Below are 132,410 nucleotides of genomic sequence, written 5' to 3'. Positions count from 1 at the left end.
ACTTGTCTGTGACAGAAAATGTCTGGTTTAGTTCTGTTCCCCATGTCGCTCAACAAAATGGCACAATAGAGACTCAGTACCTCCTCAATGAATGAATAAGAAGCAATACTGGGGCGCCTGAGTGTCTAATTAGTTAAGCGTCTTGACTTCGGCTTAGGTCATGATCCCAAGGTCCTGGGATGGAGCCTTGAGTCGGGACTCCCCACTCAGCAGGGAGTCTGCTTGTCCTTCTCCCTTTGCCCCTCCCCAGCTCGTGCTCTGTCTCTCAAATAAATAAGATCTTTAAAAAAAAGCATTACTAACATATTTTTGGGTACATATTAAAATACTTCAATAGAATGAGCACTTATTTTACCTAATAGGTTGCTATATATCATGCATCCAGAAGGAGCAAAGTCTCAAAGAAAGTAATTCTAGTCTGAGTCAGGGTGATTTATCATTAAAGTTTGACCTTATGCCTTAGGGACCTAATAAGCAAATTTTTAGACATAAGAATGAAAGACAAAATATTAAAACAGAAAAAGGGGGAAAAGCCCAAAGCCTTTTAAATGAAAAGTAAATATGACAATACTTACTAGATGTATAACACCTGAGGAAATCTACAATCACTGGGCTTAAGTTTGCATATTTCTAAATGATTAGTAAATATCCCCTGGGATGACAGCATTTTGTTGTGATACAACATATGAAAATGCCTCCTAAGCTATATACAGTATTTCTGATTCATGGACACTATGAAAACTCCCCGTGTATAGAACATCTCCTAACTGTGGCCCATCAGTTAATGTCCAGTCTCTGCAGCTGTTACATCATCCCACAGTCCACTGCCATGGTAGTGCCACTAGCTGTGACCACTCTCAGCTCCTGACCTTAACTGAAGTAACAGGCCATCTCCTACAACTGCTCCAATCAGCTCCCCTTCCTTCTGACATCACATTTTCCCTGCCCTTCTTCAGTTTTAGAAAGTAATTTCCCCCTCCTTACTAGGGCTGATCCCTCATCCTATCCCCTCTATAAGGACTTTCCTCCAACGATAATACCATCTTTTGCATATGTCCCTTTCAATTACCACCTTCCTCTTAGCCTACAAACCTACTCAACTCTTCCCCACTTAAAAGTTCCTTTCAATCAAGTTTCCATCCTTTCCTACATCGTGTTTTCCAAAAATAACTTTTTCTATTTTTCCCACCTCCTGAATCCTCTTTTTTTTTTTTTTTTTTTTTTTTAATAAAGACATTTGGCCTCTATTTCTCATCAGTATTCAAACTACTCTCAACAATCTTGGTCACATCCAGAAGCCTTTTCTTAGTCATAGAATTGGGTTATACTGTAGCCCAAAGAGATTTTGTTTCAGAGATCATCTCATCTAAATCTACTCCCTTTATTTATACTGAAGCAAGCCCAAATTAAGAACATAATAGAATACTACGCAGTTAGAAAGGCTGATAAAGGGCGCCTGGGTGGCTCAGTGGGTTAAGCCACTGCCTTCGGCTCAGGTCATGATCCCAGGTCCTGGGTTCAAGCCCCACATCGGGCTTTCTGCTCAGCAGGGAGCCTGCTTCCTCCTCTCTCTCTGCCTGCCTCTCTGCCTACTTGTGATTTCTCTCTGTCAAATAAATAAATAAAATCTTAAAAAAAAAATCTTAAAAAAAAAATAAAAAAAAAGAAAGGCTGATAAACTCTGAGACTGTGGGCAAAGAAAATGAAAGGTGAAAGGTGAAACAGCAAAACCTTAACAGCAGCTGCAAGACTGAATCTAAATTGGCGATCTTAGCTCTGACCGCTCGGAATGATTGATGATGCTTCTAGGCCATTTCAGAGAGTAACTCTTTCATGAGCAAGATCTCAGAAAGCACAGGGCTCTTTAAGTTGACACTACATCAGGGTGGATATACTGGTAATTTGATGTTTGTCAGCAAAGCTTTCGTTTTCACTTCTGAAATGCATTTTGGTGAAAACTCCCTTCATGATCCCGGGAAGTGGTGACCTTTTTTTTTGAGGATTTCAAGCCAATTTATTTTAGATTGAAGTAAAAGTTTGATTCCTTAAAAGTACTTAACACAGTCTGTAATAATTTGTTTTTTTGTTTACTTGGTTTCTTAGCAGTGAGGGCTACACCTGTATTCTTTGTTACTATATTTTTAAAACCTGGAACAGAGAGATGCCTGAGTGGCTCCGCTGGTTAAGCGTCTGCCTTTGGGTCGGGTCAGGATTCCAGCGTCCTGGGATGAGCCCTGCGCTGGGCTCCCTGCTCCATGGAGAGCTTGCTTCAACCTCTGCCTCTCCCAACTGCTTGGTCTAGGGGATGAATAAAGTATTTTTAAAAAACCCAAATATTTCTCCAACAGTTCTTAGTATATCTGGATCAGAATCACTTGGGAATCTTGAGTCCAAGGGGTTGGGAATCTAACTTTTAAAATATCTCTTTAGGGGCACCTGGGTGGCTCAGTGGGTTAAGCCGCTGCCTTCGGCTCAGGTTGTGATCTCAGGGTCCTGGGATTGAGTCCCGCATCGGGCTCTCTGCTCAGCAGGGAGCCTGCTTCCCTCTCTCTCTCTCTGCCTGCCTCTCTGTCTACTTGTGATCTCTCTCTCTCTGTCAAATAAATAAATAAAAAATATTAAAAAAAATTTTTTTAAATATCTCTTTAATTCTTAGGTTGGAATATGTGACCCACTGTCCTAGAAGGCGAGCGTGTAATAACTAATATCTGAGTTGATAAGCACTGTAAGTGAACTCAACTATTAATGACCTTCTGAATAAAGTATTACGGGGAAGAGATAAAAAGGATAGTTCCTGCTTTTCATGAGCTGACGACTAACTTAAACAGAAAATAAAACCAAGTTCGAGAAACTCTAGTAGGGGACGCCTGGGTGGCACAGCTGGTTGGTTTCCCACCTTCGGTTTCATGATCTCAGGGTAACAAGATCATGCCTCGTGTTGGGCTTTGCACTTAGCGTGTCTGCTTGAGGTACTCTTTCCCTCCTCCCCCTCCCCTCATGCTCACTCTCTCTAAAATAAATAAATCTTTAAAAAAGGGTGAGAGAGACTCTAGTGTGGGTCGGGGTGGGGTGGGGAGCATCAGTGAAATTTTTGTCAAAGTTACTAAAAGGACCAAGTAGAATAAATCAAGAATGTTTTCAGGAAAAGGTAAAATCTAAGCCACATTTTTAAACAGACTTCAGTGGATGAGATGGGAGAGCTCAGTATAATTAAATAACTATGGAATTTCCACTATCAGAACACACTAGAAACTTAGTAGTAATAATGCTGGTACTGTAAGCTTCGCTGTGTAGCAGGCAGACACCAGACAGGAACATAACAAACTGGGTTATCTATTTTTTCCTTAGGGTTTTATTTTTTTATTTTTTTAAAGATTTTTATTTATTTATTTGACACAGAGAGATCACAAGTAGGCAGAGAGGCAGGCAGAGAGAGAGGAAGGGAAGCAGGCTCCCCGCTGAGCAGAAAGCCCGATGCGGGGCTCCATCCCAGGACCCCAGGATCACAACCTGAGCTGAAGGCAGAGGCTTAACCCACTGAGCCACCCAGGCGCCCCTTTCTTTAGGGTTTTAATAGTGACCTGTCAAATCCAAAAATTGCTAAAAATTGAATCTTACTGGCTACCATTTGACTTTTTTTTAAATTTGTTTCCCACCCGAAAATAGGACCAAGTATTTACTATAATTAAGCAGTGGGTTGGGAGGACTTCAACAAACACAATTTTAATCCTAATTCACATGTGTGCTACAACAAGGGCAAAGATTTAACTAGAATGGGTGTAATAATTAAAAAAAGGACAAAAACAAATGTTGACAAGGATATGGAGGAATTAGAAACAATACATATTGCTGATGGGGATGTAAATTGATGCAGCTGCTTTGGAAAACAGTTTAGTAGTTTTCCAAAAATTTAAACAGTGTTACCATATGACCCAGCAATTCTACTCCTAGCATTATACCCGATAAAATTGAAAACATACGTTCATACAATGTCCTGTTCACAAATGTTGATAGCAACCTCATTTATGATAGCCAAAACTGTGGGAACAACCCAAATGTCTATCAACTGATGAATAAATAAAAATGGTATATTCATACAACAGAATACTATTGAACCATAAAAAGCGTGAAGTACTGATATACACTACTCCACAGATGAACCTTGAAAAGTGTTAAGTGAAAGAAGCCATACACACACACAAAAAACACATATTATATGACTCTTCTTATATAAAATGCCCAGAATGGACAAACCTATTGAGACAGAAAATAGCTGTAAGTGGTTACCAGGGGTTGAGAAGGCAGGGGAATGGGAACTAATGATAATGGATACAGGGTTTCTTTTTGGGGTGATGAAGATGTTCTAGTATTAGGTAATGGTTATGGTTGCATAACCTTGTAAATATATTAGCAATTACTGAATTTTATACTTTAAAAAGGGCGAATTTTACAGTATGTGAACTATATCTCAACTTTAAAAACCGAAGGAAAAAAAAAAAGCAAACCACCCAATTCAAACAATAACTTACAGGCAAACTCTGGGGTTGCCAAAATGGCAACCACTTTAAGCTTGTCAAGAATTTAGCAGAAGGAATAAAAGCTGAGGATAAAAGACTATATACTTACACGCCATGACTGGAAACAAGGTAAGGTTGTCTCTTTTATCATCTCTATTTAAGACTGTATCAAAGACCAAAGTCAGTACAGAAGGAGCCCCCACTCCAAAAGTTCCTAAAGGCATCCAGATTGGAAAGAAGGAAATTAAACTATTTTCAGAAACATGATTGTCTATGCAGAAAAATCCTATAGATTTTTTTTTTTAAAGATTTTATTTATTTATTTGACAGAGAGAAATCACAAGCAGGCAGAGAGGCAGGCAGAGAGAGAGGAGGAAGCAGGCTCCCCGCTGAGCAGAGAGCCCGATTCGGGGCTCGAACCCAGGACCTGGGATCATGACCTGAGCCGAAGGCAGCGGCTTAACCCACTGAGCCACCCAGGTGCCCCAAATCCTATAGATTTACTAAAAACCTATTAGAGTTAATAAATGACAAGTTTCTAGGACTCAAGATCTTTCAAAAATCAACTGTATTTCTATATATAATCAGAAATTGAGATTTTAAAAATATCTGTATACTGAAAACTATAAGGCACTTATGAAATTAAAAAACCCAATAAATGTATGCATTTATACATACACCATGTTCATGGATCAGAAGGCTCAATATTGTTAAAATGCCAATTTCCCCCAAATAGATCTACTGTAGATTCGATGGAATCACAATAAAAATCCCAGTGGGCTTTCTGACAGAAATCTAGAAATTCCAGTATAAGAGCAGCATTCAGATCAGTGGGAAAGGATAGATTATTTTTAAAATAATGTACCATCACAAACAGCTTACCATCTGGAAGAAGTAAGATTGGACCTCTACATTGTAGTAAACAAATTCAAGACAGATTAAGGCAAATGTAAAAAATTAAATAAAAATCTCACAAGAAAACTATGTGAGACTATAAGTATAATTTAGGAGCAAAACAGACCTTAACTACGACTAGAAGGTCTGAAATACAAAATCAGATACATTTGACAACAAAACTTTCATATAGCAAAATGTGTGTGTGTATGTGTGTGTGTGTGTGTGTGTGTGTGTGTGTGTGTGTGTGAAGTGTATTCGGGAAGCTTCTGAACTATCTTTGCAACTTTGTAGTCTAAAAATATATCAAAGTTTAGAATAAAATGCAGAACAAATTAATAAAGTCAATGGTCAAATAATAGATTTGAACAAAAATATAAGAAAAAACAACTAATAGTAACTGTGCTCGCTTCGGCAGCACATGTACTATGATATATACAATGCACAACTATGATAATAGCTACAAAATGGGGCACCTGGGTGGCACAGTTGGTTAAGCATTGGTTTTGGCACAGGTAGTGAGTGATCTCAGGGTCCTGAGGCTGAATCCTGCATCAGGCTCAGCATGGAGTCTGCTTGGGATACTCTCTCCCTCACCCTCTTGTCTCTCCTGCCTGTCCCTCTCTCTAAAAATAAACCTTAAAAAATGTAATAGTTGTAATATATAATAGCTACAATAAAGATCTCTTTCAAACTGCACAAGGAGAATCCCCCCTGCAAAATAAGCAACAGATGTAATACTCCATTTAGAAAACAGCAAATCAAATACCAATTCCCCTCCTCCTCTAAAAAAGAAAACCAGGGGCACCTGGGTGGCTCAGTCGTTAAGCGTCTGCCTTCGGCTCAGGTCATGATCCCAGGGTTCTGGGATCGAGCCCCGCATCGGGCTCCCGGCTTGGTGGGAAGCCTGCTTCTCCCTCTCTCACTCCCCCTGCTTGTGTTCCCTCTCTCGCTGTGTCTCTCTGTCAAATAAATATTAAAAAAAAAAGAAAAAAGAAAAAAGAAAACCACACAAAAAGATGTACAAATTCACTAATGGTCAGGGATGCATAAATACAAAATCAGGTGATACATATTACTTTATACCAGTCTTGTAAAAACGGTACAGCTCTAATATTTACTCTTGGCTGGATGCAAGGGAAAGGGGACTCATGTATTATTAGTGGAACTCTAAATGTTGACAAGCCTTTTTCAAAAGGCAATCTGATAACCTTATTCAATTTAAAACTATATATACTTTGCAACCTAGCCATTTGATATCCATGAAACTATTTCCCATAATGAAAACTACCAGAAAATAGGACTTATATATGAGGATGTTTCCTGCACTGTTTTGTAGTAGGGGGAAAGAAACGGCAAAAGTGGCACCAAGAGAATGCCCATCATATGCAGTCATTAAAAAGAATGATTTGGAGCTATACCGCTTGACTTGGATTAATTTCTGTAAGATACTGAGAAAACTGAGAAAATGATTCATGTATATGTGCACCGTGTGTCACTAAGTAACACGGAGAAAACTATGCTAGCATACGTACATACTCATTTGCATCGGTTATGGAGGAAGTTAGGGTGGGAAGGAGGGGTTAAGAAAAGGTGGAGCATAGAAAAAAGGGAAAGAAAGGGAAAACAGGGGAAAGGGAGTAAATTCTTTTGTTTATATTCTATTTATTTATAAACTGTCAATAGTAATTGCCTCTAAAACATGTTTGCATGCTACCTCTCTAAAGCAAATTTCTTTACTAGCTTAAAGTACCACATTTCCTTGAAATGAACATGCAACAAAAAGCCCCCCCAAAACCAAAATTAAAATGCCTTGGCTAAATCAACTCTGAAAAATGATGTGCCGGTGGCTGTCACACATTCTACAATATTTATGACCTAACATATGTGGCATTAAACCTTATTAAAAGGGACTGTTTCAGTCACTGTCTTGTTTCAAACAGCTTATTCTAGTGCACAGTGTAATGAAGAGACTAGGCACCAAATCTGAGGCCTGAGTCCACAAGCATTCTTATTCCTGTGGCTCAGTTATTCTGTCCCATCATAGCAAGGACATCCTCAATCTCCTCTTGGTATATAGGTATTAGTACATACTTATAGAAAGAAAAGACAAGGTCCTTGCCCTAAGAGCCTCAAGTTTCTTTCTTTTTAAGATTTCTTTTTCCCACTATCCTGAATTCTTAATTTGGAGGCACCTGGTGCACATGGCATGTAATATCTAAGTTTAAACCTCCTCTATGCTGGATAAAAGGTAGTAGAAATAGGTGTTCCAATTATTAGGCAAAACGCTGGACAGAAAAACAGTAAGAGGAAAACTATATTTTCACCATAGACCTAGGAGAATTTACACGTTCTAGGATTAGGAAACTCTTACAGAGCAAAGGGGCTGTCATTCCTTACTGCTCATATTATATCCAGGAAGATGAACTGCTTCTCAACCCTGAAAACCTGGCTTTCTGTAATATTAAAAAACAAATAATTCAGAAGGCCCACACACCCTTAACAGCAATTTCTACTAAGCATTCATAAAAGACGTTAATTCCAATCTTATGCACTGATACCGGAGTTTATCCCAGGAGGTTGGTTTAATATTTGAAAAATCAAATTCTTATTTTAACCATAACCATATTAACCCTGGTTAAGGGAATAAATCACATTTACATTGCATAATTACATGAAAGGAATAAATCACAATTATGTGACAGATGTACCTCCTCAATAGCACCCAATAAAATTCAACGTATTTCCTGAGGTTTTAAAAACTCTTGGCAAACAAAGAGTTAGAAGACAATTTGATAAATTTGATAAAGGGCATCTACAAATATATCTGCACAAATATCACACTTAACAGCTGAAACACTGAAAGGTTTACTTGTTTAACAAGTAAACAATGCCCCTACCACCACTGCTGTTTAGCACTTTACACTTGAAGTCCCAGCCACTGCAAATCGGCCAGAAAAAGAAATACATGATCAAAAGCTCGAAGAGGAAGAAACAAAACAGTCTGAATCCTGGCTTTGCCACTTACCAGCCATGCAACTCTGGACAAAGGACTTAACTCTTTGCCTCTGTTTCATTTATAAAATGGGATAATGAATACCTTCTTCACAGAGTTGTTCTGAAGAGTAAATAAGTTAATATTTTGAAAGTACACATAAAGTGTTTGACACTTCAAAGCACTGTAGAAGTGTTAAATAAAAAATATATTATTCACAGATGATTACTGTGTACACAGAAATCTCAAAGAAGATAAACTACTGGAATTAAAAGAGAAATAATATTCTCCAAGACATGAAATCATTACATGAATATTAGTTGTATTTCTATATACTATTAGTAACAAAAAGAAAATGGCATCCAAAAAGTACCAAGTACCCGGGAATAAACTTAGTAAAAAACATGAAAGCTCTCTCTACAAGGATAATTACAGACTCAGTACTATCTCAACAAACTGGTAGAATTCAACAAGGTTACTCCGAAATAGTTACGAAAATATAAAGTGTGAAGAACAGTCAAGACATTCTCCCAAGAAAAACAAGGTGGCAGATTTGTCTTACTAGTTATCAAATTCCAAGACAGGTGTCTAAGTAGGCTGTTAACTCACCTGGGAGAAGATCTCTTTCTGCAATCCTCATCCATTTAGTAAGTCTACCCAGTTCCTCTCTCACTTCTTTTAGATCTTTGCATTAATGTCATCTAGGAAAGAGACCGCTCTGTGATTTGCTCTATATGAAATAGCACTACCCAATACTCTAGTCACTTTATTCCACACACTGTGTTTTTCTTGTCACCCATCATCTGACATCATTTTAAGCTATGTGTATGTGTTTTTCATGCCTCTCTCCCCCAACTATAAGTCCAGTGAAGCCAGGGTGTCTGTTTGATACAATGCTATGTATCCCCAAATCCACTGTTACTTTGTTGAATGAATAAATTGGCAGAAATGACAAAAATTCTGATTGGCATATGAAGTATAGTGATTAAATTTGAACTAAATTTAAAAACTGCAAACTCCCTTTCACTATTCATCTATTAAATGAAGGCTACCAAAACACTGTGACTCTCCCCAAGTTTAAAATACTACTTTGAGCATTCAAAACTGACCAGTATGTAAACACTGGCTGTTAGCAATGGTATCTCATATTTTAATAAGGGGAAGAAATGAAACAAGTCCATAAAAAGGAACCACATAAAACATAACCCTGAGAATCCTGAAGACTCTGATTAGAAAGGCAAAGTGATCAGAAGAATAGGAGTTTAGGTATTTTGCTCACATAGGAATTAATAGCTATGATGGTTTCCAACATGCGTTTATCCTTTGGTGATCAAAGATGTATTTAACTAGACAATATGCTACGGGAAGTCTTACATATTTACAAATTAACCCAATTTTTGGTGAAAATAAGAGTGAAGGATTGTATTAATTTAACATAGAAGCCAACTAATCCAGTGCTCTGGAGATATGAATTTGTACATTCAAGAGAATGCAGTTAAAATGGTGGTCAATATAATGAACAGTAGGGTATGCCATTTTAATCTTTGTATTCTCTCTCACAATCTCGTGATTTTTTTCCCCTCACAGACCTTAAAGAAAACAAAGTACAAAGGGACTTTCAAAGATTTTGGGGAGTTAAGGCCTGTCTTGAACCCTGGAGTATTCTCTTGTTTTAGTCTAGTACTAGAGTTGCGCTCCAAGGGAATTTGGCTTGGCCCTAAATTAATTCAAGCTTGAATGACTCCTGGGAGATGAAGGAACTTCTGAAGCCAGCTGAAAGGTTTAGACCATTTTTTCAAGTGACACTGGGGTGGTACTGGTTGAGGATAGAACCAGAAGAGGAATGGGTAAACTGAATGCACTAACCTTCTAGATAGCACCTCTTTTGCTGGATTCCTCTGAGAATCATTTAGCTTTCCATTTAATCTTTGGCCTTTTACAGAAATGTCAAGAAACAGCCCACATATTCATACATATTATTTCATTAAGTACTATGTAACAGGAAATCAGAAAAATCACCATTTTATAGAGACTATGAGGATAGAAAGCATTTAATTATAATTACTAGCTTAAATTTAAACAGCTCTAGTTTCATGATCTAATGTTGCCAGAGTAGAATCTCTTAGAATAGTCTTTTAAGATCTTTTTATTTTTCTGTTATGATGAGCATTTTTAGTATTTATCTCTTCACAATTAAATGATAGATCTATTTACTTTCCAACCAATTCACTTTAAAACGTAAAATATATTGATGAATAAAGCAGCTTATTTCTGGAAGAAAGGCAGGTATTAAACATGAAGAAAGGATTCACTGTGTGTCAACACTGTTTGCTGAGGAAGTTCAGCAAATGCTTCCTTTTGGGCTGAGACCAATATACAGAATCAACTCAATGGCTTGCAATATTTGTAAGTAACTACCATGTGACAAATGAGAATTCTTCTTCTTATAAAAATACCTGCACACAAACCATAAGGCAGCAATACATTAGTATTTACATTTATTTAATGTATGCAGTTTACACACTCACTATTGAACAAAACTGGAATGCAAACAAATATACAAATACCATAATAAGCATTATCAAATAAAATAACTGGCACTAGTGTTATAAGCATATTAATGGACCTGGTGAGAAAAAGTGGTGGAAGAAGACTGCAGCCCACGGCATTTTTCTTTTTATCAAAAGAAAACGCTCAGTAGCACCATAATGGTAATACTTAACAGAAACACAGAAGATGGAACATTTCAACTGCTATCTTTGAGGTTAACCTGTTTTATTTAAGTGAATTATACAGGAAATTAACAGTATAGGCAGTTATTTGGGTCGACTTCTGTTTATGTCAGCTGAACACCTTCCACAGACAAAAGCAAAGGGAAATAAAGCCAGCCATACGTGGATCCCTCCTTAGCACTTGGTACAAACTCTGCACCGTGCTTTGATTTCATGATTGGAGAAGATATGCGTGTGTTACAACTGAGGTTATGTATTCACTAAAGCCTGAGTGTTCTTTGGTAGGCTAATACTTTTTCAGCAGTTATTATTATTCATATTTATGTTTATCTATCTTGTATTTGTCTATATAATTCAAGGTGGCTAGAGAGGACTAATGGAAAACAATACAGCAAAATCCTCAAACAACTAGGCCCTTAAAATCCAGTCTATTCCAAAGGCACCAAGAATCAATGGGGTGCAAACTTCCCCTTGGTGGAAGGTGACTTTTTTTTTGTAATACTTACAAACTAATGGAATTTTATTTTGTAGTTTTATATATCTTATTTGGTGCTGTCAGTACACTTAATTACCTACCTTTACATTTTGCTTCTAAGATGGCATCAACAATATACAAGATATATAGAGTACCAGGTATTTCTATTTCAAAGTTGTGCAAAAACTGCCACAATCTTGCTCAAAGTGTCTAAGTATCCAATGGTAGCAAATGGGCTGCATTAAGCTTTACAATTCCACATTGTATATGAAGAAAAAAATGAAATTTATGCCCAGTTATGAATAGAAATGTTACAAAGAGTATCATATACTGAGAGTAATCTGCAAGGTTCTTGAAACAATATCCCTTAGTGGTTTCAATAAAATGTCACTAACCACTTACCCCTAAGCCTCAAGTTTTCTTCATAAGAATGTTTCTAACTGTATTAGTATTTTATATTGATTATAAATTAAGCCAAAGTCCTATCTAAATACACAAGTATGTGCTTCAAGCAATGTTTTGTGGCAAACACACAAAACATACTTCTCTTAAGAACTATTGTCCTTACAATAATGCACTTTTAAAGCCTTCATTTCATAGTTTGGTAATTAAGATCCACATGAAACACAATGCTTTGCTGAACATAGAAAATGTATCTGCATTAGATTATGTAACCGGGCATTTGCTGGTAACTTGAAACTTAAAGTAGTCACATGTAGTTCAACCAGCTCCAAACAAGATTGTTCAGTGGTAATTAATCTGCAGCATTTATAGGCCTAAATTTCAGTCTGAATTGCAACTTTTAATTCCATTGTCTGATGTGAGTGGTTGTTATTTGTTTCTTTTAGAGCATCACCAAAATATAAATCAACATTGGGTTTTACTCCATTGTTACCATGTTCTTCAGCAATATGATTCAACTGTGGAACTTCTGAACATGAAGCAGTTTTGGTAAGCAAAGAAATGCTACACTGATGTGGGGAATTTTCCAGACGATCGTTTTCTACCTCAGGAAGAATGTTAACAGTAGCAAAGCGGGCATGATAATCATTGGAACCATGACTACAAGAAGTTTTCATGCTTTCTAGGTCAGAACAACTAAATTCAGAAAAATGACTAGAGTGGGAATCTGCTACAGATGGCATACTGTCACTGAGGGATGGAGCCTCAAATTCACTTGAGTTCGTGCTTTGTTGTTCTAGCAACTGTGCATCCATGTCCTCTCTGGTCTCGTTTATCTTCATGTTACTCTTTTTCCTCAATTTACCACCTTTTGCTTTCTTCCCTGCTGTTGCTTCTTTGGACCACTTGGTGGCACCAGATTTACCTTCAGGCAAGCCACTGGATGAAGCACCAGCATGACTTCGGGTGGCACTGCCGTCCTCCACACTGCTGCTTCCACTGTTGTGCCTGAATTTGGACGGCTTTGACTCAATATCTACTTGCACCTCCACACTGTTGCCTTCTCTGGAACATAAGAGTAACAAATATAAATACCATTCTAACTTCCTTTTGTTTTGATTGACGTAAAATCAAAGGGAGAGGGACTTCTGCGTGAAAAACTCAAAGACTACATAAAAGCGATCAAAACAAATTAATGCAGGATATGCTCTACTAAAATATTACTTGAAATAAGAGGACTTTTAAAAGATTTTATTTATTTGACAGAGCACATGAGCGAGCACGCGCGCACACAAGCAGGGGGAGCAGCAGAGGGAGAAGGAGAAGTAGGCTCCCCACTGAGCAGGGAGCCTAAAAGGCTCAATTCCAGGACCCGGGATCATGACCTGAGCCAAAGGCAGATGCTTAACTGACTGAGCCACCCAGGCACCCTAAAGACAGTATTTATAATAATGTTTCAATTAAAAAAAACAGAAGTAGCTACACTGATTGCTTATCTGTTCCAGGTACTGTTACCCTCTCCATTTTTTTTTTTTCAGAACAGCTTTATTGAAATATATGTATCACAAAATTCACCTGTTTAAAGTGCACAATTCTACGGTTTTTAATAATATATTCAGAGTTGTGCAACTGTCACTACCAACTAACTGCAGAACACTTTCATCATTCCCAAAAGAAACCCTATATCCACTAGCAGTCTGTTGCCACCCTTTCCTGCCCACAGTCCCTGGTAACCACTAATCTACTTCCTGTCTCTGAATTTGCCTACTCTGGACATCTCATTTTCTTTTCCTGGAGAACCTAATAGTTGGTAACCATTATTTATTATAATTTTGCTTAATGACAGGAATAATTATTTTAAAATTAATTTTAAGGAGCACCTCAGTGGCTCAGTTAACTGTCCAACTCTTGATTTTGTCTCAGGTCATGATCTCAGGGTCCTGGTTTCAAGTCCTGTGATGGGGCTCTGCGCTAAGTGCGGAGTCAGCTTGGGATTCTCTTTCTCCCTCTAAAATAAATAAATAAAATCTTTAAAAAAATAAAAAACAACAACAAAAAACAAAAAAATACTTGAACTGTTTAACAGTTCTTTCCTTACTTGTCCAATGGGATGTAGGAATTCAGAATAGATCCTGCCATTGCTTTGGTGCTGGCATTATCACTAACTGTTCCCAAGCTGACTGTGCCAGATTCTCCACTTAGACTGTACCGTTCTTTCTGTACATCTGCTTGTACTTCCAACCTTAAAGAGCAGGGAGCAGATAAAAACTGAAATTACATATAATATCAGACTACTATAATATATAGTAGTTATATAATTCAGTTAACACCCCTGGTAACAAGAAACTATTTTAGAAACAACTATCAGCATTTTTAAAATTTCATTTTATTTGATTACTCAAATTCTACTGCAGCAAGCTGAACAGTGCCAGCCATCCAAATAAAATAGGGAAAATTAGCTGTCTGCCAAGTAAGGTAGTAAAAGAGTAACACAAAAAGGACATAAAAGATTTTAATTAAATATGCTAGCCATGTCTGAGTGTGAAACAAAATCTGAATATATTAAAAACCAGTCTACATGACAGATTGGTGGATCAAAACATCCCAAACCTCTACATATTAAAACTGACCCTCTAAATTTAATACCCAATTCTTTAAAAAAGACATAATAAACACTACTATAAGAGAATTTGTGTATAAAAGCAAAATAAAAGCATCAAAACAAGCTACCTAAAAGCAAATAATAAATAAAAGTAAACTACCTAAAAATAAGATAAATATAACCAACTTATTTTTTAATTCATGCACACTCTCCTATGTTAAAAACAACAACAAAGCTAATAAACAGAAATAAAGAATAGAGAATTAGAGAAGAAACAAAGGAAGACAAAAATGCTTTAATTTCTCCTATTTATTGACATGGCTGCTGGTACGAGACTTGGTGAGAACGAAGTAAGTGCTAACACATACAAGGTTTCCAGAGGACTAGATTACCCTGGCCTCAGCTCACACACTCCCACACATCCTGACTCCACCTGCTCCCCCCAGGCCTCAGCCAGTGTCCCCTTTTCTAACATCTAGCTGCAGCCACCTCCAGAGGTGAGGTTCCAGACTTCAGCACTGCCTTTACCATGTACACCAAAGCAGCTCCAGCACTGATGCATAACATCAAATCTGACAAATGCAGTGAGAAAATTAGCAGAATGCTATGCCTTCGACTTGGTTTTTACTACACCATGGGTATAAAATACTACAACAAAAAATTCAAACAAGTAAAAATTTCACTGTTTACCACTAAATTTCATTGCTAACATTACTGTTTTCAGCCCTGACACAGGACTGTTTGTAATCATAATGATTACACAATTATAATAATCTTCAAAATTCTCATCTAATAATTTGTAGTTAACAGAAGGCAAAAAGAAAACAGAGCACATTTTTCTTACCTGTTAAAACAGTTTACCATGGCGCTTCCTGACAGACTCCCCGTTATACTGGCTCCGGCTAGGGCCATGGTACTAGCCGTCTCGCTCAGGTTGTCTCGAATGGCTCCTATGCGATCCATGTGGCTTCCACTTGCGCTCAAACTGCCAGTCAGACCACCAACACTTCCCTCCCCTATGCTAGGGTTGTGTCTTGCTTCTGCTACTGAAGTTGTGTCTAAATGCAAATATTTCAAAGAAATTAAATAAGAATGATTATTAATTTCCCTCTTCTTGAATTCCTCCATGATTTCAGATAGGACATTTTATTATACAACATGCACAGGAACAGAAAAGACATCTGGAACCAGGAACACATAACTATGGGGTAAGAGGAAAGGGAACTATCTCTGAGTGTAATATTGGATTAGGGACTGGCTCTCGGTATGAAATGGTCACAACATTTTTTACTGTAATAGCATTGTATGGTGCTAGATGGTATATAGCTACACTTGTGGTGAACGTATCATAATGTAGAAACTTGCTGAATCATATGTTGAACAACTGAAATTAAGGTAACATTGTGTGTCAACTATATTCATATTAAGAAGAAAAGAAATGAGGACCAAGAAGAAATAGGGGGAGAGAAGTGGTTTCCTCCTTTTGTTAAGATTAAAGGTATTAGGATTTTTATACGCTAAATAAAGATGATGAAATCAAGTACCTACTATGTTCCAGGTTTTTTCTTTTTTTAAAGATTGTATTTATTTATTTGTCAGAGAGAGAGAGCTCAAGCAAGGGAAGCCTCAGGCAGAGGGAGAAGTAGGTTCCCTGCTAAGCAGGAGCCCGATGCAGGGCTCAATCCCAGGACCCTGCGATCATGGCCTGAGCCAAAGGCAGATGCTTAACCCACTGAGCCACCCAGGAGGCCCTATATTCCAGGTTTTAAAAATACAGTAACTAAGAATGCAGGTATAGCCTTCACCCCTAAGAAACCAAGTAAACAAAGAAACAAGGTATTACAGACTGTGATAAGTGCTTTTAAGGAATCAAACTTTTTACCTTCAATCTAAAATAAATTGGCTTGAAATTCTCAAAAAAAGTGGTCACCACTTCAAGATTTAGGAATTCTTTAAAAAAATCTGACAGCTGGAAGATTTAGCTGACTGTGGAGGAAAATATGTGAGTTTTCAATAAGGGTTTCATTTAAAGAGCTTATTATTTTTCAGGTCAATAAAATGGGCCAAAAGTTGATTTCCAGGTATGTTCTTCAGATCCAATTGTCTACAAGCTATTACAAGATCTGATACCACTGTATTCCATAAAATTATCAGAAGGAAGACTATTCCAGGCAGAGGGAACTGCAAGTTTAAAAGCCTAGAAGTGAAGTGTACTTGGCGTCCTCAAAACATCACAGAGCGGTGGTATTAAATAGAATAAAAAGAGATGAGAGAGATGCAGCCCAGGACAGATCATGTGGGGCAGTATGGGCTAAGGTAAGGATTGTAGGTTTTCCTTCACTACAGCTGGAAGCACAAGGAGTGTTCTGTGCATAAGAAAGACATGATCTGATCTATGTTTCAGAAGTATCACTACATACACTGTGGAATAGTAAGCAATAGATGAGAAGCTGATGGATCATCTAAAGAGGCTATTACAATAGTGCAAGAAAAAGGACAGTAGCTTGAACTAACGGAACAGTGGAGAGGGTGAGAAATGGTTGGATTATGGCTAAATACTAAAGGAAGAACCAGAATTCGCTGTCAGATCAGATGGAAGGTAAGAACAGAAAATCACTGTAAGTGAAGGTTTTTGGTCCAATCAACAGTTAGAATGGAGAGGCTATTTGATGAGGTGAGGATGATGACTGGAGAGAACAGGTTTTAGAGTGAAGAGTTTGGTTACAGACAACTTGAAATTCTTGTTAGACATTTAATTAGATTAACGAGGAGAGTTAGATGTACAAATCTGAAGTGGAGAGGAGAGTTCTAGCCTAGATACAAATTTATGAGTGGTCAGTCTACATATTATTTAATACGACCCATATTAAGAGATGATCCAGGGAATGAGTATAGATGAAGACTGAGAGCGAATGGCTCGGAAATACAATGAGATGAGAAATGGTTTCTCAGGTGATAAGACAAGAAAATGTTTCAAGAAGGAGGGCAGGGTCTACCATGTCAGGCGAATTGTTGTATTATTATTATTTTTTTCCTTTTCATTAAATTGTTATATTAAAATGACAATCAAGAGTTGACCATTACATCTGGTATGATGGAGGTCACTCATGGCTCTGCTTTGGTGGTGTGATAGAGATAAAACCCTAGAGTGGCAGGGACCAAAACTGATTAGAGTGGGTTCAAGAGAGAATGGGAGGTAAGAAAGTGGTCATTATCTTTGCACATCTGCCTGATTACTTCCTAAAGACAAATTTCTATAATAAATTTTTATGAGGGCCTTTTCATCCTACAGATATTGTTCTAATTCATATTTCTCTGAATAACCCTGGGTTAAAGATACTCTCTATTCACTGGCCATCTGTATTTCTTCTTTTATGAACTACCTTTCTCTTCATATCTTGTTCTTACCAATTTGGATCGTTTAAGGCAAAACTTAGGATTAAAGTCTGGATGTTTCTAAGACATTACATTTCTAGTGTAGATTATCCAGAACTCTTTCACCCTCTTTCATCCATTCACCTTTCCCGGGTAGTTCATTTCACTGATGTACATCGGGATGAATGCTGTTAGGCCTAGCAAAAGGTGGGCAATGGAAATTCTAATTTGCATGTTATCTATTTCTCCAACTTAAACTATTAATAAGTATATCTTCTTCCTTTGCTTAAAAAACTTACCTACAGCTGTGTTAGTTCCACCAACATTTATATCATTTTCGTCATCAAATTCAATCCTAACTCCTTTTCCATTGCCTGCTGAGACTCCACAACCTCCACTTCGACAGAGAGAAATCGGAACAACGCCATAGACATAGGCTAACATAATAGGAACACCAATACCTAAAAAAGAATTAAATTAGTCATTATAAGTTAAAAAGTAAATCACAGAAACATGAGTTCTTAGAAAGCCTTTTCAAAAGAAACTGTATAGGAGAAAAGTGCTACTGTTCTCCAACCCTTGCCCAAAGTAGATTTACCTGTTAAGGGACACAAACAAATTCAAAACTTCTAAACTTTCCGGTGACACACATGAGAAAAAAAAGATGTAAACCTTTTTGTTTTTAAGTCCCAAGGCTCTAAACCATAGGAGGTGAGGGTGGGTATCAGTCAATAAGAATTTACCAATTATCCTAACCCTAGGCCCTTCAGTCTATAGTGCTTTTAACCAATACAGTTACTCAATGAGAGGCTTTCTGTAGGCTCAGCTTACCCTGTCCTTAAATAAATAAAAAAGTAACTCTCTTATCGTCCACAATATAATGCTCTGTCTTAAATCCTTCCACAAAACTTAAATTCTACAAAATCTGAGGTGATCAGTATTTTTAAGCATTTTCTTACCTACAGTTACCGCAGCTACAACTGGAGATACTATTACAGACAATGTCACACCACCTGTTATAGCCAAATTCCGTTTGTGCTTTGAAACGTCTTTGCCTTCATATCGATTGTGAATCTTGAATTAAAAATAAAAATGGGGTGGGGGTTTAAAGAAAAAACACATTACATATTTAATTTAAATGAAACAGACCTACAGTTGCTAGTAAAGTGATTTTTTATAATTTCATTCAAGTGTCCTAATTCAAGACGATTGTTTTATTGTTCTTAAACCATATTTTTACCCATAATTTAGTCCTTATTAATAATTTCCTTAAATAAGACAGTGATTTAAAAGACTTTACTTTGTGTTTGCTTTTAAAAAACAGTTTTGAGTAGATGTATTATCTTATTCAGGAATAATAAAATCATGTTTTGAGCAAAGAAGGAATTAAGAATATTATTTTTAGGGACGCCTGGGTGGCTCAGTTGGTTAAGCTGCTGCCTTTGGCTCAGGTCATGATCCTAGGGTCCTGGGATTGAGTCTCACATCAGGCTCCTTGCTCAGTGGGGAGCCAGCTTCTCTCTCTGCCTCTGCCTGCCACTCTACCTGCTTGTGTTCTCCCTCTCTCTCTCTCTGACAAATAAATAAAATCTTAAAAAAAAAAAAGGAATATTATTTTTAACAAAGTCATGGATTGGATGTTTGACTAATAGGATTACTTCTAAGAAATTTAGCATTCCACAGGTTTCTTTCTAAATAAGCATCCCTTAGGGGCACCTGGGTGACTCAGTTGGTTAAGCCTCTCCCTTTGGCTCAGGTCATGTTCTCAGGGTCTTGGGTTTGAGCCCTGCACTGGGCTCCTTGCTCAGTGGGGAACCTGCCCCTCCCTCTTTTCCCCTCTTGTGCTCCCTTCTCCTCCCCATCTGTACTTTCTGTCTCTCTCAACTAAGTAAAATCATTAAAATAAATAAGTAAATAAGCAAATATCCCAAAATGGTAAAAGTTGGCTTCTAGGGGAGACTGCCACACTTTTTTTTTTTTTAAATAGACATTAACAAGCGGTACTAATAAGCAAACATCACAAATAAGTTAATTTTTTCTTGGATCCTTTTTTATAAAGAAAATTATCATCAAATGACTCAGAATCCTGGGGTCTCATTTATAGCTCAAAGTCAAAGGTACAAAGAGGGAAAAAAAAAGAGAACAATGCGGCCAGAGGACAGGAACTAGATCTACTTAGCAACTTTGTATAGTATAGGTGTTAATAAACAGAATTTAATACCACATTGAAAGTGGCCTGTGAAATAGATCAACTTCAAGAAACAGCCCAGTATCTTTGGTCTCATGGTTTGCAAAGGCTAAAGCTCATAAAGTACATTTCCCTTCTGTTTCAAGACATATTCAAAACAGCCCTCAAAACTGTACAGGTAGTCTCTAAAATAAATACTTGACTTATGAACAATGTTACAGGTGAGTTTTAATAAAATTATTATTATTATTATGTGGTTATCTTGAAGGCTATAAAGTACAATGAGTCTTGTGGCATATATGAAACAGTGACAAAACTGGGGTGGAGAGGTAGGTGAAGCATGCATGGGACAAGAAGCATTCATCTTTCCTAGTCAGTGTCCTGCCAGCACTGACTATACATCCCTAGGGAATGAGCCTCTCTACCTCCCTAAATAGTCTACGCAGGCAGAGATGGCAGGACCTCCCAAGGCATCTTTTATTATCCTTCAGCACTGCATCTAATTCTTGCTCCTCTCCTCATGACCATTCCTGAAAAACTTAGGAATGAAGCAGAGAAAAGCCAGAGCTAAAAAACTGACTAGACAGGAATCTTCAGAAAATTTTGCATCCTTAAGCACCAATCTTTAATTACAGTGATCACAACATTCTATTCCTGGTTCAGCTTAATTTTTTTCTGCTCTACTGTTTTGTGCAACATTTCTATTTGTTACTATAAATAAAGACTAAGCTTTTAGGTGCTTTATCAGCTTAACAGGTTTTCCTGGGCTGGTCTGTAACCCTAAACACCATAGAGAACATTGTTTCAATGGAAAACTAATTTATCAACTGGCAACCCTCTGGGTATATGTCTGAAAAAAGGAGACTTTTAACCTTTTAACTGCTCCCAAGACATGAACAATGAGGTAAATAATCTCTCCTCTATAAATTATTTGTAGGTATGTGCAGTACAACAGTCTCTTCTTCTCTTCTACTTCTAGGTATGTGAATAAACAGTTTTGTTTTTAGCAAAGCCTTGCTTTGGATAACTGCATAAAAGGTTAAATAATCATCTATTATGTTGGGGACCTTAAACAAATTTAATTAATTAAAACCTTCTGAAATAAAAATTTGGCTCATAAGTATCCATGTTTATTTATCCTTGGTAATTTTTCAAAAATAGTATATACTGCTATTTTTCTGATTATAAAGTAATATATGTTGAATATTTAAAAATATTCAACATATACTGAATATGGAAGAGGATCAGCCTCCTCTTGAGTTTAGTTCCAAAAGTCATAACCAGAATTTAATGAAACAATTGAAAGGAAGACAGATTCTGACTCAACCTAACAATTACAGACAGCTGGCAACAGAATGGGCCGCTGCAGGAGTTGGTGATGTCCCCAACACTGAAGTGCCCAAATGGCTAGAGAAACTGATCAGGGATCTTACATAAAGAATGTGTGTATCTAGGTTTAAATCCTACCTCTGTTTCTTTCTGTGTAACTTAAACTACATAAACTTTCCCAAACCTCAATATTCAAATACATAAATTTCTTTAAGGTTAAAATGAGTCAAATTAAAACAACTACCCCACAGTAAGGGTTCACCCCATGTTATTTCTTTTAATTCCTATACTTTATTCTGCTTGAGTGCAAGGTTATGATTAGATAATTTCTTCCTTTTTTTTGAAGATTTTAGAGAGAGTAAGAGAGTACATGGTGTGAGTTGGGGGAGAGGCAGAGGGAGGGAATCGAGCAGACTCCCCACTGAATTTGGAGTCTGCTGCTGGCTCTGAGGACTCATGAGATCATGACCTGAACCAAAACTAAGAGTTGGATGCCCAACGGATTGAGCAACCCAGCCACCCCCTTAGATAATTTCTAAAGTACCTTCTCAATTCTGAGATTCCATTAATGTAGACAGCAGCAGACTTCTTAGCCACTTCATAAATTATCCCTTTAACCTTTCAAAAAAGAATTATTGCCTGGCTAATGAAGTATAATTCATCACTCATAGGCCAGTGGTAATTATTGGTGTCTGGACTTACACAAGACAGTTTTAATCTACAGAACTGCGTATTTACAAATAGCAGTAATCTAAGAAAATAAAACCTTTGAACCGAAGTTCAAAATAATTCAGGAACTGGCTAATTATTCTTTGCCTTGAGGGCATGTGTTATTTAGCTATTAACTTGTTATAGACTTAACTTTAAAAGGATATATCCATGAGAAAAATATCAGGTGTCCTTCAATACTTTAAAGTTAGAAAGGAAATGTACGGAAGTTTTCAGATTCAAGTAATTTTATTTTTTAAAGATTTTATTTATTCATTTGACAGAGAGAGATCACAAGTAGGCAGAGCAGCAGGCAGAGAGGGGGGGTGGTAAGCAGGCTCCCCGCTGAACAGAGAGCCCGACGTGGGGCTTGATCCCAGGACCCCAAGATCATGATCTGAGCCAAAGGCAGAGGCTTAAGCCACTAAGCCACCAAGGCACCCCAGATTCAGGTAATTTTAAAGCAACTCTACTTTTGGGGCACCTGGGTGGCTCAGTGGATTAAAGCCTCTGCCTTCAGCTCAGGTCATGATCCCAGGGTCCTGGGATCGAGCTCCACATCCGGCTCTCTGCTCCACGGGGAGCCTGCTTTCTCCTCTCTCTCTGCCTGCCTCTCTGCCTACTTGTGATCTCTGTCAAATAAAAAAAAAAAAAAGCAACTCTACTTTTTATGGGTACATACAAGTTTGCCAAACACTGAAAATTTATTATCTTATGAAAAAATAAAAGTTTTATACTGAGATACAAAAAATGATCTTTCAAGACAAACAAAACAAAACAAACCCCTAAGATCATCAGTTCTAAACCTGAAGGTTTAGAATAAGATAATGAACTAATACAGAATTAAGCATTTTACCTTACGGCCCACATACACAGGAATGCCAATAATCATTGCAGGGATAGCAATGCCAGCTATTAAAGCAATTCCTACAGGAGCACCAACAAGTGTTCCAAGCTGCCACAGTATCTTCTTCTTCCGGCTCCAGGGTTTCTTCCCCCAAAAAGTACATCCTGATGGACTAAGGGAAAAAATTGTAACTATAACTGCTATAAAACATAGTATCAGCAAATGACTTATAATACATTAAAACAATGACTCTAAAAGAATTCTCATACTCAGAAATGAGGTTTTTTAAATTCTGAGTTCACTAAAAAGCCAAAAAAAAAAAAAATCAATATAAGAATGACCATCAGTTATTTTCAAAGGAAAGTGACAACCAGAATTCAGGTTAAGTATTTATCCCTAGTCATTATCTTGAAAATGTTAGATTAGTTTCTGAAGAGTAAATTAATGCAAAACATGCTTATTTTTAGGCATACAATTATCTGATTATATCAAACTCACTTTGTGGACTAAATGAGGGAATTTATATTTAAGAAAATTAAATGGAAATAGTTATGACCTAGCGTAATTACATGGGGATATAAAATACTAGCTTCTAGTTTAACAAAACAAACAAACAAATAAAGACATCCATATGCTTCCTATTTTTGACTAATTAATCCCAAGTGGCTAACACAATTATTTGGCTCCTTTTAAATTTTTTTAAATAAAATAAAAATTTTATTTTTGTTTAAAAAATATTTTTTCCACTCAAAGATACATCATGAATTTATGTCTCACATTACCTGATGTATGCAACTAGAATAAAACACATTCCTCTTAGTATAAGCATCAAGTTTAAAAATTCCTAAGATAATACGGTCTCCCAATTATCTTACAATATAAAATATTTAGATATAAATAGCTCTTTCTCCCTCCCCCTCCAACTACTAACCAGGCCAACCCTGCTTAGCTTCCAATATCAGACAAGATTGGGCACATTCAGGAGGGTATGACATAAATTAAATGGCTCCGTCTATAAACTTACCTTAGATAATGTAAATCTGAGATTTCTTTCATACATAACCAACAAAACTCACAACCACAGACAGCACATGTCATATGATTACAGCTCCCATCATTCATCTTTATTATATAAGCAGCACATCGTGGACATGGCTTTATATCATCAGCTATTAGAAAAATAGAGAGACCTGTTTATTACATAAAACTGGTCCAAAAAAACCAATTTCTAATAGATAATTATAGCAATGCCAAAAAATCTTAACATATATAGTTTGTTAACTGATAGCTTTAGCCAGCTATTTTTAGTACATAAACTATTTTTTCAAAAGAAATGCTATAGAGAACATCTATTTAACGTTTTTTTAAAGTATTTTTCTTTCTTTCTGAGAAAAGGAACATGTTTTACATTAAATTTTCAAACTGTAAACATTTTCAAACACAATAGAACAATAAGAACAAAGAGCAACAAAATAATAAAAAGAGAAAGGAGAACTAAGGATAGCCCTAAGCAAACTGCAAACTACATAAAGTTTGTATTTGTTCCTACCCCACTGCTGTCTTTTCTGAGTGGTACTTCAGATTCTAGAATTTTTCTAACCATCTCTGCTTTATTAAAGTTTAGATATTCTTTGTACTACTTTGTTATCTTTGTCTTTTTAATCTTTTTTTTTTTTTTAAGATTTTATTTATTTGTCAGAGAGAGAGAGGGAGAGAGAGCAAGCACAGGCAGACAGAATGGCAGGCAGAGGGAGAGGCAGGCTCCCTGATGAGCAAGGAGCCCGACTCGGGACTTGATCCCAGGACGGTGGGATCATGACCTGAGCTGAAGGCAGCTGCCCAACCAACTGAGCCACCCAGGCGTCCCATCTTTGTCTTTTTAAAAGTCATTTATTCAAATGCTGTTGCTGTATCCCTGTCAAATACTATGGTTATAAGGCACAAAGGTGCCAAGTTAAAATCAAATGGTACATAACTTTTGGAATCACTGACATAAAGTAAGAGTTATATTATACAACTACTTTGAACCTTGGCATCTACTTAATAGCAACCGGTAAATTATTTTACTATTATTAGTAGCCAGCTATATTTTCCAATTACACACAGTTAAGAAAAGGTATGTGTAGTACTAGCTGCTGAATTCAAGTACTTGTTCCATTTTCTTACATGATAAGCATTAAACTCTATTATATTTTCTTTTCTAAAAGTTTTATGGTCAAATTTACCTGTGCTTTATCAGTGAATTCAGGTTTCCTTAGTGCTTCTTTTAGAGCCAAAGCTGTTTTTTAACTTAAGAACTGGTCAATGCTCACAATTAGTATTTTAACAATTTCAAACAATTTTGAGCAAACTGATAACTCTATGCAGCCAGACCAAGACAAATGATAAATACTAGAATATAAAAATTAAAAATATTCATGTCACGATTTAAATGATCCAAAGAACATAGAAGTCTGCATTAAAAATTTTTTAACATTGGAGCATGAATTTAAAAAAGCTGGCTTTTATAGCAGATATAATGCCTGTACATCAAATTAAAGAAATGCTAAAACTATCTGCTTAAGTGGCATATTAATTGATAAACTTCCTCATTCCAGAGTTTCCTCAACTAGTAACTATCTTAATTAGTGGTGGGAGTAAAGAGATTTGACTTTCGCTATAATATATGCAATCTTCAGAACAAAATGAAAGGTGAATCCCCATTTTTATGGTTCTAAAACACAAAACAGCCTTTTAATATGCTAAGATTGTATGTTAGAAACGAACGCCATAGCAATGTATTTTTGATGTCTCTTTATAGAGCTGTATCTGAATGTTTCTACTGTGTAATTATATATCTATACAAAAGGCTGTTTTGTCTTTGTCTCTTAAATTAGAAATTTACTGTGCACATTATATATCTCTCTCAAAATATTCTCAAATGCAAAACTCCTAAATAGAGTTGTTTTACTGACTGGATGGTCAATTGATGCCCCCTTCCCTGAACATCAATTAATCCATAGCAGCTTTATATTGAAAAAAAAAAAAAAAAAGCTTCCCATTTCTATTTAAGGTACATTTGGCAAAGTTTTTTTTTTTTTAAATCATTACATTTCTATTTACTGTTAAAATATGGGTTATTGTCATGTTAGGGGGAAAAAAACACAACAGGTTACAAAACAATATACAGTTCTCAAAATTTGTTCAAAGAACTTTCCTACCTCCACCAGATTACCTATAAGGACTTAAAACAAAGTGTTAATAGTGGTTATCTCTTGGGGTGGTAGCAGTAGGAGACACAGATGAGGGTTGAAAGCCAATTTAATATATTTTTAATAAAGGGGGAAATATAGTAAAAAAATGAAAAACATGTAATTCATGTAAAATGTTAACTCCAAGTGCATAAACTCCCTAGTAGCTATAATAAAGTGTCTTATGTAGATATAATACTGTTATAGTTTAAAGATAATTTTATAATACAAATTAATGTACCAGATGATTAAGCATACTTATTTATCTTCAGCTGACTGATCAGAAAGAGCCAATTAATTATCATTCTGTTAAGCAATTATTAAAAGTGCAGCCAATTTTTCAATGTATCATGGTAACAGGAGACAAAAAAAATCAAGATATCTGGAATAACGGAATTAATAAAACCATTTTAGATGGCAGTTCTCTTTCCTCTTTTTTCTCCCCCACAAGTCAATTAGTAGCTAAGTTCAAGTTTTTTATAGATTCGTCAAAAGAAACTATCACATGAACATTTGTCCTGAGAGCTTTGATTTTTTTAAGAGCACTGGAGGTAAAAATGCATGTACTTTAAATTTTCAGAATTATAAGGTTTTTGAACATGGAAAAACCCCAAAAGAAGTTTTTAAAATAATCACCTTGGGAGGTTATATTTGTTCCAACAATGTTACTATTTGGCTCAAATCACTTGGCAAGTTTTTCTTTCATAATTATTTTCAAAACTACTTAATATAAAAAAAAATCACTCTCATGATCATATAGTCACATCTTAATTTGGATCCACCCCAAACCAGTGATTCAACTTGGTTATTCTAGTTGTTAGACTTAGTTCCAAAAGAACTTCTTGTTACTTCCAGAAATCACACTGACATTAAGAAGATAATTTAAGTGGCTGTACTGGGATCTAAAGGTTATGACCAATAAGGCATTCCAGGGTAGCACTGCTGAAATAAACATAAAATCTTTCACAGTGAATACAGTGAGAAAGATCAACATTCATTTGCATGACTAAATCATGATGTTTATTTTAAAATTAATAACAAACACAAATCTCTAGCAGGTGACTGGTTTCTCTAGTTTCTTTTTTTTTCTTTTTTCTTTTTTTTTTAAATTTATTTGTCAGAGAGAGAGAGAATGAGCACAGGCAGACAGAATGGCAGGCAGAGGCTGAGGGAGAAGCAGGCTCCCCGCTGAGCAAGGAGCCCGATGTGGGACTCGATCCCAGGGCGCCGGGATCATGACCTGAGCTGAAGGCAGTTGCTTAACCAACTGAGCCACCCAGGCATCCCATGGTTTCTCTAGTTTCTCTACCTCAAACAGCTAGAGCACCTACTTTGTGTCAGGAAATGTTTAAACCTTTCAGACATAAGTATTATTAGTGTCTTCATTTTACAGATGAGAAAACTTGATTGGGTCACACAGAATTAGTGGAAAAGCTAGGATTCAAATCTAGACAGACTGATTCCAGAGTCCAGGCTCTTAACTCAATACGTATGTCCTGTAACCAATCAATAAATACCCATGTTCACACACAGAGAAGAGAGATAGCATTTCCAAGTGGATCACTCCATGTCTACAGCTGACCCTAGAGGATAAAATTTAGGTTTATCAGGTCTCCTTTTAATTACTTCTGGACCCATACCTGTAAATTATTATTAATACCTTTGAATTCCACCCCAAATCTTCAGGAAAGGAAAGAGAAACAAGTCAATGAGCAAACAACTATGAAAATCTGTGTACACTGTATAAAGTATTAAATGTTGAATTTCAAGTTTAATTTTAAATTTGACTTTAACAGCATAAATACTATCTCAACACAGTGCTAGTAGGAATGTAAATTATTTTCTTGACAAATTTCTGTATTTTCCAAGTTTTTCCATTTTATAATCAGTGAGAAAAATATTTTTCTAAAAATGACTGAAAGTCCAATAAACAATGACATTCTATAAATGGGAAATATTAATTTTTTCCATTTTTATCTGAAGAACATTAAGAGGATCATAATTTTTCTTAATTTTTGAGATTTAGGAGATGGATACATTGTTCAAATAGATCCCCAGGTAATTTAAAAATTCCTAGCCAAAGACACAAAATTCTTAGTGTCCCATAAAGTATGATTTTGAATCCTTGATCCTGGAATTAGATGACACATCTATAAATAAAAGATGATTTTTAAACATCTTTGCTAAGCTTTGCATAATATACTTTTATGACCAACAGTTTCAGACCATACTCAGTTATCAGTTATATACATCACCACAGCACTTCCTTTTTTCTCTTTTTACAATAAAGTCTTCCCAACCTCAATACCATTTTTCCCACAGTAAGGAATGAGTGCTTCTGGAACAGAAATACTAACAACACAAAGAACATTTCTGAAAACTGAAGGGAGGAAAGGTAATAACAGGAACTATTTGAATACTGCATTTTTTATTAAGATAACTATAGTGCTGTTTGTGTCAAATATTTTATTAGAAAAAGTGAGACATAAATACCTGCTGCTCCAGACTCCTGACTATAACTAATGGATGAAGAACGTATAGTTCTCAGACGTAAGCTCTGGGCTCTCTCTTGCCGAGCAGCATCACAGGTCTGATTGGGGTGCCAGATCTGTTTACAGTGGTAGCAAAACTCTGTTCCACAGCCTTCTCGCCCACAAGTTAATTTTGGACAGCTAGCACATCCAAATGCTATCACAGCATATCTTCAAAGAATAAGAAAAATGATTTAAAATGGGACATAAAAGAAGAGATACTAAGTAAAACAATTATCCAACTGAAAAAGTTTTCTATTTATATATACATGAGCAAATTAAGTCATAAACCCTAACACTATCTCATCAACATAAAAATGGGGAAAAAAATGAACAATTCACAAATGAATACATATAAACGGCTAAAAACATTTTTAAGGTTCAATTTTTAACTTTTAACTTTCAATTTTATCTAAGATGCCAAACTGTATAGTTAGCCTAATTCCAGTTTTATAAAAATTATATTAAATTAGTATTGTATGCACACTAGAAGGAAATATACCAAAAATCTTAACAGTAGTTTTGCTGGTACTAGAGTTCTAGTTCTCTTCTTTATACACTTATATATTTCTGATTTTTATAATTACCTGCTACTTTTAAAATCAGAAAATTAAAATATCACCTATTTAAAAATGCAATGATGACTGAATCAGCTACACCTATCAGTTAATGGGAAACTGTGATAATTCATAAATTTTGTGATTATCTGTATTTATGCATAAATTCTTACATTACTGTTTCTAAAATGCATAGTAAAAGTGCTCTTTGGTGCCAATCTCCTCCAAAAAGTACGTGAACTCGATTTTCCCAATTAGAAAATTTGTTTTTTCACTTCAGATTAAAAAACTGAAAACAGTAGACTCATGACTAGCCCTGAGACCTACTCTCTGTATTAATATTTTGGCACTTCAATAATTTCTTACTTAAAATAAATTCTGGGCACACTTGGACATTTATCCCAGAGTAATGAGAACTTACGTACAAACATGTACACAAATGCTTGTAGCAGATTTTTTTGTAACAACCAAAAATCAGAAACAGTCTAGATGTCTTTTTCACTAAGTGAATGGTTAAACTATGGTGCATATATATGGACTACTACTCAACAACAAAAAGAAACTACCAATACACTTCACTCTGATAAATCTCTAAGGAATTATGCTGAGTGAAAAAAAGTCAATTTAAAAGTTATATACTCTATGATTCCATTTATAGACCATTTTTGAAATGACAAAATTTTAGAAATGGAAACAGATTAGAGGTGGCCAGGGATTAGGGATGGGGTTGGGAAGGCGACAGAGGATTTATAAAGAACAATAGGTTCACCACCATGGTATATTCACCACCCCATGGTGGTGAATACACTTATGTAAGGTGATAAAATGGCATATAACTAAATATACATGCACACACAAGTAAAACTGGGGAAATTTAAGTAAGATTGGTAGATTATATCAATGCCAATATCCTGCTTGTGATGTTTTTTGTTGCTGTTTTGTTTTGTGATGTTGCTTTATAGCACTGAAGAATGGTACCACTGGGACAAACTGAAGGAACGGGATTTCTTCTTTTTTTTTTTAGATTTTATTTATTTATTTGACAGAGATCACAAGTAGGCAGAGAGGCAGGAAGAGAGAGAGGGGGAAGCTGGCTCCCCACTGAGAAGAGAGTCCGATGCGGGGCTCGATCCCGGGACCCTAAGATCACAGCCTGAACCGAAGGCAGAGGCTTAACCCACTGAGCCACCCAGGCACCCCTGGGATCAGGATTTCTCTTTATTGTTTCTTACAACTACACATGAATCTACAATTATCTCAATAAAACTTACAATAAAAAATGTCTGGTGTTCTGGTTCTCTTTGAAAGACAAACAAGTCTTATCTATGTATAAGAAGCTTTTTAAAATAGCAAATATTTCCTTTTGGCTGGAAATTTAAGGGTGTTTTCAGGGTTCCTCTTGTTATTGGCAATAAAATTTAAATAGTAACTGTAACTAATATTTTTATTATATTTCCAGATAACATGTAAAATTATAAAATTTTAAGAGTCAGGAAGTTCCTCCACTTTTGGGACCTGTTGCTCCCTTAGTATCTTACTTTTTAAACTTAAATTTTACATCTTAAATTCCATTTTCTTTTTGATAGATCGATTCTCCAGTTACCAACATAATCATAAATGTGTTCAAGCATGATTAAATTAAAGACAACTTATTTATCAACATGGGGTAATTTAGCAAAGTTTACTTTCCCTGAGGGAAAGTAGTTCATTGCAGTTACTCATAAAAAGAAAAAAGTCCTCAAAGACTCAACACTTTATTTTCTATCAAATTATAATGCTAAGCAGTCTTTAAAATAGTAATTTCACTGAAAAGGAAATGATGCTCTCTTCTGTAACTCTTTTCTATCCTAGCTTTTCTTGAAGGAAGGAGGGAAGGAGAGGGACATGGGGAAATCTGTATGTGTGCAAGGGACGATGACGCTAAGACCAACTATTTGTTAAGGTCAGTCACAATATATAAAGACAGAAGAGAAGTTTAGGTTACCTGGTCAAAATACCATTTCCACCACTTATTATCTGTATAGTCTCATTAAATCACATAACCTCCCTACAACTAAGTCTTCCCAAAACATAAAACAGGATTCAAACACTTCAGCATTCAGCCAAAGTCAGCTTTAGCTTTAGCCTTGATCTTGAGAATGCCAAAAAGCAATTCACCATTTCAATGACAGTTCCAGTACCTCTGCATCTGTACTTGATTAATAACCATGTGATCCACAGTTATAATCCTTTCTATATCAATAGAAATAATGTATGGAAGGCGCCTGGATGGAGAAGTTGGTTAAGTGTCTGACTCTTGGTTTTAGCTCACATCATGATCTCAGAGTTGGGAGATCAAGCCCTGTGTTGGGCTTGCTGGGCTCTGGGCTCAGTGTGGAGTCTGCATGAGACTCTCTCCCCTCCCTCTGTCCCTCCCCCCTGTGCTCTTTCACTCTCTGAAATAATTCTTCAAAAAAATAAATAAACATTGGTAGGCATTCTAGATACAGAATAAAAAGTCTTACTGCTTCATATGGTGAAATTTTACTGGACAACTGAAGTATAAATGCACATTGTGTTTAAGAATAAAATACAGTAATTATTAGTGAGAACTGTGAAAGCCAAGTTTAGATATAAACTTAACTTTCAATTCATTAAACAGGGATATAGATTTGTAGTTAATATGAACACTGGAGTGCCAGAACTAAATTTAGGAAGAATATAGTCTTTCTGAGTAAATAAATATAAAAATACACAAAGCAGATTAACAGAAATAGGTTATATCATAGTTGTTTTTTTTTTTAAGATTTTATTTATTTGGCAGAGAGAGAGAGATCACAAGTAGGCAGAGAGGCAGGCAGAGGAAGAGGGGGAAACAGGCTCTCCGCCAACCTGGGAGCCCGATGCAGGGCTTGATCCCAGGACCCTGAGATCATGACCTGAGCTGAAGGCAGAAGCTTAACCAACTGAGCCACCCAGGCACCCGGTTATATAATTCTAACCTTTATAGGTTGTTCAGTATACCACCATATCATTAAACAAAACTTAAGAACTGACTTAATTTTTAATCAATGATTTAAGCTATTAGTCTTTTTTTTTTTAAGATTTTTATTTGACAGAGAGAGACACAACAAGAGAGGGAACACGAGTAGGGGAAGTGGGAGAGGAAGAAGGAGGCTTCCCACGAAGCAGGGAGCCCAATGTGGGGCTTAATCCCAGGACCTTGGGATCATGACCTGAGCCTAAGGCATATGCCCAACAACTGAGCCACCCAGGCACCCAAGCTATGGGTCTTTTAAGAAAAAGTCCTATTAGGGAATTCTTCACATTTTGACAAGAATTAAAAGCAGAGGGTGCCTGGGTGGCTCAGTTGGTTAGGTGACTGCCTTTGGCTTGGGTCATGATTGTGGAGTCCCAGGATTGAGTCCCACATCGGGCTTCCTGATCAGCAGGGAGTCTGCTTCTCCTGCTGACCTCTCTCCTTTCATGCTCTCTTTCATTCTCTCCCTCTCTCTTAAAAAAAAAAAAAGAAAAAAAAAGCAGAATGTCAGCTTTTTAAACTTTCATGACAAGATAATTTCCACATCTGGTACATAATCCATGAAAACATGAAAGGGTATGGTGTGAAAACTGAGGTCTCAAAACATTTTATTCTCAATAATCAAGCTTCAAAACAGCATTATAAGTTGCTTTAAGATAAAAATTCCCTACAGTGACCTAAACTTGTTGAGAATAACTGTTTAGAAATAGTGAATACCTATTTAGATTTTTTAAATATATGCAGTATAATTATCTGGAACAAACTAAAGAGCTGACAAGTAGACTAGCATTTCTGCATGATGTCAAGTATTTAACATTTGATTATTTTTTAAAATAAAATTTTACACTTACTTTCGTATCCCATAAGTTCATCACACCTTAATTAGTGATATTTGAAATTGGCCCTGGAGAAGTATTAATTGTCTGGTCATTTGGCATTTGTTGAAAATAAATGTAGGTTTGATGCATCTCAGAAATTAGGATATCATAATAAAAAAGAGTTGTGATATTTAGGGGTACCTGGGTGGCTCAGTGAGTTAAGCCTCTGCCTTCGGCTCAGGTCATGATCCCAGGGTCCTGGGATGGAACCCTGCATCGGGCTCTCTGCTGCTCTGCCTACTTGTGATCTATCTCTCTGTGAAATAAATAAATGAAATCTTAAAAAAAAAAAAAAAAAGATTTGTGATCTTTAGATAAAACTGTGTGTTGTGGAGAGAACAGGGGGGAAAGCTGGGGGAAGGGGAAAGAGAATTCATTCATGGGACATCATCATTATGTACTCAAATATCAGAGATAAAGTACCTCGAACTTGTTTATGCTACTTCCCAGTATCTCTTTTTTAAAGGAAAAGCTGAGGGATCCTACCCTAGAATTAAACATTCAAGTCCCATTCAATCTGTACAAGTTATAAAGAAAAATAGGTTTATCTTTAATAATCCTAACTATTTTTCATGAATGTATATTTTGATAACTAAAAGTTAAGAGTCTATCAGTTTTTTCTTATTAACAGTTATTGAGTGCTTACTATGTAAATGTTCATAAACATTCAATCTTAATAATAACTTTGTTAGGCATATTTTATAATATAGCAAGAATTAAATATAACTAGCATTCATATATTTTGAAAACAGAATGTTAGGCCTCTTGATGATTTTCATTGTGTGGGAATCAAACATATTTTCCACTGGAAAACAGCTGTCAAATTACAATGGAAGCAAATGGTAAAACTAAATCAAATATAAAATGCTTCCTTTGGGGCGCCTGGGTGGCTCAGTGGATTAAAGCCTCTGTGGCCTGGGTCATGGTCCCAGGGTCCTGGGATCGAGCCCCACATCAGGCTCTCTGCTCAGCAGGGAGCCTGCTTCCCTTCCTCTCTCTCTGCCTGCCTCTCTGCCTACTTGTGATCTCTGTCAAATAAATAAATAAAATCTTAAAAAAAAAATGCTTCCTTTAAAGAAAAATGTCAGGAGTATCTCTGTTCTGGTGCATTAAGTGTTATATGGGAAAAGAACACCCTCAGCAGAATGCCAGGGATAACTGAGCAATACCTAAGATCTTTGGCTTGAACAGTATCCAAATCTTGGTTTAATAAGATGGCTCCAGGGGCACCTGGGTGGCTCAGTAGGTTAAAGCCTCTGCCTTCAGCTCAGGTCATGATCCCAGGGTCCTGGGATCGAGCCCCGAATCGGGCTCTCTGCTCAGCGGGGAGCCTGCTTCCCCCTCTCTCTCTCTGCCTGCCTCTCTGCCTACTTGTGATTTCTGTCAAATAAATAAATAAAATCTTTAAAAAAAAATAAAAGATGGCTCCATGTCCTTCTACGATTCATTATTTAACTAAGTCTTACTTTCCATCTCTATTCTTCCATGTCTATCTACTCAAAAATGTTTAAATCTTCCTATTTAGCAGGAGTGGAGGGACAAGAAAGTGGGGGAAAAGAGAAACAGGGACTGAAATAGGACAATCTTTCTAGAAATATTTTCTGTTCACCGAAGTGGCAACAGGAGGTTTATACTAAGAAAGTACTCAGTGGTCAAGTTAGAAAAATGCTAAGCAAAATTAAAGCAGTTTTTCATTTTTTTTCTTTTTTATCTACAGGATTTGCTAAAAGAATTTTTTAAAAAAGACTTTATTTATTTATTTGACAGAGATCACAAGTAGGCAGAGAGAGAGAGGAGGAAGCAGGCTCCCTGCCGAGCAGAGAGGCAGATGTGGGGCTTGATCCCAGAACCCTGAGATCATGACCTGAGCCAAAGGCAGAGGCTTAACCCACTGAGCCACCCAGGCACCCTGCTAAAAGAATTTCTAATATACCAGTGATCAGTATATAGTGTGCACTATTTCCAGAATTTATTTCACCATGGCGTCTATTTCCTGGGAGAGTCTCACAGTACTAGAGTTCTACAAATTACATCATTGATAACAGAGCAAGTAGGGATACCAGCTAGGGTACTGTATTGTGTCTATACTAAATTCCTTATGAAGGAACAAGTAAAAAGAACAAACTATACCTAAAACAAAATCTAATCCTAAGATAAACATAACACTCCCCAACAAAAATTTTAATTAAAAAATGAGGGAAAAGAAGAAAGATTATCTAGGCATCAAAGACCCCTGCCCCCCAAAAGTAAAGCTTTAACAAAACCTTTAGAGAACAAAGAAAATATAATCGCAAATACTGTTTGATCCAGTTAGTGGGGAAAGTCAAGTTTTGCATCAAAATCAACAGGCTCGTGTTTCTACTTGCTAGAAGTTACTATTACTCGATAGAGGAGTGACTTGTTTAAAATGTTTGGGAGAAGGTCTAGATAAAGTGAGGCTCATCTCCTGGTTCCCTCTTTCATGAGCTGCTTCCTCTAGAGGATGCCTTCTGTTGTGCTTTCCACTACATGCTACAGGGGAATTGCCAAGAACTGCCCAGTCTATTTGGAGAAGTCAGTCTAATTTAAGGATGGTGTCAGCAAGCCATTCTGGCTGCATAACTAAAGCCACATTCTTTAGTAGACTAATTAGTAAGAGAGAGCTGACATGTCTCCTAGCATATCAACTTGGTTCTGATTGAGGGTTTGAGGGAATGTTATTTTTATTGATTCCCTTAAAACCACCAAAAATTCCAGTATCATTTAACAATGGCTGGTGTAGCAGCAGTATACACTGAATTACATAGCATTAAAATATATCTAGACCAATTTTATGGTTAGAAGAATAAACTAAAAAGAGCAAACTCTCAGCTCAAGGAATTTTTAAATTCTAAGCTCAAAGTCTTAGAATACTTTTATGAATGTCTATTCTAACAGATACAATTTGTCATTAGTTATGAATTACAACTTCCACTGAAACACAGTTTATACTCATTATGGCTTCCTATACACAAAACCTGCTGTTTTCTAAGTCACATGTATTTGTTTCCTCTGGAGAAAATCACAAGTTGCATCTGTTCTCTGTATAAAATTTCTAAAAGGTCAGCCTACAAAAGCATTTTCAGCATGTCAAAAGATGGTCAAGTTATGGCTAAAACCCTTCTTTGTAGGGTGGAAATAAGAGCTATATAAAGATTAACTGGAATTTAAAAATATATATTGTTTAGTTCCTAAGCTGATGATACCATTTTTTAAATCCATTATGAACAGTATCCTCCACCAGAATAAATTATTATTCAGAATCATTTAAATGTCAGCCAGTTTGACACTACACAAACCTGATTACAGTTGATCACATTGCTTTAAAATGGCTTATTGGAAAAAAAAAGTAAAATAAAATGGCTTATTGACAGTTCCTATGATATATGATTTATATTAGTGGCATATAGTCAGATTGATTCATTCAACAACACTTTATTGAGCATGGCTAAACCAGCAATTACAAAGAAAAATCAAATACTTTTTTCTTTTTTGCTCTTGAGAGGCTCACAGACATTATTAAATCATTAACTATATTCTTGTATTATAAATGTTCTTGTATATCCAAAGCTCCCCAGCAAAGTCAGAAGCACTCACATGAGACAACAGGGATAATGTGTGCTGGTGAAGGGCGGCCAACTGAAACACATGAGGACAAAAACTAAAATGCCAACTTTTTGCTGTCTGCCTGCAATGTATAAACTAGGCTGCCTGGGCAGAAGGTAATCAGGTATTTTTACTCAAGGCAAGTTCTATGCATTCCTTCCTATGTGCCCCTCACCTCGCCCCAACACATCTCCCTAGCCATGGCCAAATTCTTTTCTGAGCCTGTGTAGACTGCATGTTATAGCAGCAGTTTTGCAAACTTCACCCTGGTTAAATCAAAGCACACAGGTTTGGCTCCTTCTCAAGAGGACTTTTCCAAAATACTGTCTTTTAAAACAAGTTCAATTTGTCCTGGCCCTCAGAATAGTAGAAAGAATATCAGGTCAGAAAACCTGAGGGATCTCAAATAGAAACCAGGTCAGCTTTTCTTTCTCCTCTAAGCTAAGGGCAATATTTCTCAAAGTGTGTTAAACTACATGTTTAAGTAAAATTAATGTCAGATACAGAAAATGGTCAGATTAATAAATATCATATGCAAAAAAAATTCACAATTTTACATACAGCATTTCTAGAAAAAAGTCAAGTGTGTTGTACAATAGAAGGGGTTAAATACTATACAATGTCAACGGTCCTAGCTAGCTAAGTATTTCCATTACTCACTGCCAGATAATCAGGCATTTACCAGTATTCTTTATGCCAGATTTAAATAATAAATGGATTCTAAATAAAATATGTCCCTCTGTGGATCCAAAGATTTTAATAAGTTGCAGGGGGAAGGGATTTTTGTCTTTTATTCATTATTAAGTTTCCAAGTACCTGGCACACAGGTACATTAAATATTTGAATAACTGATTTTTAAAAATTAAGGCAAAACTTAAGAAATGGACACAAGGAATTATAAATAAGAGCTACAAAAAACTTGCTGTGTGCCAGTAATTATGTTAGTCATAAAATTAGAGGTCTACCCCAAGCCTTATAACAACATGATAGGACAGACATTTAAAATCAGGTCTAAATGCTCATGCTAAGTAAAACTGAAACCTTTAATCAAGGCTTACATAGCATTCCATTCTCAAAGTACACATATAAATTTTCTGTTACTGGATGACAGTTTCTATGTAACGCAACCATAAAACCTACAATGTAATCAAGTATATAAAATATGCTCTTAATCTAGAAACAACATAAATCAAATACAAATGACAATACATTACAAAGTAATGCTGACATGTTTTCTTTGTCCCTTGTGGGTAAGACTATTGACAACCACGAAACCAAGAGTTAATTTATAGTCAAATTAACCAAGGCTAATTCTTTGTTAAACTTACATAGCAATCAAGTAGTTATGTTCATAATAACAGAAGTTATTAAAGTAGCTGTTTCTATTATTTTATATTTTTATACTTAACATTTATCTTCTCCAAAATATTTAAAATATTAAGCCATTTTGCCTTTTTTTTTTTAAGACTTTATTCATTTATTTGAGAGAAAGAGAGAGAGAGAGCTGGGGGAGGAGCAGAGGGAAACAGACAAGCAGACTGAACCTGAGCCCAATGCAGGGCTCAATTCCACATCTTTGAGATTATGACTTTAGCCAAAATCAAGAGTGAGACACTTAACCAACTGAATCACCTACGTGCCCCTAAGCCATTTTACTCTCTGACAATGAAGTCTCGATAAGAAGAAAGTGGGCAGGCGCCTGGGTGGCTCAGTGGGTTAAGCCGCTGCCTTCGGCTCAGGTCATGATCTCAGGGTCCTGGGATCGAGTCCCACATCAGGCTCTCTGCCTGCTTCCCTCTCTCTCTCTCTCTGCCTGCCTCTCCGTCTACTTGTGATCTCTCTCTGTCAAATAAATAAATAAAATCTTAAAAAAAAAAAAAAAGAAGAAAGTGGGCAAAAATAACACAAAGTATGAGTTTATGAAACACCTTTAAATTTTACTGAAAAATGTCACCCATACAAAAAGGATTTATAAATGAAAACAAATACCCCGTATCTACCATGCAAACTAAGAAAAGTATCAGTAAGGTGATCATATAATTAACAACCTAAAACACTTGAGAAGAGTAATGTGATCAAAATTACAGCAAAAGCATAAACTGAACTATTTCTGGCAAGTCAGAACCTATGGTTTTACCACATTTATCAGTGGCTTTAGAAGTCTCTTGATTGCTCCTTCAAGTTCACAACCTCCTTTCAATAGGTAACCACGAAACTAAATATATTCATCCATTTTACTGTTAATGAACACTTTTTTTCTTGTTTGCTATCATGAACATTTTTTTTAAGATTTATTTATTTTAGAGAGTGCATGAGGAGGAGGGGCAGAGAGAGAATCTTAGAGAATTTTTTTTTTAAGACTTTATTTATTTGACAGATAGAGATCACAAGTAGACAGAGAGGCAGGCAGAGAGAGAGGAGGAAGCAGGATCCCCGCAGAGCAGAGAGCCCGATGTGGGGCTCGATCCCAGGACCCTGGGATCATGACCCAGCCAAAGGCAGAGGCTTTAACCCACTGAGCCACCCAGGTGCCCCCAGAGGGAGAATCTTAAGCAGACTCCCCGCTAAGTGCAGAGTGGAGGCAGGGTTTGATCTCACCACCTTGAGATCACTACCTGAGCTGAAACCAAGGGTTGGATGTACCACCTAGGCGCGCCTATTATGAACATTCTTTTTTTTTTTTTTTAAACAGTTCCCTTTTTTATTATGAACATTCTTAAACATGTCTCCTAACTATATGTCTCCTGGCACACAAGAATTTCTTCACGGTATTTCACTAGGAGTGGCTCTTCTAGGTTACAGGGTAAACGTGTGTTCAATTTTAATAGTAATACGGCAGCAGGTGAGCTACTCTTCCACCTTTATTTTCTTTTCATTTAAAATTTTCCCTTTTATTTATAAAACTTTCCTTTATAATCTGTTTTGATTTTGCTTTGGTGTGTTATGTGTGGTGATGATCTCATTTCCCCCCCCTCAAACAGCTACTTTCACAATTCTGTATGTTGAAAAAAATCAATCCTTTCCCAGTTGGTTTAGCATGTTTCCCCTAAAATCAAATTCTTATATAAATAAGAATCTATGTCAGCTGTATCTATTGTGTTCTATTAAGTTAATACAATTGATATCCATTAGGAACACATGATCAATCAACACAGCTCAAGAGAATATATCTATTTAATGACCAGAAAATTTGTGCCCAGGATTTACTGCCTCAATCTCTGGGGGCCATAGCTTCTGACACTTAAGCCTTTTAATTCATGCCATCATTTTCAAACTTTTTCTTTTAAAATTATTAAATGGGGATGCCTGGGTGGCTCAGTCAGTTAGGCATCTGCCTTTGGCTCACATCATGATCCCAGGGCCCTGGAATTGAGTCCCATATTGGGATCCTTGATCAGTGGGGAGCCTGCTTCTCCCTCTGCCTACTGTCCCCCTGCTTGTGTCCACACTCTCTCTCTGACAAATAAATAAATGAATCTTAAAAAAAAAAAAAAAAAAAGGCAACCAAACCATTAAATGCTTGAAGAACTTGGGAAGTACTTTTTACCCTGGGGTTCCACGAGAGACAGAAAACCACACGCTTTCTCCAGACAAAACACACCATATAGGCATTTGGTGCCTATTCCTCACTATTTGAACTCTTGAAGGAGTATTTGCTATAATGATTTGCAAAAAGTGTGTTGACCTAAAATTCGTTGTCCAAATTGAAATCTAATGAATGCACGCTTGCACCAGTGAAAATGTTGTGCAGAGGTCCATGGGACCAAGAGTGATACAACTGTATGCAAGCTGTTCTTTTGACAGGATACTGTCTCCTGCTCAAGTTATTTAAAGGTATTGTTCATTATCAAGATTTCTTCCAATCTTTTTCTTGAGAGTTTATCTCTTCAGGGCTCCCAGAGTTTGCTTCTGTCATACACCTGTAAGCACAGTCAACCTTGGCCCATTTTAGAAAGTATCTTTAACATATTATTTTATTATTTATGTTCTAGTACAAGCTCCCTGAATTAGAGGAGAGCACAGTTCAAATGTGATAATGAATTTTATTTTTAAGTACTTCACACAACTAATGAATTCATAAAATGTCAAATAATCAGGTAATATTTTTAATATGTTATTTCCACTGAAATCCCTGGTGGATAGTTAAAGTTTAGTTATAACTGGGAAAACTGGTTGGGATTTGCAAAGGCTGGTAACATACTATTAATTTTCTCATTTGGAATGAGAGATATAGGCTAGATGCAATCTGAAAAGTTACTACTCAACAAATCTATTAATAATAGATTTGATTCAGATGATGAATACTGAAACTTCATCTGAGAAACTGAACTCACATTCTACCCTTATTTCTGATTATACCCAGATAATCTTGAAAGCTCTGGGTTTTCCCCAACTCTTACTTATACATAATCTCTAGCTCACTAATGGTAACATCCAATGTTTACAGCCTTTGTTATTCTTGAAAAGCATAAGACTATTTATTCCTAGTTATGACAACCCTACATAGGAAATGCTCTATAAACAGAAGATACTGTTAACATAATCAAATGTATAAGAAAAATATTTTAAATCTTGATATTACCAATACTTATGTCATACCAACATGAACACATGACATTGTGCACACATTAAGGTGTCTTCTGAAAGGGTCATTTGAGTTTATACAACCAAAACCAAACAAAACCCCTGATCATTTCATCTGCTACACTAAAATAACAATTTTCCAAATTAGAGGGATAATCAATTCTGCACACAACTAGATCCTGTACTCTACCAACTTATCCCTTTCTTCCAAAAATGTTCAAATGAGTATGCGATGAGACACAATATAAAAATGAGTAAGATACTATTCCTGCCGTTAGCATCTAACATTGTGCGTGGCACATGGTATGCACTCAATGTACATTTGTCTACTGAATAATGAATCACACCTGACATGTTAAGATTTTTCTTTTGAGTAACAGCTAATTCTTATTTTATCCACAGAAAAAAATATTAACTCAGGACAAACCAAACAAAATCTTACCCACAGTCTGGAGCTGGACACCACCTACAATCAGGATCTGCAACAAGCCACCGTCTAAGCATAAATTCTTCATATTTTTCCATCAAGACATCATCACTTAATATCAAGCGAATATCATGGGGATTAAACCGTTCAGTACATTCTGGGCAACTGATATTAACTCTACTTTCAGAAATTTCTATCCTTAGATATTGTCGTAAGCAATCCACACAAGATCTATGATGACAAGTCATGATCTCAGGAAATCTGTCCTTAGAATGCCGCAGAAGGCACAAAGGGCACTCTATAAAGTCTCCAATTTGCTTGCTTATAGAAGTTAATCCATTGTCAGAGGAGGTATTTGTAGAGAAAATGGAGTTCTTATCAGTACACATTTCAGAATGTATACTTTCAATGCTTGCAATTCCATCCACCCCGCCATTTAGCTCCCTGGATTTACGTTTGTTATCCTTTTTTCTCCGAAACAGAGAGCCTATTGAAATTCTTCTTTTTTTGGGTGCCTTTTTCACTGAAGGCAAGCTCACAGATGAAGCAGAAGACTGAAGATCACGATCTGAACCCATTTGCCGATGTAAACTCATGTCTAAAATGTTCATTAGAATTGACTCAGGGTCTGTGTTTACACACAGCCCTTCATTATATTTAGAAATGAAACCTATTTCTTGTTCTTGCATTCAGATTAAGTCATGATGTAAGAAAATCCTACTTGGTTCCTTCAGCGAATTCTTGAAAAAGCTTGACTTACAGAAGACTGTTATCATAGATGGTCTGAAAAACAAAACAGAACACCAAGAAAATTTTATTTATATTCTTAGTGTGCATGATTTTTAAATAAACTTACAACCTTACTACGAAACTTCAAACCAGTATGTTCTTTAGTCATTAGGGTTTTTTTTAATAACACCAATTTACTGAGTAGTCTACATGAGAATGTAAAAATATATAGTTAGCACTAAAACAAGTATATTCTTTAATCTTAATTAAAAAACTAGATTTGAGCTGACCTTACCATTATTAAAATATCATAAAAATTTTTGATCATTTTCACTGAGACTTCAATGATTCCCCACTGCTTTTCAGAGTTTAATTGACTGTAAAATACACATGCAGATACAAAGGATTACTAAGTATAGCTTATACAATCTTGAAGAAAAGTGAAGTGTGTGTGTGCTCTTACCCTGTCAAATGCAACGACTTAGAAAGTTGCAGGAATTAAGACAACATTGTGGTACATCACAAGGCTGGATACAAAGACCAATGGAGCATAACACAGTCCAGAAAAGGTCCCAAGTATATGTGGATACTAGAGTTACGTCAAAGGCAACAATAGCCTTTTCAAAAACAAACATACTATTGTTTTACTGGTTACCATCTGAGAAGAGGAACTTAACTTATAGCTCACCAGGGGCATAAAAATCAATTCCAGTTGGTTCACAGATCTAAGTATGAAAAGTAAAATCATAAAGCTTCTAGAAGTCAACAGAGAATATTTCTGTGAAAAGACTTCTTAAACATACAAAAGTACTAACCATAAAAGAAAAGACAAATTGGAATACAATAAACTCAAGAGTTGGTATTCAAGAGAGTGGGACAAGACAGTTGCCACATATAACTAATAAAGGACCAAGTACCCAGAGTGTGGGTAACACTTACATATTAAGACAAAACAGACAAAAAGGAAATGGGCAAGGGATTTAACAGGCATTTAACAAAAGGATATGAAAAAGTGCTCAACAACAGCTGTCATCAGGGAGATACAGATTAAAGCCACAATGAGATACACATCTAGCAGAATGGCTAAAATTCAGACTGACATTTCCAAGTATTACCAAAGATGTGGATTGCTGGTGGGAGTGTAAAATGGCGCAACTACTTTGGATAACTGTTTAATGGTATCTACCAAACTTGAACATATAGACACTTTATTACCCAATTACACTACTGGAAATAACTGCACAAGGGAAATGAATGGCTACATGTATCAAGAGATACATAACAATAGCAGCATTATTTATAACAAGCAAAAATACTAGATGCAACCCACACTTCTTCCAACGACAGAATTATATTCACTTTCTAGCATATTAGAAATGAATTACAATGAACAAAATACTGCTTTACACAAAACAAGAATGAATCTCACACAAAAGATGGCATACTGTATGTATAATTCTATTTAAAGAAAGTTTAAAACCAGGTAGAACTAATCTATGATGACTGAAATCAGGAGTATAGATACCTTTTGTGGGGAGGCACAAAGGGAACTTTGACATATGTAGTAGTTACAAAGGTATGTTCACTTTGTGATAAATCACTGACCTACAAACTCATGTTTATACACTTTACTGAATGATTGTTATATCACAGAGTTAAAAAAAAAAAAAAGCTTCCTGAGCTGGTATCTACACATATCCTTGACAAAGTCATATTGATTTCCCAACACAAAATCTAGAAAAACATTTCACTCAGGCAAACATTATTCTTGTCCATCAGTTTATATTTTCTCATTATTTGCAGCATTCTCTGCTAATTCTGAGGAAAATATAGGGTGTAATGGTAGGTTTTACTAAAATTTTCTGCATTATTTTCTTCCATGTTTTTATTTTAACTTGCATTTCAAAATGTCTTCTGTACTCCACAGTGAAATATATTTATCATAGAAGAGAACTACAGAGGGAATTGACTTTGGGGAACTTATCATCAGAATCTGTCACTTAAAATAGTAAACCAATGGTACTTATCAGTATCACCTGGGAAATTTTTCAAAATATACATTTTAAGGGGCACCTGGGTGGCTCAGTGGTTTAAGCCGCTGCCTTCGGCTCGGGTCATGATCTCAGGGTCCTGGGATCGAGTCCCACATCGGGCTCTCTGCTCAGGAGGGAGCCTGCTTCCCTCTCTCTCTCTCTCTGCCTGCCTCTCTGCCTACTTGTGCTCTCTGTCAAATAAATAAATAAAATCTTTAAAAATATATATACATTTTAAGACACTTGATAGCCATGTGATTTTTTTTCTCCAAAAGAGAACCCTGTAGGGTTTATTTTTTATTTTTTTTTAAAGATTTATTAGTTTGAGGCGTGGCGAGGCAGGGGGAGAAATGTACAGAGGTGGTGGGTAACAGGGAGAGAGATTTCAAGCAGACTATCAGCTGAGTGCAGAGCCAGACATGGGGCTTGATCCCACAACCCTCAGATCATGACCTGAGCCAAAAAAAGAGTTGGATGCTCAACCAACTGAGCCATTCAGGTGCCATTAGAAGTACTCTTAATATTTAAACTAGGATAATGAGCAAATTAGAACATGTGTTCATCCTATTTAGGAAATCCTAAAACATTATGCAAATACACAAATATGGCTCAAAGGAAAAATAAATCTGAATACTAAAACTTTAATATTTCTACATGGTAAAAAATGTTATAATGCAGAAAGACAGTGATAAATTAGAAAAACGTGTATAACAATGAAAAAATTTCCCTACTATACAAACAGCTTTTACACATTCATGAGAAAAAGATGTACAACCTGATAACAAAGATACAAGGAGGATGTCTGAAGAATTATAAAAATTAGAAAGATTGGACACAGTTTTTAATAATAACCAAAACTAAAGCAGCAAAAATTCAAACCTTAGATACTCTCTTTGTGCACATTAGATTGACAAAAGTTGTAAAAAGTTGGTAAGCATGTACTGTTAACGTCTCATATACTGGGGCACCTGGGTGGCTTAGTTGTTAAGTGTCTGCCTTCGGCTCAGGTCATGATCCCAGGGTCCTGGGATCAAACCCCACATGGGGCTCCCTGCTCAGTGGGAAGCCTGCTTCTCCCTCTCCCATTCCCCCTGCTTGTGTTCCCTTTCTCACTGTCTCTCCGTCAAATAAATAAATAAAATCTAAAAAAAAAAAAACCCCAAACAAACTCATATACTGTTGGGAGGAGTGCAAATCAGCACAATTTGGGGAAACCAATACAAAATGGAAGTATTCTTTGACCAGCAATCCCACATGTAAAATTTATCCTTCAGAAAATGTGAGGACACAGATGTGCAAAGATAATGTGCAAGGAAATTCACTGTAGCCTAGTTGATAGAAACAAACAAAACAAGACAAAAACAAAACAAAACAAAAAAACCCACATAAAACCTGAAAATAGGGGTGCCTGGGTGGCTCAGTGGGTTAAAGCCTCTGCCTTCGGCTCAGGTTATGATCTCAGGGTCCTGGGATCGAGCCCCGCATCGGGCTCTCTGCTCAGCAGGGAGCCTGCTTCCTCCCCTCTCTCTGCCTGCCTCTCTGCCTATCTGCGATCTCTATCTGTCAAATAAATAAATTAAAAAAAAAAACCTGAAAATAACTTATGTGTCTGACAGGGGATTGATAAAAATAAATGAACCAGCCACGATTTATGTGCAACGATATGGAAAGCATTCTCTATATAATGCTAAGTAAATAACTTCAAAATAGTGTGTATAATATGAGTAATGCATTTGTGGAAAAAACATACCCACACAGACTTACATATACAATTTTTGGAAAAATATTAAGAAACCACTGACAATAGTTACTAAGGGAAGTAAAATCTAGTATTTTTTTAATTAACATAGAAGTATTATTTGTTTCAGGGCTACAGGTCTGTGAATCACCAGTCTTACACAATTCTTAGCACTCAACATAGGACATACCCTCCCCAATGTCCATCACCCAGCCACCCTATACCACCCTCCTCCTCCTCTCCAGCAACCCTCAGTTTGTTTCCTGAGGTTAAGAGTATCTCATGGTTCGTTCCCCTCCCCGGTCCCATTTTGTTTCATTTTGCCCTCCCTTCCCCTCATGACCTCCTGCCCTGCCTCTCAAATTCCTCATATTAGAAAGATCATATGATAATTGCCTTTCTTTGATTGATATATTTCGCTCAGCATAATACCCTCTAGTTCCATCCATGTTGTTGCAAATGGCAAGGTTTTATTTTTTGATGGGTGCATAGTATTCCATTGTGTATATATACACACCACATCTTTTTTATCCATTCAGCTGTTGATGGACATGTATGCTCTTTCCACAGTCCAGCTATTGGCAGACATTGCTGCTATAAACACTCAGATGCACATGCCCCTTCAGACCCTACATTTGTATCTTTAGGGTAAATACCCAGCAGTGCAATTGCTGGGTCACAGGGTAGCTCTATTTTCAACTTTTTAAGGAACCCCCAAACCGTTTTTCCAGAGTGGCTGCATCAGCTTGCATTCACAAAAACAACGTAGGAGGGTCCCCTTTTCTCTGCATCCTCACCCACACCTGTCTTTCCTGACTGGTTAATTTTAGCCATTCTGACTGATGTGACTTGGTATCTCACTGTGGTTTAGTGCAATCTAGTACTGACTTTCTGCCTCCTACAGAGTTTAAAACTGTTATCAGAGTTTAAAAAACAAAACAAAACAAAACAAAAAAACTGAACCCCACAAGCAGTAACAATTATATTTCCCTAAGCTAACCAATAATAATAAGGATGGGGTCCAGAGTTTGTGTGTTTTATATTTAGGTCAATAATTTAGTGGCACACTCTGATTAAGAACCACTAAACTAAGGAGACTTAAAACACTCACTTAAAAAACAAAACTCCATGGGCTTTGCCTCCGAAATAAAGTTCCTTGTTTTTCATTACGTCAGGTACAAAAAATAAAAGTTCTATTAAAAACAACAACTCAGGGGGCACCTGCATGGCTCGCTCAGTTAAGGGTCTGCCTTCAGTTCAGGCTGTGATCCCAAGGTACTGGAATCTAGCCCCTTGGATCCAGCCCCAGCTTCTCCCCCCCCTTGCAGCTGCCCCTGCTTGCACGCTTGCTCTGTCAAATAAATACATAAATAAATAATCAAACAGAAACAACAACAAACAACTCAGTTTATTAGTCATCATCAGTCAAAAGGGTTATGGTGAAGTACCCCTTAACCTATAGCATAGAGATTATGAGACTTATTTAAAAATTCACATACTTTAATGACTATTTTTCTGCAGAAATAATCCATAGAAGTGTCTATAAGCATGTAACTGAAGAGTATTGGGAATGCCTCAATCAAGGAAACTTTGGCTAACCTGGGATTTTTAAGACTACACCCTAAACCACTAAGGAAAAAAAAAAAAGCACTACAGAACTTCTGCCAATTTGTAAACATAACGAAATGTGTGAAATTAAAAAAACTTTCAGTGATTCAGGAACTTATTTTTAGAAAAAGCTGACTTCATTCTCCAGTGAAAAATAAAAACCTATTATTTGCATCATTTAATATAGTACTATTCTTTTTGAACTCAATTTTTTTTTTAAAGATTTTATTTATTTATTTGACAGAGAGAGATCACAAGTAGACAGAGAGGAAGGCAGAAAGAGAGAGAGAGAGGGGGAAGCAGGCTTCTTGCTGAGCAGAGAGCCCGATGTGGGACTCGATCCCAGGACCCTGAGATCATGACCTGAGCCGAAGGCAGCGGCTTAACCCACTGAGCCGCCCAGGCGCCCCTGAACTCAATTTTTTTTGAAGTAACTATCAACTATATGATTCTGCATTATGTTCTGCCTCTCAAATGCACACACCATTAAGACAAAAATATTACTTGAGTTCTAAAACAAATGGCTGGGTTGCAGGTTGGAAAAAGAATGGAAATTATGTTGTATATAATAATACCATTATAGAGTTTAAAAGTCCTTTTTATCTGTGTCTTAATTCAAGCCTCATTGCTCGAAAGAAAAGTTTTATTAAACTTATTTGACAGGAAAACTGAAGTTCAGAGAGTAAATATTGCAAGGTAAGTAAAGGATAGGGTTAAGGGAAATTCAGGTGTTCTGATACCTCGCCCTCAGTACCATTATCTGCTTGCAGCTGTCTTCATGAAAACTTCTCTAGTCACTATCAGGATATCAAAAATTACCTCAGAAAATAAAAGACAATTACATCTTATACATCATCTGGGGCTCATCTTAACTATCCTTAAACTCCATGTCTCACTCAAACCATTCCTCCTGTCTGAAATGTCACTTTCTTTCTCTCCTCCTAACCAAACTGTACTCAACTTTTTTTTTAAGATTTTATTTGACAGAGAGTATCACAAGTAGGCCGAGAGGCTGAGCAGAGAGCCTGATGTGGGGCTCAATCCCAGCACCCCGAGATCATGACTTCAGCTGAAGGCAGAGGCTTAACCCACTGAGCCACCCAGGCACCCCTGGACTCAACTTTGTTTAAAATTCCGATGACTTTATTTTGTCCACTTTTTTCCTGATTATCTTTAAATTTTTAATAAGGTTAAGGTAGAACTTGAATATTTGTGATTTCTTTAATACAACAGAGCCAAGATGGTGTCATAAACAGAAACATCATGAACAAATGCCAAATGAGTATTTCTTAAAATGATACAATGTCACTGAAGTGATGATACTATTCCATAACCAGAAGAAAATATCAGTCTGTTACTACACTGTCATACTTCCTAAGCACATATGTGTTTTTTTTTTAAGATTTTATTTATTTATTTACTTATTTATTTGACAGAGATCACAAGTAGGCAGAGAGAGAGGAAGGGAAGCAGGCTCCCTGCCGAGCAGAGAGCCCGATGCAGGGCTTGATTTCAGGACCCTGGGATCCTGACCTGAGCCGAAGGCAGTGGCTTTAACCCACTGAGCCACCCAGGCACCCCTGTTCTGTTTTTTTTTAAATAGTCCAATTAGTTCATACTAGGTCTACAAAGAGAAATATCAGGTCTACTGTATTAAATACAGAATAATTATATATAAAAACATAAACATTTGCATGGTGTAATAGAATAGTTCACACAACTTCAGAGCAGGAGCAGATGATGAAAGGCAGTAAATGTACTAATGACATAATCTGAAATACCCCCAACTCCTAAAAATCCCCAATCTTGGAAGCTCTTTAAATTGATGTACTAGCACAAGGATTTGTCAGGCTGTAATGCACTGATAACATAAAATAGTGTGTGTGGGGGGAAGATAACTCAAGTTGGGCTCCGTACGGTTATTGGCTTAGTGGAAATACCCAAAATAAAAGCAGGGATCTTTAATTAAAGACACTAGAAGAGTTTAGTTACTGAAACAGAAAAGAATAATAAAACACAAAAAGATCCTAAAGTATGCATTTTCAACTAAGTATCTACAATCCTAATTATTGTTACACCAATGTCACAAGGAATTCTAGTCACCTGTTAATTAAACTATGAGAAAGGTCTCTCCTTTCTCTTGTTCTCACTATAGCGGAACTCCAACAAGTAACCAAGACTACCAATTGCTGCTACACACTCATGCTCCTAAAGAAAATGGCTGGAGAGGGACACCCCAGTGGCTTAGTCGGTTAAGCATCTGCCTTCAGCTCAGGTCATGATCCCAGGGTCCTGGGATTGAATCCTGCATTGGGCTCCTTGCTCAGCGGAGAGCCCCATTCTCCCTCTGCCTGCTGCTCCCCCTGCTTGTGCTTGTGCTCGCTCTTTCTCTCTCACAAATAAATAAAATGTTTAAAAAGAATGGTTGGGGAATTAGTTTTATTGCTGGCAGAAGGGCCCCACTTTTGACCTTTTTTTTTTAATGGGCTTGAACTGAAAAACAGAACCTAAGACTGGTATGTAGAAGGACAGAGACCCGTACCTCCTCATCTAACCTTCTCTAGTTCAGGGTTCATACCCCTTTAAAGTCAAGGTCTCTTGATTCTTACCTTTTTCTACTTTTGGGGGGGTGGGGAGGAGCAGAGGGAGAGGAGAGAAAGAATCTTAAAGCAGCCTTCAAAAGCCCAATGCGGAACCCAACAAGCGGACTCAGTCTCAAAACCCTGAGCCAAAATCGTCAGATGCTTAGATGACTGAGCCCCGCCCCCGCCGGTGCCCCTACTTTTTTCTACCTCTTGAGAATACGTGAGGGATTATGAAATAGGAATATTCAAAAACAAAGGTATTTCTACCAACATGTGTCAAAACTCTGTAGAATTAAGAATTAGTAAAAGTGCTGATAACTTCGTACTGACTCATAAAATATATCTAATTTGAAACCACATTTTTTTATATTTGTAAACATTACAGAAATCAAGCATTCCAACTGAAGCATCTAACCAACGATTAAAATATTGTTTTTTAAAAGATTTTTATTTGAGAGACTTTTATTTATTTGAGAGAGAGAGAGAGATCACAAGTAGGCAGAGCAGCAGGCAGAGAGAGGGGGAAGCAAGCTCCCCGCTGAGCAGAGAGCCTGATGCCAGGCTGGATCCCAGGACCCTGAGATCACGACCTGAGCCAAAGGCAGAGGCTTAACCCACTGAGCCACCCACGCGCCCCTAAAATATTCTTTTATTTATTTATTTATTTATTTATTTATTTATTTATTTATTTTTTTTAAAGATTTTATTTATTTATTTGACAGAGAGATCACAAGCAGGCAGAGAGGCAGGCAGAGAGAGAGGAGGAAGCAGGCTCCCTGCTGAGCAGAGAGCCCGATGCGATGCGGGGCTTGATCCCAGGACTCTGAGATCATGACCTGAGCCGAAGGCAGCGGCTTAACCCACTGAGCCACCCAGGCGCCCCTAAAATATTCTTTTAAATGAAAATACGTACCAGATTTTAAACACTCAATTTATAAACACAGGATAGACAAGAACAGGAAAAAGGTTCAAATCCATATAAATAGTAGCCCATTGTTTAAGAAAAGCTGTATGTATCAGTCAGGTCCTGGCAAAACACAAAGCACTCTCAAAGAGATAACTGAAGGGCACATTGAAGAAAGTGTGGGCAGGGTTAAAGGAACCAAACAGGGATGGCAAAGCACTCAGGAACCCACTGCCACCCTGTGGAATGAAGAGGCAGGAGGAACAATTACTGAAGAGGAGCTGTGCCATAGTAATTGGAAGAATAATACCCAGCTTCTCTCTGTGGCTCTCCAATATCCTGCCAATGCCTCACATTGGCTAAATCCAACAAATGAGCCCACATGAGGCAGTTCTTAGAAGTCAACTCCCTCTGGGACACAGAGCAAGGCACAGATGGGTTAAGAGTGGATCTGGAGGGGCAAATTAAAAAAAAAAAAAAATCCGGTAATGGATGTATAAAAGAGAATTTGGGAGTTAAGACCTGATTTAGCTACTTTTAGTTATATAATCCATGTGTAAAGTATAATACCGTGTCTGTGATCTCCACTACAAAATATGAATGATGCCACTCACTTCAAACAGATGTGAGGCAAATAAAGTGAGGTTGACCAGTGCTGAAAGTACCTAACAGAATCCGGCATTATACTAAATGTTAGTTAAAATGAAATGTTAACACAAGCTTTGTATCCCTAGTGCCTAACACAATGTGTAACTTACAGCAGATGCCTAATAAACTCTAGCTAAATAAATTATGGTGCAAAATACACATAAGTGGAAATGAGGAACTGAGGATTCTATCCATATCTTTACTTCTGGTTTGCTATCAATGTACCATCCTTATCAAGGGATACAATCTTACTATATCCAGCTTTTTACATTGTGAAAAAATAAGAAACTTTATCCCAAGAGTGCTACAGGAGAAATAAAACATGTTAAGTATCTTGACACTATGTCACTTCAAGAATTATAGATTCAGGGGGCGCCTGGGTGGCTCAGTGGGTTAGGGCCTCTGCCTTTGGCTCGGGTCGTGATCTCAGGATCCTGGGATCGAGCCCCACATCTCGCTCTCTGCTTAGCGGGGAGCTGGCTTCTTCCCCTCTCTCTGCCTGGCTTCTCTGCCTACTTGTGATCTCTCTCTCTCTCTGTCAAATAAATTTTGAAAAAAAAAAAAAAAAAAGATTTAGGATTTCTCCTAAGAAACATCCTAATCATAAACACTTCAATAGCATCTAATAGCTAGTTACCCACATGCCAAATTATTTAAAACCAATGAGAAGGTATTCTGGAAAGTAGAGCTGCACAAAAAAGTTTACAGACAATAAATCACTTCCTGAGAGGAAATTCCTTTATACTCTTGATCTGTTTTTGCTTGTTATTCAGCTAAAATTAGGTTTCTTCTGTTACTTCTCGAAAAAGTTAAAATACAGAGAAAATCCAAAAATTTTGTGTTCATGGTCTAAATGCTAAGCATAAGAACAAAAAGTACCTACAACTTCTAATTTCAATTTTTTTAGATGTCTGACACCCAGATGTTCTACACCTCTAAAAACCTGCATAGAAGAAGGAATAACATTTATTAGCATGGAACAACATTATTAGCACTGTTGAAGAGAACAGGTAAGTATAAAGTCATTTTCTTGTTTTTAAGTGAGGAGGAAATAGGCACAGAGATCCCCACCAGAGTTTCTATAGCTCACTAATTTTGGTTACTAGTGAAGCCTGAGCTATCTTATATTCAAGAGAAAGAATCAAGAAAGAGGATAAACAAGACTTTCTATTTTGGATGTTGTATTATGTATTAAAAAGCATAACAGGTTATTAAACTTCAGCAATATACACTTATGTTGTGAAGTTGGGAGAAGATGAGGAATAAAATATAGCCATTCATTTCAATGGCTATATATTTGCTATTATATGTGAGACCAGGAGACAAAGAGAGACATTTGCTTTGGTGGGCAAGATATCTATAGTATTTCTCACGTGTTTACAAGTCATTTGTATTTCACTTGCTATGTATGGCCTAACCATATGCTCATATCCCAATATTGGACTTTTCCTTACTAATGTGTAAAACTTATTTATATGTAAAAAACACTTGCTTTTATGTGTCAAAAAAATTTTTTTAAAATTATACTTGATTTTATGGCAATTTTCCAATGCAGATATTTCAAATTCACGTATCTTTCTCTTTATGACTTTTGGCTTCTATACCTGTCTTGGACAAGTCTTGGTTTATTCCAAGAGTGTATTTTTAAAATGCTCTCATGTTTCCTTCTGGTACTTCTACAGCTTATCTTCTGGCTTAAATCTTTCATTCATTTCAATTCATTTTAAATGTTAGGAATAAGTGAGATCAAAATTTGATGTTTTCTAAATGGCTAGCCAGTTACCTCTTTCTCATCCACAACTCCCACCTATTTAATAAACTACATCTTAGTATGAATTTTTGCTAACTAGGTGGTATGGACTTCTAAAATAAGCTCTTGAAATAAACTACCAAACTGTTTTGTTCCAATCTGTACTCCCACCAGTCAGAAAGGTACTTAGATCCTGAATTCTTACTAACATCCCATGTTTTTTAAATAGCATTTTCAGAGTGACAAAAAAGTACTTCAATTTCCATTTATTTGATTACTAAACAAATTCAACAATCTTCTTTATTTCTTCAATGATTTATTTGTTCAAATGGACCGTGATTTTTTTTTGTCCATTTTTACACTGGAACCTTAATGCTCTTTGATTTTAAACATACAAATTTACTTCCTAACATTTGCCCTTTAATTGTGTAACACTTTGAAGGTGTTTAAAATTTTTTATTTAGTCACATCTATCAAGCTCTTCTATAAATTCTTTGTTTCATATGCTTACAAAATCTTCTCAGAGGATGGAATCTATTTACCAATACAACTACCATTTTTTGGTAATCATTCCTTCTCGAAGATTCAAGTTTCACCTGAGGTCATTTCCTTTCAGTCTGAAGAGCATCCTCTATAGCATTTCTTGGTATGCAGGCCTCCTTGCAACGAATTCTCTCAACTTTTGTTTATCTGAAAAAATATCCTTATTTCACCTTCATGTTTTATGGATATTTTTGCTGAATTCAGAATTCCAGGTTGACAGCTTTATCCTTTTAGATCTTTAAACAGGTCATTCCATTGTCTTCTAACCTCCATAATTCCTGGTTAAGTCATCCTTTTTTGATATTTTAATTCCTATGTTCCTAATGTGTCTCCCCGCCCTCCACCCTTTGGCTACATTCCGTATTTTCTTTCAACCTGTGATATTCCGTAGTTTAAGATGTGCCTAGATGTGGTTTTCCCTGTGTTTATCCTGCTTGGGATTCACTTAACTTCTTGGATTTGAAATTGATTTTAATCCGAGTAAGTGATGGCAATTACTTCTTCAAATATATTTTTTTAAGATTTTTATTTTTATTTATTTGACAGAGCGAGAGAGAGAGAGAGATCACAAGTAGGTAGAGAGAGGCAGAGGGGGTGGGTGAAGCAGGCTCCCTGAAGAGCAGAGAGCCCAATGCGGAGCTAGATCCCAGGATCCTGAGATCATGACCTGAGCTGAAGGCAGAGGCTTAACCCACGGAGCCCAGGCACCCCTTTATCCTATCTGTTTCATCTCTCCTTCTGCCATTCATATGTTAGACAGTTTAATACTGTCCCATTGGCCATCGAGGCTCTGTTCATTTTTTGTAATGCTTCTGCATTTCTTAGATTGACAAATTTTTACTTATCTTCAAGTTCACCAATTCTACCTCTGGCATCCCCAACCTGTTGTTAAATCCATTCAGTGAAATTTTCATCTCAGACATGGGACTTTTTAGTTCTAGAATGTCTATTCCTTTTTATAGTTTCCACTTCTCCACTGACATTACCCATCTGTTCAGTCATTATCATGCTTCTCCCTTTAAGTCATTGAAAATACTACAGTTGCTTTTTAAAGTCTGCTAATCCTGCTAATATTAGTGTTTGCTACCATTTGGGGTAGATGATGCTGGCATAAAGTCATATTTTCCTGATTCTAGTAACAGTGTATTATAAGCTGGATATTGTGGAAGATATGTTGTGGAGACTTTAGGAGTCTCTTATGATCTCCTGAAGAATGAGGATTTGTATGATACCTGGCAGTTAAATCAATGGCTAATCAAGTTGGACTTGTGGATGCTTGGTTTACACTTTTTAAGAATGGGTCTTAAGAACATGTTTACCAAGACCCTTTAATTTGGTGGGAATCAAAAACCAAATTCTGTCCCCCCTGCTGAGGATAGCTGCAATATCTCTAGTCAGCATTTTCAGTCTTACAGCTGTTGTTTTCCATTGAGCTCAGCAGGATCTTCCATTCACAATTCAGGGGTCACCTAAGTCTTGGGGTGGGGGGGTTATTCATAGATTTTAAGGCTATCCTACTATAACTCCCTCCTTTCTGGAATTCGTCAATTTCCAGCAATTCTGGCACTCTGAAACTTTATTCCTTGACACCTTAAACCAGTAAGACTCTGACTTTCTGCCTGATTTCCAGCTGCCCTGTGCTGCATGGTCTTTTGCTCAAGAGTAAAGCTGTATAATTTTTTTTTTTAAACACCTGGCAGTTTTCCAAAGTATATCTTCAACTAGGTTCTGAGATACAGTATTGTTCAACCTGTATATGATGCTGTCATAAGAAATCTTAGCCTAACATTAAGTATACATTATCTCTAAAATATAAATTCATACTGTACAGCTTTTAAAAACTGATCTTTAAAAGGTGTTCTTGCATTTATAATACTTGCAACTACAATGGCTTCAAGGAATACCTGAATTTATTAAACTTTTTGACTTTTTACTGTAAGTAACCTGTGTAAGTATTGATTCATTTAGTCTTTCAATAAATATGTCCAATGCCTATTGTGTGCCAGACATTCTCCTAGGTGGTAGATATACAATACCAAGATAGAAGTAGGCAAGGCCTCTGTTCTGTGGAATTTACATTCCAGTGCATCTAAAAAACTGAAAAAAGACATTTCAGACTATGTCTTCCCCAAACAATAATATGGGTGATTTTGCCAGGACCTACATTATAATAAAGTGATGCCCTTTTTTCATATGCATAATTTTGAAAGAAAAATTGATTTTACATTTGGACATATATGGTAGTCCCATAATCTAAATAAATACTTATCAAAATCCATTTACTTATCAAATACTTATCAAAATCCATTTTGAAGCTTTCTTTTAAAAAACTACATATACCCTGACAGCAACTCTGCTTTTCATCGTAACAATGGTTTTCTGACACCGAAATTAGCCGACAATTTAAGTTATACAAAAAGGAATCACTGGTTATTTGACCATACAACATAGTATAGAGAACATTCATTTAGTGCATAATTTCAGGAACCCATACTGGTAAATAAATAGTGGGGGAAATCTTCAAAACCTGACTCCTATTTTTGGTTCTACCCTTCCTCTAGTGTTAAATAAAGGCTCCTAAGGCAGTGAGAAAAGAAGTATCTATCTTTCCATATTATCTCCTACAGGGAGAGCTGCAAATAACAACCTATCAAATTTAAACCTGGCTAGGTACAATTTAATGTAGTAACTGACTACCAAAAACCAGAATTTAAAAACAAAAACAAAAACAAAAAACCAGAATTATCATAAGCCATCTTTCGATTGAACCACAACTGGAAGTGATGTATTAAAAATAATGTGTCTATACATAAGCTGGTTTTGGCCCAAAGTAAACAGTGCTTTTGTAAATCTGAACCATCTCATTAAGAGAAGTCTGAGGCATTTAATTTTCTTGGATTTTCATATATGGCTTTCTCTAAACAAAGATAAACTACTAAAGTTCATTATAACAACGTTTGCTGTTACTCAAAAAGATTATTTAAATGTCTAAAGTTTTTTTTTTTCTAAGTTATGGCATTCATTTTGCCAATGTCAAATTTGAAAATGCCATATTTTCCTCTAATAAATCTCTCCCCCAATATAGCTGCCAAATTCAGCTATCAGAGCAGTGCAGGTTCTGGGCCTAATTCTTGCTGCCCAAATAATATTGAGGCACACGCTTATAAAAACTCTGAATTATTAAACATCTCTTTATACTATGTGTTAAAGTAAAAATGTAATAGGCACCACAATACATTTTCGGAGAAGAATAAAAATGCTTAAAAATAACAGCTAATACAGGGATAAGCTTCAAAAAATCCACGAAATCTCTAAAATGGTATACTAAATAGTGCGTAACTGTACATTCTATGGACAGAATCCATAACTTTCAAGAGATTCTCCAAGGAGTCTAAACAAAAGGTTAACAGCTACTGCTGAGATGTTGGAATTTAATTTGCCAGTAGATGTTAACATCAGTTTCTGTAAATTTTCTGCTCTCAGTAATTCGTATCAGAATGATATTCTTATCTATACTAATTGTTAACTCAGGTAGAATGCACTTGTATCCCGTTAAGGTTTGAAGCTGCAGTTCTTTCCAAAAGAGTTAAGTTTTGGAGAAGGTTAACAGCAACTTCTTTCAAGACATGTCTCCAAAGGCAAAGGAAACAAAAGAGAAAATGAACTTTTGGGACTTCATCAAGATTAAAAGCTTCTGCACAGCAAAGGAAATAGTCAATAAAACAAAGAGGCAACCCACGGAATGGGAGAAAATATTCACAAATGACACCACAGACAAAGGGCTGATATCCAGGATCTATAAAGAACTCCTCAAACTCAATGCATACAAAACAGATAATCATGTCAAAAAGTGGGCGGGAGACATGAACAGACACTTCTCTAAAGAAGACACACAAATGGCTAACAAACGCATGAAAAAATATTCACCATCATTAGCCATCAGGGAGCTTCAAATCAAGACCATGTTGAGATACCACCTTACACTAGTTAGAATGGCCAAAATCAACAAGACAGTAAACACGTATTGGAGAAGATGTGGAGAAAGGGGAACCCTCTTACACTGTTGGTGGGAATGCAAGTTGGTGCAGTCACTTTGGAAAACAGTGTAGATATTCCTTAGGAAATTAAAAATAGAACTACTCTATAACCCGGCAATTGCACTACTGGGTACTTATCCCAAAGATACAGATGTAGTAAAAAGAAGGATCATATGACCCCAGTGTTCATAGCAGCAATGTCCACAATGGCCCAACTGTGGAAAGAGCCAAGATGCCCTTCAACAGACGAGTGGATAAAGAATATGTGGTCCATAAACACAATGGAATATTACTCAGGCATCAGAAAGGATGAATACCCAACTTTTGCATCAATATGGATGGGACTAGAGGAGATTATGCTGAGTGACATAAGTCAAGCAGAGAGTCAATTATCATATGGTTTCACTTACTTGTGGAGCATAAGGAATAACACAAAGGATATTGGGAGAAGGAGAGGAGGAGTGAGTTGGGGGAAACTGGAGGGGGAGACAAACCGTGAGAGACTGTGAACACTGAAAAACATGCTGAGTGTTTTGGAGGGGAGGGAGTGGGGGCTTGGGTGATCTGGATATTAAGGAGAGCACGTATTGCATGGAGCACTGGGTGTGGTACATAAACAATGAATCTCAGAACGCTAAAAAAAAAAAAAAAAAAAAAGTTTTGGGGAAGGTTAAAAAAACAACTCTCATCCCTAAAACAAATGTCTCAGGTTCATAATAGAAGAATAAACATGAGATATGCACATGGCCTAGAATAATCTATCCCATGTTTTATATAAAATTATACAAATAAAGGCTAATTAATATTGTAAAATAAGGGGCGCCTGGGTGGCTCAGTGGGTTAAAGCCTCTGCTTTCGTCTCAGGTCATGATCCCGGGGTCCTGGGATCGAGCCCCGCATCGGGCTCTCTGCTCAGCAGGGAGCCTGCTTCCTCCTCTCTCTCTGCCTGCCTCTCTGCCTACTTGTGATCTCTGTCAAATAAATAAAATCTTTAAAAAAAATATTGTAAAATAAAAGGACAACTGATTATTAATATGTATATAAAGGTATTATAATGCTACTATGTCTTCTTCACTTAAAATGGTAATTACCACTGGAAATTGTTTTTATCATTCCTCGTAAAGTAAATCAATGACAATATCTCTATTTAAAATGTAATGGACACAGAGGTAAAATATTTGCTGTCCAATAAGAAAGAATCAGCAATGGTGCTAGAAATACAATCTAAATGCCTTTCAATTATTTGAATGTCTCCTCGGAAACATGAGCATATTATATGCAGCGCTAAGGAAATCTGGATTCTATTTATTGCTACCAAGTGGTTTTGTGGCTTTGGTTCAGTAACCACCTCTCTGTACCACCTGTAAAACAGGGAATACACAACTGTAGCAGTAATGAGGTTATGTACTCACCTGTTTCATTTTTCTCCCAAGCACATAGGAAGACCACATTTTCCATTCCACTTGCTGCTACATGCAGTCATGGATCTAGTCCTGACCAATGCAATGATGTATGCTCCTTCTAGGACTGGTCCCTAAATCATCCTTTCACACATCCTTTGAGCTCTCACTCTTCCATCACTGGCTTGTTGAATGTAGTAATCCTAGTGCTGACTCCATGCAGGCCACAGGGGCAACTGAGTCACAAGACGGAAGGAATGTGGATACTGGAGTCATACACATGGTTCTCTATGTGAGAAATAAACTTTTACTGTGCTCCACCATGAGATTTTGGGGTTCTCTGTTTCAGATACAATTATCTTAACCTACCTTAGTGGGGGGAAATAAAATGAGGTAAAAAATTTAGAGTAGCTTGGGGTTGGGGGGGGGGTCAGGGATTTTTAAATACTATAGATATGTGGGGTAATGACAAGAACTTTTTATCCAGAAACTAAGGCATGGACTTTGGACTCACAAGTCTGGGTTCAAGCTCAGCCTCTGACACTTACTATGCTATGTGACACTGAGTTAAATTAATAATACAGTTTTTTCAACTACAAAATAGGAGTAATAATAATAATACCTACAGCCCACCAGATTATTATTAGGATTAAGCGAAATAAAGTATACAAAGAATGCAGGATAGGGTATGGCACATATTAACTACTTTACAAATACTAGCCAAACTATTAAAAATATCTAAGAAGATGGCACAAATGTAACTAAACCACCTACTGGATAAAACTGTTGGAAAGATTATCATATTTAAGGTTAGTAATAAAACAAATTGTTGGTTCTGAGAGGGCTTTTCTAATGTAATCAGAAAAATTAGTCATGTGGAAGTTTGGAATACATCATTATAGTACATTAATTTCTCTAAGGTAAATATAAATGTTTTTAGTCTTATGTTTTTAGTTTTATGTTTATAAGACTAGTTTTTAGTCTTATGTTTATACAGCTATAAACCTACCTCAAGTGGTCTAACATATATTTTAAAGATTTTATTTATTTGTCAGAGAGAGAGAGAGCGCGCACGTGCACAAGCCCACCAGGCAGCTAGAGAAGCAAATTCCCTGTAAGCAAGCAGCCCATGCAGGGCTTAACTGACTGAGCCACCCAGGCATCCCGTGGTCTTTCCAATATCCAATATTAAAAATGGATTAGGGGCGCTTGGGTGGCTCAGTGGGTTAAAGCCTCTGCCTTTGGCTCAGGTCATGATCCCAGGATCCTGGGATCAAGCCCCACATCGCGCTCTCTGCTCAGCAGGGAGCCTGCTTCCCTCTCTCTCTCTGCCTGCCTCTCTGCCTACTTGTGATCTCTCTGTGTTAAGTAAATAAATAAAATCTTAAAAAAAAATGGATTAAAAATTTTGATTCAACTACTTATAACTGTATGAGGTGAGGGTAATTCAAACAGATCATTAGCATAGGCAAGTATCAGTTTCCAGCAAGTTTTTTTTTTTTTTAAAGATTTTATTTATTTATTTGACAGAGAGAGACTAAGCAGGCAGAGAGGCAGGCAGAGAGAGAGAGAGAGGAGGAAGCAGGCTCCCCACCAAGCAGAGAGCCCGATGCGGGACTCGATCTGAGGACCCTGAGATCACGACCCTAGACGAAGGCAGAGGCTTAACCCACTGAGCCACCCAGGCGCCCCATCCAGCAAGTTTTTAAGAATGATTCAAATATACTATTTTGAGCTCTGTCCTTTAAATAGTTTCTACAATTTCACAGAAAAAGTAACAAAGTTCAGAGCATACTATTCCCATATTCCATAACCCTCTCCAAAGAGGGTTCTTAAACAGCCTCACAAACATATACCTGCCACATTTACCTCCTGAAGCCTATTCTTGATTGGGATGTAGAACAGAATGGTACTTTGTGGTTTTAATAATACTCATTAAAACTACTATTTACTTAATCTATTACAAAAAGAAAGCTGCTGCAGAAAGCAAAAGCATTATTCATTCCATTTTTCCAAAAAGAGAAAGATTAAAAACATTTTGGCTGCCTCACGCCAGGCCTCTTTGTTCAGAAGGGCAAACCAACAGGTAAATAGGAAAGCATAATGCAAAATCCTGGGCATGACAGAGTACACAGAAACATTCAAAAAGCCACACATGATGGAATGCCTAGAGACATTCAAAGGTTTTTAAATAGGTTTTAAAAAAGATATCTAGTTGCCAAAAATTTTTTGAACTGGTTAAAATATTTATTGCTACAGATTAACAGTAGGGTTATACTAACCTCATCTGAAATCTTAGCCACATCTATCTACTTTTTTGAATTTCAGTTTCCTTATTTACAAGTTGAAATGACTGAACCAGATGATGTCAAAGGTCCCTTAATTCTAAAAGACTAAAATTCAGGGCGTCTGGCTGGCTCAGTTGGTTGAGCGACTGCCTTCAGCTCAGGTCATAATCTTTGAGTCCCCCGGATAAGTCCTGCATCAGGCTTCCTGCTGAGCAGGGGGTCTGCTTCTCCCTCTGACCTTCCCCCTCATGCTTACTTGCTCTCATTCTCTCTCTAATAAATAAATAAAATCTTTAAAAAAAGACTAAAATTCAAATTACAAATGCATAGTTTTAATATACAGCATACTTTAGAGTTAAAAGTGGATAATTAAGATTTTTCGGAGATAATTTTGTTTTAAAAAATCTCCAAATTCTCTAAAATGTTAGTATACTCTTTTGTAAATCCAGTGGAATGAGTATAATCTTTGCCTTTTTGGTAGTCTTCTTCTGAGTCCAAATACAGAAGCACATATGTCACTGATCCGGAATTACTAAGTTGAACTGAAAGTCAGGATATAAGCCTTTTCTTGGCTTTACAACTCTCCCAGAATGACTGTGCTTCACTCTTTTTCCCTATCAAATAAGGGAAAATGTGCTATCATCTATTTCACTGGATTAGTATTAAAGTATATTTTTGAAACATCCTGAACTCAGACAAGAGATTTTTTTTTCCCCCATTGGTAACTTGTCATAGCAAATCTAAGTATAAAAACAAAAGAAAGAAGTTCCCATGAGATGACTGCATATGAAGGTCCTGTTACCGCCCACACCGGAATCAGTTACAATGAATAAATCAATACAAGATGCTACTGTAATAAGAAGAATCTGGAAAGGTGAGTAGGTCCACTGCAGCACCAGATTTTAAATCTCTGATCTAATAAATACTGCCTAAACTAATCTATCCTGCAGTTTTTGTTTAAATGAATAACCAACACTTCTTAAATAGGCATTCTTAAAATAGTGAAATAAAGTCCTTTGGAAAGAGGGTTAGGGACTGATTAGTGGGTGTGAAAGGGGGAAATAAAACAACCATTTAGAAAAGCCTATCATCACAAGATAGATTATGTACAGCACAACAACTAATTCTTTCATCCAAATCAGGTTACCTGGTAAGCAGTTACACATAGCCAAATCAAACAGATGTCTCTTTATGGCAAGCAATACCATTCAAAAAACAAAACAAAACAAAATTTTTATTATGGATGACTATCCTTTGGCTTTTTACATAAACATAATATACTTTACTAATGTCCTTAGCAAAAACTTGTGACACCACGTAGTAGATTGGTGGTCCTCAAAAGATATGTTCCCATTCATGTCTGGAACCTGTTAATAATATCTCAGAAAAATTTTTAGTAGTTAACTTAGAATCACCAACCTGGAATGATTTGTGGAGATAAGACAGGAGTCAGGCCTTGAAAGAGCCGGACCTTAGATAAGTAGGGAAAATGGAAAAGGGTTTTCCAGGAAGAGATAAAGGCCTATGAAAAGTCATGGGGGTGAAACTATAGATGTTTTATTAACATATTTACCAAACAGATCAACTGGCTTCAATGTTGGGGTCCCCCCCCAGAATGGTGAGAGAATAAGGTTAGATTGTGGAAGGTTTTGAATGCCATGAAAATTTGAAATTTATCTGTGAGAAGCAAATGAAGATTTGTAAACAAAAAGACTTATGTGATCATTCAGAAACCAGGTGATTGATGAAATTTCAGTCTGGGAAGATAAGAGAAAGTGGTCTGAAACTTTGGCTCTACCACATTAGCTGTGTGGATAAATCTTTAGACCAGCACAATCCAACAGCACTTCCTGAAATGACAGAAATATTCTAGACCTGCACTGTCCAATATGGTAGCCAGTAGCCGCATATGGCTATAGAGTATCTGAGACATGACTGGTACAACTGAGGAAGTGAAATTTAAATTTTTTAAAATGTTAACTAATTTAAACTTAAATAGCCTCATGTGGCTAGTGATGATACATTGGACTGAGTAGCTCTACACTATAGTTCTCTCACTTATAAAAAGGAGAGGTTAAATTAGAACACTAGTGTCACTAGGATAAGTTCCACAGCCAAATCAAGTTGGTGCCACATTCCAAGAAAAAAGTAAATGGGTATTTGAGTAGATGCACCTGAACATAACTAGAGCAATTCCAGGTTTGTAACCTTGTCATTTCACTCTTTGTATCTCTGTAATTAATTTAAGAGATGCCCTCTGTCTCCTGATTAGTGATTTTTCAAAGTGGTCTTTAGGTTGATGTTTCCTAGGAGTCTATGGTTAAATATCTAATGAATCTAATTTAATAGAACTTCTGTGGAAAGGAACAAACATTTCATGCAAAATGCCCCTAGATGTATGCTGTTCAGTATAAATATGTACTGGATCAAAAACTTAGTATGAATAAAAGAATGTAAAATCACTCAATATATGTTGAAATCGTAATACTTTGGATACACTAGGTTAAATAAAATATATTACGAAAATTAGTTTAATCTGCTTCTTTTTACTTTTAATGTAGCTAATAGAAAAATCTTAAATTACTTATGACTCACATTACTTTATTAATAATGACAGCCCTACTGTAGAGAAAGTTATGAAATAGATACCTTACAGTACACATATTCAGTTAGTACATATTTATTCAACATCTATTATTGTCAAGCTTTATGCTAAATGCTGAGACCTTAACAGCGAACAAAGAGAATGGTCTCTGCCATAATTTTTAAATTATCTCCTACACTTTTTTTTTTTTAAGATTTTATTTATTTATTTGACAGATAGAGATCACAAGTAGGCAGAGAGGCAGGCAGAGAGAGAGAGGAGGAAGCAGGCTCCCTGCTGAGCAGAGAGCCTGATGCGGGGCTCGATCCCAGGACCCTGGGACCATGACCTGAGCCGAAGGCAGAGGCCTCAACCCACTGAGCCACCCAGGCGCCCCTATCTCCTACACTTCTAATGCACATTTCACATATATTATCACATTTGTGATAATGCATAAGGATAATTTAATTTTAGAATACTTTACCATATGGGGGAGCAAATGCCAATACTTGACTTAGAAATGACAGAATATAAAACATGAAGACTCACACTAATGGCTGTCTATTTTTGTGATACATGCTATATAATGTTTATCTGGAAGCCTAATACTATCACATTCCAATAGCTTCTTCCAGTTTCTTGATGACTCCCTCTAACTAGTTTGCTCCCTCTTTATGGCTCACCTCTCCCAGACTGTCTCTTCAACTGGCAACCTGCCTGCTATTCATATTACAGCAGGGTTATTTATACTTTCAGGGGTCTACAAAGAAGGAAAGAGGTTGAAAATGTAAAGTATACATAATTTTAGGCAGCCAACTCCTGTTTTTTGGACCCAAGACTGAGATTTGAAGTTTCTTTTGGGTTTAAAACTTGGGTGATTTCTGTAGGATTTTACTTCATAATTAAAAGCACAAATTTACTTGAGAGCTAAAACAACTCATTAGTTTTGTCCCACTGAGGCTTTCACATAAGAAAACTTTTTCAAATAGGACTTCTAAACTGAATTAACTAATGGTATTTTATCTAGCAAATGATTTTCAAAATAAAATACTAGGTAGCAACAATAGGTCAAGAATATGTATGTTTTTAAGGCTAATGGCATTGCTTTTAAGAAACTATTACCAATAAACTAAATGCTCAAGTTTATTGACAGCTACAAAGAAAGCAAGAAAAACAAACCTACTTTATTAAAAGGTGGTAATTTTTCCCACTTTAATAAAGTATTACTGACATAAGATAGCTATTGAGAAACAAATGAAGTACCCAAGTTTCAAACACCCAAAGTGATCTCACTGCCTTTTTTGGTTGAAGTCTACCACCATCTGAAATACAGATGTGGTGAGCAAAGGAATTATTATCCCTCGGTCTATTGCTGTGCAGGTGTGGTTACATACGTAGTTGTTTCAATGTTACCCATCTTCTACAAGCAAACAAAAAACTATTATGACTTTTTTTTAAAAAGGCTAAAGAAAATAATAATTACTCATTGGGAAAAAAATGCCTAAGGAAAATAGAGCTATTTTCCATAAATAATCAAATTAGCATTTTGCTAAAAAGGAGTCAAACCAAAATCTTTAAATGAAAGTAATTCATACAGGACCATGGGTCCTTTCAATCATTAAACTACTAGTGCTAACATGCCAAATACAATGCAATTAAATATAAGTTGACAAATTCAACTTTTCTTTGGTCTTCAACCCAAAATGGCCTATTTTTCATATGGGCCTCAAACAAAAGAGCATAAAGCTTAGTGCAAAATCAGTCTGCTTTTGACAATCGATTGTCACTTGTTAGTAGCATCAGGAAAACAAATAACAATTCTCTAAAATTTCCTTTATAACCTGAAGAGAGAATATAAGGAGACAATTCAGATGTAAATGTAACAAAATTTATCGCTTCCCCCCCTTACTCTGTGCCCAGAACTAGACCAGGGTCTTTTAACATGTTATCTCAAATATTTGTCCAACCCCCTCCCTCCTTGATAAATTCAGAAAACTATATTTTTCAATCCTCAGTGCCCTTCAGATTAAAAAAGCAAAACAAAGCTGGGAGGGTGCATTTCTGTGATAAACCTAAATGTTTAAGGTTAAAATCAGAACCTGCCATAATATACAAGAGAGTCTTTCACATGCTAAAAAAGTTTGCTTCAAATTACCTATATTTAATTCTATCTAATAACCCTATGAGAACAAATAGTAACTTTCAATCTGATCTCACTAAAGAGAGGGGGCTCCAAGGGTCTTACATTCACAACTGCAAAAATATTACTTTATGACCTTCCCTACTTCAAATTTATGAAATGCGTTTATTTTCCACTAAGATGCTGAGGTATCTTTAAAAACAGATACTAATTACTAATTAATTAACAGATACTAATTACTAATACTAAAGGTACTAGATTAGTATCTGTTTTTAAAGATAACTCAGTACCTTCCATACATTAGGTAGAAAAAAAATATGGTTTCATTTAGTCAAGTAAAAAGGCACCCCAAATTCTACAAATCGCCATGAAAATTTTAAAAAGAAATTTCAACACTGGTTAGATAGTAAAATGGACTGTTATTTATTTAAGCTAATGATCAACTGAGGCCCTCCCCAAAATGAAACAACAATATTTTAAGTAGCCACTATCTGGAGACTTGGGTTGTGTTTCAATTCTTAAAACACACGGCAGTTTTAAAAAAGTTAATCTTACTGGACTCCTCCTGGAAGTCAACAATATTGAAAAAATATTTTAACATTAGTTGCCAAGTGTAATTTTTTCCCCCTCAGAAAGACACCTTGTGGTGACATTAAAATAGTTTCCATGGAGGCATGAAATTTAAACTTGCTATATTGTATACAATAAAAAAGAATATTAAACAAAGAAAAAGGGCTTTTTGCTGTTGTTGTTGTTGTTGCATAATGTAATTAAGTCCCAAGACTTAATTCCAAATCTTTACCATGGAACTCCAAATAGCAAGAAAAGAACATTTGAAAGTAAGAGTTAACAATAGATCATCGCCATTTTCGACACAGAGAGAAGTATTTACGTTTTAATTCAGTTCAGTCAGTTGGGTGTTAAGGAAGCTTAAAAAGGCAAATACGGTAATAGCTTGAATTATAAACAGACGTGGAAGGCTGCCTATTAAGATGGTTAATGGCAAAACTGAAAATGAAAACAAGGCACACCGTCATACTTCGTGTAACCAAGAGTCAAGGAATCTAGGTTAAAATAATAAAAAATGAATAAGACAGCCATGTTCTTAAAAAAAGAAAAAAAAGTAGAACGGAAAGAAAAGATCACAAACATTTTAAGGCAACCATGGGGAAAGACTGCTTTACGCCTCCACTGTTTACTAACATTTAAAACTAGCATTTCTAGTCAACACCTGGGTTTGAAAATAGCAGCACGGAAACATTGTCTTTTCCAACGTAAACCCAACAGAACATTCTGCAACGTTCTGAATAGTAAACATTAACCAGAATAAAGCATCGTTCGCGTATTTCCACCTTTAAGGACCAATGGGAAAAAATTAAGACCTTTTTTTCTCCCATATATAGCATTGGCGCCCCTCTCTCCCCTCTTTTATTTATTGCCCTTGTCGCGGGGCTAATGTACCCTAAACTTCTTTTTCTTTTTCCCGTTAACGGCAATGGGGAGAAAGAGCAACGAGAAAGGGAAACCCAAATGACAGGGAAAACGAAATTAAAAATCGTGGCGTTTCTTGCTGGGTGAAGGCTAGGAACACCCTGAAGGTTTAGCAAGGGAGACAATCCTGGGTATACCCCTATTAAAGCACCCTTTAACCCTAAAGCAACACCATTTTTCGTCTGTTTAATTTCTGCTTTTGAAGGGGATGGCAGTTCTCCCCGAAGAATCTTCCCGGGTGCATGCCACCCATTCCCTAGAGCCCCCTGCAGCAGGGGATGGGGGCTCTCGCCCCAGGTCTGAATTTGCAGCGAGGCCCGGGAATCGGTCCCGTTAGAGCCGATTTCACCCATCAGGAATGCACTCCACCCCCGCCGCCTCCCCGCGGCGGCCGCCCTCGGTGTCGGCTGCTTCGGCGGCCGGGGAAGTGCTGCTGGGGAGCGCCGCCTCGGCCCGTCATAACACTGCTGGCTTGGCCGCCGACTCCACAGACTGCCCCGGCCGGGAGGACAGAGCTCGGGGCGGATCCCACGCTCAGGCTCAGCCTGCGCAGCCCAGGGGGCGCCAGCGCCGGGTCCGGGCTGTGGACGCGGAACCAGCCAGCGGCCTGACCCCCAGGACCAGGACCGACCCCCGCCCCGGCCCTTACCCCGGGGACCGGACCGAGAGGGGGCGCCTTTCCCGTGGGATTTCTGAATCCATTTCCGTCCCGGGGAGGGGCGCGAGGGCAGCGGCCGTGCCGGAGCGCCTCGAGTCGGAAACGGGAGCCGCCCCTGTCCTCCCGCACCCAGGCGCAACCTCCACCCGCGCCGACCGTACCTTCAACTCCTCAGAGCGGCGGCGGGTGCCGGAGTGCGGGTGAGGAGGCCCATCTCTCGGCGGCGGCGGCAGAAGCCGAAGGAAGTACGGAGGAGGGCTCCTCAGACCCGCCGAGACGCCTCTCAGCTGGGGCGGGGGGAACGCAGAGGAGGGGTCCCGACCGCCGCTTTCCCGAACTCCTCCTCCGCAGTTCTGTCTTGACGGCTGTTCCCGGGAACCAGCGCCCCAACTGCCATTCTCCCCCTCCTTCAGCCCCCGCTGTCTCCGCCTCCTCCTCCCACTCCTTCCTCCCGCCCCCGGCCCACCCCGCCCCGCCCCAGCGCGCCGCCCGCGTGCCGTGCGTCATGGCGTCACGCCCAGCGGGTCCGCCGCGGGCGGCTCTGGGACGCTGTCGTTCGCTCGCGCACGTTCGGCCTGGCAGGTCTTGGTGTGTCCCGCCTGCGACCGGGTGGCTGGGAGGACAGCGCCCCGCTTGTCCCTTACGCGGTCAAGTCAGCCGCCGTTTCTGCCCCTCGGCAAGCAGCACTTCGCCTCGAGCGGTCGGGGCTGTGGAGCAGGTGTTGCCTCCGAGGATGGGTGGGGCGGCCGGAGCTGCTCCGGACGTGGTGGTAGATGCTGGGCTTGAGGACCCTGGCTCTTGGCATCCCGCACACCATTTATGACTCGTTTCTTTGTGTTCTCACGGTTCACCTGTTAGGTTGGCATCCCCAGGGAGGGCAAAGCCGGTATGTTGCTGCGAGTTTCTTCTCCTCTCCGCGTGGAAATGTCTTCCCCCAGGGTGACCGCGCTCCCACCCTTTCTTGTTCTTAGTTTTAAGAGACCCCATTCTTCCGCAGGGGCTGCTAGCAGCAGCACTTCACCACCGTTTAAAACCCTGTGTGAGCGTGCAGAGAATATCTGCCCCTCGCCTCTTCTCTTCCTCCGCATCTCTTAATTTCACAAAGTCGCTTAAGTATTCAGAATTCATACTTTAGTACTTACTGATACATTCTGAATTACTTGAATGCAGCTTTATGTGTTCCAGCCCCTCTTATCCTTTAAGCCAGTCGTACCTCCCCTTTGAATTTTTTAACCTGCGTCTGGTTTAGTATCAGTTCTTTTTAGTGGAATAAACATTCAGTGCAGACCGGGTCAATAACTTCATAGTTGATTTCAAGATTTAGAGTCACTCTTCCCTGGAATACTGAGAAACGGAATGTGATGGATGCTGGACAGAATGTCCATTTGCCATCTGTTACTTAACTAAATATATCATCCTATCAATCCTTGTTTTAGAGCGTCTGTCTAATTTAAATTAGAAACAAACCAAGGAGCCATGGTCTTCCAGACAGTACTTGGTATCTTTGGTAACCCAGTAAATGTTTACCAATTAGAAAATTAAACAAGCTAAGCTGTTTAGGTCCAAGTTTTTTTGTTTTTGTTTTGTTTTGTTTTTTGCTTTTTTTTGTTTTGTTTTTTAACCACAAATCTTAAAGGAAATCATTATGGGTATGTTTATTTTCATTTATTGGAAATTTTAAAGCTGTTATGCACTCCTTTATTTTTATTTTTTTTTTAAAGATTTTATTTATTTATTTGACAGAGAGAGATCACAAGTAGATGGAGAGGAAGGCAGAGAGAGAGAGAGATAGAGAGAGAGAGAGAGAGAAGCAAGCTTCTTGCTGAGCAGAGAGCCCGATGTGGGACTCGATCCCAGGACCCTGAGATCATGACCTGAGCCGAAGGCAGCGGCTTAACCCACTGAGCCACCCAGGCGCCCCTTATGCACTCCTTTAAATCCTACTTGAAAGCTGCCTACAATTTAATAAATGGGGTACTTTGTACAAATAGTACAAAAATAGTATAAGTTAAATGGATTTATGGAACATGCTCATACATAATATAATCCTTAAGAATATTTCAACATGTTGAACATTGCAGAACAGATGGGACATTGGCTTGGAAGGAAGTTTTGAGGAAAGAGGCTATGCAAAGTGGAAACGGGTCTTGTACTCTGTACAATTGTCATCTTTTCCAGAGATTCCTTTTCCTGCTGTCCTCTTGAAAACTAGAGGGATTTCCTACTCTTCACTGAGGCAACATAGATCTATTAAAAACAACAACAACAAATATCTGTTGAACATCTCCACTTGGACTCCCACAGGTGCATCAAACTCAGCCTGCCCAAGACACAACTTCTCTTTTCCTCAAAACTTGTGTCTCTCATTCACCCAGGCCCAAGCCAGAAATCTAGGATTCTTCCCAAGTACCCCTGGTTCAGTCACTTCCAATTCATAATCAACCTTAAGTTCTGTTAAATATCCCTGTACTTTCTCTTCTATATCCCCCTCCTCCTGCCTTTAGGACAGTGATTCCCACTTTGCACATCAGGATCCCCTGAGGAGCTTTGAAAAAAATCCTGATGCCCGGGCTGCCTCCATCAATTAAGTCAGAATCTCTGAGGATTCAAAATTTAAAACAAACAAACAACAACAACAAAAAACAAAAAACAAACAAAAAACCCCTCTCCAGGTGATTGTAATGCATAGCCATGGTTGAAAACCACTGCTAGGGCCTCATCATTTCTCACCAGATTACTGGAAGAGCATAATTGGCCCCAGGTGCCTTGATTTTTGGCAGCATTCTCCTTTCTTTCCCTACTCTCTTCTAATTCAATCAGAATCAATTCAATAAATATTAATTGAGTGCTTAGTATGTGTGTGTGTGTGCGTGAGGGGGAAGGGGTTAGAGTTTCCCAGAAACTGGGAATACAACAATGAAAAAGACAGCCCTTGTATCCGGTCTCATAGAGCTTATGGTGTGGGGGAGTGGGGTGGCACAGTTGGAAAAGGCAGAAAAAAACAACAAAGGAAGTAAATTTACCTTCATGACATATAGAATCCAGGGAGACCGTTACCTTAGTTTATACTAAGGTCTCAAACTAAAGTCTACCTCAAACTAAAAGTCTCAAACTAAAGTCTACCTCCTCTGACATTTGAGCTGGGTTCTACAAGACAAGAAGGAGGCAAACAAGTTAAGGGGTGGGGAAGGTAGAGGGAACAGCAGGTGGAAATGCCCTTGTAAGACAAACTTCCCAAGTTCAAGGTAGCTAGAGGCTGAAGCATAGTGAATAAGAGGGAATATACCACATGGGGTTACAGAGGTATGAGGAAGCCAGATTATTTAAGACATTCTGAGATCATGATAAAGAGAATTCTAAATGATTGGTATGATGTGTGGCTAGACAACAGATTTTTAAGTGGAGTGACACCTTATTTATCTCTGGAAAGGATCACTCTGGTTGCTCTGGGGATCAGATTGTGGCAGAACAAGAGTGGAAGAAGGAGATTAGTTTTGAGGCTACTTCAGGAATCCAGGAAAGAAATAGTTCTTCGGACTAAGGCGGAGACAGAAAAGAATGGTTTTGGTATTTGTGTTGGAGGCAGAATTGGTAAGACTTGCTTGGAATAAAGGCAGGAAATGGACTAAAAATGCAGCTACTCTTTACTGAATACATGTTACCTGGCAGGCACTGTTCTAAGTGCTTTATAAGTATTAAGCCATTTAATTATTGTAAGAGTCCCAAAAGATAGGTACTATTTTTTTTTAAAAGATTACCTAGTTATTTGACAGAGAAAGAGAGAGAGCACACAAACGGGGGGAGTGGGAGAGTGAGAAGCAGACTCCCTGCTGAGCAGGGAGTCAGGACCCTGGGATCATGAGCTGAAGGCAGATGCTTAACTGACTGAGCCACCCAGGCACCCCAAGATCAGTACTATTTTTATCCCATTAACAAATTAGGATCCAAGGCTTGAGAGGGTAAGTAATTTGCCCAAAGTTAAATAGTGGTAAGTGGCAGAGCTGGGATTTGGACCATGCAGGCAAGGTAGTCTGGCTCTACAGTTCATACTCTTTCTCTACCCCAACCATAAGACCCCTCAACTGGTGTCACAAAGTGAAATTTTCAGCCTCATTAAACTACCTACAATACTTCAAATCTTTTTTTCTTTTTCCCTTTCTCTCCTCCCTCTCTCTTACACATGAGCATTTACTTTTCTTTTACATGCTGCTTCCTCTGTGTAGAATTCCCTCTACCCTTCTCGGCCTGGCTCAATCTAATGACCTTTGCTGATCCTTGCGGGCTAGGTTAAACCCATCTTCTCTGTGCATACCTCCAAAATTTTCTATGTAAAGTGCATCATTATTGTTTGTAGGTCTTTCCCACTAGATTTTGAAGGTGGCTAGCTTAAAGCCTAATACATAAGGGAGAGACCAAAGGGGTCTTCCTTGGGCATTGAGAGAGGCAAATGTGGTAAAGCATTGTTCTTGCCTTCAAGAAGCTTGTAAACTTGACAGGGAAACAGACTCATAGAAAACCATTCTAATACAAAGGCCAAAAGGGTCATAGAAACAAAATGTTGTAAGACAGGACATCGGAGGCAAGAAGCTTGGCCTAAAGGTTGTTTCACTGGGAAAAAAAAAATGCAAGCAGAAATGGGAGCTTGGGGGCTTTGTTCTCCTCCATCATTACTATGGCTTGGGGAGGCAATCTTGGGACCTCATCCAGGAAGATTTGGGAGATTTTCAGTTGTCACAATTGATTCACTGGTATGTGCCACTTCCTGATTTTCACTTTGACCTGTTGCTGTGTGAATAAGTGTACTGATCTCAAGTTGATTCAGTTCCCTACCTGGCAGGGTCATAGACATTTCTTCTTATACAAGTCCCTCATTTTTCTCATGTATGAGTTCTCAGAGCTTGGGTTCTAGCTGTAGGACCTTGGGAAAATTATTGAGAGCTCCTGTGCCCCACGGTGTTGGGCCCAGTGTGTAAGGCATGAGGGTTTTGCCTTGCGTGACCATAAGGGATATCAAGGACATAGACCACACTGTGCACAGTGCCTTGTGGACACAGTGGCCCTCCTCAACATAACCCGTCATAAAATAGGAAGGAAAAATAGTACCTACCCTACTGGGTTGTTCTTAGGATTCAATGAATAAAAGCAGATACAGCTCTCAAGCTTGGCATGTAGTAAACCATCAGTAAATATCAGCAGTTATTACTATGTAAAGGGAAGCTGGCTAGAGTGGGAGTTAATCCAGCTAGGATTTTTAAAATGGGGTCATCTGCATCCCTGCTCAGGGATCTGAGCATATAGGGGATCATAATTATTAGGACCATATAGGGGATCTGGAAAGGAAAGGACTTTTCCCTTCCAAACTTAGAAAATTAGGCTCCTCAATGGAAAAATCCTTCACGTGGCTGAAAGCGGAGTTGCTCTGATCCATCTCTTCTCCCTGCTCCATCTCTCACTCACCACCTTCCACAGGGGAAATGGCACCATATCCTCCCCCAAATCAGCCCAAGGTATTCTTTCTTGTGGGAAGATTAGACTCCCCAGAGTGCTATTAATCAACCTTTAGAGTGGTATTTCTCAAAGTACAGGCTAGAACCATCATTGCCAGCATCACCTGGAATACATCCTAGAATAGATTCTTGGGTTCCATTTCCAGAACCATCATCTGTGAGGTTGGGGTCCTGGAATCTAATTTTAAACAAACTCTCCAGGTAATTCATATTACACATTTAAGAACTACAGCTTAAGTGCTCCAGCCGTTATGATAGTATCCCAACTTCAAGCACTTTTCTTCCACAGGATCTCTCATTGGGCTCTTTTGGAAGGAGGGTATCTCATTCCTCTTCATGGGACCCATTCAGTTACCTACACTCTAGTTCATTCTCCCTCCCACCCATTATCAGAAGTGATATCTCCTTTAACCTTCTCTTGGTGGAGGCTGGGTCCTCAGGTCACCATTACCCTTCGCTTATTCCAGTCTTTCTTAATTACATTTCCTATTTGTTTCAGGAGGTAACCTACCCTGAGTTGGTCACCTGCACTAGAAATCCCCAGAGCCCCCTAAAACTAGAGCTGGTTAGACTTACTGCTCGTTGGACAGGGTGAGTTTGGCTGACTAGGTCCACAATGGTGGGTTGCCCTGGAAGCAGGATGTCAGTGGGTGATGAGCAAGGACTTAATGACCGTATGTCCCAGTTTGCTCAGAAAAATCCTGGCTCATACCTGTTGTGGAGGCTTAAATATTGATGGTACCCCTTTACTCTCCAAGGGTGCGGGGTTAGACACATTAAATCATCAGCCTGGTAATGAGCCTCATGTCAAAACCAAGAGTTGCAGCCCTTTAGTCCTTGAATTGTGTCTAGCCCACCCCTACCTATCCTCCTAGTCTCCAGTCTCATGCCATGACTCCCTCCTCTCAGATTTCCTTAATGAATTTACTTTGGTGTAATAAGTAAATAAGGGATTTATAAGAAAGGTCCATGAAGATTGTTGCTATATTTATTCTCTCTGACTGTATCTGGAAAATGTTTTTCTTTGATTTTAGCACCTGGTATAGTTGTGTTTCCCTTTTCCCCTTGTTTATTATCCCAATTTGTTTTGTCTTCTGGATACCTAATTGTGGAACTGACAGTATTTCTCTTGGTATGAAGAAGTTTAGAGCTGTATCATGTGGCCTCCTTCTGGCCTCTATGTAAGACTGAACAAGATGTACTTAAGTCAAGAGTGATTATTTCCATTTCTTCACTTTCAGAGTTATTTCTCTGGTGCTATGTTGTATGTATCTGTAACTCATCTCATCCTTTTTGAAACAAGGCAGGTATAAGCAACATGTGTCTGAACACAGGCCCACAAACAAACTGGTTCTGATTGTTAGTTACATAGCTGAAAGGGATTATTTTAAAATGTACACAATGAATTATTTCCTCACTTCAAAATGTAGTATTAACAAAATGAATAGCATTTTAAGTAATGCTGGATTTAGCATTCTTCAATTACCTCATTATCTAGAAAGTGGAAAGATTCAAACAAAAGGAAATGAACAAAAGGTTAGATTAATTTTCAAGCTGCAATATTTTTAGATATGATCCCGAACCTTATACCAAATAATGCAATGAGGAACACTCACTACAGAAACTGCATAGCCTAATTAGATAGCATGCAGGAGTGTTTACCTTCATAATGAAATCCTGTACTGTTGGACACGAAGAAAGGGAGAGGAGGGGGGCAGGTCAGGGAATCAGATTTGAGTATGTGCAGTCTAGATAATAATGATGACCCATGAAAAGGAGTCTTTGGCCAGAAGTATGTGGCCTGTAACAGTCTCCAGACAGTTCTTTTTACTGTTGGCCTTGATAATATTGCAGGAGTCGGGGGAGAGGGAGCCTGGCTGACTGTGGTTTGTAGATAACATAAAACCACATAAAGAAATTCACTTAAATTAAATTACTGAGAAATACATTTTACAACTAGTTTATTTTGGAGATTGCACTGAATTTATAAGACTCAATGCCAGACATTCTATGTTATTTAATGGATAAATTGGGCATCTAGTTAAATCTGCTTCAAAACATTTGCACCCCAAATTTATGGAGATTATACTGAATATAGTGATTTCTGCCCCTTATCAGTGTGAATAGACCCATTTATATTTCTTAAAATACAAACTTTCAGAGAGTGAGGGAACAAACCCATGTAGCACCTGAAAGAACAAATATTAACATTTTTCTTACTTGTAGTATTTTTTTAAGCAAAAGAAATGAAACATTATAGAGTTGAAACCTCCTTTGGACCTCCCCAGCCCCAGTCCCATTTCTCTCCTCCCCAAGTAACTGCTATCCTAAAAGTTTTACCCTTCTGGTTCACATCCTTTTATGACAATTAAGTGCATATTCCCCAATAACATATTCTGTTGTTTTATGTTCTAAACATAGTTTTTACTAAATAACATTCTTACATAAATGATATTGTATCAAATGTGTCATTCTACAGCAGTCTCCCTTCTTTTTTCCTACTTAACATTGTTTTGCGATCTACCCATGTCGATACATGGAAATCTAGTTTATTTATTTAAACTTCCATATATAAAGATGTTATTTATTTATTTATTTATTTATTTATTTATTTATTTATTTGACAGAGAGAGATCACAAGTAGAGAGGCAGGCAGAGAGAGAGAGAGAGAGAGAGAGAGGAGGAAGCAGGCTTCCTGCCAAGCAGAGAGCCCGATGTGGAACTCGATCCCAGGACCCTGAGATCATGACCTGAGCCGAAGGCAGCGGCTTAACCCACTGAGCCACCCAGGCGCCCCTATTTAAACTTCCATATAAATGAGTTTTCTTATACGTGTCTTTTTGCACGTATGGGAGAATTTCTCTGGAGTGTATACCTAGAAGCAGAATTACTGAAGACACTCTTAAAACTTGAAAAATACTAGAACCTGTCTTATGACTGTCCTTTATTCTGATTATACCTGTAAGTGTTAATATTCAGTGGGTGAAAAAAAATACATGTGTGTATTTGGATTCTCAGAGCTATTCCAGTAGAAAGTCTAAAATTATTAATACAAGGAGATGAATGTTCATAAATCAATGTCCCTATATGCCTGTTTCCTCATCCTTATAAAAATGAAGATAGTGAAAAAAAAAAGAAGATAATGAAAGTAACTCCTTTTTTTTAAAGATTTTATTTATTTATTTGACAGAAAGATCACAAGTAGGCAGAGAGGCAGGCAGAGAGAGAGGAAGGGAAGCAGCTCCCTGCTGAGCAGAGAGCCCGATGCAGGGCTCCATTCCAGGACCCTGGGATCATGACCTGAGCCGAAGGCAGAGGCTTTAACCCACTGAGCCACCCAGGCGCCCCTGAAAGTAACTCTTTAGAGTCTCTGTGAAAATTAGATGAAGTAATATAAAAGTATTTTGCACATGGCACTTAGTAATAGCTCAGTAAAAATGAGCTATTATTAATAGTGTTATTTTAAGATGAGTGCATATTGGATTCAGTGGTATTTAAGTGTTTCAAATTGTGTTTAATATTTTTGGCAGAGTCTAGCACTGAAGCAGTAAGAAGATACAAAACATTTAAGCAGAGAGAAAATAGTAGGAAAGGCAATTAAGCACAAATTAACCCCTGCTGGCAGTGGACAGCCTGTTTTTGCAGGTGCCATCCTCCCCCCCCCCCCCCCCCCCCCCCCGCAGCCCTTTTCTGGCCATCCATTCTGTTCAATGGTACTGTCACTTTAGTTCCATGTATGCTAGCCAGGAAACTCATCAGCAATTACCAAAAAAACAATTCTGTGTCTAGTATGGTTCCCAATTTTAAAATTCACATCTACCTTTGCCAGGGGAATCCCATCAGAAATGTGTTAGAAGACACATTGAAACAGTTATTTCCTGGCAAATGTGGTCAGAATCCAAAATGACTAATTATAAATCGGTGTGATGTAAAAAGGTGGACAAGAGATGACATGTAGTACCTTGAATACATCAACTGATATTTGGGGCTTGAGGGAAGAAATCGTTACCTTTCTGAAATTCATACTTGGGAGTTTTATTTTATTTTTTTTTAATATTTTATTTATTTATTTGACAGACAGGGATCACAAGTAGGCAGAGAGGCAGGCAGAGAGAGAGGAGGAAGCAGGCTCCCCGCTGAGCAGAGAGCTCCATCCCAGGACCCTGAGATCATGACCTGAGCCGAAGGCAGAGGCTTTAACCCACTGAGCCACCCAGGCGCCCCCATACTTGGGAGTTTTAAAACAAAAAAAAACAAAAAACCATCACAACTTTGGAGCTAAAATGACTGTGCCAAGCCAACATTCCTATCAGTGATCAAAGAGTAAGATTTTAAAATAGTTGAATAAGGGACGCCTGGGTGGCTCAGTTGGTTAAGCAGCTGCCTTCGGCTCAGGTCATGATCCCAGCGTCCTGGGATCGAGTCCCACATCGGGCTCCTTGCTTGGCAGCGAGCCTGCTTCTCCCTCTGCCTCTGCCTGCCACTCTGTCTGCCTGTGCTCACTCTCGCTTCTCTCTCTATGACAAATAAATAAATAAAATCTTAAAAAAAAATAAAAAAAATAAAATAGTTGAATAAGTAAGCAAGGAAGAAAAATATCTGAAGTCTTAGGGAGAAAAACATCTGAAGTCTCAGGGTTAGTGATATGTATTCAATTTCAATTTGTTTCTAGGGGTTTTATATCCTGTGATAAAATCAAAACTTTTAAACAATGTATCTCAAGGACATGAAGGGAAAACTGAATAATTACTACAGCGCTGTCATTATGAGATGGTTTTGTTCAATAAAGATTTCCACATGCTAAAATTGTATTACAATTTATTTTTACCAAGAAGAGGAGGGTGCCCAATCCAGATTTTGTACAATGCTGGTTCCGTACATCACAGGAGCTCTTTTAAATGATCTCTGCGTGGGCGCCTGGGTGGCTCAGTGGGTTAAGCCGCTGCCTTTGGCTCAGGTCATGATCTCGGTGCTGGGATCGAGTCCCACATCGGGCTCTCTGCTCAGCAGGAAGCCTGCTTCCCTCTCTCTCTCTGCCCGCCTTTCTGTCTACTTGTGATCTCTGTCTGTCAAATAAATAAATAAAATCTTTAAAAAAAATGATCTGCATTTCAGTGTTGAATAGAAGAGAAATAATTTGGGAGCAAGCATTCGAGGACTTAGCAATAATACTTGAGACATTCTATTTTCAGAAGTACAAATCTGTAGCACCATCAAATTCAAGGACGGGTGACTCAAGTAGACAGTCAATCACCAAGAGGTATTTCTTTTGTTTCCACCTTAGTATTGTACTGATTTCTAGACCCAATAGAAAAGAAAGTATAGAGTTTTTTTTTCTTTAAAATGAACAATGGATTCTCCTGAAATACTACATTTAGAAGACTTATGTAGGAAGTCTGGAGGAGAGAGAAAGTTCCTTTCCTTCTCTTCTCCTTCCAAAGCCCACTCCCATCTCACTCTGATCTAACAATGAGCACTGTTTTAATTTGGCTTCTAATATACCTTTGCACTGATTTTTCACGAGTGAAGAATTTCCAGCCTGAGAAACAGAATATATGAATATATGTATTTTCATAAAATTTTCATAAAATTTCATAAAAATTTTAAAACAAATGAAATAGAAAGAACCTTATAAAATGACATTTCAGTAAGAGGTGACAAGAAAATTAACTCAAAAGCTTCATCTTTTAAATAGAAAATCCTAAAAAAGAAATTATGTTTGCTATCAAAGACAGAAAACTTCAAACTAAAGAGTCTTAGCAAAGGGTTTGATTTTTGGGTCTTCCAAAGAAGAAAAACACACAGTCATTCTCGATTCTGACTTCCTATATAGCATCTGCTAATTTGTCCCTGTTTGACCTGACCAGTTCCATGGTCTCTGATTCTGGTCAAACCATGTCATCTCTATGCCCTTTCCTTTCAGTAACTACCTTCTGGACAAGATGCCTGTACCCAGGAATGTGGTTCTACTTTTCTGCCCCCAGCAGCTCCAAATCTCTAGCCTGTCTCCTGCGTCCCCAAGCCCGGTATTTGCCAGATCTTGGCTCAATCCTATAGCACAGAAGTTAGAACATAACTAACCGTCAGATTATCCAATCTTTGTTATCAACCCCAATACTGCAGAAATATCTTCAGATGTTTATGATGGTGAATTTGTGAGTATTATACACGCATATCCAAATGTTTATACACTTTGACACACAGAGAAAAATTAGGATAGCTTATAATTAAAAAAATATTTTATTTTATTTTATTTTTTTCTAGTACCCTGGTTTTCCCACAGGGTTTATTTGGGCCGACCTGGGGACAGGGAGGCTCTGCATCCAAAAGAAAGTGTTGGGCCTCTTGGTGGTGAAGCGTGGCTTGTGCTGGTCATGCAGGACCCAGCGAAGCAGCAGGATCTTGATCTTGGAGTCCTGGAACTACCTGATGGCCAGTCGGTGGCACTTGCTGGCTGCAGTCTCCTTCATCTTTGTGATCTGGATAGAGTGGGCCTGGTGCGGTGCCAGTGCCCACAACTCACAGCAAAGGGTGACAGTGCCTGCCATGATCAGCTCCTGGCCAGTGTTGTAGAAGACCCTGTGGGAGTCATAGCACAGTCGGATGCCAACATTCTTTATCCACAAGGGAGATTTCTCCAATACCTGTCCACAGTCAACAATTTCCCCTGAAGATTTCATCTTCTTCAGCTGAGATGAAAAGTGCCAGAAGCAGAACTCAGTGACCACATGATTAGGTGCAAAAATTCACACCCAGTAGAGGGGCAGAGTGCGACATTCGGGGTGGGCAGGCAGCTCCCCACCACCTTGTACTCTTGAAGTGTGACCCAGACTTCAGGGCCTTCTCTCTGCTCTCCCTGCCACCCCAGAAAGGACTAGAATAGCTCATAATTTTAACAGACAAGACATGTAAATCATGTCTTTGATTTCCTTTCTTCTTTCCTCCCTTTTTTGTTCATTTGATTAACATACCAGGTGACCAATGTCGATTGACAACTGAATGGATAAAGAAGATGTGGCATTTATATACAATGGGATATTCCCTGGCCATCCAAAAGAATGAAATTTTGCCATTTGCAATGATACATGGATGGAACTAGGGTGGATTATGCTAAGTGAAATAAGTCAGAGAGAGACAAATATCATATGATTTCCTTCATGTGGAATTTAAGAAACAAAACTGATGAACATAGGGAAAGGGAAGGAAAAATAAAACAAGATGGAGAGGGAGACAAACCATAAGAGACTCTTAATTCTAGGAAACTAACTGAGGATAACTGAGAGGAGGTGGGTGGGGGAATGGGGTACCCAGGTGATAGACATTAAGGATGACACTTAATGGAATGAGCACTGGGTGTTCTATGCAACTGATGAATCTCTAAATTCTATCTCTGAAACTAGTAATATACCATATGTTACTTAAATTAAATTTAAATAAACAAAAACATATCGGGTAATAAGAGATAACAAATCAGACATAGTCCATGTCTGAACAGTCACAGAATTGAGAGTAAAAATTTGAGTTGGATGCTTGCTTAGCCTGTGACAAAGTTATATGCTACACTGGTTTTTTTTTTTTTTTTAAGATTTTATTTATTTATTTGACAGAGAGAGATCACAAGTAGACGGAGAGGAAGGCAGAGAGAGAGAGAGAGGGAAGCAGGCTTCTTGCTCAGCAGAGAGCCCGATGTGGGACTCGATCCCAGGACCCTGAGATCATGACCTGAGCTGAAGGCAGCGGCTTAACCCACTGAGCCACCCAGGCGCCCCTACACTGGTGTTTTAAAGGGTCTCATTGCCTAAAACCCTCAGAAGTACTTCTAATCACATGACCTTGACAGTCTATTGCTGCTTCCAATAGGTTTTCATCTTTGAGCCCCATTTCCAGCCTGGCTTCCATCATCTTTGCTTGCATACTGAACCCTCTTACTCCTTTTCCATCCCACTCTCTCGGTCACACCAATTTCCAATCTGCCTGCTTTTCCATTCTTGCTTCTGAACTTTGCATACCAGCTAACCTCAAATTTATAACCCCATTATTCATTTCTTACTGATTTCTAACATAGCTATTCCCAGCATTTCCTGTTCTTCTAAATTCCTAATGTCCACATTCTTTCATTCATTTTATTCAACAAATACTAATTGAGAATCAACAATATACCACCTGCTACACTAGGCGATGGGCATTCCAGTAGGGGACAATACAGACTCAATCCCCGCCCGGACAGATCTTACGGTCTAGTGAGGGAAACAAAAAAGCTTCCCACCCATTCTGCTTTGCTGGAAACATCCAGGCCTTTGGCAAGCAACAGCCTCTTCATCTTCCCTTTCTCTATGTCATCTCTCTCTGCTTCTTCTTTGTCTCTACCTTTCCTCCTGTCTCAGAGGAAGAGCCGATCTTATTTACTTTCCCATAGGAGCTCTTGAATTCATTCCTTTCTTCCCTCTTCCAATACCTTACCCCTTATGGTTCTTCATACTTTTTATTCTGAAATAAATGATATTATCTTAAAACCTTTAGATGGTCTGTATTAAATACAAAGTTGTTTTTTTACTTTCTTTGATGAAAGAAATGCTGAGTATGTTTGTTAATATCTTCAAATTATAGAACTGGCAGTTTCTTTGAATGCTATCTTACGTTTTCTTCTTTTTGAAATCTGTGTTCTGTCCCAAAATAATCAACATAGGAGCCAGTGGATTAACATTCTTGGATCTGGTCTAAACATTCTAATGAATAGTTCCTTAGCAGATATGTCAGGATCCTTTCTCTTTAGATGATTTTATTTGGATTGCCTTCCAGGTACTTTCTATTTCGCTACAAAAATATTCCCACACATACAGGCTTGGTTTTTCAATCTTAGATTGGCTAACAAATAACAAGAAAAATTATTTTCTCTTTCTGATCTCCTAATTTTGGATTGGTAAGGAAGAGTACTTCAGTATCTAAGAATTCTTATAGAAATTTCCCGTTAGATTTAGTAATTACTTCTCATACACAGTTTACTGCATCCATTCATGAAAACTCTCTCCTGTAGGTGATGTCACCTGCTACTTTACTATAATCATAACCTGGAAAATCCTGAGTGTATGATCTTTCAATTCCAGTGCCTTATTTTTTTAGAGAGGGGGTGTCAGAAATTTCCCCTTAGGAAAACATCTGGTTCCTCTTTTTAAAATACTGCTTCTAAAGAAGGGCATCACACGAATCAAGTTTGGAAAGGTGAAGAGAACACCGCTGATGGTTTTATTTCAGCCTTGCTCTTCAAGCCAGCATTTCTTCTTCAGGAACACAGAATATGGGAGGAAGAAGGGCTAATATATCATATTTTTATTGCTGTTGACACAATCTGACAGTGAACTATTGTAGAGATTTGTGGGAAAACTGAGAAATAAATCCTGTCAAACATGTAGGCCTTTCAAATATTTGAGATATGGGTCCTACACTCTAGTGAGAGTCTCAGACCTTGGTCCTTCTTTCCAGGTGCCTTCAATGCATGTATTACGGGAGACAGGATGCAAGGGCTGTTAGCATAACAGCCTACACCTGGCATAACCTACCTTCCTTCTCTGGGTCAGGGAAGAGTCTCCACTTTTAACCACAACCTCAGTGTCCCAGTTGCACATTTTCTTTAATGATCATGATTGGCAATTTCCCAGAGCCTCAACCGCCTGGGACCTCTTGGTACAGAAGCAGGCTCAAGCTAATAGGAGAGCAGCATGGGGGCCGAGAAAAACAGCAGACATGAACTGAAGCAAAGGAGCCAGATCCAATCAGGGAGAGGTCAGCAGTTAAAATCATTGAGTCAAAACGACAAGGTGAATTTTAGTTCACTTTGTAGTGTGTCTATATGCAAAGGGTCTAGTCCAAGGGACTAGGGCAATGTGTAGGAGAAGCTTCTGGGGACAAGCATCTTAAGGCAGTAATGGGGTATGCAAATCTTAGATCAGAGAGGCCCTTCTGAGTTCTGGAAGCATATGTATAACCCCATGAAAAGGGTCTTCTGTGAACCAGAGAGGGAATCCTCAGGGAGTCAAGATCCTAGATGACACAGCTGAAGTACGGAGGCCTTTAGTTCCAGTCAGGATGTGGGGTGGGGGACATCTAGAATCTGGGACTTGGGTCAAAGGCTCATCAGACCGTTTGGCTACGTGGTGATGAGTTAGAGCTCCGACAACTCTGGTATAAAGCACAGGCCAGATATGATCAATTCCAAATGCCTCTGGACCTATCCTGGCTGATATCTTTTCATTGGCCATGGGAGAGCGGTGGAATGGCTTTACTGGCACCAGTGTCTGCTCATCTGGAACAGCAGGCATGAAACTAAAGTGGGGACAAAGGTTGGCAGTAACTGACCTGAAACCACGGGTCAAAGCTTATCATCTGATACTCATGTGTAGGCACATGCCCAACCACCATGGGCTAGCAAGGCTGCCCAATTATTTGTGGTGTAACATACGACCAAGGCATTAGCAAGGAACAGAAACCAGATTATTCAGGAATAGGCATGAGTCCTGGCCCATGCATAAGCCAAAAACCAGTAGGGTAAATGGAATACCAGAGGGTTTCCTTCTTTTGCAGCAAGGTCTACAGGCCTTATACCACCTGGTTCTAAAGGCTCACATTTTGGCAGAGCAAGTAACAGGATGGAGCTTAAAAGAAACAATAAAAAAAGATTTAAAAGAAAAAAATAAACCAGGAAGTTCCATTCTGTTGGCTCAGAAAAGTACTACTCACATAATTACAAAAAGCCTGACTTGGCAACCGTTCATAAGAAAAAAAGACCTGGGGATTTTGTTGGTAACAAGCTCAACATGACTGAGTTGTGATATGGTTGTTTAAAAAAAAAAAAAGCCAATGAAATCTTCAATTGCATTAGTAAAATATAGTGTCCAGATAAAGGGAGGCAATGGCCCCACTGAACTCAGCTGTGGTAAGGCCTCATCTGGTGGCTTACATCTAAGCATATTTTAAAGACAGATGTATATAAACCAGCATGAATCCAGAGAAAGACAATTAGGCCCTAGAAAAATCTGGAAACGATGTCACCTGATACATGATCAAAAGAACTGGTTGTGCTTGGCCAAAAGAGAAAATACTGGGGCAGGAATGTGTTATCTAACACGTCAAGAATCATTTGATGAGAGGAGTAGCCTGAAGGTTTGTTATCCAGAGGACAGCCTGAGAACTGGGTTCCAGCTCACTGACACACAGACATTTTAGAGAAGCAAACCCAGATGATAAAACTAATTTCTGAAATCATAAACTATCCGTTATTGAATATGTTCAGGTTGAATTCGAATGGTCCTATAAGAGGTCCCAATTTTGTGTATGTGGCCTGGGCAGAGGAGGCCCACATAAGAGAAGTAAGGGGGCTGGATTAGCTCTACTAATCCACAATTACTCTCCACCACCAGTCTTTCCATCTGAACGCCAACCCTTCCCATTTCTCCAGAGTTTGCTTCCATGACCGCCCCCGCTTTGCCTAGTATCTTAACATTTTCTCCTTCCAAAAATCCTTTCCAATTTTTATTTTTAAAGAAAGGAACAATCTTCAATTGATCTTTTTTTTTTTTAAGGTTTTATTTATTTATTTGACAGATAGAGATCACAAGTAGGCAGAGAGCAGGCAGAGAGAGAAGGGGGGAAGTAGGTTCCCTGCTGAGCAGAGAGCCCAATGCGGGGCTCGATCCCAGCACCCTGGGATCATGACCTGAGCTAAAGACAGAGGCTTTAACCCACTGAGCTACCCAGGCACCCCTGATCTTTTGTTTTTGGTTAGAATGGAGTGCTATTATTGCTTTTACCTGTTCAGCATCTTTGTATTTGGAAATGGCATCCTGACTACTCCCCTCACTCTTGGGTTATAAGATTAGAGTGGTACTCACCACCACCACGCCTAGGGGTGATCGTATGACTTTTGCCTGGCCTACTAATGTTTCAGACAGTGCTTAATTCGGGGATGGGCATGTGACCTAAGCTGTCCAGTGAGAATCCATTCTAAGGTTTTTGCTGGAATGATTAGGAACTGCTGGGACCACTTGTTTGTTTGTTGTAAAGCTGGAGTTGCCAGAAAACCAGCATGTGGAAAGAGTCTGCAAGAGAAAGAAGCCAGCACAGAAAAGTGGGTGTGGAGATGGGGAAAGAGAAAGAATATCCTGATGATATTGTTGAATCTCTGGACTTTCCAGTTACTCCAGCCAATAAACTCCCTCTTTGGTTTAGATCTCTGTCTCTTGAAGCCAAAAGAGTCTGAACAGCATGTTTGGGCTCTCCATTTCTTTCTAACTGCTCTTCTCACTTCTTTGCGTGGTGTCCTGCGCCCATGGCAACTTGCCCAGCCCGTCTCTCCGGCTGCATCTCCCCCAGCCGGCTCTGACACCGCTCAGTGCTGATGCGGAAGGAGCAGGCTGGCTCCCGGCCAGTCCTGAAGTCTGATTTCCTTGCAACATTTTTGCAAGGAACCTTCTTTTCGCTCCTACATGCTTTTGTCTCTGAGTCTTCCTTTCACATTAATCTGTTTCTCCCTATGGCTCCTCCATTTTTCTATTAAGTTAAAACCCTGGTAGCCATCTGAGATGTATTTATTAAGCCCCTCCCATCTGGGCTAGATGCCGGTGATTCAATGGGGAGGTCAACCTACACAGGCCCTGTCATCTTGGGTTGACAGTCCAGGGGAGAATGCTGACTGATGCAGCTGTATCCAAATCATAACTTGGAGAGAATCCAAGCAGCTGCCCTTTTGAACCTTGATTTCACACAATGTAGGAAAGCCGTCATCACACTCTTAAGAGTTACATTTTCCCATTGCAGATGTACGATACAAAATTCAAGAGGAACAAAAGGATAGAGTGAACGTTTTCTAGAGGTAAAAACCTCTGTCCCACCTCTTCAGCACCCTCCCCCCAGGCAACTATTATTAGTACCTTACATATCAATCCAAAACAAGTCTGGGCACATATATACATATATATACATGTATATACATATACATATATATATATATATATACACACATACTCTGAGAGTTCCCCAAGGGGGGTGAAGATGGACATGGAGGAGATGGAGATCTCACATAAGGATGTGTGAGAGAGGGGCACAAAGGGAACACGATGAAGGTGGTTATGTGCACAGAGTGAGCAGAGTCACGGAAAAGGCCTGGGGTGTCCCAGTGACAAGACCCCTCTAGGGTGCAGGATGTCCCTGGAGAGCAGCAGGAAATTGACTTGGATGATTTAAGCAGAGTGGCCAGATTATGGAAGGCCGATGCACTATGAGTGATGTAACATCACACGGTAGGGAGTAAGAAGACGTTGCGGGGTCTTGAGTTATGACAGTGTTTTCCAGCAACCTAACAGAGTATTGGAGGAGACCAGAGGGGGCAAGACGGGGTAATACAATAATCCCAGTGTGAAAGACCAATAAATAGAGGCCTGTGTGGTCATTGTGGAAGCACAAGGAGAAAGAAAAAATCCTAGAAATAGGTTTACATTCCTTTGACGTGTGCTTATTTTGATTTTGATTTTTATCAGACTATATGATACATGCACATTATAAAATTTGAGAAATCACAGAAGAGTAAAAAGGAGAAAATTTTTGTGCATAATTTCTCTAAACACAAGTAACCACTGCTTTGACATTTCTTTTTGGTTTTTCATTTATTGTAACGGAGTTGTTATCTCACAGTCTAATCAAACTTGTATCCCATCTTTAGTATAAGAGTATGAGAATTTTCCTGCATTATTAATAGCTTTGAGCTTTAATTTGGTAGCTGTGTGGCCTTTGTTGGTATGGCTGCACTGTGATTTACTTGCAGGACAACAACTTATGAATTGCTTTCCATTCTTCCCCTGCTAAAATAGTGTGGGGTAGAAGTACATCTCAGACACGAATCTTTGTCTATCTTGATGGTACAGCCATAGGATAAATTTCTAGGTGTGCCATTACTGAATAAAGAGTTTTCGAGAATTTAAAGTTCTTGCTACTTACTGAGAATTTGCTTTCCAAAAGTACTGAACTAATTTGCACTCCTGCCAACACAGTATAGCAATGCTGGTTTCACTCTAATTATCTTTGCTAATTTGCTTGAGTAAAAAAATGAAACCAATTTGTATTTTTTTGTTGTTTATGAGGATGAAATTTTTATGTGCTTATTATTAGCCACTTGTACTTCCTTGCTTATAAATGGTCTGCTCATTTTTCTCCCATTACGGAATAGTAAAAAGGAACAAACTTTAAGACTTAGCAATATACAGAGGATTAAAAAAGAGAGAAGATTCAAAGTTGTCATGTTCTTGGCAAAAATAAACACGACAAAGCAAAAAAAGAAACACATAAATGAAATGAAAGGTTAAATAGCAATCTAGAAAAAAGTTGCAAATACATATGGAAGAAAAGAAGCTAGTTTCCGTAAAATGTAAAATGTATATACAAATCAATAGGTTAACAATCTAATAGAAATATGGCAACAAACATGAACAAATAGTTCTAGGGAAGGGAAGACAAGTGAGTATTAAACATAAGCAGATACTCAACCTCATAATAAAATATGTAAGGTTAAAATGAAAATGAGATAGCATTTTTCACTTGCAGATTTACAAAGACCAAAATGTTTAAAAGTCTATTTTTAAAGAAGATGCTGGAGGGGCACCTGGGTGGCTCAGTGGGTTAAAGCCTCTGCCTTCGTCTCAGGTCATGATCCCAGGGTCTTGGGATGGAGCCCTGCATTGGGCTCTCTGCTCAGCAGGGAGCCTTCTTCCCTTCCTCTCTCTCTGCCTACTTGTGATCTCTGTCTGTCAAATAAATAAATAAAATCTTAGAAAAAAAAAAAAAGAGGATGCTGGAAAACAGACATTCACCCATTGTTGATAGACTATTAATTTATGTGACCACTTTGGGGGAGAAGTGGACAATAGATATCAATACGGAAAATTAGTCATATTCTTTGACCCAACAATTCTACTTTTAGGACTTTATCCTTTTTTTTAAATTTATTTATTTATTTATTTTTTAAAGATTTTATTTATTTGACAAAGAGAGATCACAAGTAGATGGAGAGGCAGGCAGAGAGAGAGAGTGGGAAGCAGGCTCCCTGCTGAGCAGAGAGCCTGATGTGGGACTCGATCCCAGGACCCTGAGATCATGACCCGAGCCGAAGGCAGCGGCTTAACCCACTGAGCCACCCAGGCGCCCCTTAGGACTTTATCCTATGGATAATTCGCAATACATATGAAATAATCTATGACTCAGATAATCATTGCAAATTTGTTGGTAGGAGCATAATATTGGAAACAATGTAAGGTACATTAATAGATCATTTAAGTAATGTAGGGTGTCTCTATGCAGTTGAGTATTATCCATCCATTAAGAAGAACAGTGGGCCTTTGTAGGTACTGATATAGCGTTTCTCCAAGATACATTGTTGAGTAAAAAAGTAGGGTGCAAAGACCCCCAAAGGTATGGGGGTGGGGAACATACATATATGTATATGTCACTGGGACACCCCAGGCCTTTTCTGTGACTGCTCATTCTGTGCACTGCTCTCATAACCGCCTTCATCATGCTCCGTTTGTGCCCCTCTCTCTCACATCCTTAGGAGGCCCCGACTCCTCCATGTCCACCTTCACCATCCCCCCTTGGTGGAACTCTCAGAGTGTGTCCTTTCAATCCTGGCTGCAGGGTAAGGCCTCACGGTTCAGCCGCCATTTCTCATGGGCTAATAGGGAATCCCCAACTGTTTTGAGAGCTCTGTGAGGGCAGGCAGCGCTAATCATAATCCTCTTTTCTCTTCCCACTTGGTTTCTGCAAAGTGCTGAGCAGAGGCAAAGCCCTGGCCAAGTCCCGAGGCGGCTGCTAGGAGGAACAGCTTGGTGGGCAATGTCCTTTCCACCACCCCACACCCTTCTTTCCCGGAAGCCTCTCTTCCAAGGAGGCCCTGCCCAGTGGCAGAAGCAAATTAGAGGAAGCCCGCGAATGGTAGGGTTCTCAACCCTGGCTACCTATTATAAACATTGGGGGAGCTTCAAAAAATATAACTGTTTGCTCTCTTCCTTCCCCCGCCCTGCTCAGAGGTTTAGAATTTAATCGGTCAAAGGCGGGACAGCACTGATGTGTTTTCTAAAGCTCCCTATCTGCCTTTAATGGTTTCACTAAGGGAGCCCTAATGCTTTCAGGCCCCAGCCCTTCTGGCATGCACCCCTTCCAGCATTTTCCTGTCCTGTTTCCAGGCAGGAAGTCATCCTAGCCCTGGCCAGAGACTCCAAAGAGACTGTCTTTGGATAAATGCTCAGGCATTAGCTATAGCCTTTGTTGTGTTTCAAAGGTGTTTACACTTTCAAATTGACAACTGTCTGTACTGGAGCCTGCTCTGAAGATTGCCGTGTATGGGCTGCCTTTCAGTCTAGGCGAAGGGAAGCGAATGAACAGACAAGCCAGCACTAGCATTAAAATAAGCTCAGATCTTCCCAAACAAAACACTATTGCTAATGGTACAGCAGTCTGATCTGATCAAAGCAATTTGTTTCATATGGACATGTGATACATAATTTGTGTGACCGAGCTAGAATAAAATATCACAGAAAAGAGAATATATACGTACAAAGAGGAAAACCTCAGCCATTCTCAACTATTATAAAAATTGGACTCATGACATCATACCACAGACTGTTTATTTATATAATAAAAAAGCAACAATAACACTTTTTAGCCCTCTCTATGCACCAAGTACATGTTCTAAGGTTTTATTTTGTTTTGTTTTGATTGTTGCATTAATCTGACAACCCTGTGAGATAGGTATTATTATTACCCTCATTTTATAGATGAAGAAATGGAGGCACTGAATTGCTCAAGAATTTGCTAGCTGGGAAGTATCAGAGTCAGGATTAGAAAACTTCCAGGGCTTCTGTTCTTAACAACTTTCTAAGACTAATTCCTATTTCAAAGGAAAATGAGATTTTTTTTTTTAGACATCCAAAGATTCTCAAATATCCGAGTATGTATTAAATAACTTCCACTGTTTTTCTTTTCTAGTTTTCAATGAAAATTCTTCCAAAGTATACTGTGCATGTCGCTGCTTCTTAAATAGAGGAAAGCGAACACGATTTAACCTTTTCTTGAAGACTCCGTGCTAGCATCATGGACTGTAATTACTTGGGGGAGGCTAGATGGAGCCTGATTCTCTTAGTTTTTTTTTTTTTTTTAAACTTGCAGAGTCATGTCATTTTGACCCGCTGCACTAGACAAGTGCGGTGGCCACCTTTGCCCTTGGTCCCTTCTCAAGGTAACTAGCTACGCAGCTCATGGACCCGGCTGAGGCGTTGGCCCCAGACAGCTGTGCTCTGTTCTGTGCAGGCCTTGGAGCTCCCCCAGCCCCAGCTGCTGACACAGAACGGACACCTGTCTTAAAACATGCTCCAGTCTGGCCAGAATTCTGCAATATGAACCAGTGGGAGAAGGTTAGCCAAGAATGGGCAACGTGATCCAGATTCTCCCTTTGGGGAATTTGAACTGGGAACTGCTAGTTAGCAGTGGGAGCTGAAAGCATATATATAGAGAGAGCTGATGGGGGAGAAAAAGCAAAAGTTATGAGGAACCAGATACAATGGTACGAGGATGCTGGGCAGTGGAAAACAGAGAGCAAGCAGGAGTCACAAACTCAGGTACCTTAGCAGTCCGGCAGGTTACGTGGCTGAGAGAAGAGGGTGTGGCGAAGGTAATGGGGCCCAGTCAAGATACAGAAGACTTCCAAGTACATGTCCCACCCAAAGACTGGAATTCTCAACAATGTGGAGGCATCATGCCGGCCAAACAAAATGTGTCTGCAGGTTGAAATAGGTCAAGAACTGGCCATTTACACATCCAGAGAGAGGATGAGGAAGCCAGTTAGATATGGACGGCCACAGCCAGTGGGGACAGCTGAGTCACATAAATAACCAATCACCGAGGTGATGATGTGCAGGCTCCTGATGCTGAAGTCCTGGGGTAACCTTGGATTCTTCGTGGTGTCTTGGTTCCAGTCTTCCCGAGGTTTGGCTCGGTGACAGAGCCTGTTCTTCCAGAGGCTTGGTGATCTGGCCTTCAGTGGTTCCCACGAGGCCCTGTGGGGCTGAGATCCCTGTTTTCTTCATTCCTTATAACTCCTTCCCCTAATATTAGATGTAACTTGAGCTGTTCCTCGGAACTAAAAGAGCCTAAGGAAAACACTCTACATGGCTCCAGATTGCTCTCTTTTTCCCCCTTGGAATTATTGTTCTCCTATTTATAGTTTTTCTGTTTCTCCTTTGCTGCTAGGCTGTCAACTGTCACATTTCATTGCCAGAGTGTGTCTGCATGTACTAGTCTTTTTGTCTTTGTTATTAAGGCTACTTGTAGACTTGGACACTCGATCTGGAAGCCTGACGGAATTGAAAAAAGCTCTAAGTAAACGGGCAATTAGAGAAGGGTGAATGTTATAGTATCAGAGATGTCAATTACATCTCAATAAAGCTGTTACACAAAATTAAATAAGCATGAAGACTTTTAGTCTCACGTGAGCTTTAGTATACGTTTTGGAAATGCAGTTTGTTCAGATGTCTTTCTTGTTTACTTTTATACTTTTGGCTCTAGTCCAATCAGTGAATGTCTTACTAAAATATCCCCCGGTTCTGAGGAACCAAACACACTGAAGCCAGCACAAGTACAGGAAAGGAGATTTATTTTAAGACATTATACAGAACCCAGCTGAAGAAAGTATGCATGGTCAGACAGATTCTCTCTCATTCTGTCTCTTTCTTTCCCTCTCTCCTACTGGCTGCTTGGTGTTTCTTAATCTCTCTTTGTCCTTGTTTCACATCTGATCCATTTTCCTCTCTGCCAACTGGTTATTCTGCTTCTCTGTAAGGATTTTAGTTTCTTTGCCCTCCTCACACTGGCTAGCGTGTGACTTTGGGTTGCCATACTGCCAGTTTTGGCAATGACTCTTCATGACCTTGCTTCTTCATTGCCAAGAACATCCAATTCTGCCTCCATGTCTTCGAGAATGGACCCGGTTTGAGCCTGGTATCTCTGCTCCTGGTCCAGTTAGCTGGTGGGAGAGCTAGTTAGTAGGGCAGTGTCCTTATTCCCGAAAGAACGCCCTCACAGGCTACAGGCAGCAGGCTATCTGAAGAGATTTTGACAGGGAAGAAATGATTGGCATTTTCCACCTGGCTGAAATTTCTGAATTTCTGAGCCCTATATTGTTATTACATATTTCCTTTTCCTCTTCCTTGTTTTTCTCCGTTCAGTGCTTAGAGTCCTGCTAACAATAACCAATTGTTGGTGGTACTACCTATCACCATCTGGAATTAGTCAATAGTCACTTATCTTGATTTTCATTCATGTACAAATATGAAAAATATTGAGGACGACAAGACAATTCTCTTCAGTTATTTTTTTTAAGGTTTTATTTATTTATTTTTGCTAGAGAGAGAGAGAAAGAATGAGCCTAAGCAGGGGGGATGGGCAGAGAGGAAAGGAGGCTCCCCACTGAGCAAGGAAGCCCTGATGATGCCATGATGATTCCCGACCCCCTGCGGGGCTCCATCCCAGGACCTGGAATCATGACCTGAGCTGATGGCAGACGCTTAACCCACTGAGCCTCCCATGCGTCCCCTCTTCAGTTCTTTCTTATCACATCTCAGGATGCTACTACTCCACTAGCTTTGTAAAACTTTAGTTCATATTCAACTAAGTATAATGCATATCTCATTTTTAACAATATAGTTACAAGCTGTTGTTGATGTTGTAGTGAAAAACCACTTTAAGGGGCGCCCGGGTGGCTCAGTCCTTAAGCGTCTGCCTTCGGCTCAGGTCATGATCCCAGGGTCCTGGGATCCAGCCCCACATTGGGCTCCCTGCTCTGCAAGGAGCCTGGTTCTCCCTCTCCCACTCCCCCCTGCTTGTGTTCTTTCTTGCTGTCTCTCTGTCAAATAAATAAAATCTTAAAAATAAAAAACAAAAACAAAAACCGGATTAAACTCCACGTTGCATCTACAGGGGAATGCTTTCCTGACCAAAAAGTTGTCACTGTTGTAAGGATGTTTTGACAGTTTGTCTAAAGTCACTACTTTGTATCGTGTTTCCTTCCCTTCACAAATGTATGAAATAATTACGAGTCAACTACTGGTAGAAGAGTTTATTATTAGTTTTTCAAAAGATGCCAAGTGTTAGAGGAAATTTTTCTCCCAGGCCAAGACAGGAACAGTTCTATTTCAAAAGCAATAAAATGCAAATTAAGTGTTTTTCCATTTTTAATCAAGCATTGAATGGTTTACAAAACATTTTTCTCACATGTGATTGAATTTAATACTCAATTAAATACTACAGTACTGTAGTATTATTCTGTAGCTGGAAAACAGCACCAGAGAGGTTACAGGACGTGTCCAAAGTCATATCTATGCCAGATAAACACTAAGGTTTTTATACTCTAAATCTTGTGGGTTTTGCATCACATTTTGTTTTTCCTTTACTTTATACCTAATGGTTTTTTGGGGAGGCGGTACCAGTGAACTATTTCAAAATCCGCAAATTCTTAATATAAACTCCTCTGTATAATCTCAAATGGTTTCTTTACCTCCAAAACCCATACACTTTATGATAGAACCAAACTACAACTTCATTTTTTGTGCTAAACTAAGAGTGATGAATTGAGGTTGCCACAGCCTAAAACAATGTTAGACTGGTCCCTCACAGTTGAAATCACACATACTATTTTATTCTATTTTTTAAGTTTTTTTTTTTTAAAGATCTTATTATCTTATTTATTTGAGAGAGAGAGAGAGAGCGAGAGAGAGCAGGAGCACTGGTGAGAGGGAGAAACAGGCTCCTTGCTGAGCAAGGAGCCAGATATGGGGCTCCTTCTGAGGACCCTGAGATCAGGATCTTAGCAGAAAGGAAGACGCTTAACAGAATGAGCCACCCAGGCACCCTCACACAGGCTATTTTAACTGCAATACCAGTGTATCTTTTTCTAACTCTAACTTTGTCAGGGATATAGCCCTAATTATGGAGATTAAAATAAAATGTAAATCTCTATTGAAACCATTCTTGCAAGGAGTAACTGTCAGTGCTATCTAAAGGGAGCAAATCAATCCCCTAGATGAGATTGTGATTCTGTGTTTGGGGGGTTACTATGTTAGTCTACTTAAAAGAAGAAATGTTTTTTAAGGAGATAAGTGCATTTGCTATTTATATGTAAATAGATCCTGTTAACTACCCAAAGGTTTGTTATCACCGAAGTAAGTAAATGGGTGCCTGGCTGGCTCAGTGGGTTAAGCCTCTGCCTTTGGCTTAGGTCATGATCTCAGGGTCCTGGGATGGAGCCCCCCATCCCTCTCTCTGCTCAGCAGGGAGCCTGCTTCCTCCTCTCTCTCTGCCTACTTGTGATCTCTCTCTGTCAAATAAGTAAATAAAATATTAAAAAAGATAGGGCTTCTAACTTGGAAAACCTTCCTTAGCCTTGGCATTCAATTTATTCTTGGTATACAAAGGTAGTATAACAAAGCAGCTGTTTAACTTTTTGTGAATTTAGATTTGCTTTCCTCTCTATTGTTCATCTCTAAAATGAGCAAGATTTGTTATTTGCTATGTTTATTATTCTACAAAGGGCAGCCATGAGATTGGAATTTAGGTCCTCTGCATTCACGATTCATTAAATTTTGTTTGGCAATATCACATTTGGTGCTTATAACAGGATTCTTAGAACCGTGCCAAGCAAAGGAATTTTAATAGTTCTTATGGTTTACAGAGTATGAGCAAGAAATAACCCACATGTAATAAAATACTGAGAAACAGAGGGGCACCTGCCAACACATGAGTTATTTTTATTTCAAATCAGTCCTTCTTTGTGTGACTATATTCCTAATCTCTTTGCTTGGAGGCATTTAGGATCATTTGAGGAAGAAAAATAATCTGGACACTTAGGTAACATTTTAAGAGAGAGGGAGGCTGGGATAACTGAGAGAAAGAGCTGAGGGGCTGAGGGCTGCAGTACAGAACAGAGACGGAAAGTGAGAGATAACGTAGAAGGACAGTGACAGATAAACGTAGAAGGACAGCAGCATTAGATTTCTGTTTATACCGAAAGGATTCATTAAGGTAGATGTTGGGAAGAAGTAAGAGGTTATTTAAATAAGACCTCAATGTTGGAAAACTTTGAATGTAAAGAGAGGTGAATAGTCTCCTTTTCACATATGCGTTTGTGGAAATGTGAATTAAAATTAAATATGTAAAAGCTAAACAATAGAAATACATGTTTGAAGGAAGGATTTTATCCCAGAGTATAAATATAAATTGTGTGTATCTCTATATATAACTATATCCATGTGTCTATCTATAGAGACATACAATTTATATTCATAGTTATATGTAGAACTTCTTAGATATAATCTTTTGCAATGTGGTTCTAGCATTTTGCTTGTATTCTTGATTTTGTATTTTTGTATTTTTCCATCACAAGTGAATAGAAATTAACCAGTTGAAGTTTAGAAAGCATTTAGGGAACCTGAAGATTGGTTCTTTCTGACAGTCACGGTTGTCTTAAGTTGTAAGACCAATGCTTCTCATTCCTATTAGTAACACTGTTATTTTATATTTTACACTCTTACAATAAAATAAAGACAATATGCAATAAATGATTCAAATAATTTTCTGAACACTGTGAGGCAGAGAAAAATGGCAGTATGTTTGAAACTGACCTGTTGTCTACTAGCCAGCTCCCCCCACTGACAGCAAATAATCATTTAAAACAATGAATCTGAGATGCAAAGGATCCAGGTTTGGCAGGTGGAGGCAGTTAAGGGGTATCATCTAATATATGACTGTGGAATAAAGTCAGGAGATCAAGTGAAAGATCTAATGCTGAAAATTATTTCTTTAGGAGTATTTGCAATGTATTTGGATGTCTATTAATTTAAAAAACCCCAAGAGCTTAGGTAGAAGGAGGGTATTTTTTAAGTAAAGAAAAAAGATAGTAGAAATTTAGCTATTCTGAAAAAGGCAAATGTCTTAGTAAAGGTTCAAAGGATTTGGGGCATTTTTATCTTAATCTCCATGGGCTAAGCGTCCTGGACATGGGAAGTCTTGAGACACGCCTGGCAATTTACTTCCCTTCAGTGGGCTTCATTTTCCATACCTGACAAATGAGAAAATTATTCCTTATTGGGTTGATGTAAATATCTGCAGGAAAATACATGAAACACTCGTGCAGTGACTGACACATAGTAGGCACTTAATAAATGGTAGCTATTAGTTGGATATTTTAAGGATTAGTGACTTTTGATGATCATGGACTGCTGTGACCATAGTTAGCAGAAGGCTACTCTGATTGACATTGGGGGAAAGTCATACCAATAGCAGCAGGAGTTACTCTGTGGCTTATGTCTGCAAAGGCTGGTTTATGGTAATATTTTGCAAAGAGAGGAATCTTATGGTAATCACATTTTCAGGACACTTTCCCTTCATTGCCCTGTGAAATGGCTCTTGCGTTCATCCTCCTCTTTCCCTTCCTACAACCACAGCCCATACAGATGTTCAGACTCTTTAGGTATCACCACGGCAAAATCTTCTAACCCATCCCTGTCTCTAAACTCTTCCCTCTACCCATGGCCTCTAGTCAAATCCTTTCAAAACTGACTTATTATTTACTTGCTTCTTAAGAACTTGCGGTAGCTCCCCAGTGTGTACAGAAAAAAAATCCATCTTGCTTGCTGTCTTATTCTGCTTTCCACAAGAAGAACCCCCCCAACCCACCTTGGCAGCCCTATTGCCTCACACCCTTATCTCTAAAACCCTATCCCACTGCCACATGAAATAAGAGATGTTTCAAGAATAAATCTTGTACTTTATGACTTCTGAATCTTGACTTTTTTGCTTTCTGTTTTCTTAGTCTAGAATGTCCTTTTCCTGGTTGAGATTCCAATCATCTGCCAAGGGTCAACTTAAACCCTGTATCTTCTGATGAGCAGTATGTCAAGCTGGAATCAGTTGCTTTCTTCACTGTTCCTATATGTAACTTTGAGTCCTATAATATGCTATATATTGTGATAATGAATTTGTTTCCTTTCTAGACTGTAAGCTCCTTAAAAACAGGCAATTTTCTTATTCATTTTTTGAACAATTTTCCTCCTGGAAACCATTGAAAGATGACTGAAGTTATGTACTTAGTAAACAATTAAGGTACAGCCTCTCCTGAGGGGTAGGAACTATATCTGAGGTCCTTTTCATGATTGTAGGTTTTTGTCCTATTAAGGTACTTTTTCTAGAAGCACGATAGGACAGACACTGCCAGGATGGTTCAACATATGCAGGTCAGTAAATATGATATACCACCACATCAAGAGAATGAAAGAAAAAATTATGACTATCCCAGCAGTTCCAGATAAAACATTTGACAAAATACAACATCCTTTCATAATGAAAACTCTCAACAGATTGGGTATGGAAGGAACATACCTCAACATAATAAAGGCCATATATGACAAGCCCACAGTTAGCGTCATACTCAATAGTGAAAGATTGGAGGATTTTCCTTTAAGATCAGCAACAAGACAAGGGTGCCCACTCTTGTCACAATTCCTATTTTACATAGTATTAACCAGAGCAATAAGGCAAGCAAAAGAAATAAAAGGTATCCAATTTAGAAAGGAAAAAGTACAACCATCTTGTTTGTAGATGGTATCTTATATATAGAAAATCCTAAAGACTCCACCCAAAAACTGTTATAACTAATCAATGAATTCAGTAAAGTTGTAGGATACAAAAGGGACATACAGAAATTAGTTGCACTTCTTCTATACTAACAATGAAATATCTGAAAAAGAAATAAAGAAAATAATCCCATTTACAATTGCATCAAACTACGAAACATTTGGAAATAAATTTAACCACAGAGGTAGGAGATATATACACTGAAAACTATAAGACTTTGATGACAGAAATGGAAGAAGCCACAAATAAATGGAAAGTTATCTCATGTCCGTGGGTGTGAAGAATTAATATTGTTAAAATGTCCATACTACCCCAAACCATCTGTTGATTCAATCCAATCCCTATCAAAATTCAAATGGTATTTTCCACGGAAATATTAGAAACAATCCCAAAATTTGTATGAAACCACAAAAGACCCTGAATGCTAAGGCGATCTCAAGAAAGAAGAATAAAGGTAAATAATAAGAATAAAGTATAAAGATATTATACTTCCTGATTCTAAGTGTATTATAAACCTGTAGTAATGAAAACAGTACTGGCAGAAAAATAGCCTCATAGGTCAATGGAACAGAACCGAGAGCCTAGAAATAAACTTGTGCATATTCAGTCAGCTAATATTTGACAAGGGAGTCAAAAATACTCAATGGGGAAAGGATAGTCTTTTCAATAAATGGTGTTGGGAAAACTGAATAATCACATTCATTGGAATGAAATAGGACCCCCTATCTTACACAACACACAAAAATTAACTCAGAATAGATTAAAGACTAAAACACAAAACCTGAAACCATAAAACTTCTAGAAGAAAACATGTGGGACCAGCTCCTTGATGTTGGTCTTGGCAACAATTTTTTGGATAGGACACAAAAATTTGCACAAGCAACAAAAGCAAAAATTAACAAATGAGACTGCATCAAACCAAAAACCTTCTGTACGACAAAAGAAATAATTAACAAAATGAAAAGGCAACCTACTGAATGGGAAAACTATTTTCAAATCATATATCTTATAAGGGGTTAACCTCACAAGTATACATAAAGGACTCATACAACTCAATAACAAACAACATAGACAATAAGTACAACCACTACCAAACCAAAATAAAAAACAAACCGAACAATCAAATTTAAAAATGGGCAGAGGAACCAAATAGTAGATTTTCCAAAGAGGGTGTACAAATGGCCAATGGGTACATGAAAAGGTGCTCAACGTTACTATCCATCAGGGAAAGGCAAATCAAAACCACAGTATGTTATCTCATACCTGTTAGATAGGATATCATCAAAAAGATAAGAGATAACAAGTGTTGGTAAGAATGTGGGGAATAGTAGGAGAAGAGTAAATGAAACAAGATGGGATTGGGAGGGAGACAAACCATAAGTGACTCTTAATCTCACAAAACAAACTGAGGGTTGATGGGGGGAGGGGGGTTGGGAGAGGGAGGTGTGGGGTTATGGACATTGGGGAGGGTATGTGCTATGGTGAGTGCTGTGAAGTGTGTAAACCTGGCGATTCACCGACCTGCACCCCTGGGGATAAAAATATATTATATGTTTATAAAAAAAAAAAAAAGAATGTGGGGAATAAACCACTAGTACATGCAAAAACATAGATGACTCTCAAAAGCATTATACTAAATAAAATAATCCAGACACAAAAGCTCCTGTTGGATTCCCTTATACGATATTCTGAAAAAGTCAGTTTATGGAGATAGAAATTAGATCAGTGGTTGCCAAAAACTGGCAGAAAGAGAAAGGGGACATAAAGGAACTTTTGAAATTTGTTGTGGTTAATATGTGACTGTATGTTTGTCAAAACTCATAGAGCTGTATGCCTAATACAATAAACCTGAAAAAATATATATCCTTAAAAAAAAAAAAAGAACCCTCCACCATGCACCCTACTCTCAAAGGTCTCTGAAGGAAGAGACTTTTTCTGTGTAGTTTGCATTCAGCTAGTATTTATTTACTGCTTATTATGTGCTAAGTGTGCATGAATTGCTGGAGACCAGGGTAATCAAGACAATTTATCTCTGTCTTCAGTATATTAGTTTGAGGGTTAGTTACAGCCTGATTCTATTCCTTTTCTTTTCTGGGAAGCTTTACAGAAGAGTCAACTAAATGTAATGCCCATATTTCATCTTCGTACAGTCTAGGTTTTCCCCCTCCATTTCAGTAAAATTCCTTTTGGTAGGTGACCAAAGACTTTTTTTTTTTTTTTTTTAAGATTTTTATTTATTTATTTGACAGACAGAGATCACAAGCAGGCAGAGAGAGAGAGGTAGGGAAGCAGGCTCCCTGCTGAGCAGAGAGCCTGATGTGGGGCTCAATCCCAGGACCCTGAGATCATGACCTGAGCTGAAGGCAGAGGCTTTAACCCACTGAGCCACCCAGGTGCCCCTGACCAAAGATTTCTTATGGCCAATTCAATGGAGGCTCTTCACTTACTTTGATGTTCTTATGATATTTGTACTGCTCATTCCATTCTCCCTACAAACTCTTTCTTTCCTTGATTTTGGAGGCACTACTCTGTCCTGGTGAGTGATTTTTCATAGATTCACAGTGGCTACTCTTCTACCCAGTAATTTGCAGTGTTCCCCAAGGCTCTCTTCTTCCTCCTCCTCCCCGTCCCCTTCTTCTCCTTCTCCTTCTTTTTCTTCTTGTAAGTTCCATGTGGGGCCTGAACTCAGGGTCCTGGTATCAAGACCCAAGCTGAGATCAAGAGTCAAACACTTAGCTGAGCCACCCAGGTGCTCCTAGAGTCTTCTCTCTTCTTATACCATGTTCTTCTTAAAAAAACTGCCCATGCTTTCTCAAGGATTCAACTACTACGTATGTATCTAGCCAGAAATTTTTGTTCATCTATAACAGAGAACCCCAAAACACTGGCTTCAACAAGGTGCAAGTCTGAATGTAGACAACCTAAAGCTGGTGTGGAAGCTTCATGGTGTCAACAGGGACACCAGATTCCAGCTTTCTGCTCTGGTATCCTTTAATTGAAGATTTCATTTGCAAGGTCCAAAGTGGTCTAACCTGGCAGATGGACCTTCAACCTAGAGGTGCAGGAAGCAGGGTGAAGATGAACACCTGCCCACCCCACCTCGCCTTTAAAGACACTTCTTGGAAATCCCACAGACTGCTACAAGGAGAATTTAGTCACAAAATCACAACTAGACTGGATAGGGGACCCCTCATTTCTGATAGTAATACATCCAGCTAAAAATGGAGGTGCTGGAAAAATCACCACTTTGTAGCCATCCTAGTAAATATTGATTTGGACAAGGATCACCAGCAAATGCTCAGTCTGGGGAGGAAAGTTTGCTGAAGAGCAGAACACTTATATGGTTTTACCATATCTCCCCACATTGCTTATTGGCCACAAAGGGGGAAATAGTAACTATACAGTGGAGAAACCAGACCGGGTGATCAAGATGAACATAACCAATGAGGAGCAGCCAGACCTCATGTGGCCTCCAGATGTGACCCTGTGAAGGACATGACATTGCTTATGTGGTATTCCAGCTGGAAATGCATAACCTGAATCTAATCACGAGAAAACATCAGACAAACCCAAGTTAAGAAACAGTCTATAAAAGAACTGACCTGTACTTTAAAAAAAAATGTCAGTGTCATGAAAGATAATGAAAAGCTGATGAGCTGTTCCAGATTAAAAGTGACTAAAGAGACATAAAAACCAAACACAATTCGTGATCCTGAACTGCGTCTCCTACTGCAGGAAAACAAAATGCTCTAAAGGACATTACTGGGATATTTGATTAGTTTGGTGGAGAGATTTCAGAGAGAAAATGAACAGGACCTGATGACTAAGTGTGCTGATCTGTTTTTTCCTTTCTATCCCCAGAGCCACTTAGTTCAGGTTCTCAGCATTTCTCCCCTCAGCCCTTTTAGAGAATTTTCCAAGTGATATAACAAAGTCCACAGTCTTTCTCTTCTAATCTGTCCTCCATGTTGTCACCTGAGTGATTTTTTGAAGCACAGATCTGGTTACACCATATTCCTCTGGACACCAGTCCATTGGGCTGCTGTCACAAAATACTATAAACTGGATGGCTTATAAACAACAAACATTTAAAGATTTTTAAATTTATTTATTTGACAGATAGAGATCACAAGTAGGCAGAGAGGCAGGCAGAGAGGCAGGCGGGGGGCGGGGTGGGAAGCAGGCTCCCTGCCGAGCAGAGAGCCTGATGTGGGGCTACATCCCAGAACCCTGGGATCATGACCTGAGCTGAAGGCAGAGGCTTTAACCCACTGAGCCACCCAGGCGGCCCAACAACAAACATTTAGTTCTTAAAGTTCTGGAGGCTGGAAGTTCAAGATCATAGTGCCAGCAGATTGAGTGCCTGGAGAGAGCCTGATGCCTCACTGAAGACTGTCTTTTCCCCATAATTGCATATGGCAGAAGGGCTGAGGGAGTTTTCTTGGCCTCTTTTATAAGGGTACTAATCCCATTTGTGAGGACCTAGACCACATGACCTAATCACTTCCCAAAGGTGCCAGCCACCTTCTGATATCATTATGCTGGGGGTTAGGATTTTAATCTATGGAATTTGGTGGAGGGGGGCACACAAAGATTCAGTCTATAGCACTCCTAGTTGGGAAGCGTCTGTAGCTTGTATTGCTTACCCTTCGTCTGCTGTATGAGACCCTACTCTGTGTGGAGACAGAACTCCCCATGGGCTGTTTCTCTCCTGCACTCCCATCTCCAGTGGCTCTCGTATGATCAGCCTCTCCACCTTCAGTAGTCATGACATAACAGAATGACACAATGGGGCCAAGGATGATATGGAATAAGCCAGCAAGATGGAACTTTATTTTGAAGCTTTTATCTAGTTTGAAATATAGGCTGGACTATCATGGGAAAGGACTCCATTAAAATTTTTTTTAAAGGAATTAATTTTTCAGAGAAATAAATAAGTGTCTACTGTTTGTGCCAGCTCAAAGGAAAGGGCAAATGAAGATGGGCTCGTTTGCTGACTTCCATTCTAAAATTTCCTGTGAGGCTATTAGAGGCAGCCAGCTAAGGTTCTCATTATCTTGGTCAGAATTATTCTATCAACAGCCTCCCCCCACCCCGCCTTTTTTTCTGTCACAGCTGGTGCTGAGAGCCATATGTCATAAAACTCCCTGTACTCCCAAAGTTTAGAACCCTTGCTCAATAGAAAATAAATCACTGTTGTTGAATCAAGTGACCCATGGGGTTCCCCAAAGAATTTTCCTTCGTATTTCACAGTTACATGATAAAAACTCATGATTTTTCTTACCCGTGTGGCTTTTTGCCCATTTCCCATCTGCTTACTCCTATAATATTTCCAAAATGTTACTCCATCAATCTGTTCAATAAACAAAGATTGCTTACCTCACTTGCTCTCAGGCATAAGGATGCTTCACAGGAATTGTGTTCAGTGATGAGTTGACACAATTCTTTTCCTCTCAACTTATCAAGTAAGATGATCAGTGAACAAATACTTGTCTAGGATTGAAGACAGAAGATCTAGCTATTATATATTAATATCTAGTCTATAGACCCATTAATAGAGTCAAACTTACATTTTTAAGCCATCAGCTTTAATTATTGTTAAGCATTCTCTTAGAAGTCAAGGGTATATTAATTTAATGAATAGTGGAAGAGGATTGGGACTACAATTGTAAATTGCCGGGTGAAGATTATTCTTTCTACACCACATATTCTGTCAAGTTAAGTAAAATTGTAATTTGCTCATCTCCACACAGGAGAGATGGTCTACAGAGCTCCTAATAGCTTTATATTTCAGAGGGATTCTACTATGATATTTTATAACTATCTATGTGCTTGGTATGCCTCTATTTCTACTTTGCTCTGTGAATTGCAAAAGTCACTTACCTTATATTCTTGGAGTAAGTGAAGTAATATATTATCTGTGACAGCAGCAATTTCTAAGCTACAGATCCATTTAATATGAGTTATTATCCTTAGAGTCTTACATCATCCAAGATTTCCAATTAGATTCCAGGAAATTGATTAAGAAAATCTGAGTTACTCTCCTACTTTCCCAGAGAAAGCTCATCAGTATTTAGGCAAGTATCTGAAGAATTGCCCCAAATTATATGTGTTAGATGCTCCCAGATACACAAATTAGTGATTACTCTTTTAATGGGACAGATCATAATGCCCTACCCACCTCACTTGGGGCTTGTGAGAATTGTATGAAGTAATTTACAGGGAAATGCATGGAGTGTTATTTTAATATTAAATACTGTTATTAAAAGTTAACAGTTTCTTAAGTTACACATATGGTCAGAGAATTATAAATCTTGGGAAACCACGTAATATTATTTTCTGATAATAAGTAGACATATATTCTGTTCACAAACTAGGAGGAGTAGGTTCCAAAGCTTGGCCATTCATTGCCAAAGTGAAATCAACGAAGCTTGGAAACCTTCTTAAGGTGAGCCTTCTTGGGACTGGACTTCAATTATCTGAATTGTCCCACTTCCAAGGCCTTATTTAAAATTCCTAGGGAGGGGGAGCATCTTTTGTTAAGCCCTTATTTGATTTCTTCTCAAATATAACAGTCAATGGCAACAATAGACTCAGCACTGGAAGGCTACGAGGTTGGGGGAAGGCATCCTGTGCTCAGTGTATCTGTGCAGGTTGTTTAAGCCTGGATCCATTCTGATTGGTCAGAGCCTGTGTTAGACATCCTAGGTAGGCAAGTCATTGTTATTATCATCCCTATTTTAAAATTAGGGAATCAAGAGGTTAACTAACATTCTCAAAGTCATATACCTAGTTAGTGCTAGAGCCAATGTTTGATTTCAGTCTGTCTCTAGGCCCTGTGTCTTAACCCTGATACTATTGAGTTGAGTGCAAGGGCTTATGGAAAAGATACAGCCAGGATATGTGAGGGGAATCAGATGAATAGAGGGTGCAAAGGGGATATGACAGAGCTCTGTCTGCTCTACCCCTGGAAAAGGCCTGGGCAGAATATTGGTAACTGAAGATATATTCAAGGAACATTCAAACCAGATGGGACTTTGAGAAATAGCCTGATGTCTTCCTTTTATAGATGAAGAAAACCAGTACCAAAGAGAATATATGAATTGCCTAGGAGCACTGCTCGTTCATTAATTTAATCATTCACTTAGTCAAGTTTTGTACTAGGTGCTAGGAAAACAAAATTATGAAACAGCTAAAAAACTATAAAAGACATACAGCAAAATGTGTGAGAATCCAGAGACTCTCTGGGGGAGTCCATGAAGGCTTCCTGGAGGAGCTGGGATTTGGGCTGGGTCTTGAAAGATGAGTAGGACTTTGCCAGAGGAGAATGAGAGGAGGATCATTCCAGCAGGTCCAGCTGGTTGGTGGCTGAATGTGGTCTAAACCCCTGTATGTTGATCCAGCACTCATCTCTCCATACTGCAGGGAAAGAAATCCTTGGTCTTGGGAAGATTCTTGACAGGAATCTGGAGACTATATCAGGAAAATATATATAATTGGTGGTACTTGTGAAAATCTTAAATCAGTTCTACTTTCCAAATGCAAAGATTTCACATCTCTTACTACTGACTCAATTATAACTTGCATCTAAATTGCAAATTGTATCTAAATTACATATAGAAGATATTTTAATATATCTATTTTTTCCATTTTAAAACCACAGAGATAATTTACTGTATAACTGTGTCAAATTACTTTTATGGATTTTTTTCCTTGCTTAAAGATTTCATGGGAAATTGGGTTTTTTTAACCACTCTTTTGAACTTCATATATGATTGGTGAGAGTGACCACTACTTTTTAATTCCAATCTCTGTTTGGCAAAGCATTTCTTAACATTTCCTTCTAAAAACGATAATATATTTTGTTTTCTACTAGGATCCTAACCATCTTAAGAAAGTGTGACTGGCCAGAGCCTCCAGATTCAGTCTTCTTGGTCTCGACTAGTTGCAAAAATACATGTAAAATTCATGGACTTTGTTATTTTTTAATTAAATGACGCTCTTCTTCCAAGTTGCTGTTTTCTTTACACTTAAATAGTAACTGATTCGGTTAACTGTGCTTTGAGTATATGTGTTCAGCTTAAATAAACCCTGACAGGGGCTCCTGGCAAAGAGGATGAATTGGAAGTCAAGTCCAGCCTGAGCTTTGTGAGCTCGGAAAATGAAGACTTCTCTTGCTTCACACACAGTGGCCAGTTGGGCCAGTAGTCCTTTCAGTTACCCAACACAGGGTTGGTCTTCTGTGAGAACGTGGAAAACCTTAGAACACCGATTCCATTCAATGTTTCCCTTGTAGAGGAAGGCTTATCACTCAGGGTTGGGTTCTTTTTGTTTGTTTTTGAAGATTTATTTATTTGTCAGATAGAGAGAGAGAGAGCGAGAGAGCGCACACAAACAGCAGGCAGAAGAAGAAGCAGGCTCTCCAGTGAGCAAGGAGCCCAATGCAGGAACTTGATCCCAGGACCCTGAGATCATGACCTGAGCCAAAGGCAGATGTGTAACTGACGGAGCCACCCAGATGTCCCAAGGGCTGGGTTCTAGTTACACTACTAAATTAGTTTTGAACCCATAGGTGAGCCAGGACTTGGACCCAGACAGTCTGACCCCAGGACTCTTGCTCATAACCATCAAGGTGTGTAGACTCCCACTGTGCACTTCTGCTTCCAGCCTAAATTTACAAGTCAAATCACACGATAGCACTGGTGTCCTGAATTTCCCATGCTTGTTGTCTGCCTCCCTCTTCCCTCGCCCATGAAGTAAAGAACTCTTCTTCCCTGAATTTTTCTAGCAATATGCTAAGGTAAGGGCTGGGGGGACAAAAGTGCTCACATACTTGCTTGTTGGCAGCATTGAGCTTGTCCCTCCTCTTCTGTTCCCACTCCCATCATCGTTTACTGTCCAGGAAGGTGCTTAAAGGTGTCTCATGATTGCCTCAGATCATGGTGTCTTCCAAAGAGTGTTATAAGAAGCAGCAAATATTTGTATAGCATTTACTATGTTCTAGAAACTATTCTAAGGGCTTGGCACTTAAAATTCATTTGAGCCTCTAAACAGTCTGGTGAGGTAGATACTATATTATCCCTCCCTTTTATAGAAGAGGAAATGGAGGCATGGAAAGGCTAAGTAACCTGTTCAAGGTTCAGGAGCAGCGAATAATGAAGCTAGTCTGATTTCAGTGCCCTTGGTCTTTTTTTTTTTTTTTAAAGATTTTATTTATTTATTTATTTGACAGACAGAGATCACAAGCAGGCAGAGAGGCAGGCAGAGAGAGAGGAGGAAGCAGGCTCCCTGCTGAGCAGAGAGCCCGATGCGGGGCTCGATCCCAGGACCCTGAGATCATGACCTGAGCCGAAGGCAGCGGCTTAACCCACTGAGCCACCCAGGCGTTCCGGTGCCCTTGGTCTTAAACACATAGGTATATGGCTAACATTCCAAGACATGCTCCCAGTGCTTCCAATAGTTGAGGTGAATGAATGGCTCTGCTCTCCTTTCATTAGTGACAAGAAAGGCTTGCTCCAAAATGGGGCCACACTCGGTGCTCTCAACCCCAGGCACTGTCTGGGCTCAGATTTTCTCAAACACCTTGATGGAAACAACTCCTTGGTTTTCTTGAGTAAATGTTTCCTAAGGGACATTCATGTTTCTGTAAGCACAGGCAATGGTTTACCTGCATTTCCAGATCAGTTTCCTACACAGAAAACCCGGAAGCAAACATAAGTAAAGCCTGCAATGATGCAGTTACCTGTTGTGTACGAAGCATTTCACACTCATTTACTTATTTTCTCCCCAACAAATATTGATTGAACACCTGCTCTGTGCTCTGGCAATACAGTGGTAACCAAATAGCCCACGTTCCTGCCTTCATGAAAGTCATACTCTTCCACGGAGCACTTCAGCTCCTTGGAGTCAGGCCTCAACTATGTCCACATCAGAAGTGGTCCACATTGGAATGATTAAATGGCCCCATGGCCACTTTCATGGGCCTTCAGCCTGTGTAGCTTCTCGGGGTCCCATGCTCAGAAGGGATGTTTGTTTGAATGCGCTGCTGTCTTCATTTTGGATTTCTTATGACTTTATGAACAAGGGTCCTGCATTTTCATTTTGCTCTGGGCTCTACAAGTTATGTATCTGGTCCTGACTGGTCCTTTAAATCTCCTTGCATATGATACTGAAAACGGTTTGCAGTCTTGAAAGGGGGGTTGTTTTTCCATTCATATGTCAGTGATCTCTGGTTTAAGTTCCCATTGAAAATCAAACTTAAGGTCCCAAGATGATGGCCACAGGGTTCCTTCTTCCTTCCCCATCTTACTCCAGCAATCACTATGATTTGCTGTGTATCAATTGGTTCCTATAACGCTTAATAAGAAGATCAACTGAAGACATGAACTTGCATTGATTATTGACTAATAATAAAATAAGGCCAAACACAAGGAATAGCTTCTCACCCCAAACCATTGGCTTGATCTCTTTGGCATGTGTTATCTTCCCACTTGCAACTCATTTATTCTTTCTTCCTCTCATTTCTTAGATAGTGATGGGGGTGCTGGGCTCTTTGTCCCTTGGATACTACATGGGACTGAGGGGATATGACAGAACTGAAAAGAGAAATACCTGTGACCCTGCTTTTAGCCAGACTGTGATATAGGCAACTGGACTCTAGGTTTTTCCATGGCCTTTATAGGTCCTCAGTGTCCACAACCCGTTTGTTCTTCTTCCTTTCTTAAAATTTGCTCCGTGGGAAGTGGAAAAGAGATAAAATCAACTAAGCTTTTCATCAAAATGCAAATAACTGGTGAGACTTAGCGTGTACTTCCTCTCATGATATTTCACTTTTAATTTCGTACAAACCCCATTTAATAATATTCAAGGATGAAATGCTGCTAGGAGGATTCTATACCAGTGAGTGGGTATTAGAGGCTGTGTGGGGAGCGATGGGGAGAAGATGAGAGAGGACGAGAGAAGAAATTTTTCCACTGACTCTTAGGAGTGGCTCTGAAAGACCTTTCTGCCTCAAATAAAATGGAATTGCTCTGCCCTTTTGAGTGTGTGGGCTATACGCCAGGTGGAAAATGTAAACTGAAAACGATGTTGTAGACCTCAAAGCCCAAAGAAATTAATAAATGTTTTAAATGGTGATGGAGGCATAAACATCTCTGTGATTTAGTATAGAAGGAGGTTGGTCCTGTCAGTGCCCTAGCAAACACTCCTGTGATGGTCTGTTCTGACTCAGACTTTTCTTGAAGTGGGGGCAAGTCTATCCGTAGGCCTCTTGTTTTCCTTCCCTATGTGCCCTTCTATGCGCCCGCCAGTACATTATGTCTCAGTGTTGCTGTTGGTTTTCTGGGAAGCTATGCCTGTAATTTTTAATAAAAAGCTAGTACAAAGTTGTTGACTATGATGGACCAACAGTCTAAGAATATACATCACAGAGAGATAGGCATGCTCGGTTAATTCAACGGAGTCAGCTCCTGGGAGTGAATGGAGTACTGTGACACCTTTTGCCATGATTTTTTGTTTAAGTTTAGGTGAAGGGCAATTATCATGAGAGACTCTGAAAGAGATGGTCAATGTCACGGGGCTCAATTTGTCCTTTGAGCTTTGGAAAGACCCCCTGGGGGAACAGAGGAAGCAGCTGGAAGGAGAGAAGAGGGTAGAGTATTGGAGCGGATTTGGGGGTCCAAATCATCCCCTTCAAGAGAAGTGAAGCAGGGTGCACAGGGCCAGATAACATGGCTGTTAGAAGCTTCTCCCCTGTTCAGGCAGGGTGGTGGTGGGGGGTCTGGACTTCCCAGGAAGAATGAGGTGGCATCCTGAGAGTCAGGGGTGGGGGACATAGAGGTGGCTTTACCTCATCTATTGGACATAGTATTTAGGTATCAAAACCTCATGTACTCTTTGGGGGCCTCCTAGGTTCTCGTTCCTGAGTGGAACTGCAGGCATATTTCCTTTCACTGGGGCAGAAAGCAGAGGTTTGGTGGCAGAACACCTGGAAGGTGGACTGTCAATGAAACAGAGATGACCAGCAGTTTGTATATGGCAGGAAAAAAAGAAAAGCTTCACTGGGGTTGGCATGCTCATTAGACAGGAATATAGGGGTGTGCGGGGTAGGGTAGGGGGCTGGGCATGGATTTTTGGGGAAGTACAGTGTCCCTATACACTTCGGAGTTAAACAGACCTTATCTTTAAGACCTGGATATGTGGACCTTCACTGAGGCATGGGTCAGTTCGGATTGAGCAGAGGTTTACAAAATTGGGAAACCTGTTCCATTAATATTTGGGGGAGAATCATGTCGCCCCCAGTCCGTTGATCTGAGAAATACCTATTATGTAATCTTTTACTATATCTTTTTACTGCCAAATGAGAATGATCAACTCGAACCTTCCTCCTAAGACAATGTATAAAAAATGCTTAGCAGAAATTTGTTGCCTAGAAACAATTTTCATACATTTAAATGCTCTTGTGTAATTAAACCACAAATCCAAACTTGTCCCCTTGTGTCAAAAAGGAGAACCCCCTAGGCCAGCAAGATGGAAAAAAGACGATTGTCATCACTCTCCATGGTGACTGGGACTTGGACAAGGTATTTTGAGGGAAGGACTACCAGGATTAGGTGATTAACCACATATGGGGGGTGAGGGAGAGAAAAAGCAGAAAGAAGAGCCAGTTTGGGGGAGATATAATGAATTTTGTTGCAGACATGACATGGTCAAGCTTTCATCGTGTGGGAGGATCCAGCAAGCCTGTAGGGAGATGGGGACTGAAGCTACAAAAGGGGGTCATTTGCTTAGAAAGTGGTTGCTGAAGTCATGATGGTGGATGAGTCCATGAGGCAAGAGTCAGAAGCCAAAAAGCACAATGGAGGTCAGGACACTAGGGACAGCAGCCATTAGGAGGTAGAAGGAGACAGAAATGCAAAGAGTCTGGGAAGGAAGACTGAGAGGTAAGAGAAAAACCACACTGTTGCTATGTCTCAGGAGAGGAGAAAGAAAAATGATCGAGAGCATCAAGTGACCAGTCGACTGACAAGGAAAGAAGTTCTTAGACTTGGCAATCTGAACTCCTAGATGAACTTCAAGGCTACAGCTTCATTACATTTCTGAGAACGGAAGCCAGATTACAGGGGGTTGAGGCATGACTGATTATGGAGAAAGTCTGTGAGGATTTTCCTTTGTCAAGTTTGATTTGAAATTCCAGTGCCAAAAGGCAAAGATTAAAGGTCTGAGTCATTGACGCAAAACTGGGTTTGTTAGGAAGGCACTGGGGTCCTTCAGAAGGCAGTAAGTGAGCTAGAGAAAGGCAGGAGAGGCTTGTCCATAGTTGTTTTTTTTGTTTTTTTGTTTTTTTTTCCCCTAAGTCTATGCAGTTTTCCTAGACTTCTCTTAGATGGTTCCTTATTTCTTCCCTCCCAGAAGCCCTGGTAGGCAGGCACCAGCCTTTGCATCCTACACACGAGCACAGTGAACCTTGGTGAGGTTGTGGTTTCCTTGGGGATGTCCCAGCTGATGTGGCAGCACCCAGATTTGAATCCTGTGTCCTCGTTCTCTGTATTCTGAGATGTTTCAGTTAATGAGAGTCTTTAGGCAAAGGACTTGGATTCTGGGCTTCAGGGTTCCTATTTTTGGCCAAAGTTGATAATTCTTGGGGATAATTATTCCATGTTTGTTTTGGTGAGGAGGGTGGAGGAGGGGTCAAAAGTCAGCTGGATTAGTGTGGCTCAGATACGTGAGGTAAAGTTCATGTACTTTCTCTTACCGTGGAGCATAGTGAGAAGAGCTGGTCTGGGTTCACTCTTGGGAGGCTAAGTAAAACTCACAGAGTACCAGTGAGTACCAATAATGCCAGAATCCAGAGTGCTTAAGGGTACAAAGAACAGGCAAGTCCTCATCAAGCAATAGCACTGAGTTACCATATAAATCGATGCAAGCACTATCATAATTGCAAAATTGCCCCAAAGAAATAGTCATTAGTGGAGACTTTAAGAAGAAAAAGTGTAGAAGGTGTATGTGTGTATGTGGGGGAGATTTTCTCCAGGGACCTGGGCAGCTGGGCCCAAGACCCCAGGATGGTGGAGTGTAGAACACACATAGGAAGGTGGCTTGGTGAAGATGAAGCCTGAGGTTTTTGGTAAGTGAGCCATGGAAGAGAGGCGATCTGAAAGATGGGTAACTGGCTAGTCGCTACATTTTCTTCTTTTTCACATATTTGAGGGAAGCTCATGGGCACACAACTTGTTCAGGGTTAAGACTGTAACTACTGTTGTTTGCAGGTGGAATTTTAATCCCAGCACACCTCCAAGCCAATTCGCCTGGCTCTTCTTTTTATTTTTTTTAAGATTTTTATTTCTTTATTTGGGGACAGAGAGAGAATGCAAGAAAGCACAAGCTGGGGGGAGGGGCAGAGGGAGAGGGCGAAGCAGGCTCTCCACTGAGCAGGGAGCCCGATGCAGAGCTCGATCCCAGGACCCTGGGATCATGACTTGAGCGGAGAGCAGATGCTTAACGACTGAGCCACCCAGGCGCCTTTGCCCAGCTCTTCTGAGGCAGCTTTCACCCCACTTCCCAGTCCTGGTATCCTACAAAAACCTTGGCATTGAGTGAGAGAGATGAGGCTCTGACCTTGTATACAGGAAACTTTCAGAGTAAGTGGAATCATCATTTTCCAACAAGAAGGTACTTTATGTGTTTATAAGCCACAAAATACTCAGTTTTCAAATGTTAGTCAAACAAAACCCAAGAGCCTAATTTTAAAACAAAAGGGCAAAGAAACTTCAGCTCATTACAAAGCATGGACTGTTGCTCCCTTAACACTTTTGTGTCCTATTTAACAGATATATATTGCCTTTTGTTTTGTGGAGAGAAAAATAAATGCTATTGAAATCTTTCCTAAACTCTCATATATATATTTCAATTTCCCCCAGCAGACTAGGTTAATGGAAATAGAAACAAAAGAAAAAGTTACATTTTTTTACATGATACAGGAATTCTAATGTCATTTCCATATCAAAATGGATATTGAAGATATATTTCATCTTGATGTCAAGTTTTTGTTTATTCTACTTAAAGAAATGTTTATGGGATGTGAAATACATGTTCTTCTCTGACTGCACTGTTTTTCTTATTGATAAAATTCTAGAGCATTCAACAGGATAAAAAATGCCTGTTGAACTTGGGTGGGAGGTGGTTTTAATCTATGATGACTTTCTCAATTTTATAACCTCTCATATGTTGTCAAACCAGGCTTGGGGTATAGGCTGATTATATTGTTTAGTTCTGCCAAAACATAACAGGTATTTAGAGTGAAATGTTATTTTTCCACCATAGTTTTTGCTTAGAATGTCTAATAGTAAATTCGGTTTTCAGATAAATGGACCCCATCTATTCAAGAATGCAGTAGGGCGTAGTACAGTGGTTAAGGGAATGAACAGTGAAGGGTTAGAAATAGAGGTTCTGAAGTTAGATGTCCTGAGTTCAGATCCCAACTCTGCCATTTACTATTGGGGTTCACTATTGGGGTTCTTGGATGAATCAGTTTATTTGTGCGGTAAGAGTAGTTGCCTTAGAGGGTGATTGTGAGGATCACACAAGTCAATACATATGAAATATTCAGGAAAATTCTGGTCCTTAATATTCAATTATTGTGAACTATTATTGAAGGGCTTGGTTTTATTTAATTGTGACAGATCCACCATTTATGATTCTCTGAACTTTTTTCTTTAGTAACATCTTTACTGAGATATAATTCAATACCACATTTCACATAACATAAAATCCACCCTTTTTTTTTTTCTCATTTCATGATATAGCTGTAGGAAACTATCATCACTATCTGTCTATTTGGATAGCTTTAAGCCTAAGTGTTGCCTTCAAGGAAGGAGGAGCTAATCTCAGGAGTACTGTGAAGAAGTCTTCCCTGTTAGCTAAGGAAAGGATAATGCGGTGCTAATTTTGATATACCTTGTAAGGATTTTTTTCCCTTCAGGGGCACCTGGGTGGCTCAGTCGGTTAAGCATCTGCCTTCAGCTCAGGTCATAATCTTAAAGTCCTGGGATAGAACCCCACATCAGGCTCTCTGCTCAGAGTGGCGTCTTGCTTCTCTTTCTCCCTCTGCCCCTCCCCTTGGTCATGTTCTCTCTCTCTCAAATAAATAAATAAAATCTGAAAAAAAAAAAAAAGAATTTCTGCCATTTGGTTTTCTGTTGTGGATATTGAATATATGAGTTCTATGGGATTTTTGTGGTAATACTATATATGATGTGTACTATTGCTGGGAGGATAAAATACAAATTAAGCAATGTGAACAATTTCCTGAATGACTCAAAAATAGCCAGTTTCAAAAGTGTTCACCTAGTTCTTTTCATGAAATTTCTTGCCTCTAAGTTAGGGGTTAGCCTACAGAGAGACTTACCTTTCCATGTCCATGCAAACTGTCCTCTGAGCATTTGAAATATTTAAACTTTAGACATTGCTTTATACATCTGGAGTACCTGATATCATTGATAATCAGTATTACAAATGCTGACTGTCCTTCTGGTGACTCAGGAGAAAATGTTTTCAAGGTCTTAATTTGTACAGTAGGCAGAATCATGCCTCCCCAAATATATATCCACTTCCTGACCCCTAGGAACCATGGGAAATGATACTTTACCTGGCAATGGAGAAGGAGATTACAGAGTTAAGGAAATAAGGTTGCTAATCGTCAACTTCAAGACAGAAAAATTCTCCTGGATTATCCATGTGGACCCAAGGTAATCACAAGTGTTCTTAAAAGTGGGAGGGGGTCTGAGAGAGAAATGTGACAACAGAAGTGAGTCAGTATGATGGGATGTGAGAAAGGCAGGGCCTACCATTGCTGGCTTTGTAAATGGAGAAAGCAGACCAGAGCCAAGAAATGTGGGCAGTCTCTAGAAACCGGAAAAGGCAGGGAAAGGGATTCTCTCTCTAGAACTTCTATGAGGGAACCCAGCCCAGCCAACACCTTAATTTTAGCCCAGGGAGACCCATTTTGGACTGCTGACCTTCAGGACTGTAAGATAATATATTTGCATTGTTGAAGCCCCTAAGTTTGTGTGAGCCTTTAATATGTTCATTTACTATAACTCTCCAAGAGATAGCATTCAGCATTTCCCAGGTTTTGGCAGCAAATAGAAATCGAATATAATTTCTAAGTGTTCCATACATTCAGACTGGTACTGAATAGTCCAGTTTTTCCTATTCTCCATTCTAGACTTTTAACTATGAAGAGGAGAATTTATATATATATATAGATATATATCTATATATATATATCTGGCAAGGTTTATGAATCTACCCTCTGCCCCAGGGCCACAGCTGGCAATCCCTTTGATATTTATTTCTTCACCTGTCCAAATTGCGTCAATTAATAGCTCTTTTCCAGTGTCTGATGCTGTTTTTCATGTTGGCACATCTGTGTAAACTGCACAAGGACACCGAATGTTAAATTTCTATTTTTTAAATTTAATTTTTTTTCAGTGTTCCAAGATTCATTGTTTATGCACCACACCCAGTGCTCCATGCAACACGTGCCCTCTACAATACCCACTACCAGGCTCACCTAACCCCCCACCCTCCTCCCCTCCAAAACCCTCAGTTTGGTTCTCAGAGTCCAGTCTCTCATGGTTTGTCTCCTCCTCTGATTTCCCCCAATTCACTTCTCCTCTCCATCTCCCAGTGTCCTCCATGTTATTCCTTGTGCTCCACAAGTAAGTGAAACCATATGATAATTGACTCTCTGCTTGACTTATTTCACTCAGCATAATCTCCTCCAGTCCCGTCCATGTTGATACAAAAGTTGGGTATTCATCCTTTCTGATGGAGGCATAATACTTCATTGTATTAATGGATCATAGCTTCTTTTTAAATTTATTTGCCAAATGTCACTTATTCTCCAAGATTTTGGTCTCTTTTGTTAACACAGAGGACATTTTGTGATGTCTTGGTGAAAGAGAAACTTCCTTTGTCCTCTCTCTGGGCAAAACTCCTTCCCCCACTGCCATGATGCAGACTAGGGGACGGACGCTTGGTCTCCTCACTGTAACCGGTCCTGGCGCCCCAGTGCAGTGCAGGGGTGGGCAGTGACCCAGGGCTCCCCCTGGTACTTATGAACCTGGGGACCAACAGCAAGGGTTTCAGTCTCTCTGGTAGTGAAATAGTGAAATAGTAGGTACAGGAGCTGCAAGGCGGGGGGGGGGGTGTTGTCATTTGAGGGGCTAAGACTGAAAAGAGAAGCAGCGTATGTGAGAGAGCAAGAGAGTACAAGGAGAGGAAAATCCCACAGAGTTTGAGTTCTTGGCACCACTTAATACTAAGGTACAACTGAAGCACAGGCCCTCCCCAAATTTATTTATGTGAGCAAAGGAGGTTTTTTGGGTCTTGTTTTGTTTTGCCGAACTTAGTTTGAGTCGGTTGGGTTTCATTCAGCTGGGTTTCTGTAAGGGAAAGGATCCTGACAGAACACTTGGTAGAAAAGCGAGAGTCCGGGGGGCTCAAGTGTGACTGACCTTCCTTCTAACTATAAGTCAGAGGTTCCCTATGAGCTAAAAAGGCCATCAAAGAATTGATAAGTCACTGTTGTACATTCCCTAGAATGTCCACAAAATCCTTTCACAAGTCAGTATTATCCTGGTGTCTTGTGTTTAGTGAGTCTAGAGTGTGTCACAGAACCATACTTACTAAAAATGATTTACGAGGGAAATACAGTAATGAGGGCACCAAAACTGGGAAATGCTGAATGTTATCTCTTGGAGACTCATAATAACATAGAAGAATATATGAAAGGCTCTAAGAAGACTTGCATTAAGTCAAACTTTAGTCAGATAGTTTACAAAAATAATTAATGGAATTTAGGTATACGAACAAAAGTTCAACTTCACTTACAATAAGTAAACACAAATTTAAACAAACTATTTTAACCAATTAGATGGGCAAGTATAAAAAATTATGTGACGACACTGCCTTGGATAGGATCTGAGGAAACAGGAATTTTCCTGCATGGTTGATGGTGGTATAAACTGCTGTATCATCTTTGGAAAACAACTGATCATTTTTATGATAAAAATGCACACACAGGGGGGCCTAGCTGGCTCAGTTGGTTGATCATAGGGTTCCTGATCTTGGGGTTGTAGTTTCGAGCCCCACATTGGACATAGGGTTTATTTAAAGAAATAGAATAAAATCATTAAAAAAAAAATACACACTTTGACTCCTCCATTCTACTTATAGGATAATATTTTATAGATATGCTTCTGCATTTGTGCTTTCTTTTTTTTCCTAGTAAAAGACTTGAAGTAACCTGGATGACCACCAATATTGCATAAGTTATATAAATTAGGATTCATCCATATAGTGGAAGCGTATTAGGTCATTAAAAAAAATGAGATAGACCTAAACCAGTTTCTCAATGGCAGCCCCGTTGCTGTTTTGGGCTAGATAATCCATCACTGTAGGAGGCTGTCCTGTGCATGTAGATGTTTAGCAGAATCCCTGAACTCTGGTTGCCGGTAGCCCCCACAGCAAAATGTCTCCAGATAGCACCCCTGGTTGACCACTAAAGGATCTAAAGGAACTAATAGTTCCCCTAAGTTATATTTAAGTGAACAAAGGAAGGTGGAGAAGCGGGTATAATATGCTATCTTTTTTTTTTTTTAAGATTTAATTTGTTTATTCGACAGAGAGAGAGATCACAAGTAGGCAGAGAGGCAGGCAGAGAGAGAAGGGGAAGCAGGCTCCCTGTGGTGCAGGGAGCCCAATGCAGAGCTTGACTCCAGGACCCGGAGACCATGACCTGAGCAGAAGGCACAGGCTTTAACCCACTGAGCCATGGGCGCCCCAATATGTTATCATTTGTGTAAACTATTTACCTATAGCTACCTACACCTTGATTTAAATAAGAGATGTAGGGGCACCTGGGTGATGCAGTTGGTTAAACATCTGACTCTTGGTTTCGGCTCAGGTCGTGATCTCAGGGTCATGCGATCAAGTCCTGTGTCGGGCTTTGCAATCAGTGCACAGTCTGCCTGAGTTTCTTTCTCTCCCTCTGCCCCTCTGCCTCTCTGTCTCTCTCTCTCTCAAATAAATAAATAAATATTTTTTTTTTTAAAGAGGCTTATAAATGTATACAATGGCTCTGGAAAGATACACAAGAAACTGGTAACAATCCTTGATTCTGTGTAGAACTGGGGGGCAGTAGGAGAGGTGAGAAGAAATCTTATGTTGCATTCTTTGCTCTTTTCTACTGTGCAAATATTTATCCATGTGTATGCTTTACTTTTTTTTTTTTTAAGATTTCATTTATTCATCTGACAGAGAGAGTGACAATGAGAGAGGGAACACAAGCAGGGGAAGTGGGAGAGGGAGAGGGAGAAACGGGCTTCCCACTGAGCAGGGAGCCTGACCTGTGGCTCGATTCGGGGCTCGATCCCAGAATGCTGGGATCATGACTTGAGCTGAAGGCAGATGCTTAATGACTGAGCCACCCAGGCGTCCCTATGCTTAGATTTTTTAAAGAAGCCTAGAAATTGGGGCGCCTGGGTGGCTCAGTGGGTTAAGCCTCTGCCTGTGGCTCGGGTCATGATCCCAGGGTCCTGGAATCGAGCCCCGCGTCAGGCTCTTTGCTCAGCAGGGAGCCTGCTTTCCCTCCTCTCTTTGCCTGCCTCTCTGCCTACTTGTGATCTCTGTCTGTCAAATAAATAAATAAATAAAATCTTAAAAAAAAAAAAAAGAAGCCTAGAAATTGGTTTAATGTTAACCCAACGGCTCCTGAAATACATAATTTCACAGTTTCTTTTCCTCTGAATAACATCCAGAAGGTACTTTGGGAAACATTTCCTTAGTTTACTTTCACTGTATTATTTTTGAGAATCTAATAATTTTGTTTGTTTGTTTGTTTGAGTTTAGGAAGTTTAGTTTTAGAAGACTTTGATCTGAGAAGTACAGGGTAGCCCATTTTATGAACTTGACTCAAGCAGAATGACTGTAATTGGATTCAGTTATGCCAACAGGCTAAAAGTTTATTAGTCTTGCCCGCCATCCAAGAAACTCAGCTGATGCAAATAAAGTTGTTCTTTCCATACAGCATTCACTGTTAGTTCGCCTAACATTTTTTCCTTTCCTTTGTCTCCTATAAACCTGGCTTCCAGGGGTTTTGCACTGATATTCCTGCATTTGCTTGTATCCTTGCTAAACTCTGTGCTGTTGGAGATTAATGATGGTACTTTCTTATTAGAATAATCATTTGCTGAGAGTATAGTGTCTAGTATTGTAAAAGACAGTTTGTGAGCCCCATTTTTATGACAACAACCTTGCAAAGGTAATATTCTTGTTCACATTTTACTGAAGAGGAAGCTAAGATTTCCGGTGATTTGCCCAATGTTATTCAACTTTGAAGGGATGGATCTAGGATTCAAACCCATATATGTTACCCTTCAAAAAGCCTGTGTCTTTCTATTCCAGTCTGATTCCTTAGTCTATTCTGCTGTCTCAGGTCTTCTCTTTCCTCAACGATTTTTTTTTCTGCTACTTTAAATGCATCTCAAGTGAGATTTTTCCAATTCCTCAAGGATTGTGCTAAAAACAGTCAGAGTTGATAAAAATGCTACTAATGTATGCCATAACAAAGCTGTGTTGTCCAGATTCATTTTATCCTCTGTTACATTTTGAAACAAATTCGCCAGAAAAGCCTGAATAGTTTGAGCCTGTTATTATTTTAATCTCCGTTGATGAGATACACCAGCCCAAACTGATTAAATTAGAATGCAGTTTGGACTTGACAAACTCTCACGTCTAAAGGAATAAAATGTACAATTTTTCACATATGAGTTCTAAATATTCCAGCTGTCCAAGATACATTTGGGTGTCTGCAGTTATTTGCAAACTGAATTGTCTTTGTTCCCCAGAAGAGGGAGGATTTATTCATCTTGCATTAACTAATCTCTACCACATATTCATTGTTCACGCAAATCTGTGTAACTCTTCAAAGGACTGAGATACAAATGCCTTTTGTTTAGCAACAAAGGAAATCAACTGAGCCCCATGTTAATAGTTTCCTCATCCAGTTGCTTTTAACAAGATACACAGTCCATTAAGCTCTTGTCTAAGGCCCTGGGCATAAAATGAGAATTTTTCAGCAATTAGTTTGGCAGAATTTCTTGCTTTTTTTTTTTTTTTAAAGATTTTATTTATTTATTTGACAGAGAGAGATCACAAGTAGACAGAGAGGCAGGCAGAGAGAGAGAGAGAGGGAAGCAGGCTCCCTGCTGAGCAGAGAGCCCGACTCGGGACTCGATCCCAGGACCCTGAGATCATGACCTGAGCTGAAGGCAGCGGCTTAACCCACTGAGCCACCCAGGCGCCCTGAATTTCTTGCTTTTGAGATCCCGAAGCAACCCTGTTAAAAATCAGCAATGGCTAATTGGATAGTTTCCGTTGTGTTTCTTCTTACTTTATCAGGCCCTTCTTTTAGTTGTTGTCAGCTATTTTAGTCCTCTTCTTAGGTTGCACAAATCAGTGTTTTCCAAAGTATGTTCAGGAGAAAGCTAATCCCAAGAGGTGTTCTATAATAAAAGAGTTTCATAATCAACTAAGTTTGGGAAATGCTGCATTCTATATCTTTCTGGATATGTGCAATGTTCATGCACCAAAGAAAGGCTCTGCAAGGTCCCACAATAGAGAAATGTGCATAATCCAGTTTTTCTGAAATTTGTTTAACAGAAGTCTACCCTCTCTTTTGTTCTTTCTCTCCCTGTCTTTTAATTTTTGTTTAAATGTGTGCCATTTCTTTAGGTTTTTTTTTTTTAAGGATTTTATTTATTTAATTATTTGTCAGAGAGAGAGAGAGAGAGAGAGAGAGAGAGTGCAAGGAGGGGGAGCAGCAGGCAGAGAGAGAAGCAGGCTCCCTGCTGAGCAAAGATCCTGATGTGGGGACTCCACCCCAGGACCCTGGGATCATGACCTGAGCCAAAGGCAGACACTTAACCCACTGAGCCACCCAGGCATCCCTCTTCCCTCTCCCTCTCTTTTTAGGTAACACCTATTGGATCTCACAGAGAATTTCCCTTTGGAAAACACTGACTTAAGCCATTGCAGGGTCAAGAGGACAGTTTACCCCCTAAGCTCTTCTTGTAGTGAGACCATTGAGAATTTTGGGAGATGCAAAAGTATGGTGGATTTTTTACGGTTTATAAGTCAATATTGACACATCACTATTAATCCAAGTCCAAAGTCTATTCAAGTTTATATATATATTATTATTATTATTATTTAACGCCCAATATCCTTTTCCTGTACCAGGATCCCATCCAGGTACCACATTACATTTTTTAAAAATTTCAGTTCAGTTAGCCAACACATAGTATGCATCATTAGTTTCAGAGGTAGAGTTCAATAATTCATCAGTTGCATACAACACCTGGTGCTCATCACATCATGTGCCCTCCTTAATGCCCATCCCCCAGCCACCCCATCTTGCTTCCCCTCCAGCCATCCTCAGTTTATTTCCTAGAGTTGAGTCTCTCATGGTTTGTCTCCCTCTTATGACTTCCCATTCGGTGTTCCCTCCTTCCCCTCTGATCCTCTGTGCTGTTACATTTAGTCATTGTGTCTTCTTAGGCTTCTCTTGGCTGTGACAGTTTCTCAGACCAGCCTTAATTTTCATGACTGTAAGGGCCTACCCCTCCCAGAGGAACTGGCTTGTGGACCCCAGATGTAGGGGCGGGGCAGGCCCGGTGGAGACGTCCAATTAGTGGGGCACGCGTATATCCACTGGGGTGAATTGGGATTCAATTGGCCGCCTCTGTAGGGGCGGGGCTCAACCACCCCCATAAAGGTTGGTCTGCGAGGCTGGCGGGGAGAGAAGAAGGAGAGCTGTCAGAAGAAGAAGACGGAAGAAGAAGCAGGAGAAGAGTCGGGGGAGCAGCAGAAGAGTTGTAACAGCTCTTGTAAGAGCTATAAGCGCCGCCGGCGGTCCTGATGCCAGCAGTCCCAAGCCGCCAGCGGTCCTGCGGCCCCGAGCCGCCAGCGGTCCCGATGTCTGTGGCCCCAAGCCGCCAGTGGCCCCGAGCCGCTGGCGGTCCAGATGCCAGCAGTTCGGCCGCCAGCAGCCCTGAGCTACCAGCGGTCCCGCCGCCAGCAGCCCTGCTGCCTGTGGCCCCGGGCCACCAGCGGTCCCAACGCCAGCGGCCCCGAGCCGCCAGTGGTCCAGCCGCCAGCAGTCAAGACGCCAGCGATCCCGCGCCGCCAGCGGTCCTGCCACCAGCGGTACTGCACCACCAGCGCCCCGACGCCTGCGGCCTCGAGATGCCTGCGGCACCGAGACGCCAGTGGCTCCGACACCAGCGGCCCCGCCCACACACTGCGACCCTCGGCAGCGGCGCTGCAGGGAACGGCCTAGATGGCAGCAACCTCCCCGGGAACCCTGAGCCGCTGCCTCGCCAGAGCTGTGTCATGCCAGGGAGCGGCTTCATCTGGGAAGAGGCCTCCTCGGGGAGCAGCCCTGCAGAAGCAGCATCGTCAGGGAAGAGGCTTCCTCCAGAGCGGCTTCGCTGGAGCAGCCTTGTCTGGGGAGCAGCCTCGCCAGAGCAGCCTTGTCAGAGTGGCGTCATGGGGAGCAGAATCTGTGTCATGGGTGTTGTCCTCCCTGTCATCATCACTGTCATCATTGCCTCTTCTTGGGAGCAGCCCTGTCCGGGGAGCGACCTCACCAGCAGCGGCCTTCTTGGGAGTGGCCTCTTCTTGGGAGCGGCTCCAGCCGGGGAGCGGCCTCATCTGCAGAGCAGCCTTGTCAGGAGCGGCCTTCATGGGAGTGACCTCGTCGGAATCATCGTCGTCGTCTTTTTGTAAGAGACAGCCCTGACCGGTCAGTTTGATTTTTGATGCTTGGCGTGAAATAAAGCTTTGTTTGATTTTCGCTTTCTATCAGTCTTGTTCCTTTGATCAAGGACCTTAACAATGACCTTTACTATTTTGAGATGCACTGATTGGAATCACTTAATTTTTCCCTTATCCTTTTTGCTATCTAATTTGTGGCAGTGAATCGGGGTGGGGGGTCCCTTTTACAGTTTGGCATAAACTTGTGCACTAACTCCCCCAAGTTGGGAATGTGGAATGCTGGAGCTGGGCGAGCCAGGAGCATAAGCAAATGCTTAAAAGCCCCAGAGTGCAGAGAGCATGGCAAGTGTTTTCCTATTCTTTTTGCTTATACCACTTTGGTTTTTGCTTTTCTGCTTTCTCTCTCTCTCTCTTTTTTTAATCTTCTTTTGGTACTACTAAATGCCTTGGAGGTGAGGAAATAAGATTTTTCAGCTTTTCCCATTCCTCTGGGAGTCCGGTTTAGATTAAATCAAATCTCCCACTCTGTGTCAAGTGCACACTCAGAAAAAAACGAAGCCCCATGAGACTTGACTTTGGCAAACACTTGTGCTCTTGTGGTTGTCATCTCTGGTCTTTGTGTTAAAGTGGAGAAATGCTTTGCTAGGCTTATTCTGGTATTTTAACAATTCCTATTCCTGTGCTCAGAAATCTTGCCCTGAGCTCCCCAGACACCGAGGATAAAACCAGATCTTCTCTGGTATTTACCATCACTAGGGCTTTTCTTTCTTTTGATGAAGTAAGACTTATGCTAATCAAGTGCATGTGCTAGCTTTTTAATTTTTAAAAATAATGCCTATGTCTTTTTCTACCCAGCACTTTCCCTATTAATTACTATAGTCATTCAACATGAAGGTTTCATGACATGGATGGAACTAGAGGGTATTATGCTAAGCGAAATAAGTCAGTCAGAGAAAGACAATTATCTTGTGATCTCTCTGATATGAGGAATTTGAAAGGCAGGGCAGCAGATTGTGGGGGGAAGAGAGGGAAAATGAAACGAGATGGGACTGGGGAGGGAGATAATCCATAAGAGACTCTTAATCTCAAGAAACAAACTGAGGTTTGCTGGGGCGTTGGGTGGGGGAGGGATAGGGTGTCTGGGTTATGGACACTGGGGAGGGTATGTGCTATGGTGAGTGCTGTGAATTGTGTAAGGCTGATGATTCACAAACCTGTACCCCTGGGGCAAATAATACATTAAAGTTTAAAAAATATGAAGGTTTCAGTGCTAAAATTGCTATTTTTTTCTTTTCCAGAGATCCAGTGATTTCTTCTAGATAGTTCTGGCCCCTCAGCTTGTTTGCCAGGACAGCCAAATTTTGCCAAGAGTTTTGAGGTCATCTCTGTCAACTGGTCAGTTTCTAAGCTGAGTAAATACTAAATTGTGTCAACAATAGTTGCCTGGTTAACAGCCGTCTTCTCTAACTGGTGTCATTAGCTCTCGTTGCCATCTTGTCAGAACTGTTACTTTTTCTTGAAGAAGACATGTTATGATTGTGTCATTTGAGGGGAAAATGGGGAAACTTATACATTTCCATTAAATCTTTTCCTGACTTTTAATGGACTTGTTTGGGACAAATCTATTTAAGCTCTTGTGTATCCTTCTCACTCCCTCCTTCCTTCACTTCTCTTGTTCTTCTTTTTTTTTTTTCTCCTCCTCATCTACTTCCACCTTCTCCTCCCTCCCTCCCCTGTGCTAAGGTGTGATGAAGTCAAATAATATAAAAGTGTGAAGCGTGGTTAGCACTGGTGGAGTTCTCAGGGAGTATATGCAGTTTGTGCACCCAGTAGAACTTCTGACCTGAGGCTCTGTTTGGGGATGGGCAACCGAGGGAGAAGGGGAAGAGGTTTGCTTGGGTATTTCTTTTCTTTTTTTTTTTTTTTAAGATTTTATTTATTTATTTGACAGAGAGAGATCACAAGTAGATGGACAGGCAGGCAGAGAGAGAGAGAGAGGGAAGCAGGCTTCCTGCTGAGCAGAGAGCCCGATGTGGGACTCGATCCCAGGACCCTGAGATCATGACCTGAGCCGAAGGCAGCGGCTTAACCCACTGAGCCACCCAGGCGCCCCTGCTTGGGTATTTCTTTTCTTTTTTTTTTTTTTTTTTTAAGATTTTATTTATTTATTTGACAGAGAGATCACAAGCAGGCAGAGAGGCAGGCAGAGAGAGAGGAGGAAGCAGGCTCCCTGCTGAGCAGAGAGCCCGATGTGGGACTCGATCCCAGGACACTGAGATCATGACCTGAGCCGAAGGCAGCGGCTTAACCCACTGAGCCACCCAGGCGCCCCTGCTTGGGTATTTCTGAGTGAGGAGTCTTCCGCCATTATTTGCTTATACCAGGGATTGACGAACTTTTCCTGTAAAGGGCCAGATAGGAAATATTTTAGACTGTGCAGACCGTACAGCCTTTGTTGTGACTACTCAGCTCTGTCTTGTCACAGGAAAGCAGCTATAGATAATATGTAAATGAGTGAGCAGGACTGCCCCCCCTTTTTTTTTGGCTGTCTTCCAATAAAACTATTTATGGACCATGAAGTTTGAATTGTACATGAGTTTCATTTGTCACAAAATAGTACCCTTTAAAAAAATTTTTTTTCCAACCATTTAACAATGTAAAAACCAGTCTTACTTTGTGGGTCATAGAAAAAGGAGGAGAGACAAATTTAGCCTGCAGGTTCCAGTTTGCTGAGCCCTGGCCATGCCAAGAGTTCAAGACCTCCCCAATACCTGCCAACCAACCAATGACCAAATAACAGACAGCAACAAACCATACGGCAGGCAGGGTGAAAGGAGAGAAGGGAAGGTGTGATGGGGAAGATTGTGTCAGAACGTCAAAACGGGAAGATGCTCCTGGTAGAGGGACAGAGCTTTATCTGCTGCCTCGAGTCTGCTACAGCTGGAGGGTGTGGTCGGGTGGGACCTTATCTCTTGGGCATCTTCACACCAAAACCAGCCAGCCTTTATAAAGGACTCCTGTTTAAGAGACACAGAGCTGATGAACACCTTGCCAGAGACACATAGCTGGAATGTGACAAAACCGGGATTTGAACTGTGGCCTCCCCGACCCATGGCTTCCTTCCTCCCTCCCACTCAATGCTGGTGGGAAAGCGCACAGAACACGAGGGCAGTAATGGTCCCCATCACCTCACCCTCTCGGAGTGGCCCCTAAGCAAGCCTTACCATGCCAAATAAGAGATGGCATTTAAAAATTGGTCAGTACCTACAAGGACCAGCAAACCCTCGGAGCTGCTGACTTCTTCTACCTGCCACTTTAAGGAAGGAGGCCAAGAACATACCAGAAAAGGTTGATCCAGACTCCTGGCTCAGTTGTTTACTACTTGTGTGATTTACTTAGTCCCCTGAGCCCAGTTTCCTTACCTGAAAACCAGGGAACAAGAGAGTCCCTGCCTATTAGACTTCCAAGAATATAATGAGATGATACATCCAAGCCACTGACTTCTCACTGTTTGCTCATTCCGTCTATAAACCTCCAGTGAATGGCCAGCATGTACCAGAAACCATGTGGGTAAGCATGGGGATGGACAGATGAGTCAGACAGTTCCTGCCTCCAAGGAGCAGACGGTCTAGTAGAGGAACGGGCATAAAAGCAAATGAGCTTGCCAAAGTGCCTCAGAGGAATGTGGGGCCAGTGTGAGAGTACAAAGGAAGGAGCGGATATTTCTAGGCAACTGGGAGAAGGGGCACAGAACAGGCTTCAGGGAGGAGGCAGCCGAGTTTACATCCAGAAGACTCAAGCCAATCTTGGGCAATTCCTATGGCTGATCCCTCACTGACATAAATCTTGTCTCCCGGAAAAGACTGGAAAAAACCCCACTTTTCCTAAAAGCATTTAAAAGATATCTATTGAAATTATGGAAAGCAAAACAGGAAACCAAATTATAGGCAAAGGAAAACCCTCCTTCCTTCTCAAGTCTCTTGTGTTTGTTGCAGGCAGCAATGGAAGCTTCCTGCCAGGATGTTGACCAGAGAGAGGAACAGCCTGACCGAGAGTCATTTGTTCCTCATGAGTTTCTTTAAAAAGAAGCTGATTTCATTTTTCACATTCTCTGTGGCCTTGGGAAACACCTCCTACAAAAATAGAAATATCCAAAAGAGATTTGGGGAGAAAGGATTCCTTCTGGGTCTTAAGTGTCCATATGTGACAATGGCAGGCTGCCTTCGAGTCTGCACAGAATTTTTATATAAAGCACATTTATAGTGTGAGGGGGCCAGGGCAGGCTGCCTGAGGTTGCGTTCTGGCTCCTCTATTTGATAATTACGTGACCTTGTGGTATTGGGAGAAATAAATGGGATGGTGCATGGAAAGTGATGACCACGGCATTTGGCCCAGGAAATAGTAACACTTTATTATTCATTTTGTTTCCCTTAGAATTAACCTACTGCAGCCTGTGAGGCTGAGCATGGGTCTGTTCCGCCTTCCCCACATGGCTTTGCACTTCCTGTCACTCTGCCCGTTTTTTGTTGTTGTTCATGCCACCTTCCTCCTCTGCTGTTCTTTTATCATGACCAGCTCTCCCTTTCCCACATCATTGGTCTAACTTCTACTCATCCTTCGCATCAAATGTGCCCTCCATCAAGGAAGCCGTCTCTGACCTCCCGTTCCGGGTTAGATACCCTGGTGAATGCACCCACGAATCCGGGGGCTTTTCCACGGTGACACCGTCACACCTGTAGATAGTTGCTCACAACCAATTTCAAAGTAGAACGAAAGCTACCAGAGAGCAGGGACCATATTTTTCCTCACTCCCTGGCTCCGCGACCTGGAGTATAATGGCGCGCGCTTCAGATATCTGCTGAAGGGGGGGTGGGTAAGCAGGTGGAATTATCATCCCTCTCACAGATGAAGAAACCAAGTACCCAGAGAGTATAAGAGACAGATTCAGGATGGCACAGCCAGCGGTCTCAGGAGCCAGGACTTGAATCTTGGACTTCCTGCATGAAAGAGAGTGGCGCTCCCAGGAAAAAGTCCCCAGATCTAGAAGCCTTGGTTTAGAGTGCCTGGACTCTCATTCGTTTCATCTACAAGTGTCCAGAAGTGTCAAAGACCAGCTACCAAGCCACAGAAGTACTGGGGAGCCGGGCCTTTCTCCAGGTGAAAACTCCCACTTCCCAGTCCCAGGCAGGGTCGTTTCTCAGCCCTTCCATTCTTACTGATGACACTGATGACACAAGTCCAAGGATTTTTCCTGCTTACCTCTTCTTCCCAGGCTCCCAGTGACTTCCCCTTGACCCCTCTCTTGGCCTAGACTGATTTTGAGATAGCAAGGAAGCTCTGCATCTCACCTCTGCTTCAGCCCCTGCTGTTCCTGAGACAAGCACACAATCTACCTTGGGTTATTAAGGATTTTTTACTGCTCGTTTGAAATTGAGTCACACACACACACACACACACACCCCACTGGGGAGGTAACAAAACTTCAAGAAATCTCAAAAATCTCCAGGAGTAATTTTTCCTGACTTTCACCCTTTCCTGTCAGTTTTCTTTGGGCCATCCTGGATGCTCCCACCCCTCCCCACATGCTTTTGTAGTTGATTGGGGGGGGGCGGGGAGAAGGGGGCAGTCACGGTGCCACTCAAGATTAAGTTCATAGAAGAAGGGTTTGTAATGTAACTCATAATCAGAAAGAAGAGATGCATTTTCATAGTATAACAAAGTCCAAAATTTAAGTTAATAGTAAGACATACAATCTAGTGGGTGCTAATGGCCAAAGATTAACCAGAAAGATGATCCCTTTTAGTGACAGCCTCCAGGGGTGGTGGGGTGGTGGTGCACATCATATGGAGATGGCCTGGTTGGAGAAATAGCAACACAGAGTCCGGGGTGGAATTCCCCCACCCCAGAGAGGATTTACAGACACTTCCTCCAGGCCAAAGATAAGGAGCAAAGCCCACCAGGGGAGGGAGAGGAAATACAACCTTTAATTGATTTGTATTTTCTTGTTTCCTTCCCATCCTCCCTTCCTAGATTTCCTTGGGACGGCTGGTCTACTTGACCCCCCCACTCTTTATTCTTGATAGCGGACTGTCTCTACTTACCAGATTTTCATGCAAGATACCTAGACACTCCTGTTAGGGTAAAATAATAGAAGGCCACCAGTAAGGGGTTCAACTGCCCCAGATCCAGGTTTCATTTTGTTTCAAAGCAACAAGAGTCCCTCTCTCCCAAATCTCCCCAGTAGTCTACAGGACAAGTCAAACTAGGCCATTTCTGACACAAGATTGTTAGAGTAAGGAAAGTGGAAATGATGGACATTCATCTGAATAGCTTTTGCCTGTTTGACTAGTAGAACCACAAGGTATAGTTCCCATTCCCGAAAACTGTGGCAATTCCCAGAAAATGTTCTAGTCCTGTGGGCTGATGGTTGCAGGAGTGTAAAATATATGAAAAGGAAAGGGGAAGCTATAGTCCCCTCCTCAGCAGAGCAAGAACCATGCCTTAATCTTTATATCCCCACAGCCTAGCATCAAGCTTGGCATGAAGTAGTCTGTCAATAAAGATCCGTTAAACTAAACAGACCTTCGGAAGTGTGGAGAGCTGTCAATCACTGTGATTCGACACAGGTTGAATGACTTCAGGTAGTGGCCTTTAGGACCGGTCTAAACAGAAGAGGAAGCATAGATTAGAGCTGCCTACTAGAGGCCTGTGTTCACAAAAGGGGCAAGTGAGTTTTGGGAAATTTATGTGAGCAGGATACTAGGGAAGGATCACCACTTATAATACCCAAGGTAATATAGAGGGTAGTCTGGCCTGAATGTATGGGCTTAACCCATATACCCAGATGGTAGGACCATAATGTCCTCAGTGACAGAATCCAAGAGGCAAAGGACCCTTGGTTGATCCAGAAGAATGGGATTAAGAAGTAAATCTAGTATCAGCTATAAAATTTAAACTGCAAAAAGTAGTTTAAGTAATGAGACTATGTACTTCTGGGGATGCTTACCCACTGAGTTTGTATTAATCATAGAAGACACCATCCAAGAGCGACCCCAGGGAGAGTTAATGGAGAAAGCTATGTTAGAAAACAGTGTGGCCTTTAGAAAAGAAATCCTTCTGCTTGGCAGTACCCATAGGGAATCTATTGGCGATAGACCTTTTTGTTGATGGTGCTGTCCTTGGCATAATTCCCAAACCCATGTGCCCTGGGGATACCGTGCAAGCCTCAAATCAGAAAATGAACAGATCTTAATCTACTTTAATTCCAATTTAGAAAGTGGTAGGATGTACTCATACAAAACCAAACAAGAACAGATCTTGATTGGCTATAAAAACATTATTTGTCTTGGAGTGTTGACCACATAGCATCATATTTGTTGGCCTCATAGTGTTTTCTGATTTAAATATATACATGTACATATCTGAAAACCTTGTCTAAGCTATGATCGTGCCTTTTAAACATTTTTGGCATTTCAAGCCCTTCAGTGTTGCACCACTTTTTCACTATATGGAGACCAAAGAGGGTCTATATTATTTCCTCTCTTCGGTTAGTGGACATCTGGGAGCTCTGGGAAGAGCTGGGCATGATCCCTGAAGAATAATGCTTGGGCAACCGAGAAGAAAGCTGGGGACATCAGAGCAAGTGTCAGGCCCTGAAAATGGAAAAGAGAAAGCAAGGTTGGGGAAAAGAAAATGTGATCCATGTCAAGGAAGAAGTAACTTGACTTCATTTATTCATTATTTCAACAGATATTTTAAATAATTCAGTGAGTGTGACACTGAGCTCAGAACTATTTGGTGGAAGTGGGGAAGTGACAAAAAAAGGAAATAGAAAATGCGTTTAAAACATGGTTCTTGATATCAAGGAGCTACAATTTATTAGGTTACAACAACTAATTATGTAAGACTGTATCTAATTTTGCTCCCCACTGCAAAGGGCTCTGTTTCAAGAACTAGAAGATAGGAGAGACTGAACAATAAAATCTAAAGCAAATGGATCAGCAATGAATCGTATGAATGAATCGGTTTCTCTCTACGCCAAGAACCTTGGCCATTCAGTTCCACAAATAACTAGTAAGCATCCGCCCTACACAAGAGTTATGCTAAGGGCAATAGAGATTGCCCAGATGAATAAACATAGTTTCTGTTTTCACAATACTTGCTGTATAGGATGGGGATAAAGGAAGGATAGAATGACGAAAAGGCATCAGAGGGTATAATTGTCAGGTGAGAGAGATACAATGCTGTGGATAACAGAGAGAGAGGGATCCCATCTTGTTGAAGGAAAGGAGGA

General features: G+C 39.3%; 1 protein-coding gene, 1 long non-coding RNA gene and 1 pseudogene across 3 annotated transcripts; 1 reads left to right on the top strand and 2 right to left on the bottom strand.

The window, feature by feature from the left end:
* Nucleotides 1-10,887: 10,887 nt before the first annotated feature.
* On the bottom strand, nt 10,888-69,521 carry RNF19A (ring finger protein 19A, RBR E3 ubiquitin protein ligase). 2 transcript variants are annotated; one of them, XM_047728571.1, is made up of 11 exons: nt 69,212-69,521; nt 59,902-60,177; nt 41,930-42,697; nt 28,788-28,996; nt 24,089-24,233; nt 23,074-23,236; nt 18,952-19,066; nt 18,292-18,453; nt 15,462-15,675; nt 14,114-14,257; nt 10,888-13,080 (listed from the first exon to the last, which is right to left on the bottom strand). In XM_047728571.1, exons 3-11 carry the CDS (start codon nt 42,601-42,603, stop codon nt 12,390-12,392), a joined length of 2,517 nt encoding a protein of 838 aa, XP_047584527.1. In that variant the 5' UTR covers nt 42,604-42,697; nt 59,902-60,177; nt 69,212-69,521; the 3' UTR covers nt 10,888-12,389. The 2 variants fall into 2 exon arrangements, with proteins under 2 accessions (XP_047584527.1, XP_047584526.1); XM_047728570.1 differs by lacking the exon at nt 59,902-60,177.
* LOC125099186 (uncharacterized) lies at nt 38,493-38,880 on the top strand. Its single transcript, XR_007127045.1, has 2 exons — nt 38,493-38,590; nt 38,794-38,880. It is a non-coding gene; the product is annotated as an uncharacterized LOC125099186 (long non-coding RNA).
* An 11,296-nt stretch (nt 69,522-80,817) lies between the features above and the next one.
* Nucleotides 80,818-90,183, bottom strand: LOC125097246 (60S ribosomal protein L18a-like; annotated as a pseudogene).
* Between the last annotated feature and the right edge of the window lie 42,227 nt (nt 90,184-132,410).

This window comes from Lutra lutra, chromosome 4, assembly GCF_902655055.1.
Source record: "Lutra lutra chromosome 4, mLutLut1.2, whole genome shotgun sequence".
In the NCBI taxonomy this organism is placed as follows: domain Eukaryota; kingdom Metazoa; phylum Chordata; class Mammalia; order Carnivora; family Mustelidae; genus Lutra; species Lutra lutra.
Note: the sequence above shows the minus strand (reverse complement) of the source record. Positions and strands in the feature narration are given on the sequence as shown.

What these genes read in the sequence shown, in the direction of transcription:
- RNF19A (XM_047728571.1), bottom strand. Translation starts at nt 42,603, where the DNA reads ATGCAAGAACAAGAAATAGGTTTCATTTCTAAATATAATGAAGGGCTG. An exon ending in TGTCCAGCTCCAGACTGTGG is followed by an intron (nt 28,997 to 41,929) that starts GTAAGATTTTGT and finishes TATTCTTTGAAG; the next exon opens with ATATGCTGTGATAGCATTTG. An exon ending in TCAGATTTACATTATCTAAG is followed by an intron (nt 23,237 to 24,088) that starts GTAAGTTTATAG and finishes TTTTTCCCTTAG; the next exon opens with TCCATCAGGATGTACTTTTT.